Here is a 144,179-nt window from a genome sequence, read left to right on the forward strand (position 1 = left end):
CAGCTGAGGGGAAGGGTGGAGGAGGACTGAGTCCTACTACTTGGATCTAAGCAGAGTTGGGCAGCGGGGTAGCCCTGTGAAAAGGAGGCATGACTTTAGGACATCAGGGCTTGGCCACCCATAGGTATAGTAAGAGTTATGGATTTATATATCTTATATAGAATCACAAACTGATGGGAAGGCCCTATTGCTGAAGAGGATGTATATATATATATATATATATATATATATATATATATATATGTAATTGAACATGGCGAAGTTGAGCTAGTGCCTACCTAGAGCCTTCACCCCTGCTGACGAGTGTTCATGGTACTGGAAGGTACTGTGCACATTACCAAAGGGGAAGGGTAAACACCAACCCAGCCACAAGCCCTGCAGTGGTGACCTGCCCATGACATGCTGCTGCAATAGTGTCACAAATGTCATGGGAGTAACCAACCACTATCTGATTGTATTTCAGGCCTACTCCATGAGATGGAGCCCATGCCTGGCACTGTTCACGGTGCCAAGAACCTGAGACTAAATAGGTCATGAACCTAGGGGAAAACTAAATCCTATTGCTAAAGGAACACAGCAATAAACTGACCCCTAAGGACATTCAGCTACACCCATAGATCAATGTCTTGTTCAGCCATCATCGGAGAAGCTTCCTCCTGCAGTAGATGGAAACTAATACAGAGACTCAAAACTGGACAATATGGAGAGGGAGAAGCCTTGGAGCACTCAGTCCTAAATGGAATGTCTTCATAATACCCCTCCCCTCAGGGCTCAGAGAACCCCACAGAAGAGGAGACAGAAAGAGCCTAAGAGTTAGAGGGACGGATAGCACCAACAAGGTCTTCTAGACAGGACAGAACTGATGCACTTATGAACTCGTGGACACTGTGGCAGCATGCACAGGACCTGCACAGGTCCAAGCCATGTGGGATCCCAGTGCCGAGAGAGGGAAGTGGACATGAGCTCCCACCTCCAACCAAGAGTCTACCTCCAATTGACAACTATTTGCAAAGGAAAAAATATTTTTCTCCAATGGAGTCTCATACCACACTTAAGACAGGCCCCTGCCCATGGCCTATGCAAGACAAACTCGATGGCATTTTGTATAATTTTCTTTTTGTTCCATGTTGCTTTGTTTAGTTTTTTTTTTTTTTTTTTTTTTTTTTTTTTTTAGTCTTACTGGTCTTTTGCTTGTACATTATGGTTTCCAATTTTGTGTTTTTATGGCTTTTGTTTGTGTGTGTATCTTGTGCTTTTTCTTGTTTTTGTTTATTTGTTTTCTAAAAAGAGAAAGAAAGGTGTGCAGTTGGATGAAAGGGGAGGAGGGGAGGGTCTGGGAGAAGATAAAGGAGGGAAAACCATGACCAGAATATAGTGTATGAAAACAATTTATTTTCTATTAAAAGCTAAAACAAATCATATATATTTATAAATATTCACATCCGTGATCAGTAGGGTTTCCGGCAGCCCCTGACGTGCCCTCACCAAGTCTCCTCTACGAGCACCAGGAGGAGAAGAAGGACGAAGCTGCCTCATGAGCAGGCTTGGATTTCTATGCCTTTCAAACAAGAACACAAAAGAGATTGTCCCACCTTCTCCCTCGCCACAAACAAAGGGACAGCTTTGAGCACTTCAGGGTGAGGATCGGGCGCCCCCTTGTGGTGACACTGAACAATCAGTATGTGGACCATTAGAAAGCAAGACACCAGAGATTTCAACCATTTCCAGTGTTGGAAAAAAATGTAAGAATACCAAGTGCCCTGAGCTGGTGCAGTGGGAGGGGTATAACTCAGTGGGTAGTGTGCTTGCCTAGTGTGCATGAATCCCTGGGTCCAGTCACAGGAAGAGTTGAAGTTCAAGGTCATTCCCAATTACATAGTAAGTTAGAGGCCAGTTTGGGATACATGAGACCCTCCTCCCACCCCCCAAAAAACCCAACCAAACAAAAGCACCCATCAATGTTAAAAAAATCAAAAATCAAAAAACCCCGAACCTGTTTAATATTGATGCATCAGCGTGTTTTAGCCTGCTGAAATGGAGGAAATATTCTGAGACTAATTTCATCAGCATCTTACATTTTCCTCTGGTTACTGTGATGTTCACAGTCACACACATGGCTCAAGTGGTTTTCCTCCCAGCACTGAGTTTAACCCTCCTGAACTTTGTTACGAGCTTTGGCCGAGCTTATTGGAAAATGAGTCCAGATAGCCAAGGTTGGGGCAAACAGAGCCAAAGAGGGAGGAAGAAGGAGGTGTGGGCCCTTTTGGCCCTTCTCTCTGCCCATATCAATAATAAATGTGTTCCTGGAGTCAGGGAAGAGTCCTGTCCACTGAGGCAGAGCTGACTCTAGGAATGTCTGAAGCATGAGGGAACAGTGTGGCGGCATGTGATCACCAAGTACCTGACACGCCGGCCCTTTGCTGTGCTGTGTGTCTGACAGTAATACAGATGCCATGCTGTGAGCTGCACTGCAGAAACCTCTGTCTGGGTGGCCCCTTGGCATCGAGGCAGCCGGTGCCCTGTGGGGGCTCTTCACTGAAAAAGAGAGTTCCCGTCCTCACAGGCCCTTCAGGGAATCTTCTGATGTACTGTGTTGGGGACAAGCCCACCTGCTTGTGTGTCCAAGAGGAGGGGGGAGACCCAAAAGTTTGTCCCCCCCCTCCCGTCCTGAAAATGATCGCTCTGATTGTCCCTGCCTTCTGATGCTGTTAACCCATCAGCTTTCCCTGGCCTCAGTGGCGTGACTTGACATCACAGGCATCTGAGTAAGGTGTCCGAACTTTAGGAGCCAGGACGTCCTACTCCTTAACCATGACACGTCTCTGTATTTGGAGAAAATATTGCATCTACTTCTCCTTGTCAAGAATACCATCAAATCTATCTTGTCAACTAGACAGACCTAAACCCACCTAGGAGACCAATCTTTGGGCATGTCTGTGAGGGGAGTTTTCTAGACTGGGTTAGCGGAGTTGAGTACTAACTGTTCAAAATGTGGGCAGTACCATTCCTTGAGCTGGGATCCCACGCTGCCTGAGATTGAGAGCACACGCTGAGCAACCGGGGGAGGGTTTCTTTCCACTCACCGGTCAAGGGGGATACAGTCCACGATGTGGGGGGAGTCAGGCAGCAGGAGGCAGCTGCTCACACTGCACCCACAGCCAGGAAACCTGGTGAACAAAATTGAGGCTTAAACTTCGAGGCCTATCTCCCCAGTAACTTACTTCCTCCAGTGAGGTTCCGCCTCCTAAAGGTTCCCAAACCACCACTGGCTGGAACCAAGTGTTCAACAAGACGTCTAGGGGAGAATTTCATATTCAAACCACAACACCACGGATGCCTCACATGCTAGGAGATGGTAAGTGGCTGATAACTTTGGGCTTTCTGGTCAAAAGCAAATAAACAACAAGATAAGTTAAAGTTATGATAAGTAACTTAGAGTAAACAAAGTAACAAATACAGAGAACAGTGTGGCTGGCGGCCAGCCTCTGTGAAGGGCCACCACCACGCAGAGTAGGAGTATTTGAGTAAAGGAGCCAGCAGCTCAGCTCTGCTCTGGAGTAATTTGGTGTTTGAGGAAGAGGAAGCGGCCGTGTGGATGGAGAAGGGCTGAGCGGCGGGAGGTGAAGTCAGACGTGAGTGGGTGATAACTCCCATCTGTCTATGCTAGTCAGTCACTCTGCCGCTGCAAGTGCCCGCTGGGGAGCTGAGGCAAGCAGATGACGCAGCAGAACTCAGACAGCAAGAGGGATCCCTGGGCTGCTGGGAGGAGCAGGGACCTGGAGACATTTAAGGGCACCTGTGAGAGACAGTGCTGAACGTGGGGGAAGGGAAACATCTGAGTGGTTTCTGGAGGTCTGGTGACTAGAGCTTGCGCAAGGCAGAAAAGAAACAGCTCAGGATGCCTCAGGTTTCTGAGTGCGTGGTTAAGGACACCAGTGGAAATACTGCTCTGGGGGCAGAAGGAATGGAGGGAGGGCCCTACTTTGGGCGTATGATGAACCAAGTGTATGACTAATCCAAATAGGCATGCCAAGTAAGAAGCTCAACACCAGTCGGGCAGCTGGAGGGCCAGTGAGATGGGGACGCTGTAGTACTTCGATTTGGGTTTCTATTGCTGCAACAAAACACCATGACTAAAAAGCAAGTTGGGGAGGAAAGGGTTTATTTGGCTTATACTTCAGCATTGCTGTTCATCACTGAAGGAAGTCAGGACAGGAACTCAAACAGGGCAGGATTCCAGAGGCAGGAGCTGATGCAGGGGCCAGCGAGGGGAGCTGCTGACTGGCTTGCTTCCCCTGGCTTGCTCAGTCTGCTTTCGTAGAGAACCTAGGACCAGCAGCCCAGGGATGGCACCACCCATAATTAATCACTAATTAGGAAAATGCCTCACAGGTGGATCTTATGGAGGCATTGTCTCAATTGAGTTTGCCTCCTTTCAGATAATTCTAGTTTGTGTGTCAAGTTGACTTAAGACCAGCTATGGTATTGTGTTCCTCAAAATATTATGCATGCTAATAAACTTATCTGGGGTCAGAGACAGAACAGCCACAATATTAAACATAAAGGATAGGCAGTGGTAGCACACACCTTTAATCATAGCATTCCAGAGGCAGAAATCCATGTGTTCAAGGATACAGCCAGGCATGGTGACTAACGCCTTTAATCCCAGGGAGTGATGGTAGAAAGCAGAAAAGTATATAAGGTGTGAGGACCAGGAACTAGAAGCATTTGGCTGGTTAAGCTTTTAGCTGGTTAAGCTTCAGGCTTTCGAGCAGCAGTTCAGCTGAGAGCAATTGGGATGAGGACACAGAAGCTTCCAGTCTGAGGAAACAACATCAGCTGAGAAGTTAGCCAGGTGAGGTTAGCTGTGGCTTGTTCTGTCTCTCTGACCGTCCAGCGATGACCCCAATAACTGGCCCCGGGTTTGTCTTATTAATAAGACCTTTTTAAGATTCATGCTACAACCAGCCAGCACAGTTGCCCTTCTTTCTTAACAGTCCCAATGGTGCTCAAAGCCCCTACTGGTCCCTAAGTGGTTCAAAAGTCCATTTTCCTTTACAGCAGGGCTCAGTCCCGACTCTGACCAATGAACAAAATGTGCAGTTTGCTGGCAACTCTTCCTTAGTTCAAAACAACAACATGTAAAGAGCTGTTCTCCCTCAGAGGCTGGAAGGTGTGCCCACCATACCTCCAGCTGCTGCAGCATCCTTGCTGCCTGTAGAAGAAGCTGAGCTGATGGTGGCAGGGCCATGGAGAGAGCTTGGGTCCTTGAGGACATCACTGGCCTCTGCCTCCTTCTGCAGGCAGAACAAGGAATTGCTGCCCACACAGGTGCAGGCTGAGATTTTTCAGGTTGGGGCATTCATGATCATGGAATTATAAGGCCTGTGATTAAGTATAATCACAGGTACGAGCCCGGGAAGATTACCCAGTAAGACAGGGCAGACACAGACGCTTCTGTAGGGATTAGACCTGGGGCATGGGGAGAGCCCAGCAGTGGGTCCTGGAGGATGCTGAGAAAGTCTGAGGACTCAGGGCACCAAGATGTTTCCATCCTTGGTCCTTGAGTGTGCTCCTCAATCCTTATCATGTTTACCTGCTCTATGGGAAAACTTGGAAGAGGAAGGACTCACCCACTCATCTCTTCTGGGAAGCCTATTTACAGATTGTTTGGCCTGGGTAAGATGTCTACACCTGCCAGTGGATCACAAGCTAGTCTTTGTCAAACAGGTGCTGGGTGAGAAGAGTTCCATTAAGAAAAGGCCTTGGGAGTGCCATACCCTGAGACAGACAAGTCAAATGCTCTCAGCCTTTTGCTGCAGATGGTTTCAGGGGGCCTGTTGACATGGATACATGAAGACACTAAAGGCAGCTATGTTTTCAGCACTAGCTCGGCTCAGGGTTTTGTGATGTCCCAGTCCTCTTCTGGGGTTCTTCAAGTTCTGTTAAATATTTTGCCCTCTCTTCAAGCTGGCTGTTTGTAGTCCCTGTCATTCTTATCGTAAACCTATGACAGTGGACAGATCCTTCCACAGCTCCTGGGCTTCTCGTTACCTCACCGCCCCATGGTTACAGGCTCACCTAAAGCAGCCGGAGCAGTGTGCAGCTTGTGATCAAACACTGAAGCCGGTGAACGGAAAACTCGAAGAACTTGAGCACTGATGGCTGGGGTGTGAGTTAAGGAACTGGTGGCAGGGTGTGGGGGTGTGGGGTGAGGGGTTCCAAATGCTTACCATGAATTCTGAACAGCCCCAGGAAGTAGGCAGTTAAAATCTTATTTAACAAACAAAACAAAAAACAAAAACTGTAGCAGGTCACTCATGAATCAGTGACTATCCAGGACAGCCTACCCTGGCAAAGGTAATTGGATGAGTACAGAGCATTGCTGCATTCCTTTCTCATGATGATTCCTAGTGATGGATTTAGAATCAGGAAATTATGACATCCAGGAATGCAAGAGAAAGAGACAGACCATGGCCTAGTGAGATGGCTTAGCAGGAAGGGGAATTTGCTACCATGCCTGGCCGCCAAGTTCAATCTGTGGAACTCAACTGGTGGAAAGAGAATTGACTCCTGAAGGTTGTCCTCTACCTTCTGCACCCACTTCCCAATTAAATAAATATATAATAATAATAATAAATGAAAAAAAAACAATAGAAAGCAAATGGAAGACAAAAAATGGCAATCACTGTAGTTATAAAAGTGCTAAGTACAGCAGGTAGAAGGCAGAAAATGGTAGAATGGAATCAGCACAATCCAGTATATCCTGTCTACAAGCAACTCACTTCAAATATGATGATACAGGTGGGTTGAAAATAAAAAAGGAAACAGTGTCCTACACAAACTGATAAAAAACAAAACAAAACAAAAACCAGAAATTGGTGTATTAGCCTCAAATAAAGCAAGGTCAGAGCAAAGGAAATTAATAGGGTCCAAGAGGGAGATTCTTTAACAACAGAGGGGTAGATCCAGCAAACCTAAACATGTATACATCAAACACCAGAGCTTCAAAAGTATGTAAGCAAAAACCTAACTATGCTGGAAAGAGCAAACAGCGAACGACAGGAACAGGCATATCTGTTACTAAAGCTGTTACTCCACCGACAGCAAGAAACAGAACTAGATACAGTCAGCAAGACAAAGAACCACCAACCAACCCCCTTACTCTGGAGGATACAACTTTCACCAAGGTAAGCACACGTAGTTCTAACAGTCCTCACACACTTTTTTCTTTTTCCCTTTTTTTTGGTTGTTTGAGACAGGGTTTCTCTGTGTGTCCCTGGCTGTCCTAGAACTCACTGAGATCCACCTGTCTCTGCCTCCTGAGTGCTGGGATTAAAGGTGCACCATTTCCGGCTCTGTCACACACTTTCAAGAAGAATGACATCATAGTGTCCTCTGGCCACAATGGAATCATTTTAACAATCGGAAACAGGAAGACAACAGGACAATCCCCAGCTAGTTGGCAGCTGAACGACACACTTCTCCACAACCCACAGTACAAAGAGGATACTGAAGGAAACCAAACACATTCAGAACTAGGCTAACAAGTGGGAGGAAGTTACAGCTTATACTAGAAAACAAGTTCTTGAGCTAATAACCCAAAATCTTAGCTAGGGAAAGGAGCAAGATGAACCCAAAGCAATCAGAAGAGGAAATGAACTAGACTCCCCACGCTGATTTCCATGGGGCTGCTTGATTCTTTTTAGACTCTGGCCAAAGCCACATTTTGCTGACACTTAACAGCTGCCTGTGTGCTGGGTGAGCATGCCAACAGTACCTCATGTTCATGGCAGACCAGCAGAAGGCTATGTCCTTTAACTTGGCAAATTCGACTCTGGTATTTTTCTTGATGTGGATGCCAGTGGTCCTGGGAACACTGGCCACAGAGCAGGCTTTGTACAGGAGGGTACTGGGTTCTGCACTGTTTTCAAATTCTACCCCCAGGAAAAAGACTGCCCAATCAATTACTGAAGACACAGCTTCCGTCCCATAGTCATTCCTAGGTTAGGTGGGCCCAGAGACACAGCTGACAACTAAATAGGAGTTCTCCCTGCACACCCTGAGGTGGCGACATCTAGGGAACTGGGTCTTCCCACCAGTGTAGGCCTCAATAGACCATCCCTAGCAGCCCAAACTCTGTTTGGAAGGAACAAGTGTGGGGTGAGTTGGAGATTATGTGTAGAATGAAGGACAAGCTGAGCTGGCTTTCCCCACCCTCTGCTTCTGTCATGTTCCCTCTGCTCTCTGCTGGTTTTCTCAAGACCTCACAACTCAATCCTTAGAATAAGATGTGGTAAAGCCAATGCTTCTGTGTCAGGGCACATCGCAGGTCTGAAGAATTACAAAAGGACCGATACCAAATACCAAATCACAATGTAAGACACCCAGTGCTCCAGAACACAGGAATCTACTGTAGTCCTTCATCCCCCCAGATCATTCAAACTGGTCCAACCACAGCAGGTCACAAGATTTCTAGGCCTCTTCAGTGAGCCTGGGATGGAGCCAGAAAACAGATTTTAGTAAGCGTTCTTCCCACGGCCATGCTAAGGACACACTTAAGAAGTACTGCCAAGCTGGCAGTGGTGCAAACCTTTAATCCCAGCACGTGGGAGGCAGGTGGAACTCTATGAGTTCAAGGCCAACCTGGTCTACAGAGCAAGTTCCAGGGCAGCCAGGGATACAGAGAGAAACCCTGTCTTGAAAAACTTAAAAAGTCCTACTGTGGCCTGAGGACAAGAACCACCATAGTCCATGTTTTATTTGTAGAAGCTCCCACTAGTTTTTTGCTCAGGGACATTTGATAGAACTTCCTAGACTGAACACAGAATACTGTATTTACACAGCACACCCAAGACTCCACCTACAGTTTGTTACTCTGGAGAACCTGGGGGGTCCTTGTTGGGCCTCTCCACCCCAAACATACAAAGGGGACAGACACTTCCTCGGGAGGCTGCAGCTCCCCCTAGAGGCTATGCTTCCCCCACCACAGGCAGCCCTCCTTAGTTCAGCCATCTTGACCCTGTGGTCAAGCTGTCCATTTTGGGCATTCATCATTGTTCAACTCCAACAATAGCACTACCCTCCAGGACCCCACTTAGAACAGCCCCCTACCACCTGTGGCCTGGCCACCCTCCCAGCTCCGTGAGGGCAGGGCTCAGCTCATTTGGCCAAGAGACCTAGGCATGTACTTAGTCATTCCTGAGAGCAAAGAATCTTTAAGCACTGGGAAACCTCTAATCAGTGGGAACCTGGTAGGGGCTTTTCTTCTCTGAGTTTCCTTCCTACAGCCCCCGGTGTCTCAGGAAAAGCCCACAGCCTTTAATCTAAGTAAGCTCGTTGCTTACCTGGCTCAGGAACTGCTTGGACCAAGTCAGCGGTCTACAGTGCTACTCTATCGCTGTTTTCTCCAGTGACTTGGGAAAGGATCTTAAAGTTAAGATATGGAGAAAGCAAGGAAGGAGGAGCCAGTTAATTTCAAACTTCTCTGCGTATGTATGTTAAACAAGGTTTGGCCCTTGCATATCTCCTTGAGCCATGAAGAGAGCATCCTGGTTTTCTGGTTGGTCTAACCAGCTGATCAACAGAACCACTAGCCAAGCCTAGCAGGCAATCCACAGTGCTGTGATTATCACTGCAAATCACTGAGCTTCGTCACAAGGCACAGCAAACCAAGTCACATACCATCTCCTCTTAATTTTCTGTGGCCAGTGCTGTGCATGGAGACCATGTAACCAGCAAATACAGGAAGTAGAACAGAGATTCTCAGGGATGGAAAACTCGCCTTCAGGGACACATCTACCTGAACCTGGGATGAGTTGCACAAGAGAAATTCTTGGGAATAATGGAAGACAGGTCAATTACAGGAAATAGTGTCACAGAAATAGAAACAGAGAGCCTAGATGGACCCAGGTATATGTAGGTGGTTAGTGGGAGGTAACAAAGGCATCACAAATCTGGGGGAAATAACTCACTACTGAGAAACACTGGGAGCTGTGTGGTGGTGCATGCTGAATCCCAGAACTCTGAAGGAAGAGTGGAGTTCCAACCAACCTGGTCCACACAACTAGTTTCAGGTCAACACAAAACAAAAAAGATATACTGGAGGGGGCTAGAGAGATGGCTCAGTGGTTACAAGCACTTGTTACTCTTTCAGAAAGAGGACCTGGGTTCTGTTCTTCATACAACAGGCTGTATGTTTCAATCTTACAGTGTGGGTGACCAACTTACATGAGGGGGCTGGAAGACTTCAAAACCTGAACTATATTTGGGCCCCTGTTTATCATCCTCATGCAGAGTGATGGGAATAGAGTGAAACAAAATCTTAAAAAGAAAAAAAAAAGATGTATTCTTGAGAAAAATTTTAATTTGAAAGAATCAAAAGAAAAATTGAACAGTGCCTAAATCTTTTATTTTTCATAACCTACATTTTTTTTTCAAATTAGACAGTTTTACACTGAATGACAAAAGGAAACTTAAATTACCGATAGTTTACATGTAAGCTTGATTCCAGTCTTAATGAAAAGTAGAACAGAAACAGAAACCCTCAGGCAAGCTTCCACGTTACACTCCCGTTCTGTGACTCGCAGCTGTTAGCACTCCTGGAATCTTCGATTGTCTGCTGCTTTCCGTATAACAGGCTACAAAGCACACAAACCCACAACTACAGCTCACTGAAGGGGACACAAAGACAGGTATGCACCATCAGTCGCCTGCTGTGACAAACTGGACCAGTTTTTCAATATCAACTGCAGAAACCCTAATACAGCAATGTAAGACTTTTTTTCCTCTTTTTTTTCCTTTTTTTCTTTTTTTTTTCTTTTTTCTTTGCCACCCACCAGTGGCAACCAGTGATGCAATGACAGGAAGGATTCACAGAGACATCAGGACACTGACTACTGAGAGCGGAATCACTTGAAATTCATGTCTGGTGAAATGGGGCCAGATTCCTATTCCATATTTCCATATGATAATTAAGTATCATCACACAATTTTACAAGTTAAAAATGTCATTTGTGACTGTGGTATCTCTGATTCTATACTTTGAGATACTGAAAGGAATGAGTAAACTTAAAAAATAGATTATGAAAACCACATATCACGCTTGCTGTATGTGACATAGCAAGAGTCTGCATGCGCCCTCCACAGCTTCCTACTGTGATAACTCCATTGTTTTCTGAGTGGAAAAACCTCAGGGATCAGGAAGTCTCTGTTTTGACATCACACAGCTATTTGGCATATCACCTTTGCTTCCTGAAAAAGAGTGCTATTAAAAAAAATCACATGTGAGCAAGGCTTTAGATCCTGGTGCCAGGCTGTCACTGGCTAAGCAGTGATTACAGTGTCCCGACCTTGTGCACATGCCCAGCTGGCTCTGCATACGGCCAGTGAGCCTACTCCAGCCAGCAGCCAGCACGCATCTACAGCTGGCTCTGCCACACACGCTTCGTGCTGCAATGCTCAGCCTTGGGGAAAGGACTTCCCATTAAAACCCAAGGATCCTCTGTGAGAGCACCCTTGGGGATAAGGGATGCTGATCATAATCTGGCCCCTCTTCCAGGAAAGATGTGATGGGAAGGACCTGAGGCCTCAGGCTCGCCTTTCCAGATAGACGGTATCTGCTAGTGTGGGTTCAAGAGGCTGGTTGTTTCTTCTTCTTCTTCTTTTTTTTTTTTGTCAGTGATGTGACATCTACAAGGAAATTCATCCTATGTTCCTTTCACAGGCATTTGAAACAGCACTGCGTATATTCCTATGTAACTGAATGACAGCTGCTCTGAAGGAAATGGTCACATGCATCAGGCATCTTTGCCTCTGGCAGGATAAATCACTTAGCAAAGTATGATTTTAATTAGTACATTTCTGTTTTTTACTCTCCTTGGAAGATCCTGCCAGTCTCTGCTCTCTATACTCTCCTTCAAAACTCTTAAACATCAGATATGATTAGTATGTACTTACATACTTTTTAAGAGTATGAAAACATCCAAAGGCTTTTAATAAGACTTCCCATTTCCCTTTTGCAGCAAAGAGGCAAAATCAGTTCAACACACCAGTATAAGGGGAAAAGAAAAACCTTAACACATTAAAATAATACTCAAACCACAACATTTAGTTTATCTACATCCAGCTCAACAGTAACATTTATAATATATCAATAATTTTTTATCAGATTCTTCTCTGTAGGGTACCTTTCTCATATGTTCTGATTATTTACACTGTACAGGCAGAGTACACTCCCAAGTGCACAGATTTAACACAGTAGCGACTATTTGCATTTACAGGATTTTTCAACAATTTGAAAAAAGATCAATTGTTGAAGATCTGTAAGGTATGTTACAAAAACCACTGGAGTTCTTGTACAACAGTATGTGTACTCAGCAAAACCACCACCAGGAGATCCGCACGGTGACTGAGTAACCAATCCACTCCCACCAACCCAGGGGCCGGTCTCCGTGAGCTCTAAGCTGTCTTATACAAAAGTTAAGGCAAAGTCATTTTCAAGTTTAAATAAAATTCAAGTCTTTAAATATTGGATGGAAATCATTTTTTCTTAAAAAAACAAAACAAAAAGAACCCCAAAACGGGGGGGAAAAAAAAAAAACCAAACCAAACCAAAAACAAAACAAAACAAAAAAAAAAAAAAACAAAACAAAACAAACTTCAGTCTTATTAAATAGCATTTTGTGGAATAAGCTGTATGGTTACACTTAGCAGGAACTATTTTAATGTCTGGTGCTTAGAATACTTAAAGAAAAATTTTAGGCATTTTAAAACAAAATAATTTATCTGTAACTTTATTATAAACTTGCTAACTTTACTGCACCCTTGTTCTTCACAAGTGCAGCAGCGCTTCTTAGAAAGAATCAGTGAGACCCTCGTCTTGGAGGTAAAAAGAGCAAGGATTCTGTCCTCCACCAGCCAGAGGGGGGACCACAAACACCACTCTCTCACGGCTAGGTACTTCTAAATCCACGTGCCGAAGCAGAGGTACAGGAAGACATCCATACAGAGCTGGTTAAGACACGACTCTCCAGCAAGAATGCGTGGGGGGACACGGACAGAGCAAGCACTGGAGGCTGGGAGCCAGGTAGCCTGCTCACAGGGACCAAAACATCATGGTGTAACTTCATGGTATGATGTCAGTGGGCAACAGAGTTTCTATTTCCATCTAGGTTCTATTCACAATGTGCTTTGAATTTATTTTACATAATAGCCACTTGGAACTGGAGTGAGAAGCTGGTTACTTGCTCGCAGGACATCCAAACTCAAAGGTTTCAGGTCTTTCTAGGGTGTTCTTTGCAGGTCCTTCTGCCCACGAGGTCAAAAAGAACTGTATATACATAGGTATCTTTTTTAAAGCTAGATTTCCTGTCAACTAACGGTTTAGATGAAAACACAGCTCCTGTGCCAGTATGCCAGTGCCCTGACATTGCCAGTCCCTTGCTCTGTGAGGCCAAGGCTGCCCCTGCTTGCGCCATCAGCCCTCATCCATCTGTTGGGGACACCCTACCCATATGCACTTGCAGACCAGTTGTTTAAAAAAAAAAATGAAGTAGCATAGTTCCCTTAATTTAGAAAAACTCATATATAGCTTGCATTCAGAGCCACGTGGAGGCTTAATAAAAAATATCCATTTGTTAGGATAAATACATTTTCTATCCTGAAAAACAGACTTCTGCGTCACCTCCAGTTAAGCACCAACCTAAAATAAGGTTTATATTATATAATTAAATCCTGAAAAATAGATTTTTTTTTCAAGAGGGGGAAAATCCGACTCACAGAAGGAAAATAACTTGCAGGCATCCCATGGGCCTCACAGACACTGCAAGCTCCTAACCAGCGGCTCATTCCGAACTGAGTGGGAGAGCTTCGTTTGTGGTGAATACAGCTCTTCCAGACCCCTCCCAGGCATCCGGCTTTCACTGAGGAGACTTGGGGGGAGTGTTCTGTTCCCTGTTTAGACGCTTCCCAGCAGCTGGAGGCGAGGGTCGGCGCCCAGGCTGTCTCCTCTGATCTTTGGGGACCCCAGGAGTGGACTTGAGGGCAGTGGGCTCTCTGTATCTCTCCACAGGTTCAGTGAGCTTCTTCTCCTCCTTCCCACAGGTGACAGTGTTTGGCTTTTGTTCTTTTGGGGGTTGCAATGGGGAGGATGGAGGCTCTTTACTCGTTCTCTGACAAATCTCTGCATAACTGGGCTTTCGCAATTCCTGGAAACACAAAATGTGGGATTATGGGTACAGAGTGACAGGAATGAAGTTACATAAAATAAAGCTTTAATTTTAAGTAAAATTCCATCTTCATGGGTATTTTTACTTTTAAAACATTCACAAAATCCAGCAGCAACTTCTGGCATGTTCCTGGCAGCTAAAATGACTATCATCAAAGCTCCTGTCACTAGCGCTGTGGACAAGCATATAGAATCAAGAATTCTCACTGTGATGGAGCAACTAGTGATAGTTTGAATGTAATTGGCCCCCATATGCTCACAGGGAGTGGCACTATTAGGAGGTGTGGCCTTGTTGGAGAAAGTGTGCCACTGTAAGGGTGGGCTCTGAGGTCTCCTATGCTCAAGCTTCACCTAGATCAGTTCACTTCCTGTTACCTGAAGATCAAGTTGTAGGACTCTCAGCTCCTTCTCCAGCACCATGTCTGTATGCACGCTGCCATGTCCTGCCATGATAATAATGGACTGAACCTCTCAATTGTAAGCCACCCAATTACATGTTTTCCTTCGTAAGAGTTGCCATGTTCATGGTGTTTCTTCACAGCAATAAAAACCCTAATTCAGACACAACTGTTGGTATATTTCTAGGATTTGATGACTTTGTCAGTTGGTGCTAGAATAAGTCACAGAGTTTGAAATTACTCAACAAGGACAAAGGATTACTAAAGAGGAATAATATAACCATGCTGCTTCCTCGAGAAGAGGAGCCTGAAGCATGAATGGATTTCCTTGACTTATGTTAGATTCTGGCTTTTTATTTGTTTGTCTAGACTCTATAAAGCTAAGTTTCTGTGAAAAGAAAATACATTCATTTTTCTAATCATGGTTGTTTTTTTTTAAGCTTAAAAAACACAGATGTTTTGGTTAAAACAAAACAAAACATAACAAAAAAACCACTCCCTTCCCTTGCAGTACACTTTTCCTCCCAAGATACTATAGAGCTAACCCCTCTAACACGACTAACAACATGAAATGGTAACCAAACTCTGCCCAGCATGAAGCCTTTAAGCGCTCTTGAGAAATATGGGAGCTTAAGAGGCTCAAGGGGGGAAAAAAAGGTACAAACCCTGCTTCCCTTGACCAAGACAGGACACCTGCAAATGCTCTGCTTACAGAGGGAATAAACTGCGATGGTGTGGCACAGTGGTCCTGTGAGTCTTATTCATTTATTTGTTTATTGAGATAGTATCTTATATAGTGCAGGCCTCAGTGTGTGAGTTACGCTTCAACTCCTGATCCTCCTGCTTCCACTTCCTAAGTCTAAGATGGAGTCTTACTGTGTCTGGCACTTAGACAGAGCTTGTAGAAATTTGATCTTCCTGCTTCTGCCTCCTAAGTCTTGGGATTACAGGTGCGTGCCACCATACCTAATGCAATTTTAACTTAAAGACTTACCTCAACACCAAGCTGAGGAAGATGCAAATCCGGATAAGAGATGCTAGATCATCAAGGACAGACACAAACTACCAGACCTGAGGATTCACTGCATCACTGTGGATCCCTGGCTGGCTGCAACCTGCTATGTAAACCAGGGGCCTCAAACCTGCAGCCATTGTCCTGCTCTGTCCCCCAAGCACTGGGACTAAAGGCCTGAGCCACCATACCTAGCAGAAACACTGGGATTTAAACAAGGCAAAAAGGACACCATGTTGTTCTTTTTAGTCATTCTGCTTAATTCTTTTTCATATATACAATACACACAGTAAATGCAGAAATGATCAACCTCCATACAGGACAGAGTTGGGACCTTGTTACTATCTGAGAGACAGTAACTGAAATAGAGAGGAGGCTCAGCAATGTGGTACAGAGAAATGAAGGCACACACAAATAAAAACCAATCAAATTAGAATGACTAAACACAGGCTGAGGCAGGACCTATATAGGACACCTGAGTGCTGTGGAAGGCAGGCAAAGCACTTACTGTTGCTGCTCCATTCACCTGCACTGATTTACATGCAGTTGTAGTAGGGGTAGAAGGGAGTCTGTCCACACTGTGGGTTTCCCTCTGCTTTTCTGCCACCTTGGGATCCCTGTGAAAATGCCATCTGGTTTAAGAATCATGTATAACATTACAGTCATTCCCACTTGTACACGGCAGAGGGCTGGTAGAACACTGATACTTACTCGGGTAAATGGGCTGGGGAAGGGGACCGTTCAAATGCTGTTGACACAGCACAGGGTGCTGCCACGGAAGGCTCTCTGGGGACCACTACAGGAACGGTGTTTGTGCTTGCATCTGCACTGAGGTTCTGAAATCATTAAAGTAGCAATTTACGAGCTGTTAGATCTTTGCCCAAGAAGTTAAGGGCCTAACCATTAAAACCATGGCAATCTCTAACCCACCTGGAGAGCCTGCTTCCCAGCCCCCTGACTGACTGATGCCGAATGGTGTATCCACCCTCCAAACCAACAGAACCAGTGGTCCTACCAACAAACTGCCAAGTCCCAGCACAAAGCCATAGGAGAAGAAGCCTCCAGCAAACACAACATTTTGAGTTGTTAACTGTTGCCCAGCACTCAGCCCTCTTGCTCTCAGCAAATGCACTGTAATTATCTGTAAGCTTGTCTTAAGTGAACAGCTTCCAAACACACCTTACTCATCTGACACGTCAGGGCTCCCCAGGCAGGGACGGAATTACCAAGACAGTACACTATGGTTCACTGGTGTCACTAATCCAAAACAAAGACTGATGAATCCACACCCACATAAAATAAGCGCTTGGTGGTAGGTGGAAGACACCCACAGGAGCTCTCACCTGAATCCACAAACCACCCCTGAAGCAGGCCTACAAACCTGCTTTACCCAATTTAACAGGCAAGGTCACTAAGCTAAGACCTGAGTGAATGAGAAATTGCTCCATCAATGACCTGCTCAGTGCAGCTGTAATTCATACAAGTTTACTCATATGTCATTAACCCAGGATGTGATTTTAAAGCAAGTAAACAATTGGTTATAAGTTTAAATATAAAAAGACACTTTCTTTTCAAAGCAGGTAAAAGTTCAAAGGTAACAAAGTAGCTGGAAGTGCAGCTTTGGGAGAATGGCACAATTTACCCTCTTATGTGGGGCTAGGGTGAGGTTCTGCTGGCTTGAGAACCAGAGGGACTTAGGATTGCTCACATGAAAGGGACCTAGCTTGCTAAAACACAGGGCAGCCAACGACTTCTTATTTGTAAAAGCATGCTCACATTCAACATATGTTCAACTCTGCCTCTATTTAAACCGACACATATGACACTTTACAAACAGTCACAAACTCTATGTCAAGCAAGGAGGGGTTCTATGGCCTAATGTCTCAAGTTTTCTGTAGCTCTTGCAGATGCATCAATGCTGGCAGCAGCAGAGACTGTGTAATTTGGCCACAGAGCCAGGCCCTGCCTTTCAGAAAGCAGTAATTCATTCTTCAAGAAGGGCTTTGCACAGAAACTCAAGTACATTCAAAGCAGCAACTGTCTGTGAAACTGAGGAGGGCTGCTAGTGTTATTTACCTATCACTTAAGGGAGACCATAACTTGAAAACAAGACTTCATAACTGTTGAAATGCATAATTCTCTACTGTTTTATAAGGCAATTGGAAATTATTCATATGGACATTGAGACTTGTAAGTTCTAAGACATCCTAATTCTAACATCCCTTACTAGATAATATGGACTCTTGGAAAGCATAGTTTCCATGGCTAAAAACAGCAGCAATTACCACTTCTCAACATGAAAAGAACTCAACTTTTTACCTGACCTTAGTCTCAAGATACTGTAGTAGCAAAGTCACCTGCCTTAACTACTGCAGCCACTACTGTGGCTCTACACTTGGCTGTGGAGTGGTGCCCCCCGACCCCCCGCCTAAGACAGATGTACCATCTGATGTACGGCCACAGTTGATAACTGCACCATAAGGAATGCCTAGAGCCAGGACTACTCTACAAGCCCACCCCACCCGCACCAGGCTGGCACTCAGCCATACTTTAGTAACTGGGCACAAATTCCTTTTTCTGCATGTCCCAGAGCCTTGAACACTGCTACTGGCAGGGGGCAAATCCCACTGCCAAGCTGTTAGCTAACTGTATTGCAGGAGCTCTGGGAAGGAATCTCTTCAGACTTGAGTAGCTCAGCTGAGACTAGCAGTGGTGACGTTCACTGAGACTGCAGTGAACGACCTTGGGGCAGCCTAGAGTTTGCCTGAAATCACCAGACGACAACAAAGTGACTCTAAGCTTCTGGCTGCTAACACTATGTAGATTATGTCTGGTGTAATGCAGACTCTTGTATCTTATTCTGTTTCGTGAAACAAAAGGGTTTTAAACGTCAACAGCAACAATTCATCTATGCATGTGTACAGCATAGGTGCCACAGCAACCTTAGCAGACGGCAAGAGAAGGGCGGCTTGACCTGGCTCCAACACCAAGTGAGCAACACAAATTCACCCAAAACCTTAAACCTCTTTCAATTCCTTTCTCCTTTTAATGTGTGTAAAGAACTCGGGCCAGGTCGCTGCACAACATCAGTGCTTAGAAAACATCAGCAAACTTTACAGCTGTAACACATAGCTTACTCTTTCTTTTGAAGATCCTATGATCAAGCTGGAAAGCCTGTTTTCAAACAAGTCCTCTGTCTTCAAATTGCCTGCAGCTCCAGGTAATGGGGGGAAGTTGGACAGCCCCAGTTCAAAACTTGGTGATGGAGGCTTTGGTGGTGTTGGAGACTGAGTCTGACTGCTCTGCAACACAATGACACCCCAGAAGGTCACACAAGTGTGGAGAGACAAGGGTAGCACAAAAAGCAAGGCAAAGAATCTTCCAGCTGTCACATCTGTCTGGAAAGTCTATAAATGTTGCATGCAGTTCAAATGCAAGCAGTGGGCCAGCAAGAGGATTCAAAGATGCCTCCTGCTAAGTTTACTCCCCAGGGACCCACATGGTAGAAAGAAAAAAACACACTCCCATAAGTTGTCCTTTGACCCTCATATATATGCACCAAGTATGTCCACATGCACACACACACACACATACACACAAATGTAATATTAAAAAAATTCAAATGTAAGCAAGTTAAAGGATGAAATGTATCTAAGGTGACAAATTCAGGCTGTAATGGAAATTTTTTAGCTGAAGTTTACCTGGTTATGTGCCCTCACAACTGCTCTCTTAGTAGCCTTCTTGGTAATCAGATCAAATGTGATCTTACAGAGCTTGTTCAAAGCAACCCTTACTTCATTTAATAATGGTGGCCAAATACAAAAGTGTAGTGGGTAGCCATTCCAGCTTGGATCTGGAAGTTCCAACCCCCATTGAGACTTTGGCAACTGTCACGCCTACAAGGCGGGGCCAAGGGAGGCGTCTGGAGACCCGAGACCTGGATGGGCGAGTGCTCTCTCAGTTCCTGGACCCTAGACGGTGGAGGTTGACTAAGCAGAGCTCCAGAGAACACCGCTGGACTGCGATACACCTTCCCCAGACCCTGTGACCTACCTATCCCTTCATTTGTAAGTCACCCACTAAATAAATCTTCCTTTTAACTATGTGGAGTGGCCTTAATAATTTCACCAATACAAAAGTAGTTGGTGTCCAAATGCAAAAGCAGTAACTAGAAAGTCAGATAAGCCAGAGAGAAGCCAAAGAGTGCTTCCTGTTGAGAAAAAGGTGATTATTCTCAACTGTCCCGAGGTACAAACTAACCCTTTGCTCACGGGGCCACAAAGGGAGACAAATTCGTCTGGCTGTTGCACCTTGCACTTCTGAAGCTACAAACTCCCTATGGCAAGATGCCTTCTATTAGCTAAGGTTTTAGCATCCACTCTGAGTCTTAGATGTTTCCCAGTGGATGGGAGAAGTCCTGCTTATAATCCCAATATAGTTCTCCACGCTGCAGCCACATGTAGACTGTACTAAGTATAAAAGTGAATCCTACCTGTAACTGTTCACAGCACCATAAACCAGCTGGTCATCAGTATTTTTAAAAACTACACAATCCTTTCTTCTTTAGGCCAAAAATATCAGTTATTACCTTAAGGATATCACATTAAAGTTTTTTTGCAATGTTCCTCCTCAGATCTTATCCTTAATCCATTTAGTTAACACTGATGTTTGCTTACTATTAGATTTAAATGTCTTGTAAAAATAAGCATTTGGGGCTAGAGAGATGGTTTGGTGAACAGAGTTGCTTGCTCTGCAAACATAAGGACTAGAATTCATATCCCTAGCACTCAGGCAAAAAGATAAACTCAGCAATGTGTCTGGAACTGCAGCACTGATGGGTGGAGACAGAATGATCTAGGGAGCTCACTGGCAGCCAGCCTACCTCAAGCAGTGGGCTTCCAGTGCAGTAAGAGACTATCTCAAGACAATAAGGTAGACACTGATGAGATGCCTGAAGTCTCTTTCTGGCTTTTACGTATCCAAGTGTACGAGTTCATGTGAGTGCACACAGGCAGGAGTGTGAATGCACGAGTGTGAACGCACGCGCGCGCGCACACAGACACAGACGCACACAGACACACACACACACACACACAGACACACACACCACTTTATGTACTCACTGTAAACTTCTCTTCTCTTTTCTTCCGATAGCCAAAGGAATTTTTCCTAGGAATAGAAAGCAAAAAGACCATTATTTTTTTCCTTACTTGGAAAATTTGCCAAGCTTATGTTTTCTCATATATTCAAAGCAGTATGCATCAATTCAGTCAGTCGTTAATATTTTTAATCTTTCATGAAGAAACTGATTCCAAAAGTCAACTTTAAAAAGACAATCAAAACCCAGGCATCATAGCACATGCCTGCAGTTCTAATATTGGGGTTACTGAGGCAGGAAGATGACAAGCTTAAGATCAGCCTGCATAAAATTATATAACAAGATGGTCTTACTGTATTAAACAAAAGTATAAAACAACAAAATCCAAATGTGGACAGTAAATCATCAAGTTAGATATCCAGACAGATAATAGAAAAATCATTATTGTAACAACTTATCTACTGGCTACTTAGAATTTTTAAGATTTGAATGTTTAACTGTCCCTTCAGCCGGAATGATAAGATATATATACAAAATATGACATCAAACTCTATAGGTGAATGATTTAAAACATTAGTAAAAAACCACGATTATCCCTTACTGCAAAAGCCACATAAGAACCTCTAAATCCTGAAAGTGCCCTAAAACCCAGGCTTGCCTTCCTTATCATCAGCAAGCAGCCAGACACTGGGCAGCAAGGCTGGAAGTCTGTACCCTGCAGCAGTACAGTGAGCCACAGAATCCGTATTTACAGTTTCCTGGATGGGTTTATGTGGTTTAACAAGCTACACATGAATCTCAAATGGCACCTTCATTTTTATTTGTTTATCCCTTCTATCATTTTAACTGCACAGACTCCCCAAAGGCTATGCATTATCTACTTAAAAGGAATTTAGATATTATTAATTTCTTTATTTATAGAAAATAAAAACATGCTTTTGTCTGAAGTGTTCCTATTAGAATAAGAGGTCTGAGGGAGGCTCTAAAGACCCTCTGGCTTGCCTCTAGGATACAAACCTTTTTGGTTCTGGAGTGGATCCAGACTGTCTCGAGCAGAAAACTGACTCTCCTGAAGGAAACGGAGTCTGGTTTTCTGCTGAGCTAGCTTAGTAGGGGCTAAATCCCTGAGCACAGATGAGGTATTATGCCATAAAGGTGGGCATGAACAGTCACCTGTTGGAACAGGGCCCTGAGTACCATCATGGCCAGGCCTCTGGGCACTCGGATGAGAGGTGACAAGTTCTGGTATGGCATGGGCACTGTGAACATCTGTGCTACAGTTGCTGCCTTAGGACCACAGGCAGGCTCCACAGTGGGCTAGCTTCACTGTAGGTGTCTGTGCACCAACACCATCTAACAACAGTGGCTCCCTGTCAGCAGAGCCTACAAAATGCATAGCTGCTGTTAGAGCACATCAATAGACCACTTGGAGCTCCAAGTGCAGTAACCCCATGGAATGACAGGACGTCCTGGAACATGCTCTCAGTGTCCATCCCTTGAAAGTGACTGCAGACAGAAGACACAGCCAAAGGACTGCTGCTCACAGTGTGTGGTTTGTTGTAGCAGAGACACAGGCAGAGGCACGGTCCCAGCACCATGCAGTTTTGCACTTGGGATACTGGGAGCTCGCAGGTTTTAGATCCCACATGGGCATGCTTCTGCTCTGTATCTAAGACAGATCCCCAGCTGGCATTTGGAGTTTTTTACTATACTGACCTTGGCACGCACAAGGGTAGCAGATACATGACTGAAGCCTTGAGGGCTCTATAGCAACTTCTTAGTGCTTCAGACCAATAGAAAAAGTTGATGAGTAACACACTCTTAAGGAAAAACAATAGAAGAGGAAATGCAAACTCTGTGGAAGATCAGGTCCTTCAGGAAGGAGGAACTAGATCACCCCTCCTGCTTCTGCATAGGCTCTCTGGACACAGGGCATATGATGGAGAGAGAAGGAAACTACTCACTAATCCTGCTTTCATCAGTCCATAGTTCAGAAACAAGGACTGAAAGCTATACTCATTCATAAGTGAGGTGTGCAAATCCTTACTTAGGTCACAGATTAAGTGGAAACCGGATCCCTTTGTAGAGAAGAGAGTGAGATTCTCTCATTAGTACAAGGCCTGGTCTCTTTGGTAAGAACATAACCCTTTTCCAGTGGCTACCTGGAAGCACAAATATTGTTGGGAGACTGACAGTGACTGTCACCAAAGAGGCAGAACATATTGGTTAGCAAGATACTATCTAGTCTCAGCCCTACCTTTTTATTTCATTTTTTTTTTTTTAGGTGGCTAGGATTCTGCAAACACTGCTTTTCCTCTGACAGGAAGCTTTGTTAAGCTTTTATTAACAAGGGCTGGAAGGACACAGGAATTTACTCTTTAGTTTACACTCTCTTTACACTGTACCTGTTGAACACAAGAGATCTGTGGTCCAGGCTCCCTTCTCTCAAGATTTTAGCCTTAGAACCCCAAACATGACCATTGGGTTTGTGGCTGCCACCTGATGTCACTAGCTCTGTGTTATTCAATGCTCCCTCTGAGTTCTCAGTCTTCATTAACCGATTTGGTATAAAAATGGTTGGAGTAGCTTTTGTCCTTGATGGGTCCCAGGCCAGTGTTAGCTCTACCAAGCCATGGTGCCTGTGGCCTGTCTCACAACCTACCACAGCTCCACAGATGTTGGCGCCATCGCTGGAAACAGAATTTTTTTCAAATTCTTCAAATTAAACTCTCCAGCTGCACTAAAAGCAAAGAGACTCTCCCTCCTCTTCCACTGTTGTCTTCATGGCTATTAACTTTCACAAGTGGCAGCCCCAGCCAAACAAACATTTCCACAATACTGAAATGAATTATCCAGTGGCTTACACATGTTTAAGTGAAAAGAAGAGTCACAGGTTTTTCTCTTTAAAATCTAGAAATGATTAAGCTGAGTGAGAAGACATGTCAGAGGCAGAGAGCTGAACACCTATCACACTATCAGCCAGTGAATACGTAGATGACAAGAGAGCCAGGTGACCTTCCTGTTCGTAGAGAGGATGTTCCAGGAACCCACACAGAAGACCAAACCAGCCACAGTATTCTTGGAGACCAAGTCCAATGGCTAGCAGGTTCCCTCTTTTTAACCCTGTGAGGGTTAAGAGAGACAAGGAAGTTGTAGATGCTGACAGCGGTTGGCACATGACATTCAGGAAAGAAGTACTTTTGTTACACCAAAGCACAAGTGAAGTAGCGGGCACTGCGGCAGAGGCTGCAGTGAGCTACCCAGAAGACCCAGCGATTTCCCCAAGTCAAATAGTTTCCCACTTAAAGAAGACACGATCTAGGACTTAACAATGACTAGCTTTAATAGATTGGCTGACTCTCTACCAGGACTACTGTAGCTGGTGACTATTATGACATGGTTACTGAATGTTTTAAGAGTGTACTGAAAATGTGTTACTCAAGGGAAAGATTCTTTCAGATTATTATCTCCCCCCCACCCCCCCCCCCCCTGGAGCTGAGGACCAGATTATTATTTGATGCCAATGCATCTGGCCATTCAAGAGCTCTGATGGAAATACATAACAAGATTAATAGCATGTTGACAAAAACTAACACAATATGCATTCTGCAGTCATGGGTCAAAAGCTAATTTCAACTTTTAGGTCCTACTATTTAAGAAACATACTTCATAGGGGCTGGAGAGATAGTCATAAAATGCCTGCTGCTCAAGCATGAAAACTGAGTTAGAGCCTGGGAACTCACCTAGGCACTGGGACTGAGATGCTTAGTTTGTAAATTGCCTGTCATGCGAGCATGAGGACCTGAGCTTGGATCCCTAGGGCACATAAAAGCCAGGTGCCATGGCTGCATCTATAACCACAGTATGCACAGGGAACAACAGAAATAGATCCCTGGAGCTCAGTGGCCAGCAAAATCTGCCTAGTTGTCAACTCCAGGTTCAGTGAGAGACCCCGTTTCAAAAAACAAGGTGGAAAGTAATAGAAGAAGATGGCTGGCAGTGTTTCTGGTCTCGACACGTGCATCATTCAAACACGTATGTCTGTACACACATAAGAACTTTAGAGAAACATCATAGACTCTCAAAAATAAAACTGCCAAGTGGGCATGCTTACAATCCCAGTGTTGGGGTATTCAGGAAAGGGAACCCTGGAGTCAACCAGCCTAACTGGTGAGCTCCAGTTCCATAAGAGACACTGTCCTCAAAATGAAGGTGCATGGGACTTGAGAAGCAAGACCCAAAGTTGATAAATAACATGATGCATGTAGCCTATTTACCCCGCACACAAATAAGAAACTACATTTCATGGACAACAGTGATCCTTCTGAAAGACAAAGTCAACTGACTGCCTTCTGGAAAGGACCCACACTTCAGGTGCTGCTAAAACGCCTGTGATCAATGGGAAGAGGTCAAGACAGCAACAGTTACAAGAGTTTGGGCTTCAGTGAGCCTCAAGAGCTTTCTGACTGTGACCTCATTCCCCTTCAAAGGCTGAGAAGCTGTCTCATACAGATCAGAGAAAAGATGGTTTCTTGAGATAGATCTCCTGCTGACCCAGGTCTTACCAATGGTGTGGATGGACAACAAGAGGTTGAAACTTGAACTGGTGATTAGACAGCAGCAGGGGAGGAGAGCTCTGACTCCTAATGTAAAAATTCTGTGAGTAAATAAACAGCAGCACATGCTTTGTAAAACAAAGAAAAAAGACACTAGTGTCTTATTCTTGGGCACTGCACACCCATCCCAACCTTTAGCACCCCAAGTCACTCACTTTGCTGTGATACCTGCTTTATTGGGGTGGTCTAGACCCACACCTGCCATATCTTGGGGGTGTGCCTTTGTTCTGTACCCAGAAAGAGAAATCAACATTTTGAGTTTCAATAATCTCAATGATTCAACTAATCATGCTGTATATTTATGTATGGAAAACTGAGGACTTCCCCCTGCCCCCACTTAAAATTTTCAAGGTAGGTTAAAGGAAAAAAACCTGGATAGGCTGAGGTTCTTGCTCAGCGTTTGTCCGAGGAAGATCCTGACAGGCTTCATCCCATTAGCAAGTGGCCCTCAACACTGGGTAGGGTGCAAACGCTGAGACCCACCTATGTCTTCTAATGTCATCTCTGTAGAGGAGGTATAAACGGCCGAAGACAAGACAGTGATCAAGAAAGAAGAAACTGCACTAGAGGTCACAGGGAGAAGAAATGGAAGTACAGTAGTTTACATTCACAGTGTATGGGAAGGACCCCAGGGAATGACAAGAAACACCAAGACTCTAAGAACTACCTGCCTGAGGATGGAAATACTGTGCCCAAAGGCACTGGCTCACAACAGCAGCTTTGGTTTATAAGTAAGTTTAGCAGAAATGGAATTTCAATGCTGGTTTGTCAGGCTACCAAACTCTTGTATCTGCCAACTATAGCCTGCTGCCAGTGCAATCCCACTTCATTTGATTTTTGTGGAGCACTAGGCTTTGATCCAGGACTTTGTATACTAGGCATGCACTCTATAGCTGACCTACATGCTCAGCCCTCCTTACTACCAGCTGTAAAGAAGCAAGAACAGGAACCTGGGGGAACACACCTTGGAGGCCACCTCTACCAAGACCAGCGACCTAGAGGGCCAGGGCTAACTCCAAGGTGAGACTGTAGTCAGGATGAGCAGAGGTTAGACACTGGACAGCTCTTACATGCCAGCTGTAGTGTTATGAAAGAAAATGTCAAGTTTTTAAGAAAACAAAAAACAAAAACAAAAAACACATTTAAGTCTCTGCTCTAAAACCAACAACATTCCTGAGGAATTAAGGGAAACCTTTGATGTTTACTTGATTTTTCTGAAATGAATTAGGATATTAGAAAACATCTAAATTAAAATGCAAAGTATTAGTAGTTCATGATAGGTACATAATATCTGCTTGACAAAATATGCATGTGACTTACCTTCCTCTCCCTAAACCAGGAGAGGATTCAAGACTACTTGGCTCCACACGCCCAGTTCCAATCTCTCTCTTGGCATAAGCTGAAGGGTTCTGTATTCGTGTTCTAGTTTGCCCTGCTTGCCTCGTCTGTGGGCTCCGGACGCCATTAATTAATCGATCTGCAGTGAAGTTAAATATTGAAGGACTTTCTAGCAGCCCGGGCCCTCTCTCTGTACTAGGAATCGCATGGCGCAGATGAGACTTACTAGGATTCCTGCAAATGAGATGTTTGTATACGCTGAGTTATAACACGATCAAGGAGTATAGAATGAGCATGCTAATGTGAAATGTGTCAAGATCTGCTCCTACTTAATGAACACATTGCAAAAGTTGCCCCCAAAGGCTTCTCTGAAGAGAATCTCTTCCTTACTCCTGGCAGCCAGCTTTGGGGTGTAGTCTTTATATAGATTACAGTTTTAAGTTTCATCTCTGATGAGCATTCTTAGTGGATACACAGATCTCTCAGTACAGATAACCTGGGACAGTGAAAATGAAGCTCGTGAGCATCGGAAACACCATTGGAACTTGCCTGCTTCTAGGAGGATACTGTCTGAGTGATGTCAGAGGAGACGCTGCAGGTTTGAAGGTCGGAGATGTAAACCCATTTATAAATCCAGTACTTGGAAATGGAGTTACCTGGATTCATTAACAGAAAACAAGTATGTAAAACATGAGACATGAGACAATTCAACTGGATTTACAATTGTATCTTGGGTAAACCAGATAATGTCTTCCTCTTGCCAGAGGTGTGAACTCCATGTTATACTTAAAAATAACTGCAGGGTAAGGAAAAGCTTACAAGATTATTACTAAAGGTAATGTCTACTGAGCATTCAAACCATGGCTAGTGCTAAGAACTTTCTCCCTATCATCTTAGCTAATCCTCGAGAACACCAAGAGGACAGAACCTGGCCCCAGATGGCATGGGAATCCTGAATATAGGCATTGCCTGATGACGCTTAAAGTTAAGTTACTACTACTAGTATAACTACCTTCAGTCTGGCAAGAAGTGGGTGATCCTTTATTCTGAATAACCTTAACTAATTTCAAAGTGCCCAATTTTAGGAATTCTCATACACTTATTGCTCTTAACCATGCCTATGTCACCCTCACAGCCTTTGGCAGAGATTTCTCTCTCTCTCTCTCCTCTCTCGTTTACTTTCATACAAGACTCGCTGTAAACAGCATCCTATTTTTTAGACTACAAAAATTTTTCCAAGTACTTTAAAGTGGTACAGAACATTCAAAATATAAAGTTTAGAAGAAAATTAGAACAGCCCATAATGACCTTAAAATATGAGCTAAATGTACTTTTAAAAAAGTTTAGCCGGGCAGTGGTGGCGCACGCCTTTAATCCCAGCACTCGGGAGGCAGAGGCAGGCGGATCTCTGTGAGTTCAAGGCCAGCCTGGGCTACAGAGTGAGATCCAGGAAAGGCACAAAGCTACACAGAGAAACCCTGTCTCAAAAAAAAGTTTAAAAGCTTAAGTAGGATTTTAATTACCACTCAATGGTTTTTAAAATCTTGGTACAACTCAGTGAGGAGGGCTCCGTGGCCCCAGTGCATAGATCTCACCACTGGAGTTTAACACTTGGATGCCAGAAGAATCCTCCTGAGAGCTGTCCTCTGTTCTCTGACCTATGCACACCTCTGACCTGTCCTGGCATGTGTGCAGCTTGCACATGTGGTACATACACACACTTTAAAAAAAAAAAAAAAAGTGTTTCCAGGTGGTAGTGTTTGAATGCTTTTAATCCCAGCACTTGGGAGCCAGAGGCACACAGATCTATGAGTTCGAGGCCAGCCTGCTCTACATGTTGAAACAATTATTTAAAAAGATGGCCCAGGGGTATACGCACTTGCTACACAGCCTGATGACCAGAGTTCGATCCCTGGAACCCACATAAGGGTGGAAAGAGAGAACGGATCCACATTCTTGCTGTTGCATATGGGCACAAAATAATAATAACAATAATAATTACAAGATGGAAGGGTAAGATCACTAATTTTCTGGCCTCTGGAGCATATGGTTTCAAATATTCTCTAAATAAATGACATTACTTTCAAGGCACTTAGTTGCCTGGGGCCTTCCAGCCCCTACCTTGACTTTTCACTTAACTGAAAGAGTACAGGTTCCTGCACAGCTGAACAACTGGAAAGGGACAGGGAGGGAGAACTCAAGCAGTTCTCTTTAGCATTAGCTGGAAGCTCTAATTTCAAGTGGGTATTAGAGCTGGCATTCCATTCCCTGACTACAAAGTGAAGCGACAAAAGGAAAACACTGAAAAGATCCTTGACAAACTCTACAGTCCACAAAAATTACACTGCTTAAAAAATCTTTCCCAGGGGCTGGAGAGATGGCTCAGAGGTTAAGAGCAAGGACAGCTCTTCTAGAGGTCCTGAGTTCATTTCCCAGCAACCACATGGTGGCTCACAACCATCTATAATGAGATCTGGTACCCTCCTCTGGTGTGAAGGCATGAATGCAGGCAGAACACTGTATACATCTTTAAAAAAAAATCTTTCCCAATTATAAGACAGGCAGGGGATTAAAATTTCAAATATTTGAAGAAATCTAAAATTAAAGCCAACCTCAAACCATCCAGCTAATAAATGGGCTGATGAACTGGACACTCAGTTCTGAGAGGAGACACAGATGGCCAGTAAATGCTTAATTAAGACCACCCAGCAGCCTCAGCCACAGGGAAATGCAAAAACTGGGCTTCTCTCGGTCCCTGGTCAGAAGGGCTACCACCAAGACAAGTGCTGTGAGGATAGGAGGAAAGAGGAGCTCTAATTAACTGCTAGTGGAAAGACAGATGGAAATCAGCCTGGAGGTCTCTCAAAAAAACTAAAAACAGAAGTACCACATGATCCAGCTTATCACTCTTGGATATTGCACATCCATGTTTATTGTTGCTCTATTCATAACAGCCAGGAAATGGAACTATCCTATTAAATGAAGCAAGCCAAACTTAGAAAGCTAAAAACTGTGTTTTCTTTAATATTTGAAATCTGGATTTGGGGGTGGGGTAGTAAATAGGTGCAGGGAAAAGAGACCATGAAACTAGAAGGGAGCTCATGAGAGGAGGAAGGGCTTTAAGAAGGAAAAGGAGTCTTAACATGCTAACACAGAGCAGGTGAGATGATCTGAGGGAAGGAAGAGAACCAGCTACAGGGCAGAAAGAGGTGGTGATGGTGGTGCAGTGGAGAAGAGGGATTAATGAGAACACAGTATAATAATATACATGCACCAAAATGCAATATAAAACCCATTACACCTTGTTGGCTAACTTAAAAATTAAGGCAAAAAATACAACACACTAGAAAAGTCACTTAATTCAAATCAAAGCTTTGGAAACTTAGATTTAAAATTTAAAATTTAAAATCAGCCAGGTGGTGGTTGCCCACACCTTTAATCCCAGCAGAGGCCTGTGGATCTCCGAGTTTAAGGCCAGCCTGGTTTACAGAGTAAGTGCCAAGACAACCAAGGCTACACAGAGAAACCCTGTCTCAAAAAACAAACAAAAGTGGCAAGACCAAAAGATTAGTTTAAATTCGTAATTTTATGTAATGCATATCTCAGAAAAGGGCCTGGATGGGAGGGCCTGAATGTAAACCACAGGCAGTGGCTGACCTAAGATTCTAAAAGAGGCATCTAGTGACGGAGGGTGACAGAGTTACCCACTGCAGCTTCGTGTGGGGAAGAGCACTACCAAGAGGAGGTTCATGGACAGAGTTCCTCTACAGATCTCTTCTGATGCTTCTGGGAAGAACACTACAGCCAAGAGTCTGTGTTCATAGAAAGTACACTATTTTTAAAAGCATGATTCCATCCCATTAGAATTCACTCAAAGTGACAGGTGTCTCGTTTCCTTCTCCTATCAGCTTGTATACCTGTGCAACATAAAGGGCTTCACTGTGCATTCTCATCCATGTACACATTGTACTCAGTCATATCCACCTTACCTTCCTTCACCTCTTCTTCCCCTCCTTCCCACACTGGTCCCTCCCTCCAAACTAGAATTCCTTCCATTTTCATGTCTTTAAAGAAAAAAAGACCTTTATATCCCACATATATGAGAGAAAACACATGGCATTTGTCTGAGTCTAGCATTATTTTGCTTAATGTGATGATCCATCCATTTTCCTGCAAATAATGTGACTTTGTTCTTCTTTATGTCTGAATAATATTCCATTGTGTGTATATCTATATCTATATCTATATCTATATCTATATCTATATCTATATCTATATCTATACACACACCCTTCACCTACTCACTCACCGACAGGCACCTAAGGGGAATCTCAAACCTGGCCACTGTGTATCGTGCTACAATGAAGATAAATGTGTGGATATCTCTGTCTGTAGATTTTTATTCCACTGGATGTATGCCACCAGTGTTATAACTAGATTCTATGACAGTTCAACATTCATTCATTCATTCATTTATTTATTTTTGCAGAATCTACATACTGATTTCCATAGTAGCTAAACTAATTTTCATCCCCAGCAACCATGTACAAGGAATCCTTTTTCTCTGCACCCTCACCAGTATGTCAGCATGCCATTTATCTCCTTTATGATAGATGGAATCTCAATGTAAGTTTTTACTTGCATTTATTTCATGGTTAAGAAAGTTGAGGGGAAAAAAAAAAAGAAGAAAAAAATGCTGGACGGTGGTGGTGCACGCCTTTAATCCCAGCACTCAGGAGGCAGAGACAGGTGGATCTCTGTAAGTTCGAGGCCAGCCTGGACTACATACAGAGTGAGTTCCAGGAAAGGCGCAAAGCTACACAGAGAAACCCTGTCTCAAAAAACCAAAAGAAAGAAAGAAAGTTGAGCAAATTTTCATTTATATATAAATTGGTCATATGTTGTATTTCTTCTTAAAATTTTTACTATTATGAGAGATATAATCTATAATTGGGGGTATATGTGCCCCAGCACACATATGAAGGTCATAGAGATCGTAAAGTCAGTTATCTCTTTCTAAATGACACGCATTTTGAAGCTCAGACTTTTGCTGCCCTCCCGGCTTGTGCAAGTGCTGAAACCCATCACTGGCCCATTGGCTCTGCTTTCACAGCGGTCTGTCTGAATGACTGGCCACTTCCATATTTGTTCTTCTGCTGTTGAATTTTTTAGTTCCTTGTGTATTTAGGTATTAAGCCTTTGCTTAATGGTAAAGATTTTCTTCCAGTACAGGCTGTCTCTACCATGACAATTGCTTCTTTGCTGTGTAGCTTTTAAATGTGACAGAATACTGTTTGTCCAGTCTTGCTGTTGTGTCCTGAGTCACTGGAGTCCTCCTTACACAGTCTTTACCTATGTCTCCCTGGATTTTCCTCTGGCCAGTTCAAAGTTTTGGAGATAGACATAATTTTGAAATTTAGCTATTGATATAGCAAGCATTTTTTATTGCAGTGGTTCTAGAAGTGGGGAAGCAGGAGGGGAGTGTTATGGGCCTCACTGAGAACTCCTTTCTAACTCTGCTTATCCTGCACATGCCTAGAGAGTGACCTTTAAAAATGGAGTATGCTCTCATTTCTTAACTCAAACATTCTAGATTATTTTCTACATGATCCAGGTCAAAGTCCATATGTCTAGGGACTCTCAAGAGGGCAACTTACCACCCCTGTCCCCAGCCATCTGCTCTACTCAGAAATAAAAGTTCATCTGTAGTGACCTGGGTGCTTTTGCGCATACAATCTATCCACAGAGCTTCCTTTCTTTGACCTTCTCATAAGTTCACAAGAAAACCCAATAAAGGAACAACAAAAATAGCTCACCAATCCTTGCTGTTAAGTTTAATGATACTTTCTATTTGTACCTATTTTTGCAGTAACAGCTCCTGGGCATACTCATTTTTTCCACAGACATTTATCTTCATATTTCAGTATCTAACAGGACCCACATTTCCAAGTCTGAACAACTCTGTCTCAAGTTCCCTCTTTTCCATACCTCCACTGCTTGCCTGCCAGTGAGTGGTATTGTCTCTACATGACAGGTGGCTAGCACCCAGACACATGATCCTGAGCACCCTCTACTTGTTCTCTGACCTGGTCCATAGCCACATCCTGGACACGAACTCTTTCAAAGTTAATACCTTTATTTCTGCATTCTGTCCACTATCTTCTATGCATCCTACTCTTTTAGCTTTTATTACATCAAAATCTGTTATATAAACCTACAGACATGAATTAACCCTCCCTTTATAACCTGGACACAAGGTTGATTTTCTTGTGTCCTACCTCACTAAATCAATGATTCCAAACCAGAACCCAAGTTCCCTAGCATCCATAGAGCAAAGCTGGAGAAAAATGACCGCACTCATTACAAACTTAGGATTCCAAACACAGACCTTAACAAAGGCCAAAAATTAACCATGTTACCTAATCCTAAGGTGGGTGTGAGAACCAAAATGGTTTTTTGAGACAGACAGCATGCATCCTGCTTTCCTAGACTGTGAGGAACCTATTGAAATACCCCTTTCTTTAAGATAGACCTCCTCATGTCATGTACCATGTCTGTTCAGGACACCAGTTAGACTCTATCTGGTAGAGTCTTTACAGCACCGTGTCTCAGAGAAAGGAAATGCTAGCAGGGGTGGGAGCTGAGGGGAGAGGCAAAGATCACAGCATCCAAGTTTTTCATTGCACAGTACTCTATTTTCATTGCCTAATTAAATTAAAACCTATACCATAACCCCAAGGTATGGATACTAAGCAAACTGTAGGCACATGACTCTCTTATTAGACCAGGATTTTAAACTTTCAAAGTATCTAGTACAGTATCTAAAAATGTGAATCTCTGTTATGTAAATTTTAAAAAACTAAAGAAAAAGGCTTACCAAGGGTGGATCAAGATAACTATGTGTTGCTGACCACGTCTGAGGGGCAATCAGGCCATACAGAGGGAACTGCTGCTGGGGACTGTACACTGGAGGTAAGTAAAAGGATGTAGCATAACGTTGCTGTGTGTAAAGGTTCATGTCCAGAGGTCTAAATCCATTCTTTGGCAAAAATGTGTTTATCGCTATTGCCTTTGCTTTTATCCTTGCCTGTTTGGAGACATTTAAGTTCCAATTATAACATTGAAGAATGCTGATCAGACAATAAAGAAGCTATAAGCAAGTGGTCTTGCTTACCTTAATTGGCTTTCCTTGAAAAGTTCTGACTTCTTCTCGAAGGTATTTGTAAGCCTAGGGGTAAAATCATCCAAAATACCATTTTGTTAACTTTATAAGTTAACTCACAGCTCAAATAATTATATGTATGGTTGACTACAGCTGACAGGATCCAAGAGTGATTGATTCCTGATCCTCTTTCAGACACAGATTCCTAAAAATATTCTTATTATGGTACCTGCACCCCAAATTATTGCAAAATATTTAAATATAATTTTATAAGTACTAATAAATACCACATGAGCATCCCCAAGCCAGAAGCTAAGACTCCTGATCTAGAAACAAAAAAGGAATACTGCCTCCCTCATATTAATCCCAATTTGAAACTGGGATTATGTAGTGCAGGGAAAGCAGTGATTGAAAGGAAAGAAAAGATTGAAATATTCGAGTCATTATTACTATGTAGCTTCCATGTTTATCTGCAAATTAAATCTTTATCAAGCCCCCACTCCACGCAGAAGCTCCTCTATGCTCACCTACCAGATTCACCAGGCAGGCCACAAGGCCACAAAGTACAGTGCTTCTTCCCTTCTGGCCTTTCAAGTTTTTGTGTTTTTTCTTCTAACCCTCTGATCTAACATTTCTAACATTTTATACTTGTTAGTATGTTTCCCCTAAATCAGACACCTCTTCCAAGAGCCCAAAACTTCTCAATACCTTTGAAAGTACCTTGCCACAAAATGGATGCTCCTCACAGGTCAGAGTTAAGTACAAATTTCCCCATTTTGCAAACAAATTTTTCTCTTCTCACATGTGAGAACAGATATGACTTGAGACTGCTAACTCAGAGTACACATTACTTAAGAAGCAATGTGTCATGCTTTCAGTAGTGCTACAGAAATATACCTGTGGGTTCCTCCCAGTCAGTGTTCTCTGCCCTTAACTCAATGTCCTAACTTCTGCTCTGCACTGATGGTAAACTACGTACTTCACAGGCTGGGAGAGAAATGCACTTACCTGCTGTGCATCAGCTTCTGTTTCAAAGGTAATAAACCAATTATCATTGTAGGCAAATTCACAGTTTATAAATTTTGGTAAATTATCTCCTTTAAATAGTGCTTCTACTTCCTACAGGAAACAAATAAGTTAGAAATTAGTCCTCACTTATGCTACTTTTGGTCCTCATCAAATTAGGAGGAAAATTTACTCTCATGCTATGCTGCACCTCTAACCTTTCAGAAACACTACAGGGAGCACTCACAGGATCACATGCCACAGACCAAGAAGTCATTACTGACAGCTTTCCCTACTCACAAGGAACTGGAACTGGAACAGTAGGGGCTGGGATGTGGCTGGCTTGGAAGCATGCTTTGCCTAGCACACAAGAAGCCCTGGGTTTGATTCCCAATACCACATAAACTGAGGATCAGAACAATCAAGCTAAGGGTCATCCTCAGCTACATAAAGAGTTCAGGGCCATCTGGGATAGAGGACTCCTTAACAGCAGAGGATAGAGGAGGGGGAGGGGACGAGAAGGGGAGGGAGGCAAGGGGGGAGGAAGAAAACTGTTTTATCAGCAGGCTGATAAATACACGATTTTATTTTAAAAGATAGTTTGAAAAACAAAAATACTAGCTGAATTTTTGTTTCTGGCCAAGGTGAACTAGATTTACAGTCCCAAATAACACAAGTAAAAAGTAAAAAGATAAAACATGTGCTATAAGGTTTTCCAGACACCTGTCATTAGTAGGCTAGGAGAGAGAGCCTTCCCTGAGAGAACATGAATAGAGTGGGTCAATAATGCCCAGGGTTTCCGGGTCACAGGATGGGCAAGTCTCCAGAGTTTTGTGGCCGGTTCTCTCTAGGCCACTGGCCAGAAACAAAACTAGAATGGTCAGGTAGAACAACCCTATAGCCAGCTCACTGAGCAGCCAGAGTGGCGAATCCTTAACTCAGAGAACTGCAGGCAAGTGAACAAGAGTGTGCCCCATATGAAGGCTGTTCCGAGCCACTTCACAAATGTGCAGAAACCAAACTGGCACCAAATAATTTCTTGCCTGTGTTTTGGAGCTGGGCATCTTACTGTTTGGCTCAGAATAGCCTTGGACTCCTGGGCTTAAATAACCCTTCCTGCCTTAGTCTTGAGTAGCTGGGACTACCAAGGATCTTAACTGAATCTCAGAATATCTATTAGAATTCAAAACTATTCAGTACCTAGTGAAGTAATAATCACACAGAGACATAGAAAAGGTTGGGCTATAATGAGAAAGATCAATCAGATTCATCTTAAAATAAAACAAATGACAGTATTGGTAGACAAGTACACCAGAATAGTTACTGAATGTCCATTTCAAATGCTCAGAAAGGTAAAGCTTGAGAATGATAAACTACAAAGCTATGCCAGAAGACAATCTATAATCAAACTGCTTAAACCAATGATACAATCTTCTAAGAGCCAGAGAAAAAGAGGTACAATATAGAGGAACAAAGAAAAAAAACTGGCAGAATTTTTTCAGCAGAAACAATGTGGATTAGAAGAGAACAATGTGTTTAAAATGGGTCACATGGCATCCCTAGCTACCCCATGCTGCATGCAGCTGGTGGGCTGCAGGCTGGACATGCCTGAAAGCACTAAAAATAGTAAATATTAGGGCCAATCATGGTGGTACATACCTATAATGCCAGCATTTAGGAGGCTGAGGCCGCAGGATCATGAGTCAAAGGCCAGCCTGGACTACATAATGAGACCTCGCCTCTAGAGAACCCAAACTAGACCAATCATCCAACAGAGACAAAACCCAAACAAACCCCCCAAGCCCAAACAAACAATAACAACAGAAGCAAACAAAACAAACTGTGAAATGATAAAGATCCACATCATACACCCTACCCACCCATTACTCTTATTTCTTAAGGAATACATATCTAAACCCATTTCATTTTTTAATTTCTAACTATTGAAATATATAAACCTTATTATCTTTTTAAATTTAAATATACAGAGCAATCTAAGACCAAAAGGCATGACAGTTATTCTTCCTACAAGTGAGTAACACTGTAATAATTAGTGTGTACATCCTGGGAAAAGGCATTTGTGTATTTTTTTCTCAAATAAGCCCTATCAAAAACAGATAAAATACATATATGAACAGATGCCCCCAATAGAGGAATGACTTACTTCCACAGGGGTGGATTCAGATATTTCACGCAATATTACTATGCACCGGTTTTGGTTTGGCCTTACTTTCTCTCCCTTCTCGTCCACTTGGACTAAAGGTAAAGCTGTGAAGAGGTAAAAAAAAAATGATAAAGCACACATTATATAACACCCCAACAGGATGTCAACACTTATTACCCAACATATATTACATGATACTCTAAGAGAACATAAGCACTCATTAACAAACACACCAGAGAAACTTGGACATAGGGCAAATTATTAAAATGTTCAAAACCAGCCAGGTGTTGGTGGCGCACGCCTTTAATCACAGCACTCAGGAGGCAGAGGCAGGCGGATTTCTGTGACTTCGAGGCCAGCTTGGTCTATAGAGTGAGATCCAGGACAGGCACCAAAACAACACAGAGAAACCCTGTCTCGAAAAAACCAAAAAAAAAGGTTCAAAACCAACACAACTACTGAACTGTTTAAACCCATCTTGTATGTTAAATTTTCAGAAGGAAGGAACATGTAAATCTAAAAGGTCCTGCAAGAACTACCAAATATACACACAATGAGGTGGTAGTTGTAGATCAAACAGATCAAACAGACCAAATACTAAAAGACAGGGCTCATGGTTTTCTCCTTCCTACAGTAAAATTTGACAACTTTCATCAGTGATATTGGGGTGTGATACTAAGAATAACCCACGAGACTTAGTGTAGTAGAGTATAGACAGATAAAGATCGGATGGAATCAAACCCAACTACACTCCCCAAGTCTGTATTCTAAACGGCAATCTGGAAAGTAAACTATTGCCTTGTGAAATGTCATATAATGCTTCAAATTTCTACTGATAATTACGCTTAGCAGTTCTTTAGCTTTTGGTGTAAGGATAAAAAAATGAAAAAAAAATTTTACTTGTGACTAGAAAATCCAATTAAAAGGTTGGCAAAATGGTTCAATCAGGTAAAGGCACTAGGTGCTCAAGCCCACTGACTTGAGATCAATCCCCATAACTCATGGAAAATCAATTGCAGATGTTGCCCTGACCTCCATGTGACACCATGGCACCCCCCCCATCACACACACACACACACACACACACACACACACACACACACACAAACACACACATGATAAATTTTTAAAAGCATCTTTTAAATCCAATTAAGTTCTAAAGGAAGATATCAATCTTTTAATATTACTGTTAAGTCCAATGCACATAAGAAAAATATTCTGAAATGACTGTCTCATCAATGCACAGGGACTGGACAATATAGACAGACAGACAGACACACATACACACACACACACACAAAGGCTGGTTGTTAAGAGAAATGAGACTTTAATTCAGACACAGCAATGTTTAATCATCCAAACGTTTGTAAGCAATATGGGTGTGCTGTCCTGTGTGGCACACTGCACACCACATTCTCTGTGAAGAAGCCACTACAGCTGTACCACATATACATGCGGTTCCAAGGAAGGGAATGGGCAAAAAGCACTCACCTAGAATTTGTAGCTTGAGTAGAGAAAATGAATTTTTATAATGAATAATAGTCTGATTTAAAGGAAACCAACACATCACAGCAAAGTCTGTACAGAAAGCATCCCAAGGCCAGCAAAGGCCTGGGAGGAGCAGTCATCCTTAGCCTCATTGTTGTGATGTTTCACCCATGTACCCATGTGTCAAAACTAACCGGCTACAACCTTCCTTTAAGTACAGCACTTTATGCCAATCACTCCTACAGTAAATTTATTTTCTTTCTTTTAAAAAAATAAACAAGCTGGGTGTTGGTGGTGCACGCCTTTAATCTCAGCACTTGGGAGGCAGAGCCCAGTGGATCTCTGTGAGTTCAAGGCCCCACCTGGTCTACAAAGTGAGATCTAGGACAGGCAACAAAACTACACAGAGAAACCCTATCTAGAAAAACAAAACGAAACAAAAAACTAGAAAAGGTGCTGAGGTCCCCAACATCAAGTAGGATACAAATAAACCACAATTTTGATACAAAAGGGAACACTTTACAGAGACTTGTATCCCTGAAGTGCCTGCAGACTTACTATGGAATAGTTAAACATTCATGTTATGTGTTAACTTTCCAAGAAACAGCTTTATTCACAGTAGCTAAGAAAAAATCACAGCGGGGCTAGAGAGATGGCTCAGTGGTTAAGAGCGCTGGCTGCTCTTCCAGAGGTCCTGAGTTCAATTCCCAGCAACCACATGGTGGCTCACAAACCGTTTATAATGAGATCTGGTGCCCTCTTCTGGTCTGGAGGCAAAACACTGCATACATAATAAATCTTAAAAAAAAAAAAAAGAAAAAAATCACAGCAATATTTCATCAAAACTTAAGCAACTAGTTGGGAAGAAGCCCATTTAGTAGCTAAACAAATATATTTGACTTCAAAAATGTCATTATTTATTTTAGCTTTCAATAATTTAGCAGCTGTCTTTAAAATAAAATCTCTAATGAAAAGATTCCTTTTCTCTTTCAATTAGCCTATAATCTGCTTGAAGTTTCGATACAGGGGCAGTCAATGCTCCTGTTACAGAGAGCTGGTCAGAAAAGAAAGGAGGCCAGAAAGTATCTCATTCACCCAGAAGTCTTATCTGATGGCTTCTGGTGAAAAGAAGGCCCATAATAAGACAGATAATATGAAGACAACAATCTTTGCACTTCCAATAGTCATCTACTTACATCTTAGCACTTCAACAATCAAATCCACATCAGTACTGAGTTTCTTGATATGGTCAAGGTTAGCTACCGTTGTAATTGGCACATACTGATCACTGTCCATCTGGGATATAAGATACATGTCGCTAGCAAGATTCTCCCTGTTGAAAGAGAGCAAACTCTTTTAACTAATAGCTCTTTAAAAGAAGTTTCACCAGAGGCATGAATGTGGTGTGGGATAGCTTTGGGGTGAGAGCTAAACTCCATCTGATATTTGCTCACTTGATGTAATCAAAATTAGCCAGTGGAGTAGTTTGTTTAAAATGCAGTTATAGCCAGGCATGATGGTACATGCCTTTAATCTCAGCACTTGGAAGGGCAGGCATAGGTGGATCTCTCTTTTAATTGGAGGCCAGTCTGGTCTACAGAGCAAGTTCCAGGGTAGCCAGAGCTATACAGAGAAACCTTGTCTCAAAACACAAAACAAAGAAAGATACAGTTATGTCTCATTTTTGTTCTGGACAGTATTTGAGTAATTTATTAAAAGTGTACTTTTTTTTTTTTTTTTTACAATAGGAAATACAGCTAAATGAATAAGAAAGCTACAGGAAATATAAAAGGCCAGGAGAAAGTCAGTGCCCAAATGCACCATACAGTCTGGATACATGTTAAAGGCACTGCATCGGCTCTGGCTCTAGGCAGCCAGAGCTAACAAGAAGGAAACAGGATCAGCACCATTAGCCAGATCAGAAGGTACACCACTCCACCAGCAATTAGGACAAGATGCGCTGCTTCCTGGCATTTGAGTCAAAGAAAATATTTCCTGCAAATTCTCATGAGAAAGACTGTGTAATATAACACACAAAGTCTCAAAAACACCACAAGACTAAAATACAGTAAGGGGTTTCACAGGCCCTTCTCACAGTGAGTGTCTCTCAGTGAAGGTCAGTCAGAGACTAACTCACTTGAGAGGAAACCGTGTACCCCTTATCGCAGATGGCGACACTTGTAGCTACTGGTGTGTGAGCAGCAGGGAGCTGTGCTTTGCAACTTTGGCACAAGATCTTTCATTTTCACACCATGACATGTGCTAAAACTCAACACTGTACTAAGTTGTGATGAGAGGAAGGAAGGAAGGAGAAGGTCCAGGCACTGACTGTTCCTTCATCTTAAATAGGACCTCTTGTCTTTTTGAGACCTTCATGAGACATGTCCTCAGAGCTGAAGGGGACTTCACTTGTGGCTAGTTACCTACTTCCATACTCAAACCCACCCCCATATGTCTACTAACTTAAAAGTTCTACTATATTTTTCAACAACAAAAATGTCATTTAAGGGAAACAAATCCTAAATGTACCTAAATGTGAGCACTATATAAATAAAACAGCCCCTTAAACAGTGTTTTGGCCATTTATCTGAAGGCCCTATGGCAGACTGATTCATGGCATATTGTGCATATGCAAGAATCCATAGTGAAACAGAAGCCTAGATAATCATCACCAAAATGGATCTGAGGCAAACTCTTGGGGATCCCTGGCCTGAGGGTCACCACCAGTTCTTTACAGCACTTTTGATGAATAGACAGATATAAAATTAGTTATTCATAAACATACTACTATGAAAACCCACATATGTAACCAATAATCAGTGTACTACAAAAGATGTTAGGCATTAGAAAAATTACTAAAAGCCTTACCTAGATAAGCAGAATTCCAATGTTTTTTTAAGTACTTCCCGGGGATCTTCCTGGCTTTCTGGTTGAGACTCATTTCCTCCTATATAGAAGTAATGAACAACTCAGGGAAAAAAAAATAGCTTAAAATTTACCAAGCAGGTAATTCAGTACAGCCTTCCAGTGTTTTTGCCTGCATATACACACAATAGTGTGAAAAGTGCTATTTTCCGCCCCCACTAGAAAAAAGTAAACCATGAAAAACAAAACAAAATCACTTCCCCTAAAAAAGTTGAGCAAACAATGATTAAACTTCATTAACGGAGGTTAGCAGTAACTTTGTCAGCACAAAATAGTAGGCACAAGCTTCCTTGGTGTCTTGCCTTACCTCAAAAAGGACTTTTTAGGTAACAGACAAGAACACTGACTGACTCTAAATAACAGTAAAATATAAGGAGAGAATCAGAACAAAGAAAGGATAAACACAGGTGAAACCTATCCACCGCAGAGGGAAACAAAGGAAGTTCGGGGATTGCTGACACACAGGCCTTCTGAACTAGGCTCTATGGGAGAGTTTTCAACTTGCCTTCCAATTCCCAGCTAAAGGGACAAGCTAGAAACCATCTTATTAAAGAGTCCTCAAGAGAAGACACCAAAGAAGTCAGCTTCTCAGACACAAAAGCTCATTCTGCTCCAAAGGAAACAGTTCAGATGTTTGGTGGCAGTGTAGCTTATTTATGTGAATGGGGTCACAGTCATCAGCAGCAGGAGAGGCAGGGCCTCTGGCAGAGTGAAGTCAAGTTTGGGCTGAAGGCTCCTGACGCCCTTAGCACTGAGACATCTTATGAACTAGACTTAATATCACAGAGATGAAAGGCACTGGAAGAGAGTTCCTACGTAAGTCAGCCAAGCAAACACAAAAGACATTGTATTCTAAAAGTCAAGGTTAAAGACCATGAAAAGGCAACGTCAAAGTAGGAGAATTTAGAACAGACAGTTTACAACAGTGTTATACTGAGCTTTTTTCCACAAAATCCATTTTCACTAGCAGAAAGAAACAAATTACACAAACTGCTAAAACAAGCAAGGGACTAAACAAGACCGTGAGACTTGAAAGTGAAGACATGACTCGTCAATCCCTGATCTGGAGACTTGCCCTGGTTATCTCATTTAAACTCACAGTCCATTCTCCACATTGAAGAGATATTTACTTGTTACAGGAACTGTGAATTCAGCCTAAATGAAGCAAGGCCCTGCCTTCAAGAGGCCAACATTCCATTGAGAGAGGCAGACAATGGACAGCTATAAAGGAGCCACTGCCAGCATAATGAGACTGAAGTGACCCAGAGGAAAACAGCCTGGGCAAGGGGCTAGAGCAGCATGGTGCTGCCCCACATGGAAGGTGCCATCTGAACCAATGGAGGGAAATGGAAGTGAAGTTCCAGGCAAAGGTCCTGAGAGGCAAAGTCAACAGACAGTGAGGAGGCTGGCAAAACTGAGGGGTGAAGGAACTCAGGAAAAATAAAGTCAAAGAATGAAGCTTGTGTGAGTCAGACCAAGGAGGCTGCTTGAATTTTAATTTGAATGTGGTTGGGAACCGATTTGGGGGTGACATTTTGGAAAGACCACCGTGGTTGCAAGTGAAGTCACAGCAGTATAATTAGGAGGCTAACACAATCACTGAGGGCAGACCATCATTCAGCACTCAAACCATAGTGTATTGAAGCCAAGTAAGAAAGACAAAAGACCTGCCACTTAGCCCCAGGGCATTCCAACCTTCCTCTCAGAAGCAATAGGAAAGCCAGTGGCTGCAGAGCTGCATCTGGTGGCTCATAATGACTATCACAGATATATATGTGAAGTAGACTGTGGGAGATGGGGGGGGGCTAGAGTGGGAAGAGAAGGAAATAATTTAGTGGTATGAAGGATTCACCAACTAAAAATGACATAGGGGACTGAGGAGATAGTTTAGTTAGTATGTGCTTGTTGTGTAAGCATATAAGGACTTGAGTTCAACTCCTACACCCACGTAACGAAGCTAAGTGTGATGGTACACATCTGTAATCCCAACATTAGCTGGAGAGGGGCTGGGGCAGAGACAGGTAGATCCTTGGAGCTTATTAGCCAACTACTCCAGCCTAATCAGTAAGCCCCAGATCCCACTGAGAGACCTGGTATGCCTCCTGAGGAACTACACTAGGGCTGGCTTCTAGTCATATGTATATACATGTACAACACATGCACACACACATATATTCACATACATGCATTCATTCACACACAGACAAAAGAAAATAGATATTTTCTAAACCAGGGTGGGATATAGCTCATGAGTAAAGTGCTTCCAAGATGTTAGAGACCCAAGGTTCAATCACTAGTATCACAAGGAGCGGGGGAGGGAAGCAAGGGGGAAAAAAACCCAAACAAACCAAAACCCAAAACAGACCTGGCCAGAATAAGATTTTTTTTTTTTTTAAAAGATTTATTTATTATGAATACAGAAGAGGGCGCCAGATCTCACTACAGATGGTTGTGAGCCACCATGTGGGTGCTGGGAATTGAACTCAGGACCTCTGGAAGGGCAGTCAGTGCTCTTAACCTCTAAGCCATCTCTCCAGCCCCAGAATAAGATTTTTAAAGAGCTGGATAAATGCAATTCTCGAACTGTAAGGACAACCATGAGCCTTGAAGAGATTCAGGAGGGACGGATCAGGAGTCTGGGACACTGGGACAGTTAACACAGAACACTGTTCTTTCTGAAGGACTGAGCTGAAGGGACACAGGTGAGCTATGTAAGCACGAGGGAAACCGATCTAGCAGTGCAGGACGATCATGAGCATTCGGCAGGCGGCAGTAGAGACTCCAAATGACTTACTACCAGCAAGATGTAGCTCTAGGGATGGAGATTATTTTCTTTTTAAAAATAACAAACATAAAAAAAATAAAATAAATGAAACATTAATTTCCTAGGTATGTATGAGCCACTCCTCAACCCTAACTACAGAACTGTTAAGAAATCAATGTGACTTCAGCAGGTAATCAAGGTCAACAACCAGAATGTTAAGTTTCTTTGACTGTCACCAAGTGTATATATACATTTGTCACATGATAAAAATGAGCTTTATCTTTATGGACTTCTCCCTACTCCAAATAGAAACATGGTGACGGGAATTACATCAGAAGACTTTTAAACAGGAGTCTGTATCACAGAACACATAGCTGCTCCTCCTCAAAACTGTTAAGATTACCAAAAACAAAGGAAGTCTGAGAACTGTTAAGAGTGAGGAGCCCAAGTAGCATAATGACTAAATGTCAAGGCAAGATTCTGCACAGGTAAAAAGACATTAGGTAAAATGTGTCACTACTCACTTAGGTCTGTGGTAAATACATCCATCATACAAGATGAGAACAGAAAAGACTAGATGTAAGGTGTAGTTTCTTCTGAGGGCAACTGCTGTCAATGTGGACAGTGTGCTCTGACATACTTGACAATGGAGCTTCCTTTAGCCGGAAGGACAAGAACTGTCTCTAACAGTCTGAGGCCCTGTGTAAGCTCTAGGTAAAATTCATATAACAGTGCCCAGCTCTATGACTAGGCTTCCAGGAGTTTTAAACTCTTGTCGGTGCAGTCTGAGCCTCTAGAAATTTACGAACCACAGTTCAGGTTTCCTACTGTGGCTCTGGCTCCTAAAGACAGAGCTCTCTATTCACCTCTCTGTACATTTCTCTAGTTAGCCTTGAGCTTACTCTTCTTTCTAGAGTCAAGGATATTGCAGACATGTTAGTTCCAGAGCCCTCAGGTGTGGCACCGGAAGCTCAAGCACCCTCATGTCCACAGACATCCTCTGCTGCTGTGTCTACTTGCTCAGGTTCTTAGTGGGTGGTTTTGCTGAGTTTTGTTGGGTACAAGTCCTTACCAGATATGTGATTACAGATATTGCCTCTGTTTGCAATAGCAATTTAAAATGTTTATATAGCTGGATTTATGAAGTTTTTCTCTTACTGGTCTTCCTTTAAAGGTCATACACAAGAAATCTTAATATAAGATTATGCAAGTTTTCTTTTATTAGTTTTATTGCTTAAGGTTTTTTTGTTTAATCTATGATCACTTGAAATTATTTTTTTATGTATGGCATCAAACATGAATGAGGTTGTTTTTATTTCTAGTATATGGCTATATACACTCTTCCAGCGTAAGTTGTTGAAATGCTATCCTTTCTTCTGCCTTTGCGATTCTGTCAAGGTAATACTGGCATAATGACAGAGCAATACACAAAAATAGATGAAAGACCTAGAAATAAATCATGTGTGTGGTCAAATGATCTTTAACAAGGATGCTAAGGCTGTTGAAAGGAGAAAGGCAGTCTTTTCCACAGTGCTGAGAAAACTCAGTATCTATATGCAGAAAGAATGAAATGGTTTGGAGGTGGGCTGGAGTGATGACTCAGAGGTTAAGAGTACATGCTGCTCTTGCAGAGAACCAGAGGTCAGTTCTCAGCACCCATGTCAGGTGCCTTACAACTGCCTATAACTCAGGGAATCCAATGCCCTATTTTAGCCTCTGTGGGTACCTATACACATGTCCATATGCACATACACATAAATAAAAAGTAAAATCTTAACAAACAAAAAAGAATGAAAGGGACAGCATAGCCTTATAATGTGTAAAAAATCAAAACCATAAAACTCCTAGATGAAAGCAAAACATAAATAAAAAAAAAACCTTCAGAATATTGGACTCTACCTTATTATAGATGCTATAGCAAAGCCCAGGCTACAAAAGAGAAAACAGATAAACCACACTTCATAAAAATTAGACATTTTGTACACCAACTATCAACTAAGTAAAACAACCCACAAACAAAAAAAAAAAAAAAAAAAGGGAAAAGGTATCTGCAAATCCTGTTTGATTAGGGATTAGTAATGCAGAACCAGCAGCATCACTCACAATATCCAAAAGGCAGAAGCAACTCCAAATGAATAAAGAAATGTGGTACAACAAAATGGAGTACTGTTATTATTCAGCTCTGAATAGGAAGCAGATTCTGACATATGCTACAGTATAGATGACCCTTAAGGATATTAAGCCAATAATGAAATAAGCCAATTTCAAAAATGTATATGCTATCTAATTCCACTTTATGGGGTTCCTCAAGTGAGCAAATTAGAGAGACAGAAAAGAGAATTGGTGCCTGTCAGAGGCTAGAGAAGGAGAAATGGACAGTTATTTTAGTGGGTGTACAAAGTTTCAGCTTTTTATAAGATACAAAGAATTAAGTCACATAATGGCAATGGCTGTACAACAGCATCCAGTACTACTGAGCTGTATATTTATATAGTTAAGGAGCTGAGAGTTTGATCAATGAAGAACATATGCTTAGTACTTACAAAACCCAGGATTCTATTCCCAGCAAACACACACACACTGTTAAGATGGTAAATTTCATGCTCTATGTTTCATCATGTAGAAAAAAAGAAAAGAAAGAAAGAAACCAATAGGAAAAGTTGGGCATGGTGGCACACTTCGGAAGTCTCAGCACTAGGGAGATGAAGTCAGAAAGACTACATTAATCAAAAGAAAACATGGGCAGCTATATTTGTTTCAGAAAGAGGAGACTTTAAAGCAAGGAAAACTGCTTTAATGATAGAAAGTCAAATCTCCATGAGGATATAATAAGGCCTAATATATATACATCTAACAACAAAGCATCAAAACAGGAGGCTGACACAGCACAAGCACCACAGCTGGTGACTCCTTACAGACTGAACATACTTTACCATACAGTGATCATACTCCTTGATGTTTAACCCAAGGACTCCAAATCTCACATATCTACATAAAAACCTGCACACTAATGTGCATCACTTTATTATTGTCAAACCCCAAAGGCAACTATCTTTGAACAAATGACTGGATAAACTGGGCTTTGCTAGAATAATTCAGGCTAAAATAGCAGTGAGCCATGTGAGGACATGGAGGGACCACAAATGCATACTACTAAGCAGAAGAGGTCAGGCTGAAAAGGCTACCCAGTGAATGATTCCTCTCTGGTACCCTGAAAAAAGGTTACAGAGACAAAGTAACAAAATAAAACAAACAAAAGCAGTGCTTGCCCAGGGCTGGGGAAGAGGGGTTGTTTCAGAAAACACAGCTGACTGCTTTGGCAGTAGGACTATCCATGAGGTTACATACTGACAACAAATGTTGTTATGTGCTAGCAATGTACAATACCAAGAAGTAAGCCTAATATAAACTGTAAACCATGGACTAGGTGATAAGGATGTTTCCACACAGGCTCATCAGTTGTAAAACACAACACTCTGGGGAGTGGTATTGACAGTGTGGGAAGCTACACAGTGTCCGGGCTAGCACATATGGAAACAGTACCGGACTTTCTGTTCCGTTCTGCTGTGAATGTAAAACCACTTTTCAAAAAAAGTAACACCTTTCCCGAAAACTGATAAAAGTGTGGCGAGTAAGTGACTGTGGAATCCCTGTCCCTAAATAGGACAGCTATAGCACCTCTTCCAAGGGTCAGATTACATAACAGAAGATGGAAGGTAAAAGTATAATCTTGCCGGGCATGGTGGCACATGCCTTTAATCCCAGCACTCGGGAGGCAGAGCCAGGCGGATCTCTGAGTTGGAGGTCAGCCTGGTCTACAGAGCGAGAGTCAGGAAAGGCTCCAAAACTACATAGAGAAACCCTGTCTCTAAGAAAACAACAACAAAACCAGAGGTGGTGGGAGAGGGGCTATTTTCTTCAGAGAAGCTACCAATGTCCCAGTGACAAGCCTTAACTCATGTTCAGGAAGTGACCCTAATCAAACCCAGCAGATTAGACATCATGGTCAGAAGGGTCACTGGGAAGAAGAGTTTGAGAGGAGAGGGGTGACAAAAGGGTAATGGCTGGCTGAGCTCCTGGGAACTGCTGACCCACTGCAGTGGAGAGAGCTTCACCGTTCCTTTCTCCTTACCCTTCCCTTCATTTCCTTCCCTCCACAGTGCTGGGGTCGAATCCAGTGCACATATCAGCATTTTACAGACTGACTAGGTTTTGTAGATCATACCAGAAACACGACTGGAGACAAGGAATCGCTTTCCCACTACCTATGAGCATTTCACATAGGCACATACCCTGGCTTCCAAAGAGAATTCAAGTCTTCCTGTTTTTTTCTTCAAAGAATAGCTTTAACTACTCCTTTTACAAAGAACCAACTTCTTTTGAATTTAGACTTTCAGATATTTAACACGTTATTTTATTTTTTGATACTACCTATTTTGTATCTTTTGCATAATTTCTGTTCCCAGTTCGAGATTTAGATACAGTCCAAAGTTTAAATTATCTTTGATGCTTTTGATTTTACTATTAGGATCCCCACCTGTTATTCTTTTTTGAAATGTACTTTAAAAGTCCAGCATTCCCTTGTTTTGCCATCAAAAAGTCAACCTCACCCGTCACTCTGGTTTATCCCAATGTTTTGTCATTTCCGAGGCATTAACCAATTAGTGGTGGGTTAACAAGGAGGAGCTGATCAAATCAAATTGCTACATGCTAGTGAACCCTTGCTTATATGGAGGTTTAAATCACTTCAATTCAAGGCTAATTCATACTTGCCAGAAAGCAATGTGATTTGTTTTTCTTTTATAAGTTCTTGCCTTATTCATTTGACTACAGATTTTTTTCACAATTAAAATATTACTTATTGTTGGGTGGTAGTGGCGCACGCCATTCGGGAGGCAGAGGCAGGCAGGTCTCTGTGAGTTCAAGGCCAGCCTGGGCTACAGAGTGAGTTTCAGGAAAGGTGCAAAGCTACACAGAGAAACTGTCTTGAAAAACCAAAAAAAAAAAAAAAAATTTCTTTATGATTATTTTTTAATTGATTGGAAATTCACCCCAATCCTACTCATCTCCCAGTCCCTCTGAATCTGTCCCTCCCACTTGCAGCGCCCCCGAGAAAGAAAGCCAAAAAGTAATAAAAGTAAGATAAATAATAATAGGGCAGTGGTGGCACAGGCCTTTAATCTCAGCACTCGGGAAGCAGAGCCAGGTGGATCTCTGTGAGTTCAAGGCCAGCCTGGGCTACCAAGTGAGCTCCAGGAAAGGCGCAAAGCTACACAGAGAAACCCTGTCTCGAAAAACCAAAAAAAAAAAAAAAAAAACTACACAGAGAAACCCTGTCTCAAAAAACCAAAAAAAAAAAAAAAAAAAAAAACAACAACAACCCAACCAAAAAAAAAAAGATAAATAATAATAAAGAAAAGAAAAACACTTCGCTCCTCTGTCTTTCCCACCTCTTCATCCTAGTGGCATTGGGAGCTGCTGTGCATCATACAGTACATCCCTCTGTCCAAACAGCTTTACTTGAAAATGTTCACTGTGTAAAGAGCTATTGGTCAACCTCGAGGCCTCTGGCCTTGGCACACCATCAATACTGCCCCCCCCCCCCCACTGACATTCCTCTCCGATAGCTCGCTGTTGCCGGGAATCATGGCTATCCTGCAGCTATGATCAGTCCCTTCACACACTCCAGCAGGTCACAGATGGAGTAGATGTTGGGGTGTGCCCTGGATGTGTGCCTTAGCGGCAGCTGAGTTCATTAATCCAGACCATTGGGACCACTTCTCTCAGGCAAGGGGCGGAGCCAGCTCTCTCCGTGGTGAGGGGTGGGGCAAGCTTTCCCATGCCAATTGACCACAGATTTAAAGCAGTAGGCTCTAACATAGTTTAAAACAAACCTGGTGCTTATAAAACACATTTCCCATTTAAGTGATAATGCTGAATTGTGTCGTATCTGATAGTCTTAAACTAAATGTGGTTTCTGTGGATCACTGTCTCACACTGGCATCTTCGGGTCGGCCAACTCCATTTCCTGCTCACTAAGACAATGCTTCCCTATACTTCCAAAAGCTGACAGTGAGCAATGCAGACTGAAGAGACAGGACTTGATTTAAAACCTGAGGCAATTACACAGTACAACAATAAAAAAAGAAAATAAAGAAGAGAAAAAGTGTGTTCAATAGGTTTCCTTCCCCAAGCTTCTTACTTTCTTCCTGCCACTCACTGCACTGACAAAGAGGACACAGGTCAAATCATCTGGCTTCCAAGACTCAGCGGTGAAGCTCCAATTGCTTCATCCACCACTGTATAATCTCGGTAACTAACACTCGGCCCGCCCAACATGTCTAACCCTCAGTTCCAGCACTAATTCTCTATCTCTGTCCATCTTAAACACTTCACCCGCCCTGTCAACAACCTTGTGCTTCTCCTAACTTGAAGCCACCTGTCTCCAAAGCTAACTGATAATCTCCAGCCAGCACACCTTCCCCTCTAGGGTCTCATTTCTGAATTGATCAGTTTCAAGGAATATTAAAAGGAGGCAATGAAAAGTACACTGTTTAAAGACAGAGTAAGAAACTCATTTTTAAAACTGAAGTAAGTAAAAACAAATCCATAAAGTAGGCTTACCCGTATCATTACTTTCAGGCAGAGGTTCATATTCCGAATGATCCAGAGCCAGAGTGCTCATGTCTGTCTGGTCTGCCTCCTCTAAGTCTGACAGTGCGGCATTCTCATGACTTTTGTCACCATCGCCATTGGTATCCAATCCTGTAATTGCAAGTTTATCCCAAAAGCCTGTGTTAGAAGAACAACTTTCCCTTAAAATAAAGCTTACATTGGTGGTTACTCAAAGTTTTAACTGGATTGTAAAAGCTTCCAAGGCTCTAGTTCAGTGGTCCTCAACCTTCCTAATGCTGTGATCCTTTAATACAGTTCCTCATGTTGTGGTGACCCCCAATCATAAAATTAATCATTGCTACTTCATAACTGTATTTTTGCTACTGTTATGTATCTGTGTTTTCTGATGGTCTTAGGCTGGCTCCTGACTCCCAAAGGGGTGGCAACCCACAGGTTGAGAGCCGCTGCTCTAAATACTGTCACAAACCAGGACACAAATGTGAATGGAGAAGACAGATTAAAATGTTAAGGAAGGCTAAGACTTAAAAGCAGGCTGTTCCAGGTTACGACCAGGCTCACTACTCACCCTGCTGGTCGCAGTCTGCAGGATGGCCGGGGGCCTCCTCCCACGAGGCATTCACACCGACGGCTGCACTACTCGCTTCCAAATGTAACATATGAGTCCCCCATACTTTCGCATTAGGGTTTAGCTCTGAAACCTTAGTTGTTGGGACCTAGAAAAAATGTTCATACACACACATATATGTATCCTAAATTCAACCAAATGCTGCTTTGTTAGGTTCTAGTAAAAAACAAAACAAACAAACAAAAAAACAAAAACAAAAAACCTAAATTAATGTTGAGAACATAGGATTAAAAGGCCAAGCCTAGCTATTCACACACACCTTTGGGATGAAATGAGGCTCAAAAAGACACAAAGCTGATGTAGTCAGAGCTCCACCTAAGTCACTCTTACAGTTTCTTCTAAGCACAAAGCTGTTACGCACTGCAAATGACAGACAGACTCCTTCATTTCACCAAGTTCAATCTCACAACTGTATAACCAGTGATTTCCTGTGTGACCTAGCACAAATCCCAATTTATAGATTTACAAATTCAATACAATGTAGAGGAAAACATTTTAATTATAAAGTTCCAAGCACATAAACAAGAGACAGAAACATTAAAGCTCCTTCTAGCAGCAGCTAGAGCTCCTGAAGCACAGGAGAAAGCCAGAGCATCCACTACGGCAGGAGAACACCTTACACTCTCAGCAGGGCTACTCGCTCCCATTCCTGAGAGCCGGGGTGGCAGCTTCAGAACAACTCCCCTGAGCTACTACAGGGGCTGCAGGTGATGCTGACACTTCTAGTGTAGGGCTCTCACCTGTGCTAACACCACTGGGGCTTGAGGCCAACACCCCACTAACAGCTGTGTAGTTATTTAATCTCTATAAACATCACCTGGAAATGACTTCGGCTGGTCTCACTTTTTAAAGTAAACAGAAATTTTCCTTTTCTTTTCTCTTCTTTTCTTTCTTTCTTTCTTTCTTTCTTTTTTTTTTTTTTAGTTTTTTCGAGACAGGGTTTCTCTGTGTACTCCTGGCTGCCCTGGAACTCAATCTGTGGACCAGGCTGTCTTTGAACTCAGAGATCTGCCTGCCTCAGCCTCCCAAGTACTGGGACTAAAGGCATGTGCCACAACACCTGGCGGAATTTTTCATTTTTTGGTGGTGGATAACTGCATAAAAGTATATTTGGTAGTGAAAGTGTAAAATCCAATGTGAAGCTCCACAGGGTCAGAATGGCAATTCTAACTGTAGAGCAGTTCACTCAGGTTTATAGACCTAGGCTCTGGTTAAATCTGCATGAAGTTTTTTTATTTGCTGGTACTTTAAAAAAAGAAAGAAATTCAGATATTCATAATCTAAAAAATAAAATGATAAAGTTACTGGCTTAAGTTACTCAGCACGAAGGATGGTACACATTGAGTGCTCATTAAATCATTAACTCACACGTTACAATAACAATAGCACCCAATGCTCAGATGCTGGAGACCTCATCCAAAGGTTTCCAGTTCGGAGTATCACAGCACTCTTACAGGATGACCCCCTCTTAGGTCTTGTTCAATTCCAGACACATCAGCTGCTTGCTGTTTCTAGCACCTCAGCACCTCTGTCCTTCAGTCAGTATGTCTAGCATATCCTTGGATTTCCTTTGGGGATTACAGCCTCTGCTCATGCACTTTACAACTTACAATATCCCCTCACTAAGTGGCTACTTTCCATTTCCATGGCTTTTTTTCCTGACATAAAAACCTAGCTTTCTCTGCTTACAAACCCTAAATGTTTCCCCAACTCAATGAAAAATAAAACATGCCAATGATAGTTTTTTTTTTTTCTCAAATATTAACTGCAATTTGCCATTGCACTTCTTCAACAAACCACGTGCCTTTCAATTACACCACCAGCCATGGTACCATGAAGTAGAGCCTCCTCAAGAAGGGACAAGGGGTCCCAGTCCTGGATGTACCTCAAACTTAAGTGTTCTAAGATGGCAACTTAGCCAGGCTGTGTTGCTCCTGGGTTCCGCATAGACAGTGCTCATTTCTGCACTCCATAACACATGAAGCACCATTAATGAGCTGTATCAAGGAAGCATGCAGATTTGTAATTACAAACAGGTAAATTAAATCCACACTGTCTCAGGTAAGGGAAGCCACCAGTGAAAACCCTGGAACTGTTTCTGACACTGCAAGCAGAAGGCTTCTGGGTCGACTAGGATTATATGTTCATACTCTAGAAGCAACTCTGACCTGCTGCTCCCACCACTCATTGGGCAATAACTAAAACACCATGCCCACAAAACAAATGCCTAGTGAGTACCCATCTGGAATTCTTTATTTTGTTAAGTATTTTTAAAAAGCTAGAATTCTCCTCTGAGTAAGTGGAAGCACAAAACACCGATTCTTCAACCACAACTAAACATCCAATTCATCTTTGGCATCTGGCTTTTCTGTAAAGGGTTAGTCTCATCTCTTCTCTCTCACATACCCATCTAATAAGTACATCCTACATACTCACAAATGTGGCTATGGAAAACTGTGCTAAGCAATCAGAACACAATGGTTGGTGCATAAGCACCTACAAAGCTAAAGAGACTAAGACATTGCCTGTTATACACATACACAAACACACACAGAGGACGTGTGTGTTAACAGCTTTACTGAGGTATGTATAACTTACATCTTTTTAAAGAATCTCACATATTTTAATGTATACAATTTTCATGAGGCTGAATTCATGAAACTATCATCAGAACCCTATTAATTATTTCTTTTATTCTCATTCCTTCTTGACTACCAATATAAATCACCTTTTGGATTAGGTCCAGTTCTCTTCCCAGTACCCCAAACCACAAAATCAACCTTTCCTATTTTAGTTTCTTTCAATATATTAACAGATTCTTGTCATATGCACATGCTATACATTTTTAAAATTCTCAATACCAACTAATGTTAATCGTTTTCATTTTTAGTACCTTTTGCAGCTGACCAGCATGAACAATACATGTTCTGTAGTTTGTAAAGACAAATTACATGGCATCTAGGCTGTGACGTGCCCACAAGCAGCACTCAAAAGTTATTACAGCATGGTATAGTCAGTCTTCCACGGTGTCCACAGCTGGACTGTGTCTGTGGTCTACATAACTCTTAGGTGGCAGACACCAGACACACTTTGCTTACCACTGTGTCATTAATGTCCAGCAGCATCCAGAACATAGTAGAAAGGTGTAGAAAGGTGCTTGGGAAATATGCTGAGTGAATACTTAGCAGAGTAATAGCACAAGAAATTTGCATTTTCCATAAAGTAACATAGTTTTAGCTTACAATTGACTCAGACCCTACTGTTAAGAAATTATTACATCTTAGATGCCGAAGTGATGGCTCAGTGGTTAAGTATAGGCTGCTCTTCCAGAAGATCCAGGCTTGATTCCCAGTACTCACATTGGCAGCTAACAACCACATACTTACACACACACACTCACACATCATATATAACAATAACTTCAGTTCCAAAGGATCTGACACTCTGTTCTGGCCTCCTCAGACACTACACTCACATGATACAGGCATACATTCAGGAAAACACCTATATACATAAAATAAATAAATCTTTAAGTGGGGGGACCTGGAGAATTGGTACAATGGTTAAGAGCACATGTTGCTCTTGCAGAGGACCAGAGTTTGATTTTCAGCACCCATGTGGTGGCTCACAACCTGTTACTCCAGTGCCAGGGGATCTGAAGACCTCTTTTGACCTTCCCTAGCACCAGACATGTACATGGTGCACAGATACATGCAGGCAAAACATTCATGTACATGGAATAATAAAGTAAATAAATCTTAAGTAAGAAATTTGCTGGGTGGTGGTAGCACACACCTGTAAGCCCAGTCCTTGGGAGGCAGAGGCAAGCAAATCTCTGAGTTCAAGGCCAGCCTAGTTTACAGGACAAGTTACAGGATGGCCAGTGTGACACAGAAAAACAAAAACAAACAAACAAAAAAAAAAGAGAAATTAAAATTAAAAAAAGGAAAGAAACCATTATTCCTTAAGTGGTTACATCCAAGCCAGATAGGAGGACTGCTATATACAAATTTGAAGAGTTGATTAGGATTCAGTAATAACAATTAACAGCAGAGATCTCACTGTATCCTGTACTCCTACTACAATCAAATCAAGCCTAATAGGCAGGTATCACCACCACCCTCATTTCACAGGAGAACTAAGAATGAGAAAGGTTGAATAATCTGCTAATGGTAATGATGGTAGTTAGAAAACTGTGCTCTAATATCAGCAAACACAAAACATTCAAGAACTGACTTCTCAAAATTCACATGAAAATATTTTTACTAAAGACCAACCTGCTATTATTTATTTGAAACATGGGTTTTGCTTGTGGGTGTATGAAACTTGTAAAGGATTATAAGAATTCTAGTTTCATCTGCCTTGCTCTATAAGCCAGAATTTTTTTTTTCCCTTTTTCTCAGTTTTTCGAGATAGGGTTTTTCTCTGTGTAACAGCTCTAGCTGTCCTGGAACTCACTCTTGTAGACCAGGCTTGCCTGAAACTCACTGAAATCCATCTGCCTTTGCCTCCCAAGTGCTAGGATTAAAGTCAAAAGCCACCACTGGCTGAGCCAGAATTTTTTTTTTCCCCTGAAAATTTGTGTGTTGGCAATAGTCATTAAAGCCAGAAGCAAGCTGAGTGGTGGTGGTGCATGCCTTTAATTCTACCACTCGGGAGGCAGAGGCAGGCGATCTCCTTTGAGTTTGAGGCCAGCCTGGTCTACAGAACCAGTTCCAGGACAGCCTCCAAAGCTACACAGAGAAACCCTGTCTCGAAACCCCTCCCCTCCAAAAAAGAAGCAAATTGACCTTGGCTACCACATTCTGAAGTGACTGTACATAAAAGTCAACACTGCTTCTCTTTGAAGGATGAGGCATCCCACCCGAAGGTTCTGATGCTATGCTTTATTTAAAAAAAAAGTACTGACTCACAAGTTTGTATTTTACAGATGTAAGATAGAATAGTCTCACCAACAGGTTGCTGAATAGGAACTAGAGGAATGTCAGAGAAGAAAAAGTAAATGGGGAAACTAAAATAGATGAGATACTGGAGCAAAGAGTTAGGAACACCTTAAGAAAGCCTGTATTCCTGCAGTTGTCCTGACTTCTGAGCCACACCAATGTTACCTCTGGCCCTTTAACTGCAAAGTAGAGATACAGCAGCTCAATATAAAGTTAGTTTTAAAATGTCTGTAACAAGATTTTGAAAATAAGTTTTGAAAATTAAGGCAACACATTAAACACAGTAATACCAGAAATTAGCATACTGTTTGGACATAATCTCCTAATTGAAAAGACAATCTAAAACAGAAAGTATGCATCTTGCATAAAGCCACAAGGATAAAGACAGCACTCAGTCTTCACTTTGCATAAATGTACCAAGCAGTTAGCAATAGCTACTAATTGTACACATTTAAATAAAAGTCTTTGTATATTATCTTAAAAGATTAATTGTTTAGAGTTTTGTCCTCTACAACTATTTAAGGGGAAAAACGAATGTGAAGGTTAATTTTTCTGGTAACATTCCCAAATGTGGGTGCAAAAATAATCTGGGCATGGAGGAAAGGCAGGCAAGACAAGACCAATAAGCAATTCTTTCAATTATATGACTTGTTGATTCCCATTTTACAACTCTTTCCTTAATATTTGAGTGAAATCTATCTCCTTCCTATTACCAATAGCTTTTCTTAATGATTTCATAAAAACTACTACAAAAAACAAAACAAACAAACAAAAAAACCTACTTGCTGAAAAAAGAAAAAACATCTTATTTTGGGTCAGTCTTTTGTATCCACAGATTCAACAAGTTTTATATCCACAGATTCAACAAGTTACATATCAAAAATATTTTGGGGAAAACCCTGTATCTCTACTAAATACATACAATGTTTTTCTTGCTATTCCCCTAAACAACATAGTAAAACAATTATTTCCATAGCTCTTACATGATATTTGATATTTTAAGTATTCTAGAATGATAACAAGTATGCAGGAGAATGCATATAGATTCTATGCAAATACAGTAGCACCTCACAAAAGGGACTTTATCATTAATGATTTGGTATCATAGGTTCTTAGAACCAATCCCCTGCAGATACAAAGGGATGAGTATATGTTCTTCCATTACTAATGCTTCGATATATCTGTATAATAAGCAAGGTTGATTTCTTGTTGTTGCATAATATATGCACTCATTAGAGAACTTCTAGAAAGATGTTCAACATCAGCAGCAAAGCTTCCCTCCAAACCACTGAGGTCAGGACACAAGTGGTTTTGACTCAAACTAAAATTTTAGGGCCAGTTATAAGTAGCAGATTTTTTCTGCCTTAGACATAATACAAAAAGAAAACACGCCGGGCGGTGGTGGCGCACGCCTTTAATCCCAGCACTCAGGAGGCAGAGCCAGGCGGATCTCTGTGAGTTCGAGGCCAGCCTGGGCTACCAAGTGAGTCCCAGGAAAGGCGCAAAGCTACACAGGGAAACCCTGTCTCGAAAAACAAAAAAACAAAAAAACAAAAAAAAAAAAAAGAAAGAAAAGAAAACACTTGAAATGTATTTGTATTCTGTAAGTGTGACATGCTGTCGGTGACTTTAAATACTTGCTGAAATTCCTCACACTGTCCATCTAACAAGAACCCCTCTACGAAGGTTAAGGAACACTGAGCAAAACAGTATCCATATGAAAAGGTCTGCACAACACTGTGTGGGGTAATTAGTAGGGCATGCTTCAGCACCAACAGTTTACACACAAACTCTGTTTTAAATACACCAATTAATAATACATATTTCTCATTTGAAAAAGGTTAGATTGATGCTTCATGCATTCACAATCTTACAAAAGCATTTAGACTTCCTACAACCTAGAATTAACTAATTGTAATAAACATAATCAAAAGGGAAAGACTGCCAGGGCATGACACAACAAACACTGACACAGCATACTTACTAACTGTCCACCTCTATTCTGCCATCCCCAAACAACACCATCCTCTGACACTGGCAGCTGATAAGGGGTCTGTTCCAATGAAAATGAAGTATTTCCTAAGTACGGGGGTTTACTGTGTAGATCCTCACTAAAAGTCTGTGCATCTTCTGTCATGTTTTCTGTGGCTGTGTTAGCCCAGAGATAGCCCACTTGATAGCTATCACACCCACCTGCCAGTCCTTCCGAAAGTGCCTGACTTGCTAGCTCTCCCATCGGGTAATAGGAAAATTTATTCAAACAATGAGCATAGAATTCTTCCGGGATCCTGTGCCAATCCATTTCTGCGGGATTTTCAGATACATTTGGGATATCCTCTGTAGGTGATGTAACACAGTCACCACTTGGCACTGCACATTCTTTATTATCTGCTGGGATGGCAGGAATTGCCTGGGGAGCATTACCAGGAGTAGCTGCAGGTATATCCACTTGCATTGAGTCAACATTAATAAAAGAGGAACACCCCTCAGAAGTGTCACATAATGCTATTTTTTTTAAAGTCGCCTCAGAGTTTCCTGAAAAATGTTTCTCTCCATTTAAAGTGAATTCTTTAACTGTAGACTGGGTGTTTCTTCTTTTCATGTGACGTGGGCCTAAGCAGCCAATACTGTCAGGATCAATACTGTCTTTATCCAAACAAAGTCTCTCTTTCTCTTCTTTGCATGTTACTTTTTGTTTGCTCAATTCTGATGCATTGTTACCAACAGCATTAGAAACTTCTTTAATTGATTCAGAGTTAATGAAATGCAGTTCTGGGCCTTTGTCACTATTAACCCACTCCTTGGCATGTGACACTGGACTGTGGTTTAAAGGGGGCACAACAGTAAGGTCGGGGTATTCATTCACTCCATCAGTTTTGTAACTATTTTCAATCTCATTAGTTTCACAAACAGGATCTGCTGCTATGTCAGAACCAATACAAGTTACCGTGTTCCCACTGGGCACGACTTTACATTTAAGAACACTTGTTTCCCACTGAAAGATTGTTTTAGCATCTGACTTGGCATTTTCTATGTCCTCCTCACTGATCTCTCTATAATTAGCCTTCTGTGGTACCTTTTCAGCCTTTTCTAGTACATAGGGCCCACTAGATTGGCTATATACTGCACCAACTAAGCTCTTCACATGCCCTTTATCTCCTGTGTTATCATGTAGAGCTGTTTCCCTTGATTCAGAATCAGTACAGGTTAAAATGAATGCAGGGGGTGTTTCTGGGCCCTGAAGAGATCTGGAGTGATCATGAGACTTGTCACTTGGTATTCTTTGTGAAAGTTCAAGCTTCAGCAGATCTGTCTTCTGGACCACCCCTTCTGTGCCTGGTTCACATTCCACTTGAGTTAAATCATGGGCCTCTGTCTGAGCCTTGTCTGCCCTACTACCTACACAGAGGTCTGCCTGATACCAACATTCCAACTCTCTCTTGCAATGGCTCTTGGTCTCTAAAATGCTCCTTCTATCTTCATCTTGATAAGTGGAACCATTTTCAGAACACAAGAATATCTCGCCTCTGTTTGCCTGCTGGACACTTCCAGTTTCCATACTGCCATCCCCCAGGTGATGCTCCTTCATTAGCACTGGCTCCCCTTGGAGTATAGGATGAGGGCCAGCAGGTTTGCTCAAGGCAACTTCTCTGAGATTAGCATGAACTGGGAGATGCTCATTACCTGACCGCTCTGAAACTAGCCTTTGGGGGCTTAAATTAATCTTATCTAGACCAAAGGAAAGAATCCTATCTGGCCTGTTAACACTGATGTGAAAATAATCATTGCCTTCTAATAACTTTTCAGAGTCAGGCTCTCTTTCCATTTTAGAGTTTAAACTTTGGCCAGTACTAACTGTTATAGCCTCAGGTTCACCATTCCCATCAACATATGAAATGTCATTAAGTAAATTAACAAGTGAATCATCCACCTGACTTCCTATTCCTGAAGCATTGCTCTCTCTTTCTTCAGATCTAGCACTCGAACACTTTAATGAGTCACTGCCTATGTTAATATTTAATTCAGGGAGTAGGCCAGTATTATGTAATGTACGATGTTCTGTGTGATCTTTAGGGAATTTGGCACAAACTTTTGCCCTTAGAGACTCAGCTTGCAGGTCACCGATGTGTGCTTCATCAGATGGATCACGGTCCACCAAAATATCAGAACTACATTCACTTTTCTCGATACATGCTTCATTTGTTTCACAGGGGCATAGGACATCCTGGGGTAACAGTTCTTCATGCTGCAGCTTTAACTCTCCTGCCCTCTGTACGGCATCTGAGGCGGCATATTCTTCCCTGTTATCTAAGGGCCAATCCACTTGGACAACTTCGTAAGTGACAGCTGGATGACATTCTTCTGCAGCTGCTACATACATGGGAGTGTACAGTTCCTCTTCCATGTTCAAGCAGTCCAGATCTATAGCACAAATACTGTAAAATTTGCTCTCCCTTGAATTCTTACAGGGTTTGTCACCAACACAAATATGGCTTTTACTTTGCAACTCTCCAGCAGAAACATCTACAGAGTTATTCTCATTAAAACTACTGATTCGAACATTTAGTACTTTTTCTTTCTCTATTAAAGAGTTTTTACAAGTGGCCAGGTAACACTGCAGATGGTCACTTACAAAAGTTTCCTCCTGCTGGTCAGAAGGCATGGGCACATGTGAGGAAGGCTGATCATCGTCAGAACAAGCCTGTCCATCACTACTCACACACAGTGGGTCACTGACAATCTCAGAATTCTCTTCAATAACAACATTATCTAAATTCTTGTCACCCTCATCTAAATTTTCAGACCCATAAAAGAACTCATATGTGGGAGAGGAATCAGAATTCAGTGACTGCTTTGATCTATGATCCTGTTTGTGCCTAGACCTTGTAAAAACTCTAGTCCACACAGTGACACCAGCGGGTGCTCGGCTGGGTCCATTTTCAACATTGTGAAGCTCCTCACCTTCAAGGGTATCAAATAATGAAGATAAAGTTTTACTTATCTTGTTCTCCGGTTTCTTCTCTTCCACAGATTTTTGTAACAGGCCAATTCTCTCATTGTCATTGTCACTACTTAATTCTTTGCTGAAGCAACAGCCCATATCGAAAGTTCAAAAACTCACATCACAATGCTTGTCCTTTTCTGAGCTTCTACAAATACAACTCACACTAACTTGCTATCGTTTCTGAAAAGAAGCCAACACACAGTACCAAAAATAACTCCTTGCACAGCAGTCACATGTTACTGCCACTCAAATCCAAATCCTAATGACAACAGAGCCCTGCCTGGCATTTATCAGACTCCTTGTGCTGAAATCCAAACGGCACATGGAATGTAAAGGTGCAGAACAGCAGCGTGGGGGAGAGGGGTAGAAATATACATGTGGCTTTTTTCTTATTTTCATAAACTTAATTCTTAAAAACAACTCAAGTTATAAGCATAGCCAGAAGAAATTTCAAACTTCTAGTCTTTGTTTTTTCAGTGTTTCAGTCTCTCCTGGATTATATTTCATAAGACAGTGGCCACCAAAGAATTCCCTTTAAAGAAAACAACACCAGTAACTTCAGCATTTACAGCTACTAGACTGCCAGGGAACACAGTGGGCGAGGGTGCTTGCTGTGCAAACCTGAGAACTTGAGTTCAAGGCCTTGATGGAACGTCCGACCTGCACATATTTGCTGTGGCACAGGTACACTTGCACTCTTACTTACACATACACAGACACACAGACACACACACACAGACACACACAGACACAGACACACACACACACACACGATAATAAGAATACATTTTACATGCTACAGCTACTTAAAAGTTTAATCTTTTTAATTCCAGCACTCATGAGGCAGAGGCAGGTAGATCTCTGAGTTTGAGGCCAGCCTGGACTACAAAGTGAGTTCTAAGACAGTCAAGAAAGAGAAAGACAAGAAAAAGATAGGGAAACCCTGTCTCAAAAACCAAAAAAAAAAAAAAATCTCCTAAAAGCACTATATACTGCTAAAAATATTTAAACTGTAAAATACTGGTCTAAAAGCAGGCAGTTGTCATTTTTAAACCAAATGCAAGTATTGGCTATTTTCAGACCATCAAGCTTTCTGACTGTGAGTCTACTTATTCAATATGCAGACATGTAGTAATTGATCTAAACATTCACTCAGAAACAGTATCATCAAAAGGCATAATTTGCTGATGAGTAGGGTGGAGTGCAGGAGGTTAAACCATAGCCTTGCATAAGCTAAGTAAGCACTCTCCCACTGAGCTACATCCCAAGACAGTTCCTTTAGTTAAGTTCTCTTATCTTGTTATCTTTAAGTAGTTTTAAAGGATTGTTTCTAATTGGGCCAGTAAGATGGTTTAGTAAGTAAAGGCACTGGCTGCCAAGCCTGACAATCCAAGTTTGATCCTTGGGACTAACACTGTGAAAGGAGAACTGACTCCCCTAATTTGTCCTCTGACATCTACATACACGCTATAACATGTGCAGACATGTGTGTGTACATATACATATAAGGAATAATTAAATGTAATGAAATGCTTAAGATCATTATGAAATAATTCAGGTTTTATTGAGTTGTCTATAGTTTAGTGCATAAGAAGAATCAAATTTCCATATCACAATTAGAAAAGACATGGCACTTCCCAGAAAAACAAGCACTTCCACTAATATTACTTGTCCTTACACATCTTTCTCAAACAGCATCTTGGCTCATTTATGTTGAAATGCAACAGAATCATTACAACAGAAAATGGGCCTGAGGCCAAAGTAGTTCCACTAAGAACACTGAAGCAACTTGGCTGCAGGAAGGTAGTAGGATTTAGAACCTGAACCCTTGCTTCTTGCCTCTTCTGCTAGGATGACAGTCACTGGCAAGCACACCCAGTTGATACAGTACTGAGGATCTCTCCCTACAAGGGAGGCAAATCCTCCATCAACAGAGCTATATATATTCAGCTATTTCCTTATTCTCTTACTACTTAGGATTTGACTTGTATACTCTAAAAACAATCATCAAAATGTAAAGCTAGTCATTACACACACAATTAACAGAATTCAGATGAACTGAGAAACACTATCATGAATACCTGAGAATAAATTAATATATCTGACACTTCCATGTGAAAAAGAGACAATATCAACACAACACACTCAAGAGCACAGTGTCAAATGGGTCCTCCTTTTGAGAAACATCTACATTTTTCTAAGTTTTTTTTAACAATACATATTTGGGATCATGCTATATCTGGTACTCTTGGCTGTGGCTAGACAATCTGTGATAAATCTAGAAAATGAATTACCTGAGTCAAAGCTGGGATGGAGCTTGTTTGAGAAGTGGTTTGCGATATAGGACCATTCATCTGTAAAATTGAAAGCATCAAAAACTCCATCATTCTAACATAAAGAAAACATAATTTCAAACCATAGTAATTAAGTAAAGCCAAACTCATTTTTAAAAGAATGCATGTTTTTATATAGCAAAGGAAATTTATGAATAAGTACATTCAGGAACAGAAGAGCCTTGAAATGTATAATTTTAGAAGTTTTAGGTAAATTTCTGGTAGTTTCAACTGGGGTGATTTTAAAAAGCTACTTTTCCCAATACTACTTAGAAACTTCAAATATTATTGCTTCACAGGATTCAATTTCTTTTTTGGTTTTTTATTTTTGTTTAGGTTTTTTGAGACAGGGTTTCTCTGTGTAGCCCTAAGTGTTCTGGAACTCACTCTGTAGACCACCAGGCTGGCCTCAAATTCACAGAGATCGAATTCACCTGCCTGTGCCTCCTGAGTGCTGGGATCAAAGGTGTGCCATCACCACCAGCTAGGATTAAGTTTTAAAAGATTATTTATATATACACTCATGTATGTATTTGCACTTGTGTGAAGGTGCCCTCAGGGGCCACTGGATGGCCTGAAGCTGCAGTTACAAGAGGCTATGAGTCACCTAGGGTGGGTGCTGGGGACTCTTAAACATTGATCCATCCTTCTAATCCAGGATTAAAATTCAAAGGTAGCCAAAACAAAAAATATAATAAAATCCTAATTAACTCTTCAAATATACTTTACTATAATGCCTGTGATGTTAGTAAGCTGTTTAGTTTTAAAGCTATTTTATGTGCATCTGGGTGATTTGCATGCATGGATGTCTATGTACCACATGCATGCCTGGTACCAATGGAGGTCAGAAGATGGGTCAGATCCCTTGGAACTGGAGTTATAGATGGTTTTAAGTCATGATGTTGATGCTGGGAACCAAACCCAGGTCCCCTGCAAGGGCAACAAGTACTCTTAACTATGGAGTCATGTCTACAGCCCACATTTTCTTTTATTATTTATTATTATTTGTGTGTTAAGATATGTTTACAACATGTGTGGGGGTGGGTGGGTGTCACAGTGTGCATATGAAGTCAAAGAACAACTTTCATGAATTGCTTCTTTCCTTCCATTGTGGAATATGGGAATCTAATTCAGATTGTTGGGCTTATGTGACAACTGCTTTTACTCACTTACTGGCCCCAAATTGCATTTTCTTGATACAAATCTTTAAGTACCTAAAGTCACAGGCGTCTTTTGTTTTCTGTATCACCTAGTAGTACAGTGGTTCTTAACCTATGAGTCATGATCCCTTTGGGGTGGCATATCCATGATTCATAATAGCAGCAAAATTATAGTTATGAAGTAGCAATGAAAAAATTTTATGGTTGGGGGATCACCACAACATGAGGATTATTAAGGGGTCCCAGCTTTAGGAGGAAGGCTGAGAACTACTGACCCAGTACTTTTAGTTTCTGCTACTAAAGCTACACAGTTTCAGAAGGACAGAGTTCAGTCTGAAATATTAGAGCTTGCTGTTTGAGGGAGTTGCAGAGTATCTTTCACTACTTTCTTAAGTACACCATAAAACAAGCTGACTTTCCTTTGAAAATAGGTCCCAAGGCCCTCATTCCAGAGAGTGTCCAGTCTCTTACTAGAGACAGCAATGTCACACACAGATGCCAAGACAAACCTGAGCAGGCCTAAGTTCATGTTAATACCATCGTATCACACCATCTTTATACAAGTATGCATCTGTTATCAGATGGAGCACAGTTTGCTTTGTAGGTCTTTACCTCTAACTGCTAAATAAATGTCTCTCTCTGTTTCTCTCTCTCTGTTTCTCTCTCTCTCTCTGTTTCTCTCTCTCTCTCTCTCTCTCTCTGTTTTTCGAGACAGGGTTTCTCTGTGTAGCTTTGGAGCCTTTCCTGGAACTCACTTTGTAGCCCAGGCTGGCCTTGAATTCAGAGATCCACCTGCCTCTGCCTCCCAAGTGCTGGGATTAAAGGCGTGCGCCACCACCGCCCAGCAAATGTGCTTCTCTTAATGTAGGGATCTCAGTCAGGAACACTGGATAAATAAGAAGTCCTTTTGCCTCTGTAAAACTGTTATTATTTGATATACTTGTTCTAACAATCTTCTTACATCCAATGTAGAGTTCTAGATCAGAAAAAGAAATGGATGCCCGTGGTCTCCCTCCCCCGCCTACCCCCCAACAACACCTACCAGATGAGAGCTATCCTTGCCCTCCTGGACTCGCTGTGCCTGCGGTTCAGCCACAACTTTAGTGTCCTGATCAGAAGTCATGGGCTCCACTGGAGAAGTATAATGCTAACCTCAGGACGCTGGAAAAGGACAGAGAGTGAAAGGGTCACCTGAGAAGCACGTTTTTGTTGTTTTAGTTTTGAGATGGTCTAACTCTGTAACACAAGCTAGCCTAGAACTGATTATATAGTCCAGGCTGCCTCAGCTTCCCCAATGCTGAGATCCCAAGTACGAGCCACTACCCCCAGCATTATGACTAATTCTTAAAGTAAAATTACTAAGTCTGAAAACGCTTGAATCTTCTAGAATACTTGTTAACCCTTCTGGATTCCAAGTAGTTTAGAAACATCTGCCCAGAACACTCATGTTATTCACTGAGTCCTTAGCAAGTTTCTCCTTCAGACCAACCAGGTGAAAGTGACATCAGAAAACTTGGAAACTGTGTGCTAACACAGAAAAGCCCAGGAATTCATCTTAAAACATAAAACTGAGGAGTTACTATTCAAGGCACATGAGGAATATTCATAGCTTGAGAGTAAAAACCGAATAAACTAATTTCAAAAATGGCCAAAGAATTAAGCACCACCCTCCTTCAATGGAAAATGACAAACGCACATACTTAGACATTCAAATACCTCACTAACCATCAGGGAAAAGCTAATTAAAACCCCAGAAAGATAGCACCATGCACCTGTTAGGATAGCTATAAAAAGACAAGTGGCAAGTGTTAACATGGGTGTGGAGAACAGAGAATGCTGCTGGGAGGACCTGTGCGGCCATTACTGAAATGATAGAGAGCTTTCTCAAAAATTTAAAAATAAAACTACACTACATGATCCAGCAACTTCATTTTTTGGTATAACCAAAGTAAATGCAATAAGCTCCTCGTGAAGATAGCCTATGCTCACTGCAGCATCTCTCACCCTAGCCAAGATAGAGACATAACTAAGAGAATCCCCGAATAAATCTTGTTATTTGTCAAACATAAATGAACAGATAAATCTGGGAGATGTCTGGCTAAGGAAAAAAAGCAGGCGCTGGAAGTTGAATACTGTATGAATTCACTTACTAATACAATCTAATTAAACAAACACAGAGAGAAACAGAGAATGGTAGTTTTCAGGAAATGGGAAGGAGAAAGAAGATAGGAAGCCACAGGTCAAAGGACACAACAGTGCAGTGATTTAGGATGATGAAATCTCCTGATCTAATACAACATAGGGCTAGCAATTATTGTGCAAAAAGTCTTCTGTGAAAGTAGACGTCATATACTCTTCATGTACACTTCAAGGTAACAATGTGGGATGACTGATTACAAAAACCATTTCATCATGTATACCTCAGGGAAGTATATGCTAAGAAAACTACAGAATCTACCAACTCCAGAATTAGAAATTATTTTCATAAATCCCAAATTTTTAGAGTTTTTGATTGGTCCTATTGATTTATCTTCACTAAGAACAACAGTTGTGGGTCAGGGATGGTAGAACATACCTTTAAACCCAGCACTCAAGAAGCAAAGGCAGGAGAAGAGAAAGAGAGAGATAGAGAGAGAGAGAGAGAGAGAGAGAGAGAGAGAGAAGAGAAGAGAAGAGAAGAGAAGAGAAGAGAAGAGAAGAGAAGAGAAGAGAAGAGGAGAGAAGAGAGAAGAGAGAAGAGAGAAGAGAGAAGAGAGAGATTAAAGATTAATTGCAAAGGAAGTAATTTCACTAGAAAGAAACTGAAAATACTTGAGTACAGTTGTACAAACACTGGAGGATTCGGGAAACACTCTCAACACTACACAATAAACTTCTCATATAATACCTCATCTAACTTTCAAAAATGACTTAGGAAGAGACAACTTTCATGACTTTTATTGTGAGGCTTCCTAAGCATTCAGTTCTGAATTGAAGGCATTTCTTCTTTAATGCTTCACAAATAAGATAAAGGGCTCAATGTCAGCCAGGTACCTTTTCAGTCACTTCTGAAAACAATTACCAGAAGGCCAAAAAGGAGAGAGAAGGGGGTGAAATATAAAAGTAACTTGTTTTTTGTTTCATTAAGTACCAGTACAGGTTTTTCCCCTTATTACTATTTTAAGGTAGCACACAATGTAATGGGTTTCATCACAGCATCTACACATACCTCATTATACTTTGTTCTCACTCATTCCCTCTCCCCATCCTCTCCCATGTCCAGTACCCTCCAGTTGGGTTCTCTTTCTTTTCCTAATTAGTCCCAAGTTATGCTATATTACTCGTATTCCATTTCCCTAGTTCCCATCTCCCTAAGATATCTTCATCTCCTCTCATGACCCTCTTTCTAGTTATGTGACTGCCATTCACATGTATGATACATGTACACAAACACAGGAGGGAGAGAGAGATGGAAGGAAGGGGAGAGATCTTTGAATGTAGGTTCCATAGGAGAGAAAATGTGGGTCTCTTTGAATCTGGTTTATTACAATTAACATGATTTTCAGATGCACCCATTTCCCTGCAAATGTCTTGATTTCAAGAATAAAATTCTGTGGGTCATTTTCTAGATTGGCTACCTGTTGATAGTCATCTAAGCTGCCTTCATTTTCTGACTATTATGAATAGTGCAGCAATGAACATAGACAGGCAAATACACATAGCAGTAGTCTTAGCTTTTTGGGAATTTCCATAACCGATGCACAAGTTCACATTTCCACGAGCCCTGTCCCCATATCCTTGCCAGCATTTGTTACTTGTCTTTCTTTTATTCTTTAATTTTATTTTATGTGTATGAGTGTTTTGCCTGTATGTACGTCTGTGCCTAGTGCCGTGGGGGCCAGAAAAAGATGTCAGATCCTCTGGAACTGGAGTTACAGTTGTGAGCTGCCATGTGGGGGCTGGGAATTGAACCTGGATCCTCAGGAAGAATACAGCCAGTGCTCATAAATCTCTGAGCAATCTCTCCAGCTCCATCATTTGCTTCCTTGATGATAGCCATTCTGACTGGGAGGAGATAGAATCTCAAAGCGGTTATAAGTGCATTTTGCCAATAGCTAAGGATGTTGAAGGTTTTTCACCTCTATAATACTTCTCCCTATTCTCAAAAACTTGGTTCTAATTTCCAATACTCTTATTAATGAAATTATTTGATGATCAAAAGCAATTTCAGCCAGGCATGGTAGCATAGACCTTTAATCCCAAAGCTTGGGAAGCAAGAGACAGGCAGATCTACAAAGCAAATTCTAAACCAGCTAGGGCTGCAAAACAAGTTCCTGCCTCAAAAGATAATGAAATTTAAAAATAAATAACAAGCAATCTCAGAAGGGGAGTGTTAGAATACATGTGCTATGAGGGTGGCAGGGAAATACTAGGGAACAGAAAAGTTTTAAGAAGGAAATAAGGAAACAGAGGAGAGGGTTGCCGGGGAGGTCAGCCAAAACTAAGGATCTATGAAAAGTTTCTCAAGGAAAGCTGATCCTTGGTAAACTAACTGAAAAATAAGGAGTTGAACTGTGGTATCCTGCAGATGTGGATAATCTGACCCCCAGAGGCCATAGGTCATTAAATGAAGAGCCCAGTGACTCCCCGGCCCTCAACTGTCCCCCCCCCCACCATGTTGTTGGTCAGGAAGACCGGAGAACACCATATAATATAGGCAACTGCCACAGTGGCTCACCATTCACCAGGACTAGATAGCCATATTGCTGAAGACACTACACGATCTGGTTGTAGGTCATAGAGAAATCAAACTGGAACTGAGATAAAAAAGCTTCCTCCCTGAGGGTTAACCTTCATAGTGCCAGAACAGGCTATGCAGGCTGCTGGGGGAGAATAATCACCAACGGTCTTCCTCTGAGGTGGATCTTGCATGGTATATTATCAACCTGTTAAGCAGAATGTGCCCCACAAGTACAACAGAGGTACATCTGTTATGGGGGCAACCAATCTCATTCTGGCTGATATTGAGACCCATTCCACTGGGGGCAATTCACTTCTGGTCTCATTTAATCTGGTCAAAAGCTGAGACTATGGAAGTCATCAGCCCTGGTGAGGGAGCTACTGCTGTTGTTTTACTAAACAGATATCATATGCCCATCAATATGATATGCCCATCAATTTGCCTTCTAAATAACTAGGCTTGTGTCTAAAAGCTGTCAATTTTGGCCTGAGAAACTTCTGCTGCAGTGGGCAGCAGTAACTGCAGGCTCACAACTGGTCCGAGTGACCAGAGTACCTGCTACATGCTCAGCCATAAGTGGGACATCTACAGTCACCTACCCCAAGACTCAGGCAGTTTAAAGAATGTAAGAACCACAAGAAAGAAAGTAAGTTTTGGAATGTTCACTGCTGGGCATGACACAGCCACTACACTCTTGAGCCCACAGCAGTTGTGATTATGGTACAAGACTGGGGCCATCAACCTGCCATAGTGGGAGAGCTCATGAGGCCCCATGACTCTCTAAGGATTGTAGTTCAAGCTGGCTTTGACCTTGCTATGTAGTTAAATGACTTCTGATTCTTCCATTCTCTATAAGCTAAGATTGCAGGCATGCCCCACCATGCCCACTTTATGCTGTGCTGGAAGTTGAACCCAGGACCTTGTATATGCTAGACAAGTACTCTACCACCTTAACTACATCCCAGCCCTAAACATGAACTTTATAAAAAGTTATGTAGGTTATTCTGAATCACCTGAGCAAGGAAAAGCTACTTAGCACCGCCGCCCCTCCCCTTCAACCCCTCCAAAACAGTAAAGAAGTTGGAGGGAGGGCAGCTCTGCTTTAAGTGTGTGAATATGTATGCACATGTGTATGTAGGTACACACATGGAAGGCAGAGGAGAATATCAAGCGTCCTGTTGAATCACTCTTTGTCTCATGTCCCTGAGACAGAGTCTCAGGAACTTGGAAGCAGGGTGGCAGCCAACCTTAGTGATCCACAACGCTGGGGTTACAGATGTGAATGCTATGTTCAGCTTTTTATGTTGAGTGCCTAAGACTTACTCAGGTCCTCATGTTTGTGCAATAAGTGTTCTTACCAAGACATCTCCCTAGGCCAATAAGGTCAATTCTGAAGGGCAGATTTTAAGTATGTAAAAAAACTACAGGTCTGACTTTTAGAGAATATGGTGGAATAGAAGACATGTCTTGAGTTGTAATGAATGACAAGAGTCAGAGTAACAAGGAACACTTTCAAAGAATTAGAGTCAAAAGGGAAGCACAACGGGAGTGACAGGACAGATGAAAAGTGTGCAAAGATAGAAGGATGCAAAAGGAAGCAGCACAGGGAGGGATCCAGTGTACAATCAGGGAGTGGGCAGTCGCTCCATCTAAACCTGCTAGCCTCAAGCCTGACAGCAGGGAATGGGTCAACCTCCAGAGACCCCTATCTCCTACAGGTTCTTCTGCTGCATTAGCGGAACCCTGAGGCTCCAGAGAACTATGGCTGTATCTCATAAAGCGTCCAAGTCCATCTGTATATCTCAGTGCTGTTTGCTCCCCTGATTTCCAAAGCACTCAAGAGTCAGCCCCAGAGTGTACAATCTGGGGGAGGAGGGGAGAACCTGCCCAGCTCAGCTCACAGGCTACAGAGTTAAGTGTGGCCATCAGAGGCTCCTGGCACGCAAACAAGAGAAGCTACTGAAGTGAAGACTGCAGTGACAGACACTTGACACTTGTCTAGCATGTGCTCAACACCAACATAGATTGTAACAAAAGTCTAACAGACACCACCCACCCTCCATGAAGAATCCAATTTTGGAGAACTCAAGAGAAAAATTACTCCTACAGGCCATTTTTGGCCTCTCTTTCCTTTTTACTATACTTTGAATAGTATTTTAAATTTAAGTGCTATTCTGTCTTTTTTTCTCCTACTTTCTTGTGTTTATTTAATCCTTTATTACTTTCATTGCCGGGCTAACTTTTACAAACTCTTCTTCTTGCCTCTTTCATTTACTTTAGCTATGCTTCTCCAGCCCCTTCTCTAATCATTTACTTTCTTCACTTTTAACTGAAATCACTTTAATTTCACAGCACATACCCACATTATTTTTGTTCCACAAGCATCATGGGCTTTAATTGACTTTAACTGTGTTTCTGTACCTTGTTCACTTTGATTTTTGCTGCTACAGTACTTTATTTTCTTCTCTGAATGGTACTGAGCATGGAGCAGGCTGCTTGAAGTTGGTTGAGATGGTTCAGTCAACAAAGTACTGTTAATTTAGCACTGTGTACAAGTATGAGTTCAGATCCCCAGCATCCACATAATAAGTTAGATACATGCAGTGTTACATTCCAATAATCCCAATACTGGGGAGGTGGCAACAGGAAGATGACTTGCCTGAGGCTTGATGTCTAGCTACTCTAGCCTAATCATTGAGCTCCAGGTTCAGTGTGAGATTCTGTCTCAAAAGAAAAAAAAGTTGATACGACACTCAATATTGACCTTTGGCTTACACGCTTACACACACACACACACACACACACACACACACACACACACACGTATAGATGTGCACCACAAATATGTGAATATACACAAATACACACCACACAACAGCATAAATACACAATGGAAGAGTAGGCTGCTCAGAAGACATAAGAGACTAAAGATGCAGAGTGATTCCCAGCACTCTAAACTAGGTGTGGATGGTACCAGCCTTTACTACAACCCAGAAGATGGGGCAGAAGGATTTGAAATTCAAGGTCATCCTTAGCTGTCTTGCAGGTTTGGAGCCAGAATGAGTACATGAGACTCTACATTTGAGAAAAAAAAATGTTTACAAGACCATTAACACCAAGTAGGTTGATTGCCCCTACCCCCAAAGAAGTTCCTTATTTGAGATGAACCTGGGATGTCTTACTATGAAAGTAAAGAATCTATCCAAGATAAGTGGGGTCACACTACAAGAGTACTAAAGCCACAGCGGAAGTGGTAAGGGTCTCGACTGTATATAAAATACGGTATCTAAAACCCCCCAAATGCTAAAAACATCACCTCTATATCTATAGCGCCTGTCTCTGGAGTCTGTTAGGATACCAATTCATTATCCTATAGATTAAGGGAAAGTCATGCACTCCACCTCCCCTAGATGAATCACATTTCATGACAAGAGAGTTACCAAAGGAAGAAAAGCCTCAGTTAATAGAGAAGGAATGATTTAAAAAAAAATCAAAATATTCAAAATTTAGCGCTGGGCATAGTGGCACAACAACTGTAAGTTCAGCATTCAGGAGTCTGAGGCCAGAAGACCAAATCCCAAGTCAGCCTGGACTACATTAGCGAAACTAGAACCAACCAACCAACCAACCAACCCACCCACCCACCCACCCAACAATAATGGCAACATCTCACAGAAGAAGGAAGGTGGTTATCAATGTCAGATAAAAATGGGGACTGCAGAGCTGATGAAAACTTCATAAATGGCAAATAAGATACTGACTGGGGCCATTTTTCAGTTTTGTCACTGAAATAGGAACTCTAGGCATTGTTTTCTTGATGTGATACAACAGTACCATCTGTGAGGCACTTTTGCAAAACTAAAACCATGATATTTAATCAAAACTAATCTGATTCCCAATTTAAAGAGAATACTGAGGAAATTCATGTCAAATAAGACAAAGCCATCAGCTAAATGCAAAATGTGGAGCAAGAAAATGACCTCATTCCTAAACTAAATACAACACATTTTATAAGGGAAGAAAAATATACAAACTACAAAAGTTTTCACCAAAATAACCTAATGTAATGTGAGAACTGTTCAGATTTTGAGTCAAATTCAAAATTTCATCTTGGGTACAAGAAAAAACCCTTAACATTATATGGATAAAAAAGGTATTACAGAATGATAGTGATTTTATTGAATTTAATCAAGGTGTTCCAGTTCTGTCCATTTGAAATGGCCTTGTCTATAGGAGACATAAACCAAAATCCTTTATTCATGGAGTATGGTGACACTACTCTAACAGACTTGCTACTTGGGAGGCAAAATTGGGAGGGTCACCTGAGGGCATGAGCTCAAGACCAACCTTGACTACAGTAAGGACTTATCCTATAAATACATAAACAGCCTGTGGAACGAAATATACATATACATCTATGTTGTGGTTTGAATGTGAAAGGTCCCCATAGACTCATGTGTGGAAACACTTGGTCCCCAGCTGGTGGCACTGTTTTGAAAGGTCATGTAACCCTCAGGAGGTGGAGCCTTGCTGGAGGAAATGAGTCACTGGGGGCAGGTCTTAGGATTGTATAGCTTAGCCCCACTTACTGTACCCTCTCTGCTTCTAACCTTAGATGCATACGACTGATCCGCCTCCTGATACTACTATTGTACCTTTCCTACCAAGAAGGAATTCCTTTGTGGCCTTAAATTGTAAGTCAGAAAACCCTCCCTTCCTTTAGTTACTTGTTAGGCAGTTTGTCACAAGAATGGGAAAAGTAAGACAATCTGGAATTTGCTTTTTAAATATGCTAATAAAGTTTAAAGGAAAAAAAGAAAAAAGAAACAAATCCACAGGATGGCAGCAGGTCAGTGGCTGCTGAAACTAGCTAGACAGGTCCCAATACTGTCCTCTTTATCTTTGTGTATTTAAATCTAGTAAGAAAAAATAAGCACACACATATAACTTGGATATATTACTGATACTCACTTAAAACAGCATGTTTATTTATACTTAAAATGTGTCCTGATGAAATAAAACACATAAACCATTTTATGAACAATAGTTGTGTTGGCTTTAGCCATAAAAGAAAATAAGACATTTAACTACAGAAAAGCAGAAACTAGAACAATCAATTGCAACTTTTAAAAAATTGACAAAACCAGCAAAGTTAAAAAAAAAAAAAAGCATGATATAAAATGATAGATGGCAAAGTCATAACTAGGTTTTTTATTAAATTCACATAACTTTGTAATTATTTAAAAAATGAAAGAAACTAGGAAGAAATAAACCAAGTGATTAACAACATATGATTAAAGTTATACTTCTTACACAGTGCACAGAAGTGAGCACCGTAGCAAGGATACAACAGTACAATTCGGCTCACTGATGCTTCCTCCAGTATCACTCAAAAACAAATGGCTGACTCCAGTGCTGGACAGGTACTCTACTCTACCATCAGTACTTATACGATGACTTAAGTATAACATTTACTTAGGCCTCTTCTCAGTCTCATGACTGGTACCAACAAGTTAAGGGTTGGAACACAAGGGTAAGCACAAGATGCTACTAGACAGGCACAGACTCCAAGAACTCCAACCTAATAAGATGGCTTAGAGGAGGCATTTGAGCACAGGCCTAATGACTTGAGCTTGATCCTGGGATCTCATAAGGTGGCAGCAAAGAATGGACTCCAGAGAGCTGTCCTCACTTCTCCATATGCACCCTGGCATGGATGTGGTACCCAGGCCTGTGGGCTCATGGATGTGAATGTGCACATGTATGTATGTACACATACACAAAAAAAAATAAATTTTGCAAGTTAAAAAAAACAGTAAATGAATATTCAACTAGGTAAGTAAACAAATTTCCCTGAGTAAGAAAAACAGGCTATTCACAACTTTAGACCTGCCCCAACTACTGTATGGATCCCTGGGGAATCGTTTTTTAAAGTCAAACTGTTCTTACTTTTAATGTCCAAATGTATTTATAAGTGAGACAGTTTACCTACTAGACTTTGACTTCTTTGCAACTAAATAAATTCACCAGGGGGAAAATTGTCAAAGCAGCTATGAGTTATTAAAAACACAACTGCAGCATCTTAGGGCTGGAAAGGCTATTTCTTGGTGACATTCACTTTCTATTTCTAGAGAGCTGTAAGGAAGTAAGATAGGACAGGATAGGAACTGGAATGTCTCACTCATTTATTCCGTGTTGCTAGATCTTATTCTCTTATGGCTGTCAGCATCACTCTGACATCCCGCAAATGTGTATTTTGGCTTCACGCACACAAAAGTAATTGTGGGGTTCCTCAGGAAGGCAACTCTGCTTCATTTACTTCGCACAGATTACACACAGAATTCATCTTCAATAGTGGAAATATTTACACAGCAAAAGTCTGCTATATCCGGGAAGGCTGCTACTCTAGATTTTTTTTCAGAGTTAGTATCTCCATTATAGCCTCTTCAATGAGTATTCTTTATTTTTACTTACTTATTTTTGCCTGCATGTATGTCTGAGGGAGGGTGCCAGATTCTCTGGAACTGGGGTTACAGACAGTTGCAAGCTGCCATGTGGGTGCTGGGAATTGAACCCAGGTCCTCTGGAAAAGCAGTCAGTGCTCTTAAACCACTGAGCTATCTCTCCATCTCAGAAGGGTGTGATCCCTGCCCCCCATCAAAGACAGGGTTTCTCTGTGTAGCCCTGGCTGCTCTGGAACTTACTCTGCAGACCAGGCCAGCCTTCAACTCACAGAGATCCACCTGCCTCTGCCTGCTGAGTGCTCCACCTTTAAAGGTATGTTTTTTTGTTTTGTTTTGTTTATAGTTTGAGTTTGTTTTTGCTGAGGGTTGTTTTTGCTGTTGATAAAATCAGACAGGGTCGATAAAATCAGACACAAGATACAACAATTTATTAGCAAAATCTGACTGGAAAGGTATCTATTCACATGAAATATATCAAATAAAATTGTACTTTTAAATGTTACAGTAATAAAAATCTAATTTAGAACTTATGTACTGATCACACATACACACATTTTAATAGTTATGACTGCTTTTATGATATACTGTCAGGTCCCAAAGAAACCCAGGACAAGTTTCACTCAGTACCTGTGGCTCCCCCAGCACTTTCCACCCTGCCCCTATCCCAAACCTCTCCAGCTCAGTGGCTGTGCTTGTTTACCCAGCTTCTAACTTCTAGAGACTCAGCCATTTTGGTTGCAGGCGCTCTTGGGCTCTTGGTCTGTGGTCCCTCTCTTGGCCCACTTGGTCTCTCTTCTCTTACTCTCTACCCCTCGCCCTCCCATGGCTCGTTTACTCTGGACCCTTCCAGATGCCTCTGATTGTTCTCTCCTGTGAATCTACAATAAAACCCTTCTCCTCAACCTCAATAAAATATACAATAAAACCCTTCTCATTTTCATTCACTTCTACAGAAGACACTTGTATGGAAACATTTTTAGCTGACATTCTTATTAATATAAAACCAAACAAAACCGAGAGTGTGGGTCATCTCATTAGGTAAGCCTCTGCTAGGGAAGATGTTATTTTACCCAGAAATATTTTGACAAACTCCAAATCACCATTCCTGTATTTGTTCACACGGAACCCTAAAACAACATAAAGGATTTGAGAGTAGGAGTGAGCCCTTGCTTTCATTTTGCATGTGGCGGTAATGGAGTTTAAACGACCCTGGAATTGACTTCCAAAAAGCTGCAGCATGCAGTCAATCACTGCCTGGCAAGATGCACACCTTCTGCCCTCAGGCAACTTCTTGTTCTTATTCTGTGTCCTCTTTCAATAAGCATGCAAAGTTGTATCTACAAACCCTTCACACAATTCAACAAGAGGAAAAGCCAGACAGAAAAAGGAGACAACCACATTAGGATTATCATCCTAAAATGCAGGCTTGGCTGATTCACGGATCTTCCTTTGTCACTAAGGAAACACATTATCAGGAAATGCTATAGTAGGCACTTGGGGTCTCTGCAGGGTTCAAGACAACAAACATAACTATTTTATCTAACCTAAATTGGGAGAGCATATAAAAAGGAAAAAGTTTTAATTGAAATGTTAAAGTAACCCCATATGAAAAGTTAGCCATCTCTCAAACCCAGCCTGTTTAGAATACATTCTGACACTGACACTAACTAACACACACACACACACACACACACACACACACACACACACACACACACACACACAGGGGGCGGAGTTTAAAAGAACTGTTTCCTAGATTTAATGTCCCAGGGTTTGCAATGTCTCACCTAGCAGTCAGTATGCCACCATTTCCTTTACTATTCAACTGTGCTGGACTTATCTGTGCCTTCTTCCATCCCTGCAGAGATGTCTGTTACTTGATCCTGCTCATTTGTTGTCAAAGCTATGGCAATTCAATTTGTGTGCTTCTGTTTACTCAAGCCATCTCTTTACAGAAGATGCACATAAGGTGGTGTATGCCTGTAATCTAGTTCTTGGGAGGTGGAGAGAGGAGTATCTCAAATTGAGTTTAGTCTGGACTACATGGCTAGACCATGTCTCAAACAACAAAGTGCATACAGCTTCCAAAGAAAGAGAAGAATAACTTGTCAACAATTCATACGTACTGCAACTGTCCTGACAAAAAGCAGGACTGCCTGATTCCAATCTTTTCTATTGTTTGTACCTAGAAACTGCATATATGTACTTCCACACTTGGCAGCTTTATTAACTAACTATCTTTTGAATAGAGGATCATTTTCTTGAGACAACTGACACTCCCCTCAAAAACTTCACTCATTTACATTTGGAAACGAAATTTGTTTCAAGAAATTCAGAATCAATGCCCCAAAACAGAAGACCTTCAAGACCCAGGTATCCTCTTAAGAAATCTATCATGGAGAATTGTTGAATGGGAAAAATCTCTATTCACCTCACCCTTTGTCCTCAAAGACTGCAGATCATATTCTATTACCCATTCAAATGTATATTCACAATTAAGTGTCCCAGTTGAAAACATACAAAACTGGGAAGACAGAGGTTTTAGGCAAATTTAAAAGTGAACATTTAAAGGAGGGTGATGCTAGAGCTGGAAAATGGCTCTACTCCAAAAGGGGCACTGCCTATTCCTAGGAATAGAGCTGAAACCACACCTAAAAGCAGAGGTTTCTGACTACTCAAAGCTGGTTTGGAGGTTCTAGCAAGAGAATATAGAATATAGGTATTCATGGACCCCCCACCAAAGATCAGTCCACTACAGCAAAAATCAACTTCTCCAGCTGAGCATACAGCTTTTAGAGGGACACACACAGAGCAGTAAGGGACATCCACCTAGCTAGGTAGATTGGCCAATCAGTCCTGGAAACATGGAGTGCCAATGTCAGTCAGACTGCTCTTATAGAGATGTCTGACTCTTCTGGGGAGATACAATTTCTAAAATGTTTGCACTCTTTGTATAAGATATTAAATAATTAGTTTAAGAAAAAACAAAACAAAACAAAAACAACAACAAAACAGCTGGGCAGTGGTGGCACATGCCTTTAATCCCAGCAGAGGCAGGTGGTACTCTGAGTTCGAGGTCAGCCTGGTGTACAGTGCAAGTTCCAGGATAGCCAAGGCCACACAGAGAAACCTTGGCTGAAAAAATCCAAAACAATAAATAAATAAATTAGCAAGAAAACAACTTTATACTGGAGACAGTATTTTTACTTCTTTCTCCTAAGGGAAATTAATTTCTCCAAAAACTAAAATGATCCAGTTTCCTAGAATGTTCAACCAAAACTTCACTTGGGGCGGGGAGGGGGGGGAGGATAACTTCTAATCTGTATTAATCAGGCAATAAACCCAAACAAAGCAAGAATATTTTTACTGTGTAATGAAGGGCAGTGAAACTCAGCAGGCAATGACTCTCTAGAAAGGGAACAGCTATTTGCCAGTGACAAAGCAGGTGCCAGTTACAGAAATGGCAGCTTGTCTTGTTCAAAGCCCTAAACTACAGCCCTTACTATTTCCTCAAGTCTTGTAATGTGAACATGCAAATCACCTTCCTTAAAAGCTAAGAGCCAATGAATGAGCTGAGGATGACAGAGGGTATACCTACAGTTTCAGCTGCTTGGGGCAGGAGAATTACTTTGAGCCCTAGTGTTGGGGCCTAGGTAACAACACAAGACTGCAACTCAAACTGAATAAAGAAATGAATAAATAAACAACTCATTTAACAGCATTATTAATAATGAGAAAGCATCTTACTGATATGTAAATACGCAGCCTTCTTTCTCAAATTTAGTATTTTTGTATATACATGAAAGTATGCAGCCAGGCAGTGGTGGTGCATGCCTTAAATCCTAGCACTCAGAAGTTGATCTCTGTGAGTTCGAGGCCAGCATGCTCTACAGAGTTCCAGGACAGTCAGAAACCCTATCTTGAACAACCAAAAATAAATAAGTACAAATAAATAAAAGTATGTAGATAAAATATGGTATCTATGTTCAATACTTCAGTAAAAGGGAACTAGTTCCTAGCAATTATAATCCTTTATTGCTCCTGGAAAAAAAAAAATCACACCTCATAAGTGAAGGCAAGGTGCCTAAATATAGCCTGGATATGATGGTTTAAAAAAAGAAAGAAAGAAAAACATGAATATGAATGGGTTTTTGTTCCCAGAAGTTTCTACATTAAAAAGGTTTTGGGGAAAAGCCAAACAACCAACTGGAAGTTCAATGGCTCTCTATATTAGCCCCCACCTATGACCTGGATCCCATTTCCTGTCTTTCCTCATCTTCAACATTCCCCCTGTAAACTGTTTCAAAGAGCTGAGGGCTACAGATGGCTCAATGGTTAAGAGCACTTACAGAGAACCTGGGTTTAGTTTTTTAGTACCCACAGAGCAGTTCATAAGTTCCAGACAATCTGACACCTTCTTCTAGCCTCCAAGGGCACCAGGCACACATTCAGTGCACAGATATATGCTCAGGAAAAAGCACTCATACATATAAAAATAAGTCACTTTTTATAAAGTAACCCAATCTTGACTCAAAAGACAGAAAAGATGTGACATGAGAGGAGCAGCAGAGGTCAACTCTGAGTGGATGACCACGTGACCTTTTTCCTGGGAGCCAGTCTAAAGACTGGCTTTCCAGACATGCTTTCCACAGCCTGTTCCTGTCTCCAGCCTCATCAGCTATTAACAGTCTCCCCACCGCTGCACTACTGGATGGATCTCTCAGCAGCACACAGAGCCCAACTTTGAGGCTGCTTTGCCTTCTCCCTTCTGGCCTGGTGCTTCTGCTTCTGTAGCTACTCTTCCTCAAGCACCCTGAAATGGTCTTCCTGTGTGCTAAGCACAATAAGAAACTCTGGATTCCATGCAATTGGAAGGAACTGCAAAAAGCAAACAGGTAATTTCAAAAATTAATGTGTGCATACTTAACTTGAACTTGTATGTGTTCCTTCTTTTGATACTCACCCTAGACCCAGTCCCTCTATTGATGCTTTCTCACATAAGCTATAATGCATCATATAATGTCATTGTTTCTTTAAAGCACATCTAATACACATGAAAAACAATATAAATACAAAATGTTTATAGAAAGATTATTCTCCAGTGTGTGTGCATGTGTGCGTGCGTGCGTGCGTGCGTGCGTGCGTGCGTGCGTGCGTGTGTGTGTGTGTGTGTGTGTGTGTATGTGTACACAACCTTTCATGTCAACCTAAGAAACATCTCACAAGCCATTTTCCTGAAGAGAGGGACTGGAACCTGCCAAGCAAATCAGGCTGATTGGGCAGTGAGCCTATAGATCCTCCTTCCTGTCTCTGCCTCCCCAGAGGTGGGCTTTCCTGTACACCACCATACATCCAGCTTTTCTTTTTCTTTTTCCTGTTTATTTACTTTACCTTGTTGTATTAATGTTTTGCCTGTATGCATATATGTGTACCAAGTGAATGCCTGGTGATCCCCTAGAACTAGCATTATCGTTTTGTTTGGGTGCTGGGAATAGAAACCAGGTCTTCGGCAAGAGCAACAAATGCTTTTAACTACTAAGCCAACTCTTCTCCAGTTCCCAGCTTTTCTTTATGTGGGCTCTGAGCTATCTCCCCTGACCCTCCCATTATAAACATTTATCATTTCTTAGTGAATGAAAACACTCAAAATTTTCTCTTGGCTATTTTGATTTCCAAGATACAGTATTCATTTACAGTAATTAAATTTTGTAATTGCACTAACATAAGGATCAGTGTGAACAGGTTATAAGGCTTTGGTAAGCAGGTAACTCAGCTAGGAGAAAAGCATCTGCAAAGGAGGAGCCTACCAGCCACAGAGCAGAGCATTCCACAGGTGCCCAAGGTTTCAAAGGAAGAGTGCCAAATCTGGTGAATGTAATCAGAAACTATGTGGCTCTGGAGCTCTCTCTTCTCCTTGAGTTATACCCTAGTGCTCACTTTTCACAAGGCCAGTTCACAACTATATGTTAAATTTCAAGGCAGCTATCTAATCAAGAGACAGTAAAATTTTTATGGTCTGACAGATTCCTATGTATCAATTGTTTAAATGAGTCACTAGCCCCATTGCACTTTTAAAACATAAAAATTGATAACTTCTATTTCAAGAATATGCACACCACTCCCAATTAAAAACCTGCAAATAAATTGCTATAGCCTCTTCTCAAATAAGGCTCACTGCTACACTCCATGTTACTAAATTCTCTAGAAAGCCAGTATCTCTGAAACAAATTACTACCCTAACTTCTTAGTTTCTTTACTCCTTCTAGGATTTCACCAGGCAAGCTGCCCTTCCTAAAGCCTGGGCCTTGTCAGTTCAGTTCAAACTCTCTAGCCTGTCCTCAAGATGAAGTAGAAGTAAATATGGCTATTTGGGTATTACTTTTCTTCCTTTCAACAAAGTCTGTGTTGGCTATATTTCTTACTTGCCCTTTCTATCCTGGAATATGGCATATCAGACATGATCATCCCACCAACTCCAAAATTTTATCACAGGGAAAAAGGACACCTGTGCCTGCCTGGCTGCCTTGTTCACCATTGTGCTCCTAACACAGTACCTACACCTACTAAAGCAGAATCCCATTAAGTGTGTATCTAATGATTCTTTTTTGTGGCAATAAATGTGGGAAGAATTGCCTAGTAATTAAAATAGAAAGCACAGGAAATGAGATGATTCCAAGTAAAACTTTCATTCCAAATGATGGGTTACCCACAAAAAGACAGTATTTCTAAGTTAGGGTAAAATTCCTCTGAGTAAATTTTCATTTTCATCTCTAGATTTAGTGTGTGTGCTTAAGTGTGCATCCAAGGATACACTTGAGATCTAAGAGTTTACATATAAAATTAAAGAGACATTGAAAATTAATTTAATATTAAAACAACCAATCATGAAGAAGTCTCTGAATGATAAACACATACTAAGTAAATTATTTGTATGGGAGAGGCAGGTAAAAATACTGTTTTGAAAATTCGCTCAAAGCTTTGTGAATTCTCTCCCTGGAAAATATATTTAATATAAATGTCCAATACTTAAGCCAGAAACCTGCAAATTCATTTTAGCCTTTTCTCAAATAAGCTTCATTTCTACATTCCAGTGTCACTAAATTCTTCAGAAAATCATTATCTCTGAACCAAATTACTACTCCAAATTCTTAGGACCCCAGAGTGAACACAGGCTTTAAAAAGCCCAACTAAAAGTTGTGCTCCAAGACAGGGAACTGGACTCCATCCCAGTCAGGCACAACAACCTCACTCACCTGGGTTTTCTCATCAATAGCATTGTGAGGACATCTGAGAACAATGCAATACCTGGTAGACTATGTGCTTAAGACACCTGGTCATGACTATTCCTGGACAGACAACAGCTAGACTCAAAAATTCTGAAATACCAAACTGTTCACTAAGTCACATTATCAAACTACAGTCTTCAAGTATTAAGCACTACAATTGCAGCCACTTTAAAGTTTCCCAAAATAACAGTGTATTAAAACATAATGGATATTCTCTAACATGTGCAGAAGTGATACAACATTTAAAAAGAATTTAAGTTCCAAAATAAACTCAGAATCAAATCTCACTTTGGCTTGGTACTCTAAAGAACTGCCCCCAGCATCTTTATTTCATAAAGTGGGTTATAACTCAGTCATTTAGGATTACACTCTCTTTTCAGAAGATAATACACTTCACATAGTAAGTGTTGAGCAAGCAGAGAATCCACACCAGCATTTGTAATTCCAATTAGCTGTATGGGGTGTGGCTCAGTGGCACAGTACTTGCCTACCCTGTGAGAGGACCTGAGCTCAACCTTAAGGACCACAAGTCAGTTTTGTTTGCTTTTTAAAAAGAAGCTTGGTAAAACTGCCCATCAACACTACTACTGTTTAGCTACTTTTTAGTAAGCTAAATGAACCTGTTCAGTACTATTCAGTGGTATACTTAACAGCTTCAACAAAAACATTAAAGCATTCTCCTTCCTTTTCCTTCCACTCCATTTGGGGCCTGGGGATTTTAGTCACCTCTCCATTTGGCCTCCCGGACTATCTTTTCTTTCTCTTGATTCTAACTTGTAAATAAAGAAAATAATATTGAAAAAAAAAACATTCTCATCAGAGCCTATAATATCTTTTCTTTTAAGATGGTCTTAACACACTAGCCTTGAAGGTGGAATCCTGACTGTTCTTCCTGAGTGCTAGGAGTATAGAGGTGGGTACTACCCCACTGTAGAACCTGCATGTCTGATGTAAGCCCCCAGATATACGTTATTGTGTGTTCTGGACCCAAGGTGCTGAACAACACCAGCTCTTTACCAAAAGGCTGAGCATTGTCATTAAGGGTTGAAAGTATGAAAATAGAAAACAAGATCATTTTCTGTCCTTCCTGTACTAGATAATGCAAAGCAAACTGTTTTCTGGCCTCAGAGTCCCAAACTGTAAAACAGGTGTTCTGAAGAATGAAAAACTTAACTTATCAATAGCTCAGTCTTCTGAATTATAAAACAAGCACACTGTTGTGTGAGCTCCTGCAAAGTATTCACTCTTTAATTTTGTGGGAAAACTATTGTTAAACTGAGATCCTGATATACACCAGTTGTTTTGTTTGAACACAGAAAACCAAACCACAGCAAAGCTTTCAAAATAAAAAAATTCACTTTCCTTCTCTTTTCAAAAAGGCCAAGGATGCTCGGTATAGTGGTACACATCCTTAATCCCAGAACTAGGGAAGCAGAAGCAGGGGCATCTCTGTGAGTTCAAGGCTAGCCAAGAGATATATAGAACGGAACTCTGTCTTTGAAAACAACAAAGCAGGTGGATCTCCGAATTTGAGGCCATCCTGGTCTGCAAAGAGAGTTCCAGGACAGCCAGGGCTACACAGAGAAACCCTATCTCGAAAAACCAAAACTAATCAACCAAACAAGCAAAACACAACAAAAGTCACACATACAAATGCAAGATGTGACAATGGACCTTCAAGCCTATACATGGGCTCCCATGTTAGTACCAAGGATACTAAAATGAACAATTGTATGAATGCTTTAGTAAGAAAACCATGTTATTTATATGAATTTCTCTTTAGTTACTCTTTCTTAAAGGTGAATTATAACCCAGTCTGTCTATATTATACAAACTGGGGGGATTCTAATCACAACACGTTATTACTACTTCCCTATTTGCATCAAGGTTCCTGGATATGCTAAAATGACAAAATCCTTAGTTTTCCTTGAATACAGTCATGCACTACATAACATTTATGTCAAAGATAATGCAAACATAATGGTGGCCCTCTACATTACAACGGAGTTAAATTTTCGGGGCAGGGGCTAGGGGCTGGGAGAAATGCATCAGTGAGTGAAGAGCACTTGATGCTTTTGAGTCTGAATGTAATTGGCCCCCATAATCTCATAGGGAGTGATACTATTAGGAGGTGTGGCTTTGTTGGCGTGGGTTTGGCCTTGTTGGAGGAAGTGTGTCACTGTGGGGGCAGGCTTTGGTGTTTCCTATGTTCAGGATACCACCCAGTGTCTCAGTTGACTTCCTGTTGCCTGCAAATTGCAGACCTCTCAGCTATATACTCCAGCACCACATCTGCACACATGCTGTCATGCTCCCTCCTTGTCATGGTGATAATGGACTGAACCTCTGAAACTGTAAATGAGCAACCCCAATTAAATGTTTTGTTTTGTTTTTTAATTAAGAGTTGTGGTCATGGTGTCTCTTCACAGCAATAAAAACCCTAAGACAATGCTCTAGAAGAGGACTGGAGTTTGATTTCCAGCACCCATACCAAGAGGCTCACAACGGTCTGTAACTCCTGTTCCAAGGATCTGACACCCTCTCTCTGGCTTCTGTGGGCACCTGCACTCACATGTACACACCCTCCTACCACCCCATTCCGACACACAATAAGTAAATAAAAAATAAGAATTCCAATTGCCTACTGCTGCTGTAGCTGTTACAACATATCTAAAACCTAGTTGCAACATGTTACTCACCATTGTAGCAATGCTAATAGAAACAAACCTACTGCACTGCCAGGTGTGTAAAAACACTTGCAATAATGTGCAGATAATACTCAATAATGATCATAAATTATCTTTATTAATTTATGTATTATGTCATACTTTTATTGTTTGGGTATACCATTTATTAAAAAAATTACTATAAAACAGCATGCCATGTTGTGTGGACAGCATTATTACAGATCTCTCAGTGTAAGTCTTGACTACATCAAAAGGCTATGTGAAGTGACTAGCCTATCCTGTCTATGTTTGTGCTAAGCATTCTAAGGTATTCAATATAGTAACAATAATTAAATAACCTAACTGCATTTCAGAACCTATCCCCAACATAAGCAACAATAACACTACTTCAATCTTTTCTAAAGCTTCCTTAAGAATCTGCTTTAGGGCTAGAAAGATGGTGCTTAGGATTAAGAACATGTACTGATCTTCTAGAGAACCTGAGTTCCAGTCCCAGTAACTACATGGGGAGCTCACAATTACCTGTAGCTTACAGTTTCAACTCCAGGCAGATCCAATGCTTCTGGCCTCCCTAGGCACCTGCCCATCACCCCAGTTTTAAAAAAAATACAAATAAATCTTTAAAAAAAGAATCTGCTTTTAAAATTAAAATGTTTCTTTAAAAATCTACAACAGATATAAAGTTAATGCTTTCCTCAATGTCAAGGCTCGTTTTAATAGGCTTGCAAGTGTTTCAACTGAGCCTGGGATGGGTCGACACTGGGGAGAAGGCAGAAAACCATGAGTTGGAGGCCAGTCCCAGCTTCTTCCCTGGACCCTGAAATGTAGTGAGTTACAGTCCTGACTCTGCTACTAATCCGCTAGCTGTATTCTAACCAAGCGTAACCTCTATGGACTTCAGAGTCTTCAGAGCTCTAAAATCCAATGATAAGATACTGTTTTCCTGGCATTTGATAACTAGTTATCAAATCTCAAACGACCAAAACTCAAAATCTCAGAAAATGACTGTACTATCTGAAAGTGGTATTAATTTTTACCTAACACTATATGAGCATCTAATAATTCCAGACAGGTAACAATGGCATTAATAAAAACAAAATACTTCATGAACCTGGACTAAAGCTTATTAAATCCAATTAATCTTTTTGTTTGTTTGTTTGTTTGGTTTTGGTTTGGTTTGTTTTTCGTGACAGGGTTTCTCTTCGTAGCTTTGCACCTTTCCTGGTAGCCCAGGCTGGCCTCGAACTCACAGAGATCTGCCTGGCTCTGCCTCCCAAGTGCTGGGATTAAAGGCGTGCACCACTACCGCCCGGCTAAATACAGTTAATCTTAAACACTTGGTAACCGTTCTTTACAATAAACTTCTCACCTCCACACACTCAAATTGAAAACTGGAAGTTAAATGATCCAGCATTTTTTACCCCCCCTCCATATAAAAAACTATGAGCTGATATAATTTTGGAGTGTATAACGGATCTATAAAAATATCTGTAGTTTTTTTATCTTCAGTTGTAACCTCACGTGTTTCATGAAAAACATATACTATATATTATAACCCAGCTTGAAAGACACAGCATGATTAAGAGTCTCCCTGAGTTTGAGTGAAACCTACTAAAAGACAATCATTCTGAATTGCAAGGTACTCCATAAAACAGTTTAAACTCCTCATGTCATGGAGATTTAAATTCTATGATCCTGAAGGCTTCTGGCACTTTTGGTTCTGGCAATTCTTCTTTATGTTTGGGTTTAACTCACCCTAAATTAGTCAGTCCTGAAGGATAATTTCAGTAGAAGAGGTTTAAGTTCATTATACAGAAAAGCATAAGAACACACAACACTCATTGGGGACACAGCTTCCTGTATTTTACCCTTTGTTCTTCCTTATGATTCTCTCCCTCCCTAAAGGTGTAAAGAAGCGAATATTGCTGATTCACCAATTACTCATCTGCACAGCTGTCTGGACTGTACTCCAATTGACCTGTTAAAGAAAAACACTAATTTGCATTCTGGCAATGATAACAATAACTGGGGAAATATGGGTGTCAGCCACTAAGGTTAACAGGACATAATGATCATGCTAGTTAGTTCTGGCTGAGAATAAAACCAAGCACCCGCAAAAGCAGAATTCATGTGACACACTAACAGAAAATTAAAATATTATAGATTGTCTTTTACATGTTCTTACCTCCTAAAAGCATAAAAGAAAATGCTTTTACCTTTCTAAATTTAAAAGTGAACTTTTTCCACAGGACTTTAAATCTACTTTTAAAAGGTTTTGGTCACACATCACAGTAAGTTGTTAAGGCAATGGACTTTCACTCCATGCAAGTGTTCTTCAGGAAGGAGATCTTTCTGATTCCTTGTAAGGAGGAAGTACCACCTTCTCCAACTAGACAAAACTTTTCCCTCAATGCAGACCTGGTTACAAAATAACTGGGAATACTTTCACAAGTTACTGTTATTGACTAAAGCAGAGATATACAATTCAAGTGCAGGTACTTAATGGGGATACAAGTCTCAGCAATGAAACATAAGGATACAACGTAATCAACAAAGAAAGGAGGGCTAAAAAAAGTATCAATAATCCTTGAACTCCTGCTCATTCTGCCTCCACCTCCCAGGTACTGGGATTACAGGTGTGTGTCACCAAACCCAGCTTATAGAAAGGTTGTACAAGGTATTATTTAAAATGAATGTTGAAACTGTTCACAAAGGGTAACAATCACTGAAACCACCTGTAACTTTACATCAAGTTGGCCAAAGGGTTTGCATCCTGTACTGGGATCAACCCACAATAAAAATACAAAGCTTTCTGAAATGTGAAAACAAAATGTTCCCATTTTTCAGAGATGTTACAAAAAAAGAATGTTAGTTTGCTTTGATAAAATCTGAACTAACCATATACTTTTAAACAACTGACAAATGCTAGCAGAGTTAAGGTGTGTTTTTAAACTGCTTTCTAAACCTGCATGCTTTTTTTGGGCGTTGATTGCACACGCCTTTAATCCCAGCACTTGGAGGCAATGGCTGGTGGATCTCTGAGTTCAAGGCCAGCCTGGTCTACAGAGTGAATTCCAGAACAAGCCAGAGATACACAGAAAAACCCTGCCTCAAAAAACCAGTAATAATACACAAATAAACAAACAAACATACATGATTTTGTACAACAAAAACTATAGGAATTTAAGCAAGCTACCCTTCATTTAGACAGGAACTGGGCCTTTTCAACTATGACCAAGAGAAAAATAAATTAGGGATTGTGCCTTGCCATGCCACTAAGTAAAATTCCTGTCTGTGAGCTCCTTTCTGCCTCTTCTGTACATAAAGCAGAACAAGTATTTTCTTATATGTGTTGATTTTATCTTTATTTATGTATGGCACAGATGTGGCAGACTACAACCTTTAGGAATCAGTTCTCTCTTTCAACCATGTGGGGGTTAATTGAATAGTTTGTCAAACTTGGTGGCCAACATCTTTAACCTGCTCAGCTACCTCAACCAGCCTCAAAACAATTATTTTTAAAAGGCATTTCTGATCATATAATTCACCAGTTAATAACCCTCCAAGTATTTCCTAATTGTCTCAGGATAAACAACAAAATCTTAAATCTACAGAGACATACTAGGCCCTAGAAGACCAGCTCCTACCTACTTCTTCCAGCTATTTCACCATTAAGTCATTTCTACATTAATCTGTCACAAGCTCTTTGTTCCTGCCCATCTCAGAGTCACTGCAACATTATTCTCTTTGCTGAGAAGGCTACTCTCATCTCTTGTCTTCTCTCAGTACTTCCCTCTAGATCCACATCTCTAACCTACTAGACACCGACTTTTACACTGTGTTAAGTGGTTGTATACCTGCCTTAGTGGACACTATGTGCAGCCAAAAGACGACCAGATATTTGCTGATTCGCCATCACAAGGCTGGGATTTATTAAATTTCTCAGGGAGCTAGAGGTACAACTCTACAGCATTTGCCTGGGATGCATAGGGTTCGATTCCTAGCAACACACACACACACACACACACACACACACACACACAATCATTTATATTTATGGTACATTATGTGTCTGATACTCTCCTGGGGTCTGGATTCATAACAATGAATAAAACAGACAAAATCCCCTCTATACTTTATGGACTTTAGAGTACAGACAACAAACTGCAAATAAATAATGTGTATGGCATGTTATAGTGCCATAAGAATAATGAAAAAATACAGCAAGGAAAGAAAATAAAAGATAGCCTGGAGCAGACATGACACAATACATATGATAACTGTAACTATCAAGGAAGCATGTAGCTGTCACCAGCATCTGAATGTGAGAGTACATGACTTTAAATAGAATATTATAAGTGTGCTAGAAATACTATAATTGCTTTGGGTTTGTTAATATAATTTAATTTTAAAGCAAAATATAGAAAGAAAAAAAAAGGGAGTGGATGTGTTTAAAGACTGAAAGACAATAAAATCTGAGGTCCCATAGTTAAATTACTGTACCTAATCTACTTTACCCATTAAATACAGCTATGAAAAGTCAGCAATAAACTTGGTAAAAGTAACTTTATATACTAGATAAAACTTAGTAATGTATCCTTTTCAGGTGTCCGCTTTTGTTAACAGACACAGGCAAATACATGATCAGCAATTTCTTTTACACGAATGGGAGACGTCCCTAGCCCCGCTTCCGTCTCTCATCACACCAGACCTTGAAGCAGACAAAAAGGTTGTAAGTGTAAGAGAGGCCTTTCCTACAAAAAGTCCCTGAGTTAATTGTGTGCTCAACAGGATGAAGGTATACTTGGGGTGTTGCAGCAAGAGAGAAGCACTCAGTCTAAATTCAGAAACCGAGGCAATAATTCCTAAAGAGCCATCTTAGCAGTATTAAATAACTAGGCAAAACTTTAAAAATGTCTTGGGGAGGGACATCCAATTTCAAGCAAAAAAACTACCAAGAGCCAAGGCAGCAACACTGTGGGGCAAGGTAAGCATAGAGCACAGGAAGCCTAGAAGGTCTTGGAGCAGGGAATGAAGACACAGTGAGTTCACAGTGGGCTAGTCATGGAGCTTGCGACAGTCCTGATAATTTCTAGGAAGGGCCAAGCAATCAGGATGTATATGCTTGAAAGGCAGTATCTGGATGGAGATGACAAAAACAGCTTGTGCAAATATAGCAGTATTTTAATCAAGCAAATAAGAAACATCCTGATTAACAAGCTTTAAGGAAGACTTAGCATACAAACTTCAAAAGGATATTTTCAGTGATAACTGAGTCTTGCATCAGTGAATATTAAGTTCCCTCTAAAAAATAATGAGGCAGTATGTTTCCCATTTGTGTTAAGTATGAAATATTTTCAATACCACAATGCCTAGGCCTCAGAAGCTGATAAGGATGGCAAGAAAAAAAATATCATGAAATCAGCAGCATCACTCCAATGCAAATCCTTCATGATTAAAATAGGGGTCATGCCAGCTTTAACAAAAAAGTGGTGCAAAGACAAACTTTATAAAGGCACAGAGAAAGGGGCAGGGGGATGGGAGCAAGGGATGGAAAGGAAGGAAGCATGGCTAAGCTAATAATTTTCCCAGTTCCTAAGGAAGACATTTATACATGGGAATAATAAAGCAGCTTGTAAGGCACAATATTAAGGGGAAACATTTCCAAGTTGGAATTTATCTTCCTTCTTGTTTGGTTTTGTTTCTGTTTTCACACTTACTTATTTATTGTGTGTGTAGAACTTAGAAGATAACTTGCAGAAGTTGGTTCTCTCCTACCATACCGGTTCTGGGGATTGAACTCTGGTCAACAGGCTTGATAGCAACAGTCTTTAGTGGCTGAGCCATCTCACAGGGCCCTTCCTTTTCTTAAGGGAATCTAAAGGCTTAGTATTCCAATTCCATGCCCTAATAAGAAAATTCATTTCTAATTAAAGTAACTGCAGAGAACAGCAGCTCCAAAGACATTAACAAGTCTAACAATTAAGCGCAAACTAGTTGGCCTGGTGGTACAGGCTTGTAATCACAGGGACTCTAAGACAGGAGGACAGGCCGGGCAGCGGTGGCGCACACCTTTAATCCCAGCACTCGGGAGGCAGAGGCAGGCGGATCTTTGTGAGTTCGAGGCCAGCCTAGTCTACAGAGCGAGATCCAGGAAAGGTGCAAAGCTACACAGAGAAACCCTGTCTCGAAAAACCAAAAAAAAAAAAAAAAAAAAAAGAGAGACAGGAGGACAGGAAGCTCAAGGCCTGTGGGCAACTTATATGAGACTCTTGCCTTCAAATAATATATATATATATATATATATATATATATATATATATATTTTAATATGGGCTGGGGGTGTAGATCAGTGGTAGAGTGCTTGCCTAGCATAACCAAGTAGCAGGGTTCAATCCTCTGTACTGCCAAATAAATCAGAGCAAAACATTTAAACTAAACTCAAGTCTCATGAATTTAACCCTCAGAAGTAGTGGACCCACTGTGTACTCTAAAATTAACTCATTAAAAAAAAAAACAACAAAAACACCAAACAGATTACTTCACATGAAAAAAGAATATAAACAAATTGCAGGAGTAATCCTTTTCACAGGCTCAGCTTCAACGGCTGCATTTTCTTCCTCCCACTAGAAAAAAGTTGAAATGGTTCAATGGTGGAAATTAGACAAGGACGCTGCAATTTTCCTGCTCCTATCAATCTGAAATTAAAGAAGGTATATCCCTTAAACCTGAGGGTATCTACAAGAGCACTGCATATGTTAGGAAAGTACAAAGAAACTCTGCCTTCATTCTAGGGTAAGAGCAAATGGGATTTACAGCAATTACACAGCACTTTCCTAACCCCTAAGACCATCACCCCTCACTAAAAGTGGAAGACCTAGATTATAATCCTAGCTCATATTTGGATGAAATAGGAATGCCCCACGACACAAAAACAACAGTGACAGGAGTGTGTCAGCCATTTCTTGGTAGTATCAACCAAGCCTAAAAAGTTTGTAAACTTGTTGCAAATCTGAGTAGTTGCAGCTACTTGAAGGCACTATTTATTGTAATTACCATTAACAACCTGATGTCCAAATTTGCACTGAGCATTTTAAAATTACACTTTAGATAAGTTTGTGATGACTTCTTCAGGAAAACAGTGAAATATTTGTTTCCTTAGAATTCAAATGTATCTTTGTCAAATTCTGTACATATTTAGGGAAGCCAATAAGTTCAATTCTTTAAATCTCGGGTTTTGTTTTGTTTTGAACAAAATGGGGCAAGCCCCCAGAACATTAAATATAAATTGCTGCTACTTAATTTCAGCTATTCTTCTACAGAATGTAGTAATATCAATGCTAACAAACTTGTACACCCATATAATCATCTATTTTCTCTCTGAATCCTACTCAAATATAGTATAGCTCCTTTCTCCAAATTTACATTCTGCTTCGGAACCTGTCTTCTACTCGAGATACATATGATCAAGGGGAGGGGGGGAACAACTAACAATAAATTAAAATTGACAGCTATAATGTAGAATATTAAAAACAGCAATTCAGTAACAAAAATATCAAAACAGCCAACATCCACATGCTTGTGTTACATCAGTCTTATGAGGCTTTTATAGATGAGAAACTCTGCCACCAAGAAGATAACTTCTAATGACTAAGAGGCCAAGCCATTTTATTCATGTAAATAAGTCATCGAGTCACATTAGTAGTCCAAAATACAAGATGAAATATATTTCTAATTAGTGCAAGTTTTAAGGAGAAATATACAACTAAAAAAAAGTAGACCTTCAGAAAGCATTTCACTTTAGCAACTCTAGCAAACCTCCTGAAGCTCTTTCTTGTACAGCTTGATTACAAAACTGTTTTTTGGTATATTAAGCACGGAGAAAAGCCACAACTATTTCAACTTCTGTAAAATTAACCCTGACTGTACATAAGGACAGCCAATCAGGTTGTGGGAGTATGGAAATCGCACACTGAATATACTATCAGACCACACAAAAAAGTGAATATCACTCTTCTTTCCTCTTGTGGTCTTGCTAACATCAACTTAAAACAAATCACAAGTGCATTTTAAATATTCACCTCAATTTGAAAAGGAAAGTAGCTAAATACCCTATTAAAAACTCCTTGGTTAACTGTGTACTACAAACTAATTCCACTGCAGCCATGGGAAGCCCTCTTGTTTATTCAGTTACGGAAAACTTCAAAGTTTCAGTTTATGATTAAGACAAAGTTCCAGTCTCAAATGGAAGTAAGATTGAGAGATCATTTTCTACGGGCAATTTTCTCACATTTCGAGTCAGTCCAAATTCTAGGCCACTTAATACAAAAATAAGGGGGAAACAGGATTACAGTCACTGAAAGTCGCAATACGCAATGACCTCAACTCTGAAACAAACTTAATGTTCTATTATACACCACTGAGAAGCAGGTGGTAAGAGGTTCCTGGCCTGTTCCCATGAGTCTTCACACTCGATTTTTATTTTTTAACTCTTTCAAAGTCGGCCTTGCTCAAATCTATCCAAAGGAAGGGAAAAGGTAGCAGCATTCCAAACACACACACTCGAGCAACAGGATCTTAACTTCCTGGTTCTAAAGGAATGCGATTCCCTAATGAGCAATCTCTCCCCGAAGCAGCAAGCGCGGCTGTCTGGCCGGTCTCCGGCGGACCGAGGGGGGCGAGGCCACGGCGCCGCACTGCGGGTCCCCAGAACCCGCCCGCTCGACCTCGGGCGCTGGTGGCCTGCGACCCCAGCCCATTCTCCTCAGCTGCATGGGCAAACCCGCAAGGGCAAGGGGACGCGGCCTCGGGGACGACTCTGCACACGTCTCACTTCGCTCCAGTCCTCTCCAGCCAGGGCCGTGTCAGTCAGGTCCGACCCCGGCCCGCAGGTCCTCCCAGGTCCAGGATAACCTGGGCCGCCCAGGCCACAGTCCGGCCTGCCCTGCCGGTCCTCCATGGCCCTGCCCCTCTCTCGGTCCTCCCAGCGCCGGCCCCCGCCGGGCCCCGGCCCTGTGCCGTCCCTCCTCGGCCGGGCCAGCCCTGCCGCCACTGGCCCAGTCCCTCCGGGAAGATGGCGGCCCAGTGACAGGCTGGTGCAGACGCGGGTCCGAGCACGGGCGCGGAGGGAGGCCGCCCCGTCGGTGGCCGAGGACGGCCCGCTCACCTGTCAGCCGCCCGCCCGCCCGACCGGCCGCCCGCGGCTCGTCGCCGCAGCCCCGGTGCCGGCGACCGCGCAAAACACGCGGGACGGCCGAGGAGGGAGACGGCAAGAAGAGGCGGCACGGCCGGGCCGGGCCGGAGACAGCAAAGAAGAGGGGCGCGGGCTCGGCAGCGGCGGCAGCTGATCCTTCCCCTTTCGGGCCCGAAAATGTCTCAACCTCGAGACTCCAGATCCCCAACGCTCCTTCCCGTTCGCATGAGAACACACAGATCCCACTTCCGGGGCCCTGCGGAAGTCCACCCCCGCGCGGCCCGCGCCCTACCCCGGCGCCCTTACCCACCCGGCCCGCCGACTGGAGTTTGGCGCCCGGGAGAGCGGCGCGTCATGGCGGCGCTGCGTGGTGATTGGCTAAGAGGTCTCGAGTCCGCCCTTCTACTTCCCCAGCCTCTCCGCGAGCACCCATCTCGCGGCATCTGTGATTGGCGCGTGCGCGCACGACGGCGACCCCGCCCCGCCCCGCCCCGAGCTGCTGCGCGCGCCGCACCTCCCGTCTCTCCCCGCCCATTCCGCAAGCCCGCCCTGTAGCTGCCTGAGCCCCAGAGGTTGCAGCTAGCTCTGCCTAGTAAGTGTGCTTCTAAGCCAGTGCTAGCTAGCCTGGGGGGCCTCCCAGGCTGGCTGCGTCCTGAGAGCGAAAGCCCCTCTCTCCAGACCCTCTGTATCCAGGACTTCAGACACGGTCCGGCGCGCTCCTCTACAGCTTCCAGGAACTCAGTGTGAGACAAGAGTGATTCGGATGACAAAAACACCTAGTCTTGTCCTTACCAGAGAATTGAGAATAGCGATACCTTGGCCTTGTCAATTTTCTTAAAAAGTAAAAAACCCAAAAGGATGTTGCATTTACTTAAAAGTTGCTGCCTACTTCTCTGCATTCGTGCGCCAGTTGGATACTTTCTATAATTCCCCATTGAAAAGGCTCTTTTGGAACTGTATCCACAGTTACCGTCTACCTGCTCTACTCCTTGGTTTCCAGAATAGTAATCAAGTGTTGAAGAGTTTACGTTTTGGAAGGCTTCTTGAACTCTCATGTATTGAGTCTTTTGGTGGGAGTTTGTTCTCTTCTGCCCTGTGGGTCTTGCGGCTCAAACTCTGGTATTTGGACTTCAGAGCAAGCGCCTTTACCTACTGAGCCATCTCACCACCCCTTTTGTGATGCCTTGTTGCACTCTACCAGCTTTAAGAATAGTTGCAAGTTAACTGTACTCGTAGACCATTTCTTCTTGTGGTGGTTTGAATAAAAATGGCCTCCACAGGCTCATAGGGAGTGCACTACTAGGAGATAGATGTGGCCTTATTAGAGCAGATGTGGCCTTGTTGGAGAAGTGTGTCACTGGGGTGGCTTTTAGGTTTCAAATGCTCAAGCCAGGCCCAGCATCACTCTCACTTCCTGCTAGCCTGTTGGGCATCCCATGCTGCTGCGCCCTGAAAGCGAAAGCCCCTCTCTCCAGACCCTCTGTATCCAGGACCTCGGATATGTCCGGCACCCCTCTACAGCTTCCGGGAACTCAGTGTGAGACAAGAGTGATTCGAATGAGCAAAAAAACTTAGTCTTGCCCCTTCCCAGAGAATTGAGAATAGCGATACCTCTGCTGATCTGATGTAGAACTCTCAGCTACCTCTCCAGCACCATGTCTGCCTGCTTCCCGACATGCTTCCTGCCTTGATGACAATGAACAAACCTCTGAACTGTAATCCACCCCCAATTAAATGTTTTCCTTTATAAGAGTTGCCATGGGCGTGGTGTCTCTCACAGCAATAGAAACCCTAACTAAGACATTTGTTCAAAGACCAGATCTCACTATTTCACACAGGCTGGATTTCAACTCACATTGATTCTTTTGCCTCCTACCTCCTGCACTCCTGTGCCCTATTCATAGATGTGTTTCTAAAGATAATAAATTGCATAAGAGCGAGATTTCCTCTAGTCCTGAAAGCATATACAACATTAATATTAAAACCTTTGCCTTCTCTGTAGTTCTGCTGTTGTTATACCTCAGGTATTTATTGTCAGAGAAAGGAACTGGAACACTATCCAGAGTGCCAATGGCATTCCCTTCAAATACATCTTCTCCGTTTTTTAATAAAGATCTCTATGGCTCCTTTTGTCTTTCCAACAGGATAACATTCTACGTACTATTTCATAGAAAGAAGGCTTTCACAAACTAGTGAAAATAGCCTATTTCAGCCCCATCCCTATACTTTCCTACCCTGTAGGTGAAACACCTAACTTTCCAATTGCATTAGTATACTAAGCATTCTTAAGACATTGGGTGAGGAACTGGATCCACACTGGAATAAAGCATAGCCTGTACACTCTATATAGTGCAGTTTACTGAAAGTCAGGTCAGTGTTTAACATGTGGTTTTTCCTATAAAACCATGCCACTCGGGATGTGGCTCAGTGACAGAGTGCTTTCCTGACATATGGAAGGCCCTGGCTTCCATTCCTAGCATGGAGGAGAAAGATGAAAATAGAGAGACAGTGTAGCAGGAATCTTAAAGTTTCTTATTAATGAAATCAAACCGAGGCCAGTTATTGGGGTGAACACTGGAAGGTCAGAGAGACAGAACAAGCCACAGCTATCTCACCTCGCCAGATCCTCAGCTGGTCTTGTCTCCTCAGACTGGAGGCCTCTGAGTCCTCATCCGGAATGGGTCTCAGCTGAATTACTGCTCCAAAGCCTGAAGCTTAACCAGGCCAAATGCTTAACCAGCCAAAAAACTTCTAGTTTCTGGTCCTCACGCCTTATATATCTTTCTGCTTTCTACCACCACTCCCTGGATTAAAGGCTGGCTCTCTGGGATTAAAGGCGTGTGTCACCATGCTTGGTATTTCCAATGTGGCCTTGAACTCACAGAGATCCAGGGGATTTCTATCTCTAGAATGCTAGGATTAAAGGTGTGAGTGCCACCATTTTCTAGCCTTTGTATTTAGTGGCTGTCTGTTCTCTGACCCCAGATAAATTTATTAGAGTACACCATATTTTGGGAACACAATACCACCACATTTCCTCTCTTTTTGTCTAAATTAAAAAAGCTTATACTAATGCAAGAAAAACTATCTTCAATAAGTATATGCAATATACAGTCAGATTACATTAACAATGTCTAGTCCATTAACATTTGACAGATCCAGACAAAAACTCCATTATATATTATACAATGCCCAGTCCAGTAACATCTGATAAACTCAGACCAAAAATTTTTCATTACTTATCTTATTTAAAACAAGTAGTTCCTTTTTAAAAGTAGATTCCATAATCTCCCTTTTTATCTTATCATATCATATTATCTCTCTTTTCTTTTCATAATAGATCAGTAGTCTACCTTTTGTCATTTTTATATCTTCCCTTTTTCTTCAGTGTAGATTCAGTGATCTACCTATTTATCCTATTATTTCTTTATATCTTTTTCTCAGAGTAGATTCAATGATCTATCTCATATCTATATTCTCTTTTTCTTTTGCTTTCTAGGGTGAATATCTTTAGGGAATCTTGAAAAGAAAATTTTTGGTTTAATCATCAAGTTCTGTATCATTTTGTCCATTCTCTGCATAAAAGGAAAGTTCAGGGCTTGTTTCAAGTCCTTGTTCGAGTAGTCTGTCAGGCTGTATCATCTCAGCTAGTCCTCTCGAAATTGTCCTGACCAGTTTGTAGTCAAAGTCGATTTTTCCATGGTGTTAATCGGCTTAATGGCTTTATCATAGTCCATGTGGAATCATCATTGTAGGATCCTGTCATCTTTTTGAAGATTTCAAAGTCACTGTTAGGTGTAGTCATGGTTTCCTGCGGATTTTTTTTTCTTTTGCCTCCTCTATGGTTTGGAGCAATCACAGTCTGATAAATGTCTGTCTCTCAGAACCATGAACAGAAAATCTTCACAATAATTTCTCCCCACCATTTGTCTTGCCAAACTTTTCCAAAACTGACCTTTGCCGATGCTTTTCTGTAACACGATGGTCCTGGCAATTCTTCTCTGAACCAGCAGCAGTAAACCCTTCGTCCCAGGTAGCAGCATCACCGCAGTCACCACATGATGAGAAGGAGCTGGCAACGTGGAGCAGTAGCCACTGCTTCCATGGTCCCACCACTGTTTGTGGCTCAGTCTGGGCCAAAGCTTCTCCCAAACTCCTAGGCGGCCTCAAACTCGGGATCCTCCTGTCTCTGCTCCTTCAGCAAATCCAACCGGCATGCGCCACCACAACCGGCTGAGTGTAGCTTGGCCTGAGCTGGGCTCACAAGGCCACAGGCAAACAGCTTTTTCATGAATTTGTAACACGAACGTTGGGCGCCAGATGTAGATGTAACCAACAGTCTTATTAAATAAGAAACACAGAACCAATGTAAAAGAGAAAGCCGAGAGGTCAGAGCTCAGAGCTAAAATCTCACCCTTCCTCTGCGGTGTCCCAGCTTCCCGAAAAGAGAACTATATCCTGTCTGTCCGTTTTTTTATAGTATTTTGTTCTGCCTTCTCATTGGTTGTAAACCAAACACGTGACTGCCTCGTCACTGTCTGTATGTACAGCCCCCAGGTCTTAAAGGCATATGTCTCCAATGCTGGCTGTATCCCTGAACACACAGAGATCTATGGGATTAAAGGCGTGTGCCACCGCCGCCACACTCTTGCTATGGCTCTAATAGCTCTGACCCCGGTAACTTTATTTATTAACATACAATCAAAATCACATTTCAGTATAATTAGAATACCACCACAAGACAGAGACAGACAGACAGAAAAAATTCCACACTTACGGGTATAAACATAAATATTCACAAGTTAATTTGACAGCATGTCCATTTAGCAAACTAATAATTGCAAATTCTAGCCATGGCCTATGATTCCCCAGCCACAGGAGATACCAGCATTGTAGTACAGGCATGACATTGTTCTACAGGAATAGAGCTCAAATCCATCAGAAAGCTGTGAGTTACCCTAATAGCTATGCTACTGTTGTACTAGTGGGCATCTCTTGCTTGGTAAGTTATTATTGCAGAGGCAAGTTCCTGTGCTAGGTAAGATCTTGATGCCTTTCCTCCCAGAAGCCTGCATAGACCCTAGCCACTAAGAGGAGTTTCCATGTTGGTTTAACATTGATTTCTCTATGTCCTGCAGCCAAACTGTGTGGTGCCTTCAGCAATAGGGTTTATCTTGCAATTATATTGGGTAACCAAGGGCAATGACAGTTACCTATGCTGCTTTGGGCTCCCTAACCAATAACTCGTAAGAAGGCATCCGTGTATTGTAGTGAGATTCTCATTTAATAGCTGTGTCTTCTAGTCGAAACACTGTCCACCATTCAGTGTAACTATGTTCAAACATTTTGCTTTGTTTTTCTAGACAGGTTTCTCTGTGTAGCCTTGGCTGTCCTGAAACTCACTCTATAGACCAGGCTGGCCTCCACTCAAAGATCCACTTGCCTCTGCCTCCAAGTGTGGAATTAAAGGCGTGGGCTAACAGGCCCAGCCTGAGGCTTTTAATTTCTAATCTAGGCATGATGGCCCATTCCTGTAATCACAACACTCAAAAGATTGAGGAGGAAGATCCCAAGTTTGAGGCCAGTCTAGATTTTGCTGTTTGAAAGTTCAAGGACAACCTGGGCTACAGAATGAGGCCCTATCTCAAAGCAAAAACATAAATTCTAATTGTTTTGAGCTACTCATTGCCCATCAATTAAACAAATATTGACTAAGAACTTCCTCTGCCTTGAAAGACTCTATTGATTCTGGGGATAGGACTGAAGAGAAATGAACAAATAAATAGGAAAGGGAGATGGAAGGAGTTATGAGAGCAGGATCTCAGACAACTTGGAAGAACCAGGAGTGACAGGTAACCCAAGACAGGAGTGGAGGGCCTGCTCACAAGCCTTCTCATAGAATGAACACCAGTTGGAAAGTTAGAGACAGGCCATCCTGTTCAGTGAGTCAAGATTTTATTATGAGGCAAGGAGGAGCCCTTAGAAGCTTTTTGTAAGATTTGCTGAAGAGTTTCTCTTACCACAAAAGGGACCAGAATAGAAACACAATAAAGAACTGGCTTAGTCAAATTAGGAGGAAGTATCGAAATGAATGACAGTCAAACACTAGAATATAATGGATTTGTAAATGCATGAGTTCAACGGCTACTAGGGTGTGTGTGTTGGTGTGTGTGTGTGTGTGTGTGTGTGTGTGTAAATAATAGAGATTATGAGAAAAGGGAAAGCTCTTCTTTACAGTATAATATTGGTTAATAAATGAAGAAGCAATTGTTTTAAAAAATCAGCCATGCTGCCACTGTCATAGAACTTAAAATGGTCATGAATGCTGGAGTGAATGGAAACTGACTGAGGCAGAGGTTATATATGACATTTCAATACTTATTAATTTTAAAGGGAAAGGACTTTTTTTGTAGTTGATAAATGTGTGGGCTCCTTCTGAATCAAGTGGACCAATCAGCAATAATGGCTTCCTGACTGACCTCAGTTGTTCCCCATGTGACTACTTCAGTCATGTGAGATTCATGCCCCAAACACACAAGCTAAGATTAGATATAATGAGCAAACTGATGTGTTGAGTGTTGCTGAAGCTCCATGTGATTGACGCACAGAGGTTCATAAATCTCTTCCCCCTGCTTATTTTTGCATGCTGTATCTCCTCATGATAATCAAAATATGAGAATGACATGGAGGATTTTAATTTCTTATTGATATCCCATGAAGATGTGATACTCAAAACACAGTCAAAGAAATGAAGGTGTGTGTTTCCTAGGATTTCCCTCACTCCCTTGCTGAAGAAACAAAGGGGCCCAGGCCTCTGAGTCTTGCATCCTAGGAAGCTGTAGAGACTTACAGTGCAGCTGATTGGGCAAGCACAGAACCAGGAAGAACAAAGTCCCGGCAGGAGCAGTAGGATGACCTGGGAGAGAGCAGCAACAACAAATGAAGGGACCTAAGGATGAGGGCCTGCAGTGGAGACTTAGGATTTGTACAGTCATAGACCCCTAGAAAGAGAGACCATATCTAGGGAGAATCAAGGCCCCCCCCACCAACCGTCTGCTGGTGTGTGTGTGTGTGTGTGTGGTGTGTGTGTGTGTGTGTGTGTGTATGTCTGTGTCTATGTGGTGCACTATAGTGTATGAGCTTGTACAGGTATGCACATGTGGAGGCTATCAGGGTCCTGTTTTGTCACTCTTCACTTTATTTCTTCTGAGACAGGGTCTCTCACTGAAACTGGAGCTAACCTAGCAGTCAGCAAGCCCAGAGATCCTTCTGTCTCTGCCTCCCACAGCACTGCCAACACATCTGTGCCTGAAGTCACACTCAGCTTTTATGTGGGTTCTGGGATTTCACATTCAGGTCCTCATGCTTGCTTAACAAGCACTCTTACCCACTGAACCATCTTTTCAGCTCCTTGAGAAGGATAAGAAACCTTGCTGTGTTGTGTGCTTTGGAATACCTGGGGCTGATATATTACAGAAACCCACGGGAAGACCTAGGCTGCTTTAGCAATGCTTCAGACTGGGTTTGTGTCTTCTTTGAATGTAACACTATTTTCTCTTATGTTGGTTGGGACTGCAGCTTGAGTTCATGTATTTCTTGTGGATTTCCCCAGGGAACATTTGACCTGCTTACTTTCAGATAATTTTTTTAGTTATTTTGCAATATCATAGCCCAAATACCTGACAGAGATATTGAAGAGGCAAAGTGTTATTTTTGGCTTTGGTTTTAGGCTGGTTTCAGTCCATATAGTGATGTATGGTGGAACAGCCCTGCAAGGCAGTGGGAGTTTGGGGTAGAGACTGCTCGAGGCACTAGATCAGAAACAGAGAGCTGGGGCAGAACCAGGATTGACCTTACTTCCCCAGCTAATCCCTGCATCCTTAAAAACTGGATCCCCACCGGACGGTGGTGGCGCACGCCTTTAATCCCAGCACTCGGGAGGCAGAGGCAGGTGGATCTCTGTTGAGTTCGAGGCCAGCCTGGGCTACCAAGTGAGTTCCAGAAAGCGCAAAGCTACACAGAGTAAACCCTATCTTGAAAAACCAAAAAAAAAAAAAAAAACTGGATCCCCTTCAAATGACACCACTAACTGGAAACAGTACTGAAAACACGATCCTGGAGTATTTCAAACACTAACACCTTTTTAGTATGGTCATACCTTACGCATGAAATGGTTACTAGCCCATGGAAAGACCTATTTTCATCTTGCTTGCCTGCCTGGTTAGCTCTAACAAAGAAAAGAGTGAGTTGTAAGATTCAAGAGATTTTGAAAGGACCCTAGTTGGGATTGGATACTTCCTGCAAAGAACCAGACTTCATATGTTTATTAGTTACATTTTTGTGGCTGTGATAAAACATGATAACCAGAAACAACTTATGGAAGTACGGATTTATATTTGGTTTACTGTTTCCAAGGGAGGTTTGTAATGGCAGGAAGGCATGGTAGCAGGCAGATGGGGCAGGAAGCAAAGAGACCAAGTTTTTCCAACAGAAACACCAAGTGCAAAAGGAGTGGGTTAGAAATTCTCCAAGTCCGCCCCAAATGAAGCACTTCCACCAGCAGGCCACTAAAGTCTATATGACCTCCTAGACAAATCACCAGGGGACCAAGTATTAAAATACATAACCAGTGGCAGACATTTTTTTTTCATTTAAACCTACACATTAGGCATATGTAAGTGTATTACCTTGAGAAAGTTTAATCTCCTGAGATCTGACACAGTTTGTAACCCAGCAACCACAGACACTGAACTTCATAAAAACTGAGAGAGAATTTCCCTATGGGAAAGGGCCAAAGTCCAAAGCTCATTGCCTGTCTTCCCGGCACTGAACTTCTTCCTGTTCTTCTTTCATTGCTTCCAAGCAGCTCACATTCCACTTGACCTTCCCTACACCCACCACCCTTCCACCAAACTAGAATCTGTCCCAGAGCCTCAGTGGAAGCAAGAAATGGTGCCAGGTCCCTCCCAACCCTCACCTTGGGTGAAAGTTCAGTCACCTCTGAGAAGTGTGGTGTCCCAGCAAACACTCCTAAGAGTTGCTTTCCGAAAAATGGACACACATACCCAATTCACAGACTGTATGGCTCTTTTTACTGGATAAAAATGATTCATTCCCAGGAGGTCTGGGAAGGGAAAGCTGAACAACAGCAGGCTCCATTATTTTTTTTAGGTTTCTTTTGTTTTGTTTTTGTTTTTGTGTGTGTGCATGCTCATGTGTGTGTGCAGGTAAACGTGGGCATGGGGGTCAGACACCAACCTCTGTGTCATAACTAGCTCATCTGCCAGCCTCTGACGGCTTTTGCAGATTCTTAGCGAATGACTTCTATTTTTAACATTATTCAGTAATGAATCCAGTTGACCTGGGACTTTAATCATTTCTTCTCTTTTCTGAATTCCATGGAGATACCTATTTTTTTTCTTTGTTTTGTCAAACATTATAAACTTAGATACCATATAATATAGTTGAGTGGAATAATCTTCCATACTTCACTTATATTGCAATTGTATCTTCCTCTAGGCATATTTTAGTCACTTTGACTAGACTCAAGGACAGTTTCCTAGATCCTCTTTGTGAAACATTTGAAGCTCATCAGTCACATGCTGCCTACCAGTCAGTAATAGGAATCCCAGAGGAGACTGGAATCCAAGCTACCTTATGCTCATTCTCTCCTTCAATACACAAGTCAGATTTTTCTTTTGAGAGTCTCATGTTCCTAGATGAACCTCAAGCTCCTATTTAGCAGAGGATGACCTTGAACTTCTGATCCTGCCTCTGCCTTCTGAGCGTTGAGGTTACAGGTGCCTGCCATCATGCCCAGTTTACATAGTATTGAGCTCAAACCCAGGGCTTCAAGCATGCCAGGCAAAGCATCCTACCAACTGAGCCACATCCCCAGGCCTGATTCATATTGTTTATTAGTCAGATATCTAAATCTATTGTTTTCTTTAGAAGAATCCCCATTTTAAAAACTGTTTGGGGTCTTAATTTTAAAGTACCCTAATGTTCAAGTTTCAGTGAAGTCATGTAGTTACTAAATTGTCAGTTACTTTATGTAGGCAAAATTCTGTAAGTGCAGTTTTCATGTTTTTTAAAAAATGATCTTAAGTGACTGTTGAATACTTAGTCATAAAGGGACATTTATTACCCACTCCAAGGCTCAAGGAACAGGGCAGAGAGGATATGACAGTAGGAGTGAGAGGCAGAGTGATGAGGACACTGCCTTCTGGCCAGACATGGCTGTTGCACCCTCAAACCCCCAGCAGACGTGATTGCCTGCCAAAAGATGGACTTATCAGCATCCATCATGGGGAGAGGAGAGTAGGAGAGGCTCCGCCCCTCTTAGGATCTACAGGCAGTTAGTTCATGGTTCTGGGTGGAGGGTGAGATTTCTGCAGCGAGGCTAGCCACAGGTAAGATGCCCGTGGACTTTGAAAGAATCCTAACTTGTACTCTTGTAAGCAACCCTATAGAATTCACGGGTTGTTTAAAAAAAAAAAAAAGATAAGAAAGTAGCAGTTGAGAAGAATCAGGAAGGAGAGGGAGACAAGGACAGTGAGAAGGTGGTAAACATGCTCAAAAAAACATTATATACATGTATCAAAATGCCAGAGTGAAATCATTATTGTGCATAATTAACACATTCCAATAAAAACTTATAATAAAAAACTGATCACATGTATATACATATACCACATTACAATCTGCTCTGCAGAGATACACAACTGACACAAAGTTTCATGTAATATTGGCAACTGGTGTCCTACATCACATGTGTACTCCACAGCACCCAACTGTACACTTACAATGGTCAAACAGGTCAACTTTATGCTGTAAACCACTTAACCTCCATTTTAAAAAGCTTCATTAAATATTTACTTTTACTTTGTGCCATGTTGGTTCTGTGTTTTGTTCCTTCTGGTTGCAAGCGTTTAAGTTGCTCTGTGCTTTGTTAGTGTCAGAGCTGCTGGTGGTGAAATGCTGACCCGACAGATGAGACCTCATTTCCACACAGTTCATAGACTCTGCTCCCCCTAAAGAGTTCTGACCTCATAGTTAAAATGCGTGAGCAAAACCAAGCTGATAATCTCCTCTATGTGCACAATCTGCTGCATCTGAAGATCAGGTTTGAAACTCTACTTAGAAATGAGACTTAACTGTATGCTAGTAAATTATATTTCCTTCATTAATTTGAAATTTTTATCTGATTAAGTTCATTTAATATTTCTATCTTTTTTTGGTGTGGGTGTTTCGAGACAAGGTTTCTCTGTGTAGCTTTGTGCCTTTCCTGAAACTCACTCTGTAGCCCAAGCTGGCCTCGAACTTATAGAGATCGTCCTGCTTGAGTCACCACCACCTAGCTAATATTTCTATCTTAATGATAAGAATTGCAAACACAAACAAATGCCTTTAGGGACCAGATAGTGAATGTCAGTTAGGAGCTGCCTAGAGTAAGATAATAGTGAGTGGTGAGCCATGGTCAACTAAGGAAGGGATGTGTGCTCAAGGAGGAGGTGCTCACATTCACTTTAACAAATGCTGATGCTGACATGGTGATGTGTGCCTGTAATCCAGCAAGCTCTTGAAGGCGGGAACCAAACCAAACCAAACAAGAAAGCACAGCACAAATGCACAAACTTCCATTTTGGCAAAGGGAGTTAGGTGATCTTGGACCATAGTTCAAGATCTTGGTTAGAGAGTTTTTCCAGAGGCCAGAAAGAAAAAGAAATCATAGTATCAAGGATGAGCATGGCTCATAGGAGAGTTTTAGAACTGAGAGACCTGAATACAAAGAGTATGAAGAATGTCACAATAGAACACAAATTACAATGACCTGCCTCTTCATTCTGATTGTCCAACTTAATATTGTTGAATAAGTCATTTGTAGTTTCTACCCACGCAGGATTTTACCAGCAATCCAAAGTACTTCTATATAATAGCATTAGAAATTAAGAATACTGTAGACCAAGCACCTGGAAGTCACAAGATGTATTTCATGTATAACATCTCCTGTATTCAAAATTGCACTGGCATGTAATTCACTACCATATTATAAGTAAGGAAAGCGAAACTCAAACACACCAAAACATCTATTGGAGATTCCCTTATAGGGAAATGGAAAGTTAAACTCAACGCTGGAGTCTGAGCATTTTCCACTGGCCCCTCCCTGTGCCTTTGTGCTGTGCCACAGAATGAAGAGTCGATACAATGAGGCATTTTCACATTTCCTTCGATGGAAATTTCTTTTTCTTCTTCTTTCTTTTTCTTTCTTTTCTTTGCTATATACTTTGCTTAACACAGCAAAGTGGAAGACAAATAGCTTCTATATAAAGTAGCAATCAGTCTTACTATATGGCTCTCTGGTAGTCATATTGGCTATCGCAGCCAGAGAATAGCTTCTTCTCCACTGAAGAGAAATATTCTTGTGGTTTAGCTCCGTTATACAGCTTGCGCTAAATGAAGATGATGTCATTGAAATCAAATGGAAATCAGAATCCCTTCGTCGTGGAGCTTGAATTCTCACACATCTTAGTGACTTCCTTTAAATCAAGCAAATGTCCTCCGTCTTGTTGTACACCTGACTCATCCCATCCAGGTTATTCAGTGCTAGAATTCAGTGCCCTCCTCCTTATCTTGAGCACTGTTTGTTAAGGAATTCGCTGAGGCCTGGCTCAGCAGTTAAGAGCACTTGCTGCCCCTGAAGAGGCCCCCACATGGCTTTCACACTACTCTGCAACTCAGTTTCAAGGACTGACATCCTCCTTCCAGTCTCCTCAGCAGCAGGCACACATGTATACATATACATATATGCAAGCAAAACATTCTACGCATAAAATAGAATAAATAAATCCTTTGCAAAAGGAAGCTCACAAGACTTTTTTTTAATGATAGGTCCTTGCTTAGAAACATTCTAACTGCATTCCTCCACTGTTTGAAATTCTCTATCTAATAGCATGTTTGTTAATCTTTTTACTTCCCTTACTAGCTTAAATCCAGATTTCAAGTTTATTTTTTAGAACTTCATACATGAGCACTGCATCTAATCACTCCTGTTCCCCCATTTCCTCCCTTGTTCCCCACCCAAATTCATGACTCTTCTTAATTATTATTGTATATTACACACATGGTGTGTGGCATATATTTGTGTACATTCTATGCAACCCACTGAGTCCATTTAGGCTTATTCATAGTATCCAGGGCTGACTACTGATTGGACATTCTATTCAAGAGCTTGTCCTGGAGAAACTGATTCTCCTTCTTTCAAGCTGTTGATCACCCATATTTCTTCATTTAGGGTAGGACTTGTGGAATTTCCCATCCACACTGGCATGTCCATAATGTTGTCTGTCTGTTGATGCTCATGGTACATTTCCTTGTCATGTCTAGGGATATTGCAGCAGCACCCATCTCAGACTCTTACAATCTTCCACGATGTTCCTGAGCTTTAGTGTGGGTGTCACATTGCTGATATATCAATCAGGGGGACAGCCTTTTGAACACTTGTTCTTTGCATTTTACCTATTGTGAATCTCTGCAATAGTCTCCATCTATTGCAAAAAGAAGCTTCAGTCCAATTTTTTTTTTTTTTTTTTTGAACAACTCCGACAAAACAGTTTAGAAACAAAGAGTGTGTGTGATGGGGCAGTTATCTAATGAAAGAAGTACTAGTAGAGAAAACAAGAGATAGTCATAGAGAAGGTGAAGTAAGTGTCCCAGATAGCTAAAATATACTTGCTGCCAGAAAAACTCATTATGAAAGAATAAAGAATCTCTATGGTATTATATGATCCCTGAACTTTCCTAAATTTATTGATCTTTTTGTTTTAAACATAATTTTTTATTGATTCTTTAGGAATTTACATCATGCACACCAATCTTGCTCATTTATTCCTTCCCTTATATCCACTCCTCATTCCCTAACATTCCCAAAATAAATTTAAAAAATATTAAGAAAAAACAAAACAAAACAAACAAAAAACCACTTTGTTCCTCCATCTTACCTGCCTCTCCAAACCTCTTCAGTCATCTTATGGCATTGGGAGTTGCGTGTTCATGTAGTATATATCCGTGGTCCACTGATCTGCAAATATCATATAATGATTCTTGTCTGTTCAAGCCTCTGGCTTCTAGTATATCATCAACACTGGACCCTCACTGAAATTCTCCCAAAACCTGCTGTGCCCTGATCATGAAGATCCCACATCATGTTCAGAGGACCAGTCCCTTCACACACTCCAACAGTCATGGATGGGCAATGATGGGTGGCAATTCAAAGCCTTGGATGGGGGTCTGATGTAGCTGATTTGGTCTTCTGGCCGATGGACCACCCCTCTCAGGCGAGGTGGACCACTCTCCACCCCTGTTGAGGGGTGGGTCAGCTCTCTCAGGAGGGCAGGCCAGCAAAGTGGTGCTGCTCAGCATGAGCCCTTGGATTTCAACAGGTATGTTCTTATGGTCCCTTGTGTAACATGGACCACAGAGATCAATACAGACCCCAACATGACCCAATATGCCTCCACAGCAGCTTACCCAGATGACCATTGCTCCACTGGTGCATGCCTCGACACCAACAGGCCACAGACGGCAGCCAGACCTTGACATCTTGTAGCCTTTGTGACAACACAGCACAGACATCAGCACAGACCCGCTACAGTAGACCACGTCCCAGACATAATCCTCAGCACACCTGACCTGGATGTCAACTTGGCCTCAGTGGCAGCATAGCCACTCAGATCAGTGTGCTCTAATAGCAGCGGCCTCGTCCACCAACATGGCCTCAGGTGGTGAGCCATACCCCAGCATTCAATGCCTTCGTGTAAAGAGAAGCAACAGACCCTGTTGCAGTAAGGCCATTGACCCAGACACGCCCTCCAGCAACAGCTCAGCCTGATGTCACCACACCTTGGTGTCAAGCAGGTCACCCACATCAGCCTGTTCCTTCACCTCCTTCACTTCTTCAGTTTGCCTCTTCACAACACATGAAACCGTCTGCTTCTCTTCTCCACATATATTTGCTCATCATAAATGTTGCCTATCTGCCTGTGCCTCAAAGCTTGATTCTTTAGCAGCCAGCCATGAGGACTCAGCCAGCCTGTGATATCTTCACCCTCCTGGTTCAAATATTGATTTTCAATCACCACGATCTAGCATGCTGAATAAGTAACAAAAATAAAAAAAACTTTAAATTATTTACTTCTAAAATTCAAGAAAAATGTTTCATTCTCTGCTACTTAGTTTTGTTTGTTTGTTGTTTTTTTTTTTTTGTTTTTTGTTGTTTTTTTTTTCAAGATAGGTTCTCTGTGTAGCTTGCGCCTTTCACAATTCTCTCTAGGCAGCCTAGACTGCCTCAAACTTGTTAGCTTCTTGCCTCACCCGGCAAATGCTGGGTTACAGGCATGTTTACCATACTCAGTCTTTACAATTTTGATTGAAAAAATTGTATGAGTGCATGTGTGGTTGTGTGTGTTGGTGTGTGGTGATGGTGTGTGTGTTTAATATACATGTGGAGGCCAGAGTCAGTGCTTGCGTCTCCGCCTTACTTATTTGAGACAGGGTCTCTCATTGAATCTGGATTCACTGATTCAGCCAGATAGCTGCCAACAAGCCTCATGTGGTCTTTGTTCTCCTCTCGATGCTGGATTGTAATAGGGATTTTACAATGCACTGCCCAGCATTGGGTGTGGAAAATTCAAACTCAGGTCCTCAAGCTTGTGAAAACTGTGACAAGCACTTTACCAACCGAGCCATCTTTCCAGCCCTATATTCCTCCTTTGGCTGCATTTTCTACGTTCTTAATCACAAAGCTTGCTTTAAAATGAAAACAAGTATGTTTGAGTTATCAGAGAAGGAGTAACTGTTACTTTAGAAGTAAGTACACAATTATCCACAAGAAACAGAAGTGTGAAAGTCAGTGTCTCCATAGAGACAAAAACTGATACTGTGTAAAACATACCAGATGGGATTTATATAGCAACTAAGAAGTTCCAAGACAAGCACAACAGTTCAAGCTGGATGCTCTGGATACATATTTGAGGCCCAAACCCTGAAATCTGGGCTTCTGTGATCTGGAGTCCAAAGCCAGGTGTCTACACTTCTGATCACTCAGCATGGCAGACCAGTTCCCTCATTTATCTGTTCTGTCTGGTCCTCTGGCTGCTGGCTGAATACCTACCACCCTGAGGACAGATTACCCTACCTACACAGTCCCCTGTTCACCTCCTCTTAAAACACGCTATAGACACCCCTAAATAGTGCTGAGTCAGATTTCTTGTAGTACTCCATACAGTCAAGTGCACAACAAAATTGGTCATCACGGAAGGTGAGAAAATTACTTTGCTGCTTATTTCAAGCAATTAGAGTGTGTTGCCACAGTACTAACGAGCATGAGGAGATCGCCCTTCCTTTGAAGTCTCTCCTCTAATTTACTGTGTGACATGTCTGAAGCATTTCAAATGCAGAGCCTAGGGCCTCTGGTCTCCATTCTGCCCATACAATTTTGTAGATTTTTATTTGTTTTTTCAAGACATGGACTGTGCATCCCTGTCCTGAACTCGCTCTGTAGAACAGCTGGCCTCGAACTCAGAGAATCCACCAGCCTCTGTCTCCTAAGTGCTGAGATTAAAGGTGTGTCTACCACTACCCAGCCACATTTTCGTTTGATTTATTATTATTATTATTATTATTATTATTATTATTATATTTTGTGTTTTTTATTACATGATTGTGTGCTTGCCACGGCGTGTGTTTGTGTGTGTGTGTGTTGGTGTGTGTTGTGTGTGTTGTGTAAAAACTTTGTGAGTCAGTTCTATCCTGGTCCTAGGATCAAACTCAGTTGTCAGCAGAACATGCCTTACCCACTGATCACCTCACTGGCCCCTATTCTACCTTTTGTCTACTTATTTAACTGTTTATATTTTGTTTTCCATTTGTTGAATAAAATAATTGAATTAGAAACTGTACTATGGCTAAGCAAGGCTAATATAGTTGCCTTTTTTTTTTTTAACTTCAAAAACAATTTTTTCTTTAAGGAAAAAAACACTGAACAATGAAGGGTTACGTTGAAGATGACTAGAAAGAGAAAGGCCCTAACACTGACTCTGCTACGGTCTGGAGCAAACCTAGCACAGACTGAAAAGGAAGCAAGAACCAGCACCCCATCATGAACCCGCAGGTCCTGCCAAGTCCTCGAAAAAACAAATGAGTGCAAGTCTTGTTTTCTGTCTTTCAGGCATAGAGAAATCTTGGCTGTATTGTGTGATTAGTGCAAACAACCAAATGAAGCACTTCCTGGTAGCAGGAGGGGCCAGTGGCCCACATACGCTAAGGAAGGTTCCTCAGACACAGTCCCAGTTAGTGAGAGTGCACGGTATGTTCCGGAATAAGGAAACTTAACATAACCTGAAGAGAACAATGTGTTCTCTGGCCCCGGAAAGCAGAGGTGAAGAAATAGCAGTTCTCTGTGTGATAAGTGGGCCTTCTTCAAAATATATATACAGCCTAAATCATGAAGTTAATCATGCTTTTAAAAAAGTTAATAAAGCAAACAAAAACTTGCTCCACCTGTGTTCTAGTGAGATGGCTAGGAATGTGATCATGGACTTGGGACCTCATAGGGCTGTACAGAAGACACCAAGAGCAAGGCCTTTCTGTTCCTGAGCGGGGCATGCTCCCAGGCCATGCTTCATGCAGTCCTTAACCCAAACTCAAGTACAAGGGCACACTACTTTGGTTTTTTTTCTTTATCAAAATTTTGATTCTAAGATGGTTATAATTTATATGCATTTGTGACAAATGATGCAGAGAGATCCTGTGTGTCTTTTAACCACTAAGGTAACATTTTGCACCACTGGAGTTCAATGTCATACCCAGGCTAAGGCAGAAAACATCTCACAGTTCCCCTTCTACCTTAGAGTTGCCCACATGCTTCCCAGGGACACCTCTTCTTTAATTCTGGCAACCTCTCATTCATTGTCTCCATTTCTATAATAGTGTTATTTCCACAATGTTCTATAAGTGGACTCTTTTATAAACTTAGGCATAGACATCCTTCATCCAGTATAATATTCTGGAGATTAATTCATATCATGGCATGAGTAAGTAGGATTTTTTTCCTTTTAATTGCAGAATAGTGTTATGTAATATGGACTTAGTCTTGTTTGCTTAATCAGCCACTTGTTGAAGTACAACTGGATGGTTTCCAGTGTGGGGCTATGACAAATAAAACAGCTATCAATCTTTGTGTATAGGTTTTGGTGTGAACATAAGCCTTCATTTCTCTGGGATAAATGCCAAGGTATGAATTAATCATTGGGTTGTATATTTAACTTATTTAAAATGGTCAAACTGTTTACCATAGTGGCCATATCCTTTTATGTTCCCACCAGCAATGTACGTGTGAACCATCTGGTTTCTTGCCACCCTCATTTAACATTTGGTGGTGTAACTATTTGTTACTTTAGCTATTCCCTTATTTCCCTAGTGCTGGAAATCAAACCTAAGACCTGGAACATGCTAGGCAAATGCTGCACAGCTGAACTGCATCCTGGGTTCTCCTGCAGTCATTCTGATAGATGTAGTGACACAGTGGGTTTTGGTTTGAATTTGCATTCCCTGGAGGACTCACTGTATTGAGTATTGTTATATTGAGCATCTTCTCATACACTTACTTGTCAGTGGACATCACCTTCAGTGAAATGTTTCTTCATTATTTTTTTGTGCCTATTTTTAATTGAACAACTTTCAGAAGACATTGAATTTTGTGAATTCTTCATATATTTTTATGCTAATTGGTGGGGTACATGGTTTGTGGGTATTTTCTTTTAGTTTGGAGCATGTATTTTCATTTTCTTAATAGATCCACAAATATTTATTTATGTATTTATTTATTGAGACAAGGTAGCACTGACTCGCCTGGAATTTGCTATGTAGACCAGGCTGTCCTTGAACTCACAGTAATACATCTGCCTCTACTTTCTGGGCTGGGATTAAAGGTGGTCATCACCATGTCTAGCTGAACGTTTTTGGTTTTGACGAAGCAAGCTCGTCAGTTTTCCTTTTGATTCACAGCAGGGCTGTGTGAAGTCTGTGAATTCTTGGCTTTGCCCCAGATCCTAAGCTGGTTTTCTGTTTGGTTTTGCTAACAGGCTCATACTTTTGCATTTTATATTTGAGCCTGCAATCCATCTTGATATGATACGGTTAGCTTTCTTTCGAAAATTTGTTGCAGCTATTCTAGTTAATTTGTTTTTAATATAGATTTTAGAAGGCTCTTCTTTGTATAAATAAGAGAAATTTTTTTTAAAACAAGCTAAACCTTTATATTTGAGTACACTGGCATTTTCCTATGGTAAATGTTCCAATCCATAGATATTGCATGCATCTTTGCTTGTTTGGATTTGCTTTGATTTCTGTACATGCTTTGAAAGAACTATACCTATCTTATTTTTTTCAAGTGCTTACAAATGCTGCATCATTAATTTTGGTTTTTTTTATCATTAATGCTATTGATTTTCTGTGTTACCATGTATCATGTAACAAATGCACTTATTAGTTATAGGAATTTGAGGTTGACTCCTTGGGATTTTCCATGGAGACAATCATGGAATCTGAAAATAGGAGTCAATAACAATCTTCTTAGCTATCTCTACTTTTCCCTACCTCCCCCTTTTTTTTTTTTTTTTTTTCCTTCTTGGATGATTTTCTTTCTTTCTCTTTCTTTATTGCAATGGCTAGAACTCCTGACACTATATTGGATAAGCATGATTCCTGCAGCCCTGATGTCCTGATCTTGGAAGAAAAGCATTATAAATGAAGCACATTGCTAGCTGTTGGTGTCTAGGATGTTTCCATTTGTTTTTACTTTTTTGGAAAGTTTTTTTTTTTTTTTTTTTTTTTGGTTTTTTCGGAGACAGGGTTTCTCTGTGTAGCTTTGCGCCTTTTCCTGGAACTCACTTGGTAGCCCAGGCTGGCCTTGAACTCACAGAGATCCGCCTGCCTCTGCCCCGAGTGCTGGGATTAAAGGCGTGCGCCACCACCGCCCGGCCTTTTTTTGGAAAGTTTTATTTTTATTTTTTAATCATGAAGTGCTATTAATTGTGCTAACTTTTTTTCTGCATCAACTGATGTGATTCTTTGATTTTTTTTCCTTTTCTTGCCTCTTAATGTGATAGATTAAATTGCTTCACAAATTCCACTATTGAGTCAACCTTTCAATCATAGAGCAAATTTAACTATAGTATATTATTTTTATACATGCAAACTTTATATAGTCTTTTTATATAAATTTTTGCACCTAAATTCATGAGTAACATTGGTCCATAGGTCTTTATCAGATTTTGCACTGCTGTTGTCTGGCTTTGGTATTAGGTAACAATGACATTAAGTAGAATCAGGATGGATCATTTAAATGTTTGATAGAATGCTAGTGTGAAACCTCTGGGCCTAGCGATTTTTTGTTCAGATTTAATTTTTTTTTTTTAGTTTTTCGAGACAGGGTTTCTCTGTGTAGCTTTGTGCCTTTCCTGGAACTCGCTTTGTAGACCAGGCTAGCCTCGAACTCACAGAGATCCACCTGCCTCTGCCTCCCGAGTGCTGGGATTAAAGGCGTGTGCCACCACAGCCCGGCTCAGATTTAACTATTTGTATTATGAATTTTTAATAATTTGCATTTCTTTCATTTCATGTGTCCCATTCCTTTGCAATTAAAAAAAAAAAAAAAAGTGGCCGGGCGGTGGTGGTGCATGCCTGTAATCCCAGCACTCAGGAGGAAGAAGCAGGCGGATCTCTGTGAATTCGAGGCCAGCCTGGGCTATAGAGTGAGATCCAGGAAAGGCACAAAGCTACATAGAGAAACCCTGTCTCGAAACCCCTCCCCCCAAAAAAAGAGTTCATTTTATGGGTGGGGATTTAGCTCAGTGGTTAGAGTGCTTGCTAGCAAGCGCAAGCCCTGGGTTCGATCCTCAACTCCAAATAAATAAACAAACAAACAAACAAACAAATAAATAAAATAAAAGTGCCATAATGGAGCAACTCACATAAAACACAATTTGTGCTCCCGTATCCCAGCAGGCACCTTTAAGGCAGCTGGCTGCAGTCCTAGCATCTGTGTCTTGCTGCCTTGTGGACTGCTCCCAGCACAGGTGTGTTGACTCAGCTTTAGGACTAGGCATCAGTCTCAGCTTCCCACTGAACTCAGCCTTGCCCAGAACCTGGCCTGGTTGGTCACCAGTCTCTCCCCCACCCCTGGTCCTCCTCCTTACTTGTTCCTGGAACATCAGTGTGCCTCCTGCACTTCTGAGAGTCTTCCACTGTTTACATTTGCTGCTGTGGCCCATTCTTGTTGTTCTCTTCCAGAAGTGAATTTCTGTTTAATCCAAGTCTGAACACTAGACTGTGGAACACCCTGGAGACATCACCTCTATCAGTCAGGAGCCTGGCTACCTCTTCTTCAGTTCTCACAGCCAGCGCTCTGTGGCTTCAGGTATATAACCCAAGCTGCATGGATTTTAAACTATATATTTGACCAAGTTGCTGTAAATATCAGTAATACAACTCTTAGTCTCTTTGAATATCAGTTATCTAAAATATCCTCGTTTCTTTACCCCACTCACATATCTAAATGGCATAGACAATTTCTGGCATGTTTTCTCTTTTGTCTTGCTTTGTCTTGTTTTGTTGAGGCAGGGTTTCATGTAGCACAGGCTGGTCTCAACTCAATGTGTAGCCCAAGATAACCTTCAACTTCTCCTCCTCCTGCCTCCGCCTCATGAGTGCTGAGGTTACAGGTGTGTGTCACCATGCCTGGGTTCATGCACTGCTGGGACTGAACCTGGCCTCCTGCATACTAGACAAGCATTTTACCAATTAAACTATATCCTAGCCCTTTTACATGTTTAATACCACCCATAGGGTTTTTAAGCACAAAAGTATATCAGACGCATTACTGGTATGATTAAAGAAAGGAAAATGATTAACTGTTACAGAGAGAAAGCATGGCCTAAGATGAAGGTAGTTCTGAGAGCAAAACACCAGTTCTCCTTCCTGCACAGGCGGCATTCATATTTAGTTATGTAGATACTTGGAGATGTGGCCAACAAGAATGTCACTGGTCTTGGTGGTCCCAGAGTTTCTTGGTCTTATCAGAGAAAGAGTTAAAGAACTGACACAGAGGAAAACTTATGAAGAAATAGGCTTATTGAAGCCAAAGGAAAGGCTTCCTCAAAAAGACCAACTAAGCTGCTGAGTGACCCAAACTCTTAAACGCTAGGGTCTTGTGGGGTAAAAGCAAGTGTTATGCTAACTCTAAGCACAAACCTGGGAGTTCAGAGGAGGGGTTTGGGCAGATATGCATCTTTCAGAACTAGAATGGTGATTTGGAAGGAGGTGCATACGTACAATAGCAACTATAAAAAAGTTCCTAAGTCCTCTGCCTGATCGTTCAGATCCCTGTGTGCACAGCTAACTTCCCCTCAGAGCACAGTGAGCACAATAGCGTGATGCCCTGCAGTGTGGACCCCGGTAAGGCCAGGGCCATCAGGCTAAGTGTTGAACTTATTGTTCTTGTCTGCTCTCCTACTCACATCAAAAGCTTTGGGAAAATTGATGATTACACTAGGCTGGAGTGCTGGAGAGGCCATCTGTAAGCATTCACTTCATGGTTCCTGCTGTTTTGGGAGGAGGTTGCTGCTCCTGAGATGGTGTTGTTTCCATGAACTGCAATTCCAGCAATTATGAGGCCAGAGAGCAGACACATTAACACAAATGGAATCACAGTTGGGAAAAAGATAAAGTTTTATATTTTGTATTGGATAAATGTTTTTTTGCCTTAAACATTTCAACGTATCAATGAGGTCACATACTTCTTTCAAAATTGGAGCAAAGTAATGGGTACTTTCTCAAGAGAAATGCCTAAATATGACCCTAAAACACATTTACAGAATCCTGCCATACAGCTTGGACTTTATCTTTTCTTAACCTATACCCCAAAATGGTATCATGACAAAATAGAATTAGACATTTCCTCAGTGGTAACTGAGTAATGTGATCCACCATTATTATTAAGTGGTGTGCTGTGGATATCACTCTATGTAAATAAAACACTGATGGCCAATGACCAGGAAGGACGGGTAGGTGGGACAAGGAGAAGGAGAATTCTGGGAAGCGAAGGCTGGGGAAGAGACACTGCAGCCACCGCCAGGAAAGAGCATGTAGAGACTGCCGGTAAGCCACCAGCCACGTGGCAAGTATAGATTTATAAAATGGTTAATTTAAGATAAAAGAACAGTTAGCAAGAAGCCTGCCACGGCCATACAGTTTATAAGTGATATAAGCGTCTGAGTGATTATTTTATAAGTGGATTGTGGACTGCGGGGCTTGGGAACCTGGAGAGAAGCCCTCCAGCTACAAAATGCGCCCAACGGCTCGAGTTTCCACCTTAAAACCTGGAGAATATTTAATAACAATTCTAAACAGAGCCAAAACCAGGTTCCTGCTTCTTGTCTCATATGGGACAGCTAGACGCCGCAAAACGCAGGTTTGAACACTGCGGGTTCCTGCGGGTGCGTTTGACGGCCGTATGGCGGAAATGAGGCACTCTGCCAGCAGCAAATTAAGCTTTGTTGGTAGATTTAGTCTTTACTAGTATTTAAAAAAAAAAAAAAAAAAAAAAGGTTTCTGGGCTACATGCTGCTTTGATAAAAGCTTAGACCCACTATTTCTGAGACTTGATGACTCCCAGAGCTGGCGGAAAACGTACCACTGCCATGTTGGGAAGCTGAAGTGGGCGGAGCCAGCAGCCACAGCGCTGTTTCAGGCTTAGAAGGATGCAGTTTAAAGCAATAGGCTCACAAAAAGACTGATTCAGATAACATCGTTTACAATGTGTGTAAAATATACGTAGGCTTGAAAGAGACAAAAAATTAATGTAAAAAGACACGTAAAGATGAATATTACACAGACAATCTGGATTGTGTTGTCTTTGGGATTTTTAACTGCAAAAAAACATTTGATCAAAAAAGATGTTGAATTAAACCAATATGTATATTTTAAAGGTAACTTGACTTCAAAATTTGGATTTAAGGATATGTTGCTTTGGAAAAGAGGTTCTGCTTTTGTTTCCACAGAAAGCCAGAGGCTATGGATTTGTTCCAGATTAAGATACATCAGGTTTCACCAGCCAAGACCCCCTGAAAGGTCTCCGATGACACCATGGCCCAGATGATCCAACATCCAGAGCGGTTTCAAGGCAACTGGTTCACAATTCAGCCTCAAGGACTACCCCATAGGTCTAAAATTTTCTTTGCATCCCCATAAGACACAGCGCCCCCCTCCAGCAGGAAGTAGTAAGAGATGCTACGCCCAAATTCCCAAATATACCAAGCTGGCTTTAGAGGTGGAATTGGCTCACTCCCCCTCTAAACCCAGACATATTGCTTTAAAAAAAAAATGGTTAAGAGATTCTTGTGTCCCAAATCATAAGAGCCCTCTGGTGTGGGACAGAGAAAAACCAATATTTTTATTTAAAACAGGTTGATTATAAATGTGATCTCTTTCTAAAAAACAAAAGGGGATATGATATAGATATATAGGATATGGAGATGATAAGATAAAAGGGTAGATTAATGAACCTACTTTTAAAGAACAACTTGTTTAAAATGTTTTACATTGGTATAGATTTTAGTTTATGTTTAAAATGTTTTACATTGGTATAAATTTTAGTTTATTGATACAAACTTGAAGTTAATTTTGTTATACTGTATATATATATTTCTATTCTTGTTTGAGGGTGTTTATTAACTCATTTAAAATTGTAATGGATAATTAAAAATAGATTAATAATTAGTCATCTATGATAATCATATTGTAGCCATGTTAGTTAAGTCTTCTAGGTATACATAGATATATTTCAGATAGATAGGTAATCTTCAAACACTTCATAGACCTAGAGAATATGGCATTTAAATAACTTAGAATTCTGTTGACGTGAGACACAATTGCTCCTGGCTGCACCAATTGATCCCGAGAGAATGTTGGGCTTCTAAGACATTTCCATTTGGAAGTTTGTCTTTTTGGCACAAAATGGCCTACTGGGCAAAGAACTGCCCTTGCCTTGATGGCTGACAGTACAAATGCAATGCTGTCCTTTCTGGACAAGCGGGACACAAGGAAAGCGACCACTGTACTCTGCCAAGACAGGGTAAGATGGTCTTTCAGAATTCCTGCTTCTGAAAATGGTCTGTCAGATACTCTAGGCCTGTAGCCAATTTGAATGCACCAACAATGCTGAGAAACATTAGGTGACTGTCCAGGCTGCCAGCTGTCTTGGTCTACTCTTGCAAGATTCCCGAAGTTGCTTGCATCCGTCTACCATTTCTCAGGTACCATTATGTTCCTTCTCAGGTCTTTGATGTGGTTGAAGCTAGATAGTGTAATTTCCTCAGTTATGATAAAAGATAAGTTAGCTATAAAACCTTAAACTCACAAATATAAGATAGATAGGACATCTTCTTTAATATTGTAACTATAATTCTTGCTCGGTAATTGTTTTGTTATATGTAATTTTACCATGTTAAAGTTAAAACCTTCCTTTTTAAAAAAAGAAGAAAGGGGAAGTGCTGTGGATATCACTCTATGTAAATAAAACACTGATGGCCAATGACCAGGCAGGAGGTAGGTGGGACAAGGAGAGAGGAGAATTCTGGGAAGCGGAAGGCGGGGAGAGACACTGCAGCCACCGCCAGGAGAAGAGCATGTAGAGACGCCGGTAAGCCACCAGCCACGTGGCAAGGTATAGATTTATAAAATGGGTTAATTTAAGATAAAAGAACAGTTAGCAAGAAGCCTGCCACGGCCATACAGTTTATAAGTGATATAAGCGTCTGAGTGATTATTTTATAAGTGGATTGTGGACTGCGGGCTTGGAAACCTGGAGAGAAGCCCTCCAGCTACAGTGGTGTCTACCTAACATTGAAAACTCCAGAGCCAGAGATGATCATGAACTTGGGAGCTCAAGGCCAGTTCTAAATTATGCCAAAAATCATAAATAAATAAAACTATGAAAATCCCAGGAATGTTTTTCATGTTGCACATTTTTAGTTATTTGTCATATTTTCTTTGGGTTCAAGAAAGCAGCTCTGTCCTAGTTTGGTCCATGCTGCTGTATCAGAGAGGAAAGTTTTTCTGTGAGCGCCTCAGCATCACATGCACAGTGCAGTCTTGCAGGACCCTGTACAATCTGTCCATCTCCCCGTCATCTTCATTGCTCCACATACCACAGGCAATTTCCTTTTGTCAAAGAGCTTTGGGGCACTCTTGCCTCTGCCTGAGACACACCTTCTGTCTGAATTTACTCACTGCTTGTCATTGTATGGCGAGGCTGCAGATAAACAATGACTAAAATAGAGAGTTGTGGGCAAAGGTAGGGAGGGAAATCTCTGAGATAAAGACATTTTTGCTAGACACGGAATGTAGGGAGAAAATCTCTAGGCAGAGGGTGCAGCATGTTAAAAAGTCCTGAGCCAGAAAAAACTTCTAATTAGTGGGAAGAAGGCTAGACCAGGTGAAGGTGTGAGAGAGGGGAGGGTTTGGACAGTGAGCAAATATCTGGTCATTTAAGGCCTAACATTTCAAAGTAAAATGTTTGAGCTCATTCTACATCCATTCTGTATTCACTAATAATCAACTGAGAGAATAAAATGATAAGAATGGGCTTAAGAGCATCCTAACTTGGTTATTTCTTCAAGATAGAAGATGAGTTGAAATAAAGCAATTGTTCTCAACCCCAACTGATTTTTACTACAGCAGATATTTGGTGATATCTGGAGATATTGAAGTTATGATAATTGTGGGCAGAGTGAAGGCCTGGAATGAGGTTCATATCCTGCTAAGCACAGGATATTGCTCTCTCAGTCTCATTCCTACAACAAGTATCAACAGAAGCACTGCTGAGAAACCTGTTGGTCAGGAAGGAAGCTGCCTGGGCTAGAGAGTGCTGCAGGATCCATACAGATGGGACATGCTGTGGCTGGAGGCAGCTTCAGAATGTATCACAACGTGGAAAGCAGGATGTGCTTCTGGAAATGGAGACAAAACTCAAGTCCCAGGTTTCTAAGCAACCACGTCTATAGGACTTACTCACCCAGACGTAGATGTATGTGTTGTAGGATGGGAGTGAGAGATAGGGACTTCTATTTTGGACATGTCCGGTCTGAGGTAACCCAAGTGCAGAGTGATGCTCAAAGAGTGTGTCGGGCTGAATGTAGAAACCTTGGGTCCTTGATTCATAAATGGTTTTGTAACCATCAAAACTGACGGGTCTGTGTCTTAGTCAGGGTTACTATTGCTGTGATGAAACACCATAACCAAAGCAACTTAGGGAAGAAAGGTTTATTTGGCTTACGAGTCACGGTTCACTGAGGGAAGTCAAGGCAAGAACTCAAACTGAGCAGGAAGCTGAAGGCAGAAGCTGATGCTGATGGAGGAGAGCTGCTTACCCGTTTTCTCCTCATGGCTTGCTCAGCCTGCTTACTTATAGAACCCAGGACTATCAGCCTAGAGATGGCACCACCCACAATGGGCTGGGCCCTCCCTAATCAATCACTAATTAAGAAAATGTTCTATAACCAATTATTATGCAGGCATTTTCTCAGTTTATGTTCCCTCCTTTCAAAATGACTTGTTTGTGTCAAGTTGACATAAAACTAGCCAGCAGAATTTAGGAAATTATAGGAAGATAAATAAAAATGTCTCAGTGTAAAACCTTGAAGTTTCATTAAATCTATCTATCTATCTATCTATCTATCTATCTATCTATCTATCTATCTATCTATCTATCTATATCCGTGCATGTGTGTATGTGTGTGTGTGTGTGTGTGTGTGTGTGTGTGTGTGTGTGTGTGTAAGCCACAACCTTGAGTATCATTCCTCAGTTGCAATCCATCTTTTTCTTTTGAGACAGTTACTTACTGACCTGGAATTTCCAAGTAAGCAGGACTTGCTGTCCAGGGAGCTCCAGAGACCCACATGCCTCTGCTTCTCCAATGCTAGGAACGCAGGTTCTGGGGATACAGGTCCTCCAGCTTGCAAGACAACACATTAATGACTGAACCATCTCCCCACCCCTAAACGTTCTTCTTTGGATATATAAAAAAGTGAGGAAAAACTCTTTGAACTGAATCATCAAAATGGCTGAAAATGATACAACATTTCAGCAGTTATTTTTATTGAATTTAAAAAATACACTGCTTCTTTAGCATTGCACTGTGGTCCTCTTCAGCAAGTATACAATACAGGAAACATGCTGCTTCTTATCAGAGTAACTGAGGGTCTTCAGTGGCCTGCTGGATTCTTGACTAGTAGAAATTGGGCCAGGCTTGGTGGAGATCAAAGTGTCTGGACCAATGCCCTTTACCTGACAGGATTCTTCTGTTGCTGAGGCTCTTTGTTGCCTGATGGTTATGACACTGATCAGAAGTGGTTTGTGGCTAATATTTGCTAATATTTCATATGGTTGGTTAACTCATAGAATGTTAGTTCTGAATAGTTATACACATAAATTTCTGACATGGATCTCTGCTTAGCCAGACTTCGGTTAGCCTTCTGAATTGGCCATTAAGTCTATCCTTGTACTCATCTGTGAAGGCCATCTTGAGCAAAGCATGCTGTTGAGTCAGTTTAGCGACAGCCCAGCATTCTGGACATCCGTTTATCTGTGATGAAATGGTCAGAGTCATCATCCTCCATTACCCTAGATGATATCTACTCCCTTTGACCTGTCAGGATCCCCTTCAGCAAGATCCTGTCAGGCCAGTTTAGCCAGAATCCCCTTGCCCCTGATCATAGTACTTGTCATCCACTGATCCCCCGTGCTTCCTGGCTATGTATCTCCACTGCCCATGCTGTATTCAGAACTGAGCTCTGTGTCTCTCCCCAACACAAGATTCTGTTTGCAGCGGTGCTGACATAAATGGTCCTACACCTTAGCAGGTGAACATTTTTTTTTCTTTAATGCTTCCTATGTGAACATGCAGTTTTACCTTGTCAACTTTTGTATTCCAACTTTGAATTCTTCACATTCTTTTTATTATGACAAATTTCACTGGAAGACAAACCACTGATTCTACTATAACATGAAGTACCTACTAAAAGACAGACAGGCCGCTGAAAAGAGCAACATATATTATCATAGAGAACAGTGAAAGCAAAGCTCTGTCACACTCTGAAAAGGCCAAAGAGGCCACTGGGTGGGAAGTGGAAACGGAGCTCCCAAATAAGAACATAGCAAACAACTTGACTTAGAACTACAAGGTTTCTACCAAAAACAACAAAAGAGTCACACTAGGCTCAGCTGGAAATCAGCACTGCCTCCAAGATGCTGCTAGTGCTGTGTTCAGAGAGAAAGCCAGCCCCTTGTTCTTTCTATGGTAATTCACAGGCAGGACCCCACTCAGGACCAAAAGAAAGAGCAGCACCTTGGCCCCCTTGGATCTTGCTGTCGTGGCAAAAGTACATGGTACATCAAGAGGATCTGTAGTCTCAAGAAAAACAGTTGCTGAATATCTTGAAGTGCCTTTTTCTTCTCCCACACTCTTCCCTGCTTTATGCTGCCTGGAGTTTTCTTCCTTACCTAGGTGTAATTGGCAGCCATGGAAAGGAGGACCTCACCAGGTAGGTTCAGTCACTGTTGTGGGAAAACAGCTGCCAAGGGAAGCAGCAGGATAGTCATTGAGAAGGAAATGCAACCAAGTTTCAGGGTGCATGCAAAGCAACCCAGAGAGTTTCAGAGACAAGTACAGAGTGGGGAGGAGAAACATATGCCCAAGTGCAGCTCACAAACAGGAATGCAAGGGTTGGGAGATAGCTAGCTCGCATGAGGACATGAGTTCAATCCTAGGACCACTTTTAAAAAGGAGCATGTAATAGCATGCACCTGTGATCTCAACGGGGCCCACAATAGATAGAGGTGGATCCCTGGGTCTTACTGGCTAAGAGAGCTCCAGGCCAGTGAGAGGCCCTGTCTCAATTGACAGCTCCTGAGGAGTGACACCTAGAGTTGTCCTCTGGCACAACACACACACACACACACACACACACACACACACACACACACACACTACACATACCTATAGACATTATATACATATATACTGTAGACTGGGTGTGAGGGAGGAAATTCTCTCTCAACGTCCTTCCTGGAGTCACATTTACTTCTGTCTTCAGGTCCCAGGCGGTGCTAGCAATATCTGCAGATTATTGTGCAAGCAAACCTATAGCATGATAGAGGGGGCCCTGTCCTGGCTCGTGTCTTGGTTGTAAACTTAAAGTTGCTTACTCTTCCTAAACCTTGGTTTACGTAACCTGTAAAAAGAATCACCATATTGAATCGCTAGGCTTTTTTAGCATTAAGCAACTGACTCACATCCCTCACTAAACAAGTGAATAAATCACTTGTTTATTCCACCCAAAACAACATCATTATCACTAAATTCAACAGTCATAATTGATGGTTGCTCTATGGTTGATACTTGATATGAATTGCGCATTCCCAGATACTTTTAAAAGCCATAGGAGTTAACCTTCAGTTGTATTCGGCCAGTCAGCCGGGAATGGAAACACCATTTGTAACCTTATTCTGAACACGGCACAGGGATTAGTTTTGAGGGAGGGCTTCTTTGTAATATGAGGACCCCTGAACAGTGTGTCTGAACAGATGTCTCGAAGTTACCTCCCCCTTCGAGACAGAAACTGACGGCAGAGAACTCTGGGAGAAAGCCTCAGTTCATAATTGAGGTCCTTCCATTTATAACAGGCTGCATTCAGCACCACTGAAAACAGTTCTATAGGAGGCTGTCTCGTGCAGTCTTCTGCCTTGAGCCATTTATTCCTGGAGGGTAGTGACTCACCAGCTGCCGAAAATACTGCCACCGTGGATTTTTTGTGACAGCTACACAAGGGTTTTGCTTCCTTTGGGACATTTCATTGAATTATAGCATAATAGTAAACTGTAGCATTGCACATTCTTCTGGAGCAGATGCATTTGTATTTTTGCTGTCAGTGGAAACTGCTTGAAGGAAATGTGTGGGGTTTGCTTACAGAGTTTTGTAGCTATAGACTAACAAGACTGCTATTTAAAGTCTCCAAACTTAGCCCTATTGTACACCATCTACTTTCTCTTAGCTACGGATGCAGCTCTCTACCCAGAGCAAAAAAAGGGAGCTCAAAGAATACTTTGCAACACCAGCAGTCTGTGAAAATGAAGCATGATGTAAATTGCTGGCTATCGAATTCCACCTGGAGACAGTAATTTACACCAAGGAGAGAGAATATGGAACTAAAACAGACTTTTGACTCAGTCATGATCCAGAACTACTCTCCAGCAGATACTCTAAGCTCTAGCATTGTTTTTGCTCTGGCTTCACCTATTTATAGTTCCATCTTGGCCTGCAGTTGCTATACATGCCCAATGGCAAGTCATTCTCAAAACAGACTAGAATGAAGAAAAATAAATGGGGCTGGTGCAACAGAGCCACACGCAACTGCCCAGGAACTGCATGTCAGCTCTGGAGCCAAAGAGCCTCATTTTTTTCTCGTGTAAAATCAAACAGATTTCCAAGGATGCCTAAGTATGGAAAAATAACAGCATGAAACAGAACCACAGGAAGAAGTTGGATAATCAACCCCAGATAGGGTGGTGCTAACTTTAAAAAGAGACAAGAACTTTAAACAGGGTTTAAAACAATACTGTAATCAGAAGATACTCAGACAGTGTTGAATTTGACTACCAGAAGGAACTGCCAGAGTGGGAGAGAAATAGTTTCTAGTTTCCAGGTGGTTGTTAATTTGTGTGTGTGTTCGTACACATGGAAGCAGCAGCTTCACGTGAAAGCCAGAGTTCAACCTCACCATACCGCCTCAGTGTGTCTTGCTGGTAGGTAGCCTACTTGCAAGTAGGCTCAGAAGGCTGGCCAGCAAGCTCTAGAAATCCACCTGCCTCTACCTTCTCAACACTGGGATTACAAACAACTGCCTGCCACCATGTCCAGCTTTCTCTCTCCTTCTTTTCTTCCTTCTTTCTTTCTTTCTTTCTTTCTTTCTTTCTTTCTTTCTTCTTTCTTTCTTTCTTTTCTTTCTCTCTCTCTCTCTCTCTCTCTCTCTCTCTCTCTCTCTCTCTCTCTCTCTCCCTCTCCCTCCCTCCCTCCCTCCCTCCCTCCCTCCCTCTCTCTCTTTTTCTTTTTTTAGTTCTGGGGATCGTACTTAAGCCCTCATGCTTTATAGGCAAGCGCTTTACCAGCTGACCTATCTCCCCAGCTCAGGCCATTGCCTTTTCTTTTCATTTTTTTTTTAACTTTATTTTTGAGACAGGTTTTCTCTGTGTAACAGCCCTGGCTGTCCTGGAAATCTCTTGGTAGACCAGGCTGGCCTTGCACTCAAGGAGATCCATTTGCCTCTGCCTCCCAAGTGCTGTGATTAAAGGCATGCGTCCCCACACCTAACTTGGCCGTTGTCTTTTCAATAAAACATTTTGCTGCCCAAGCAACGTGTGTCTTTTGTGTGTTGCCTGGGATGGATAGTTTATATTTTCTAACTCCACAGCTCCTAGAGAGCTTTTCCAGGCTTCCTGGCTTCAAATTTTGCCTAACTTATGCTTTCTACATTTCTTTTTCTTTTTTTTCTGAGACAGGGTTTCTCTGTGTAGTTTTGGTGCCTGTCTGGAGCTCATTCTGTAGACTAGGCTGGCCTTGAACTCACAGAGATCTGCCTGGCTCTGCCTCCTGAGTGCTGGGATTAAAGGTGTGTGCCACCACTGCCCGGCTATGCTTTCTTCTTTAAGTTGTAATAGGAAATAAAGAAAATATTACCTTGACAGTTGGAATAACTTGAAACTACAGGAACTGCAGTGATATATCTATATATCTTTGAATATATATATATTCAATATATATATATCCTGGCAAAAAAAGAAAATGCATGAGACTGCTTGGAAGAGCTTGGGCCTCTCTTTCTCCCTCTTAATCCCACTTGACTCAGACTGGCCGGCTGGCTGAGAATTCTCTCTCCATGCTGGTGCTTGAAATATGCATCCCTTACTTTGTATACACTGGTGCCTGCCAAGCAGCCCTTGGAGGAAAGGGGAAAATACACACCACTCTGCAGGAGATGAGGCTCTGAGCCAGGTTTCTGGTCTACCCACCAAACTGGCGCCTTCTTTGTACAGCTGCTCCAGGAGCTGACTCAGACAGCCTTTCTACTCCCGAACTGGTTAATGACCCCGTGAACTCTGACGGATTAAATCAAATTATACAGGTACCAAACCCTCCAGCTAGGTATAATGGCAGCCTGGAGCTTGCCATGTACCACAAACTACAAACTACATAGTTATGTTAGCAGAGTACTTATCGGCTCCCATCTGTGTGCCCAAGGCTACAGCTACATCCAAGAGGCTCAAGCAGCAGAGTCTAATTCCGAACGTCTTTAATTTATAATTTTGTTCAGTCTAAACTCAGCAGGTTCCAACCAGAATGTTCCTTCCTTGGGCTGTGAGGCACAGGACTCTGGGCTACAGGCCTCTTCGGCTAAAATCACAGCCTCTAGCCAACAGGAAAGTCTCCTCCATGCCCCAGAGCAGAGGATGGCACTGAGGGCAAGGAAGAGGAGAAGAAAGCTTTGGAGGTACAGCTACAAGGCATACACACCAGAAGAGCTAATGTTTTCAGGTTCCTGCTACCTCATTTTTTGGTCTGGTGTGAAGCCTGAGCTACTGTCTGTGTTTTGTTTCTTTGTCTTCTGTCATTTTTTAATAAGAATAACTCCAAATTAGAAATCTAACTAAGCCTAGAATCCTAAACCTAATAACGCTTCCCCTATCATAAACATTTTTGACAATTGGAGAATGATTGTCAGTCCTTCCGGGGAGTCTGGAACAATGATTGGTCCTTCTCCCAGCCATCTTTAATCTTTACCCATTCCATATTTTGTTCGATCCTTTCGGTTCTGGAATTAACAGCAGCTAGTATTTCTCCCTCTCTGCAAAGTCACATTATACTGCCTCAGCTTTCTGAACACTGAGACTGTGCCTGCCTTGGATCTCCCTGCCCCTTTGTTTCCCTTCTATTCCCACCCTCTTCTTTTCTCCTTTCCTTTCCCTTATCTGCTCTCCAGGGTTTCATTAGGCTGCCTAGACTGGCCTTGAACTCATAATCCTCTTATTTTAGCCCCTCAAATGCCTTGATTACAGGTTTCACACCACCACACCTGGCTTCAGTTCTGGATTTTTCTGCTTATAAAAGTTGTGCGGGGCTGGAGAGATGGCTCAGCAGTTAAGAGCACTGACTGCTCTTCCAGAGGTCCTGAGTTCAATTCCCAGCAACCACATGGTGGATCTGATGTCCTCTTCTGGCATGCAGTTGTACATGCAGATAGAGTACCATAAAATAAATAAATCTTAAAAAATGTTTAAAAAAAAAAAGTTGTGCATACATGGTTTTTGGTCACTAATATGGAAACTGTAGGCAAAGCCAACAGTTGCCATAGTCCCACCACTAAGAAATAACAGCTTAATTGTCTGTATATGTCCTTCTAATAAAGTATAACAATGCATGTGGCTATAAAGTGGCATCATGATGCACAGGTAAGGTTTGAACAGCGGTTTTTTCCCTTCTGTATATGAAATTCACCACTGCATGTCCCTAAATATACTGAGTGGGCAAGGGTCTGCATGAACTATAATTCAGTAAACAATTCCTCATCATAAGCTGCTAGCATTTTTTTCCAACCATTTAACCATTGGAATTGATGCTTTGGTGAGTGTCCTTGTAAATACACCTTGGTGCACACTCATAATTACTTTTACAAGGAACATTCCTGGAGTCAAATTACTAGGTTATAAGTTATGTAGCCAATGAAATTGGTGTGTCTCCACTGGTATACTTTAGGAAAGCTGCACTAATTAAGAGCTCACCAGGCTTGAAAGTAGCTGTTTCCTTGAAGCTCCCACCCTGTCCCAAAAACACAGTGTGATCATGCTGTTGAATCTCCATATATTGAAAAGGAAAGTTCTCACTGAAAATTTCATGATTGCTGTAGATGATGACAAATGTTTCTTGAGACCTAATCTGAACTGCCTGTTTATCTGTTTTGCCTATTTTCCTGTTGGAGTTGATATTTTTATTTTGTATATGAAAAATGTTTTAAAAAAAAACATGGAAAATGGTAGATGAATGAGTCATTGTTCAAAATGCAGGACTAGCTGTCAAAGGGTTGGAGTGGGATAGGGTGATAGCTATGGTGCCTGTGCTCCTGCTCATAGGAACTTGCCTTTCCAGTTCTAAAATTAGAAGTTATTCATGTACAGATGCTACCCATGAGGAGCATGAGGTGAGAACAGACAGCTAAAGACAGGCTGCCAGGAGCATCCAAAATTTAAAAGATACAGGTAGAGAATACATTCACTGGGGCTGGAGAGATGGCTCAGTGGTTAAGGGCCTCTGGCTGCTCTTCCAAAGGACCTGGGTTCAATTCCCAGCACCCACATGGCAGCTCACAATTGTCTGTAACTCTAGCTCCAGGGGATTCAACACTCTCACACAGACATACATACAGGCAAAACACCAATGCACGTGAAATAAAAAGAAATAAATCATTAAAAAAATAATATCTAAGAATACAAATTGACAGTCCTAGGCACTGCCAGAGATTTCCCCAGGAACCAGTGTAGGGTGCTGTCATGGAAGGAAGGAAGGAGACAGATTTGTCAGATGTGACAACAGCACTAACTGCAAACTAAATATTAAGTGAGATCAGGACTTGCAGGAAGCCCCTGGGGTTCGGCAAACAGGATGTCCTGATCTATTTGCCCACAGCTGTTTCAGTCGTGCTGAAGGAATGGAATGCAGAGGAGTGTTCGATAATGATCACTGAGAATCCCAGACACCAGCCTGTGTGCTGACGGAGGATTGCAACAGTTCTCTTTGCTCAGTTACAGCTCACGTGCGGCCAGTGTCTGACTGGCCCTTCGGTTACACGGCTTCTGCGTGCTGAAAGGCTGGACAGACTATGGTCTGTAGCAAAGAGCATCTCATCTGCTGTGACTCAATGGTTGTCTGCCCTTTTTTGTCACAATTTCTGAAGTTTACTCGGAGTGGATGTTCAGCCTCTAGTTCCCATTAGGCTAAACTGGTTGCTGGTGTTTTTCTGGACACCTGTAGTGGGCCATGTTACATTAATGTGTTCTCTCTTGGACTGGGATAGAGCTTAGTAAGTTAATGGAATGCTTGCCTAGTATACACAAAGCCCCAGCACTACATAAACCAGCTGTGGTGGCACGTGCCTGTAATCATTGCATTCGGGAGCTGGAGGCAGGAGGATCAGAAGTTCAAGGTAATCCTTGGCTAAGGAGTAGAACTGCAGTTAGCTTGAGCTACATGGGACCTTGTCTCAAAACAAACAAACAAACAAACAAACAGGCAAATAAACAAACAGAAAAACTCTTTCTGAGGGAAGAACTAAGTTGGGATAGGGCCTGAGTTTAGAAGTATTCTTGGGGGTCAACTTTTGTTCAGTTATGTAGGTAAATACCTCACTTTAGGTGATGGTAGATTAAGCATCAAACACTAAAGAAAGGTAAACTGGAGAGCAATGGAAACCCATAATTATAATAACTTTAAATCATGATACCTTTGGGGAACTAGAGAAGAAAGGCTAATACATGGGATTAAACTGTGTGAAGACAAGTGTGGAAGAGAAGGGAACTCAAAAAAGAAGAAATGTGAAAAGAAAGCAGAGGTGGTTTTTGTTTGTTTGTTTTGTTTTGTTGTTGTTGTTGTTTTGTTTTTTCGAGACAGGGTTTCCCTGTGTAGTTTTGGTGCTTGTCCTGGATCTTGCTCTGTAGACCAGGCTGGCCTAGAACTCAGAGATTCGCCTGGCTCTGCTTCCCGAGTGCTGGGATTAAAGGTGTGCGCCACCCCGCTCAGCAGAAAGAGTTTTTATGAAGAAAAACATTAAAGGAAGACTGATATTGTATAAGAAATTGCTTGAGGTAGGCAAAGTGTGGTCTATTTTGGAGACTGTGACCATGAGTTTGGCAGCAACTGGCAATTTGTTTCTACAAGCCACCGGCTAGCAGCAGGCTTGTTCAAGTGAGTCCTATGACATGAGAATACCAAGCAGGAAGGGATCCCAGGCCTGCGAAGAGCTGCCCGAGGCCCTGGTTCTTAGGAAATGCTCAGCTTGTTTCTGGTGACCTAGTCAGCTCCTGAGGTTCACACCACACACAGCCTTTGGAAGGCAGAGAAAAAAAAAAAAGACTAGTTTCTGAGACTATTAAACAATTGTTGGATTATATATCAATTGGTAAGGCTTGTTTACTCAACGCTATCCCTAACTACTGAGAGTAAAAGCCAACGCCTTCACCCTAGGTCAGTGGAAGAAAGTCAGAAAGGAAATGAAGCAGCATCTAGCAAAGAAGCCAGAGTCACCCCGAGCTCAGGAAGTGAAGAGTCTGTTCAGAAGAAAGGGATGAGGATGGCACAGTCTGCCAGGCCACACTCTGTCTTCTGCTTGTGTGTGAGCACATCATTCCACAGCATTGCAATCTGCACGCTGGATGATGTTGGGCTAAGGGTGAAGGATGGGGAGGGAGAGACTCATGTGACATGCTGACCTGGAGTGGCTAAGCCCATCAGCGGCAGATGCAGGGTTCGACCCCAGGCCCCCTGCTTCTGACTCCTGGTTGATTTTTCTGGGTCTACCTCTCTCCAGTTGCATGGGATTTTCCTTATTGATATAGTTAGCTTAATATCGATTATGTTTTCTATTTGTTGTCATTATTATTATTATTTCTTTTTGCATATGTGTGTCATGTCTGTGCATGTATACATGGGTGTTAATCTGTGTGTGGGCTCTTGTATATGTGCAGGAGATAGAGATCAATATCAGGAGTCTTTCTTGATTGTTCTCCATCTTATATACTGAGGCAGTGTCTCTCACTTAAACCCAGAATTGCTGACTCCGTTAGTTTAGCTAGCTACCTTGCTCTGGGGATCCCTTATCTCCACCTCCCCACACTGGGACCACAGGCAGGCCAGAACACCCGCCAGGAATTTACATGGGTGCTGAGGAGCTGAAATCCAGTCTTCATGTTTCCCAGACAAGCACTGTGTCCCGTGAGCATCTCCCTAGCCCCACTCTTTCGTTTTGCCTTGCACTCTTTTTCTGCGTTATTTGAGCTTTTATTTTATTTTTTTTCATGACTAGGGATTGAACTTATGGCTTCACTCACACCAGGCTATTAAAAATTTTGTAAAACTAAATTTTTTCTTCTCTTGTAACATGCTAATACACTTCTTTAAATTTTTTATTTTTTGGCTGTTACTTTCAGGTTTATGAAAGACATTCACAGCTAACCTAAGCCTGTTCACACGTAGTACTGTGCCATCTCACTGGTGATACAATAGAGGTCTTCCAATTCCTTCTCATCCAGTCTAAAGTGCTGGCCTTCATTCATGTATGAGCTGTCATTTTCTATCACATCATTACTGTAAGTATTGTGAATAATATTTAACTTCCTTCTCCTTCTTCTTGGCAAAGCAGGTCTTTTGGAGGCATATTTTCTCAATATTTATTTGATGGGGAAGTCTTTATCCTTCACTCTCAAAGAATAATTTTATTGGATAAGAATTTCTAGTTTAGTGTTTTTGTCTGTCTGTCTGTCTGTCTTCTGCTCTGAGCCTCCAGCAATTATCATATAAAGTTCCATCTTCCTACCAGCCCTACTCCAGGGCAGACTCTGATCCAGCCAGCTACACTGCTTGAAGTTCTCCTGCCTTTTCAGTTTGGAGTTTTCATTTGCTCTGTGATCTCCGTCCTTTGATGGGTCCCAGAAGAATTGCTGAATTTCTGTTTAGCCTTTTCCTTGTTGTAAAAATGGAGTGACAACTTCAGGGATTTTTCCAGGTCCGACTGGACCGCTGATACTCTTTATTTGTCCATGGAAGTTAACCATGTCTACTAAATAATGTATTGGCTATCTTACTCAACAATGGCACTCAGTTCTGTTTCTCAGTCCCTGTCATTTGAAACTTTGCTTCAGAAATAATCGATAGAAATTTTGCAGTAACTGAAGCCTCCATTGTTCCATGTTCACTGCCTGGGGCATAGATTCCTCACTATCAATTTAATACTAATTTTCACTTAAAAGTCTTACCCTTTGGCTGTGTTACTGGACACCAAGGGGAAAGTCTACATTCCCCAACCTTTCACTTAGCTAGGAGTGGCAATATATCTGAACTTAGACCAGTGGCATCTAAGTGGGATGGGCTGATCTTGGGCCATGATCTATCTGTTAGCTCTTCCATCCCTGCATCCTATTTGAGCACAGGCCATGATCCTTTCCTCCATGCCATTCAGTCTCTCTATCACTGGGTATTCAGTAAGTCCAGACCTTTATTATCAACTTGAATCATCAACATTACTTTCTCTTTTTACTAGGATGAGTTAAATGCCAAATGGGAGAAGAGAGAGAAAAGTAAGTCAAATCCACACAGCTTGGTTACTAGAGAGACTCCTTTCCTTCCTTCCTTCCTTCCTTCCTTCCTTCCTTCCTTCCTTCCTTCCTTCCTTCCTTCCTTCCTTCCTTCCTCTCTCCCTCTCTTTCTCTAATTGCTTTAGCCCTGGCTCACACCCTAGGTCTTTGCTCATGCCACTCAAATGCTCTTCCTCTAATCTCCTTCCCCAGACTGCCTTTCCTCCTTATCTCACCTCTTTCTTAGTTATTTTTCACCAGGTTACTGTTTCTCAATGTGTTTTCCGAGAACCATCTTTCTCTTCTTGTTTGAGGAGCTGACAAAACGCTTATCAATGGCCCCTGTTTCAGATGTGCAGAATCAGAACCTCCAACGTGAGGCCTGGGATGTGCAAATCCTCTAATAGCTCTTAGATGTATTACAGCATAATAAATCTTCTAGTACTGAATGGAAACTTGGGAAACAGAAAGCTGAACGAATCACCTAGGATTCACAAATTTAACCCAATAAAGAAGAAAGGATGTATGCAATGACAATATCAGAGGAAACTTGGATTGTTCCACAAAAGAGCTCTAAGGAAGTAAAAATGTAGATGTCAAATGTAGTTGGTTTTCAGTATCTGTGTGTTTCTCATCTGGGGATTCAACTGGTTTTGCATGAAAAACATTAATAACAACAAAATAATTGCACTTGTACCAACTGTGTGCAAACCCCTTTTCTTGTCCTTCTCTAAATACAGTGTAACAACTACTTGCTTACACAGCACTGACACCTGCATTAGATGTACAGATGGAGGTGTATAAGTTTACAGGCCGATGTGCCTAGGGTTCATGTGAAAACCATGCCATTTTACATAAGAGATTTGAGCATCCATGGATTTTGGCATTTTTTTTTTTCATATTCACTATACCAATTATTACTAATAACAGAGAAATGACTGTCCATATAAACCTGGCTCCAAGTTAACAGTTTTGTTTTTTTGTTTAATTTTACATCTCAGCCTCAGTTTCCCTTCCCTCCTCTCCTCCAAGTCCCTCTCCACCCTCCCCTGTACCCACCACCACCACTCCTGCCCCTGTGCCCCAATCCACTCCTCCTTTTATGTTCAGGAAAAGGCAGGTCTCCCAAGGATATCAACAAAACATGGCATTAAGGTGCAGTAAGACTAAGCAGCTCCCCACGTCATATTAAGACTGGACAAAGTGACCCAGTATGAGGAATAGAGTCCTAAAAGCCAGTAAAAGAGTCAGAGACAGCTGCTGCTCCCACTGTTAGAAGTCCCACAAAAGGACCAAGCTAAGTAACTGTAGAATATATGCAGAGTGCCTAGGTCAGTCCCATGCAGGCTCCCTGGTTGTAGGTTCAGTTGAGTCAATGGTTTTTAAGTAGACATTAATTGTGTTAATTTTTAAAGAGAATTTCAGTAATAATAATTTAGTTTCTTTCTTTAAAAAACATTGATTATAGATTAAAATCCCAGAAATCTGTGGATTGGGGACAGGGTAGATAAAAGACACTGAAGCCAGGATGCCAAATATTTTTGCAGCAAATATTCACTTTGTGGTCATGGGAACTGGAATTCGATGGTGTGAAACAGAGGCCCGGTTAGTAGATAAGGTAGAGGTCAAAAGCTAAGTCAAGGTTAAAGGCATGGGCCTCAGAACACAGTGTTCAAGGTCCAAACCCAGAGTGACTCCTGCTTTCCAAGTGCCCGTGAGGACAGCACTGTGGGCACTGTAAAGAACAAAGGTGTTTCTGAAGAGAAGCTGTGTTGACAGTGGCAGAGGCCGAGGCTGCAGGGGAGAGGGAGCTCTCAGGAGGCAATGGCTGTGGCTGTGGAGGGGGAGTGAGGATTGGCCAGAGAAGGCAGTTCTTAAAAGGGAATGGAAAGTATAAGTCACCACCATGGGAGAGAGGGCTTGTTGGACCTTCTGGGAAGTAGCATTATAAAATACCAGCTCACATCTAGTGTAGACACGTTGACAAAGGAGAGCGACACCGAGACCGTGTGTCCACTCTCCACTCTCCATCCGTGGCCTCCCGTACTGAGCCTCTGAGATGTGGGCACTTATCTAGATAAGAAGTGGAAGTATCTGGATCAGGTTGGATGGAAATTTGGCATATGACTTTCCAGGGAGACTCTGTGTCCGCTCTCAATAATGAGAAAAAAGATAACCCATAGAAAGGAGTCCACAGCTGGGCGGTGGTGGTGCATGCCTTTGATCCCAGAACTCAGGAGGCAGAGCCAGGCAGATCTCTGTGAGTTCGAGATTAGCCTGGTTTACAGATCGAGTTCCAGGATAGGCTCCAAAAGCTACACTGAGAAACCCTGTCTCAAAAAACCAAAAAAAGAAAAGAAAGAAAGAAACACACAAGTCCCGCTTGGGTAGGCTGCTTCATTGCAGTCTTCTGTGCAACTTGCAGGCAGCTGTAATACCAGGAGTCTCTCCCCTCCATTTTACTACTCTATAACCTTGGGAAGGGACCTTGGGAAGGGACCTTGGGAAGGGACCTTGGGAAGGGACCTTGGGAAGGGACCTCATGAGTCTTGTTCCTTTTGAGTCTTAGGAGCCTCCTTGATGCCCTCTGAAGGGAATCTTCCAATCCAGTAGAGATACAACACGTACTGTTAGTGCTCCATATCCATGTCTCCTTTCTCACAGATTTTCCTTCCTTTATGCCTTCTTGTGAAGGGCATGCCAGCAGACTCTGACGTAGGGCCAAGTCAAGAAGTCCAACCTTAGCTGTGACTTTCTCCAGTTGTTACATTGGTTCAGTGGTGTCCCCCAAAGACAGAAGACAGTGGTACTCATTGGTTTCTGTGGCAGAGTGGAAGACCGAGTTCTCCTCCTGACTCTGCTTTCTCTCTGACTTCACATCCTGCTGCTCTCTGGCTTCCTGCCGCACGAAGCTTCTGAGGATCTTAAACAGGCCCCACATGCTCCTCCTCCTTCATGATCCTCTGAGACACTCCACATAGTCTGCTCTTCCTCCTGTTTCTTCTCCATGTTAGATTTTTATGAGGTGCCTAGGCTGGCTTGAACTCACAATCCTCCTGCCTCAGCTCCCTAATTACTGGGACTACAAGTGTGTGTCATTATGTCCCATATCATGCAAAATTTATTATTAGCCAAATTACCTAATAATGTTGAGCAATTTCAAAGTGTTTACCTGTATGTACCATTTCATGGGAAGTTTGCCAAGAATATGTCCTTAGTGAATAGGAGGAGGAAAGAACACTGGGTTCAGGAAAGAATGAATCAATCTAACATGGGGAAGAGGAGAGAACAACATTTAGGATTATTAGGATGAACCTAGAACGTAGTTCAGATTGGAACCAGAATACAGAGGTTCAGGAGACCTACACCAAGGAGATGGACTAGGCAGAGGTCCTGAGGTGTCTGTACATGTTAAAAGGAAACCGGTGTTCCTGGTAGAATTTAGGAATTAATTCCTGATAGGCTCACAGAAAGGCAATCAACTGATGGAAATGGTATTTCTCTTGAAAAAGAGTGTAAAAGAAAGAAATTATAATCTACCACATAATGTTTACATAAATACAAACTAAACAACACAATATTGATGATAACACATGGTGACTGGGATGTATGTGCCTGGAGGGTGTCTGTGTGCATGGACAAGTGTACTTGGTTCAGAGAAGCAGCGAACAGTAGAATTATATGAAATGGATGCTATCCAAAACAGAAACAACTAAAGCATTTATTCAGAGCTCGTCACATTGCGTCATCACCTCAGTCCTTGTGTCTGTTCCCTCTATCTTTTTCCATGTCCCTTTCTCCTTTTCTTCTCCTGGCCCCTGCAATGTTTAGGTATGGCTTCCTTGTGCTGGCCAGGTCCACTGGTAGACAGGCATGCTAGCATTTCATGTACCTGGGCCCTCCCTAAGGACAAGATGAGTCAGATGTTGCCTCAGACAAGACTATGGTAACCTTCTTTGGGGATGGGATGCCTCTAGAAAGTTCTGTGTGACTACTTTTCTTTGTTTACTATTCTTCTGCTGACAGTTTTTTGTATGTGAAATGCTGTGTGTCGAGACAGAATTCTTTCCTTCACTCTGGTGAAATACCCATTTTGTAAGCTGGGGTTAGCTTGGTTTCTGTAATAGATGGTGTGAGCCACTGACAGGACCCAGGAGTGAGGAGGCTAACAGTGCTTAGCTTCCTTTCTTCACACATGAGGTGTCTAGCAACTCCAATACTAGGCAAATACTTGTTTTGAACAGTTTTACCAAATGAAACTTTTTTCTTTTTTTCTTTTTAAAATCACATGTATTTTCAGAGTATGGAGTTTATAAAGTTTATAATCTGAATTTTTTACCTTTGATGTGCATTTTTCTTTTTTTCTGGAGCAAATTTTAAATGTACTATGTTGTGTCTTCATATACACATTTCTGGTTCAGAAAATATTCAATCAGACTTCTAAAAATGGATAGAAAATTGAATTCAATACCTACTAAGATTCCTTCTGTTTCTGAGACCCTGTAATCCTAATGGCATGAAAACCTCATTAACTTGAAACCTGGTAATTTGTAGTTTGTAATAATCACACTGGGCTCAAGTTGTGGGGTGCTTTTGAGCTAATAAAAAGGCTTTCTAGACAAGAAATGCTCCTGAAGATCAAATTGAGGTAAAAAATTACTTATGTAACATGCAAATAATTTATACAATTGAGTAGTTTCTTAGAGATCACTTTCAAGTATATTCTTCTACTTAGCAACTCTGGCTTAGCATAGTTTTGAAACTAAATCTGCTTGACTTCACTAATTCCATCAACCTTTCCTCTATTTAGTCTAAATTGTTAGGGTTCTATCATATGCAGCTGTGGTAGTTTGAATGTAATTGGCCCTCATAAACTCATAGGGAGTGGCACTATTAGGAGGTGTGGCTTTGTTGGAGGAAGTGTGTCAGTGTGAGGGCGGGCTTTGAGGTTTCCTATGCTCAGGATACCATCCAGTGTGTCAGTCAACTTCCTGTTGCCCAAGATATAGGACTCTTAACTGCTCCAGCACCATGCCTGCTTGCAGGCTGCCATGCTCCCCATCATGATGATAATAGACTGAACCCCTGAAACTGTGAGCAAGCCACCCCAATTAATTTTTTTTTTAATAAGAGTTGCCATGGTCATGGTGTCTCTTCCCAATAAAAGCCCTAACTAAGACAGCAGTCATTTTAAACATAGATGTGGAAAGGTAATTTTGATGAGGTTCCTTCTAACCCAAAGAACACAAAGACAAGTCCCTGAGATGGAGACTTGGCCTAGGTGGCAGATGCTGCAAGCCTGACAGGTTCAGCGTGGACCATCATGCCTGGTTTGTTGATCACTCTCCCAAAGCCGAAATCCCTTTGACTACAAAGATGATGATAGAATCAGTGACACAACACTGGAAAGAGTGACATTGTTTTCTTGGACTATGTGGTAGTGGTGGAAATGAGTCCTGTGGTAACAGGGAGAGGCATTAGGGGACAGTTATAGAGAGAGACTAAGTTCTAGTTTAGATGAAAATTCATTGGGTGTTAATTGTTTAATGTCTGGAGAGAAATTGAATACCATCTTCAGCTTAAGTATTTCACAGAACAATGACTATACCATAATTCCAATCTTCCAATCTGTCTTTGTCTAGATATGACTATATTTTTACCTTTGGATAGCCAGTAGCAGGTTGAGATAGGAATAAAAAGAAAACTCTGGAAACTATGTTTTATGAGGATAATTGAAGGCTGAGAATAATTTCTGAATTTTGGAAATGCTTTTGGACAAACATGGTATTCTGAAATATTTAAAATTAAGAAAATGATTCCTACCAGGCATGTGGTGAGTGCCTTTAATCCCAGCACCCAGGAGGCAGAGGCAGGAGGATCCTTGTGAGTTCAAGGCCAATCTGGTCTACAAAGAGAAACTGTCTTAAAAACCAAAAAAAAAAAAAAACAACAAAAAAAAACAAAAACAAAAAAACAAAAAACAAAAAACAAAAAAAAACCAATCAAAACAAAACAAACAAAACCAAAAAGATCAATCAATCAAACAAACAAACAAACAAAAAAACCCTAGATATATTAGTTACTCTTCTCACCACTGTGGCCAAACACCTGAGAGAAGCAAAGGAAGAGGGATTTGATTGGGTTTGTAATTCTGAAGGCTCTGTCCATCAGGGTACGGTGTCTGGAATGGGTCAGTCAATGGCAGCAGGAGTTTGCAGTGGTGTCCTCTCACACGGTGTCAGCTAGGAAGCAGAGACGGACAGTGTGATGGCTGTTCTTGGCTGCTAACTTGACTACATCTGGAATTAACTAAAATCCAGATGACTGGGCACACCTGTGACAGATTTTTTCCTTAGTTAAATCATTTGAAGTAAAAAGGCCCACTTCTAATCAGGATCTTTTGAGGTAGGAAGATCCACCTTTAATCTGGACCACACCTTCTCTTGGCAGCCTATATTAAGAACATGGTAGAAAGAAGCTCTCTCTCCTTGCCTGCTTGCTCTGGCTCTCACTAGCAAGTCCATTCTTTTACTGGCACTAGAGCCGATTTCTTTGGGAATCTAGTGTATACTGAAGATCAGCTGAGATATCCAGCCTCATTGACTGAAGAATGAGTGGATTCTTGGGGCCTTCTGTACATAGACAGCCATTGTTAGATTAGCTGGACCTCAGTCTATAAGTCATTCTAATAAATCCCAGTGTGTGTGTGTGTGTGTGTGTGTGTGTGTGTGTGTGTGTGTGTGTGTGTGTATGTGTGTATTCATTATTATATATATTCATTCTCTAAGTTCTATGCCTTGAAAGAACCACGACAAACACAGACAGGAAATGAGGCCAGGGTATAACTCTTAAGAGCTCACCACCAACGATCTGCCTCTGCCAGCCATTAGCTGGAGACCAGGGATGCAAACTCATTGACCTGTCAGGGGCATTTCAGATCCAAATCAGGACAATTAGGTGCGGTGATGACTACTTGGGCTTGGTCTTCCTGCATTCTCCCTTCTTGTCTTCCCTTCTACCCAAGCCCATTTCAGCCAATCAGCACCAGACACTGAGTCTAATGGGGGTGGATTTGGAGAAGTGTGGTGACAAAAGCTTCTTCTGCCCTTTAAAAAGGCTTAGAAGAAATGGTTTCAAGTAGTGGGCTAGAGAGAAACGTCCTACTTTCATTTCTCTCTCTCTCTCTCTCTCTCTCTCTCTCTCTCTCTCTCTCTCTCTCTCTCTCTCTAGTGTGTGTGTGTGTGTGTGTGTGTGTGTGTGTCGGTCATGGTCTATGTGCAAAGTCAGATCTCTCCTACCACTCTGTCAGTCCAAGGGACTAAACTTAGGTTGTCAGGCTTGGTAGCATTTACTCTACCCACTGGGGCATCTCCTGGTCTGAAGAGTGCTACTTTTTAGAATAAAGGGAAAACTGTACCCTGGGAGGAACCTTGGGGCTCCATGACTGTGGCATCAGCTTGCACTCTCTCAGCATTCCCAGTGGCATCTAGAAGGGCAGGAAGCTATAGACATTTTGGTGTAACAAGCATGAACTAATTGACAAAGGATTTGGGAACAGACTCTGAGTATCTGGCTCTGCATGGGCTTCTGGAACTTTCTCACATAGAGAAGATCAATACTAAAAAGGCTATAGAAAGAGTATTTTAGTTAATACAAGAAGTAAGTTTCTGTTGAACCTCTCCAGCAACTGATTCAGATGACTTGAGAAGAATGAGTTCCTGTTAGAGCAGAAATTTGATATTAAAGCTCTTCAGAAATGTGTTAAGGAAAATCTGGTGATTGGTGGCACCAACGAGACTGAATGATATCTTCCACCCCTTCAACACTGGGTTCTGTGATTTTTCTGAATAGTTGACTTACAGTGGCAAGGGAATGGCTGATCTAAGTAGCCAGCCAGGAAATATTACCACAGGGGCCCCCAGGAAACAATCAGTAGGCATACTGAGTCATCACACTTCTCGCTGGTTAACAACTCAAGTGTTTGTTTTACTCTGGCTCCTAGAGTAGGCAGCACAACTCTTTTTTCAAAGGGGGAGAAGGCAGCTGTGTCAGCTCTGACTGTTCTCAGAGCTGGGAGTATGGCTTTTGTTTCCTTCTCTGATGTCTTAGGAATGTGTTTTCTTATATTTTTGTGGTAACTACAAGACTAAGCATCAAAAGAGAAGACATTTTTAGCACAACTGGAGGGATTGCAGGCTCGAAAGGAAAGGGGAGGTAGGAATCGTGCCGCAAGAGTGGAAACATTTCAAACATCACCCCAAAGCCAAACTCAAAGCTTTATGACAGGACATGTTAGTCGCCAAGTGTTGGACTTGGCTCGATTGTCCTGGGCCTGCTCTGCTGTGTCAGATGCAATTGTCAGTATTTGCAAAAACCAATTAAAGTGGCATTAGCACGCTCACCTCGAGCTGCCCAAGCAGTGCTTCTTGCCCAGGACCTTTGGCAGTTTGTCAAACCCAGACAGAGCTTTCGAAAAGCGTGATTTGGGCAGAAATTTCGGAGCAGGGGCGGCAAGGTGGCTCAGTGGATAAAAGCTTTGGTGGTCAAGTCCGACTACTTGAGTTTCACCACGTGGTGGAAGGAAAGGGCTGACTGTACCTGGAAAGATCTCCTCAGACCGTCACACATGCACGGGGGCACATATAATATACCCGTATTTGAAATGCTGGAAATTTAGACAAACTCTGGATAATAACTTGAGAAACTATTCTATCTCCCACCTCTTGTTAAACAAAGGATGGATTACAAAATGAGCCTTTTCATATCCTTAACTTACTCCCTGGACTTTTTCGGCTACAGTTTGACCCTATACCAGAAGGTTCAGACCCTCGTAGCCTTGTCTTAGATTCAGGAGGATTGCTGGCTTTAGAGAAGCAGAGACTTCCAACCTTCCATATGCTCAGGTCTTTGATTGTGAGGCTTGGTAGGATGAAGTGAGGTATTGTTGGTTCATTTGCTTAACCGGTTCTTAAAGTATAGTTGGTAATTGGAGCCAGATTGGAAAGTGCTACAGTGTGTTTGAGTTGAGTGAATTCCTTTGACTTGGCTTTTACCCCGCATGACCATCCTTTAACAAGTAAATAACACTTCTCAGCATGTTTCTGGAATTAACTTTCCTGTGACCCAACAGAGACTCTTTGCTTACCCAAATGTTAATCAGGATTCTGAATCTCCTGTTGGCACCTCTGTGTATTCACTTGTGATAGCCACCATTGACAAAAAACTCTAAGTTAGTTTAGTAAAAACCTCATAATCTGGATCTGACTATCCTCATGATATCTGCCAAGGGTCTTTATTCCCCACTACTCCTAAACAATATCTATGCCCCCTTGCCTGTCTTCAGCAACGATTCTGCAAGGTCAATGTGATAGTTTGGATGAAATTGGTCCCCATAAGCTCATTGGGAGTGGCACTATTAG

At 41.8% G+C, this 144,179-nt stretch overlaps 1 protein-coding gene across 5 annotated transcripts; it reads right to left on the reverse strand.

Moving 5' to 3' along the window:
- Nucleotides 1–10,389: 10,389 nt before the first annotated feature.
- Larp4b (La ribonucleoprotein 4B) lies at nucleotides 10,390–95,580 on the reverse strand. 5 transcript variants are annotated; one of them, XM_028859442.2, is made up of 18 exons: nucleotides 95,560–95,580; nucleotides 65,942–66,060; nucleotides 63,701–63,760; nucleotides 51,399–51,546; nucleotides 50,822–50,962; nucleotides 41,377–41,455; nucleotides 39,705–39,841; nucleotides 37,021–37,124; nucleotides 34,860–34,970; nucleotides 33,864–33,917; nucleotides 33,567–33,776; nucleotides 27,239–27,345; nucleotides 26,672–26,923; nucleotides 20,761–20,806; nucleotides 18,775–18,939; nucleotides 16,349–16,473; nucleotides 16,146–16,254; nucleotides 10,390–14,207 (listed from the first exon to the last, which is right to left on the reverse strand). In XM_028859442.2, the coding sequence occupies exons 2-18, from the start codon at nucleotides 66,020–66,022 to the stop codon at nucleotides 13,920–13,922; spliced, it is 2,217 nt and encodes a 738-aa protein (XP_028715275.1). In that variant the 5' UTR covers nucleotides 66,023–66,060; nucleotides 95,560–95,580; the 3' UTR covers nucleotides 10,390–13,919. The 5 variants fall into 5 exon arrangements, with proteins under 5 accessions (XP_028715275.1, XP_028715268.1, XP_028715282.1 ...); XM_028859435.2 differs by lacking the exon at nucleotides 95,560–95,580 and having other exon boundaries at nucleotides 65,942–67,340; XM_028859449.2 differs by lacking the exons at nucleotides 26,672–26,923; nucleotides 95,560–95,580 and having other exon boundaries at nucleotides 65,942–67,342.
- Nucleotides 95,581–144,179: the final 48,599 nt, after the last annotated feature.

This window comes from Peromyscus leucopus, chromosome 5, assembly GCF_004664715.2.
Source record: "Peromyscus leucopus breed LL Stock chromosome 5, UCI_PerLeu_2.1, whole genome shotgun sequence".
Classification (NCBI taxonomy): Eukaryota; Metazoa; Chordata; class Mammalia; order Rodentia; family Cricetidae; genus Peromyscus; species Peromyscus leucopus.

What these genes read in the sequence shown, in the direction of transcription:
- Larp4b (XM_028859427.2), bottom strand. Translation starts at nt 61,502, where the DNA reads ATGGGCTGTTGCTTCAGCAAAGAATTAAGTAGTGACAATGACAATGAG. An exon ending in GATTGTTGAAGTGCTAAGAT is followed by an intron (nt 37,125 to 39,704) that starts GTAAGTAGATGA and finishes ACCTCTTCACAG; the next exon opens with CTTTACCTTTAGTCCAAGTG. An exon ending in CAGTATCCTCCTAGAAGCAG is followed by an intron (nt 26,924 to 27,238) that starts GCAAGTTCCAAT and finishes TCTCATTTGCAG; the next exon opens with GAATCCTAGTAAGTCTCATC.